The sequence below is a fragment of the Tamandua tetradactyla genome, chromosome 8 (assembly GCF_023851605.1).
Source record: "Tamandua tetradactyla isolate mTamTet1 chromosome 8, mTamTet1.pri, whole genome shotgun sequence".
Classification (NCBI taxonomy): domain Eukaryota; kingdom Metazoa; phylum Chordata; class Mammalia; order Pilosa; family Myrmecophagidae; genus Tamandua; species Tamandua tetradactyla.
Window position 1 is genome coordinate 4989043 of NC_135334.1, and position 144179 is coordinate 5133221.

The window sequence follows — 144179 nt, forward strand, 5'->3', positions numbered from 1 at the left end:
CCCTACAGATTTTGGACTTTAAGTTCTCACGGTTACATGAGACATTTTATAAATTTTTTATTTGTGGATATTTCCTGATGATTCTGTTTCTCTAGAGAACCCTAACTAATACACAAACCAATGGAAGAAACATCACCTGATAGCTTTGTCTTTGGCTCAGGGCAGCTGGCTTTCAGAGAAGGGAACACAAAGTCTCCCTTGGAGTCACTTGGGAAAACATGACATAAGGGGTTTTACAGCTGAGCTGACCCAAGAAGGACCAATATCTCTTCCCCATGGAAAAAATAGAGACAAAAATCCAAAATAGAAGAAACAGCATTGGGGAAAGACATGGAGGAAGGCATGAATGTGGCAGACGTGGGACTCAGTGAGAAGCACTTAAAGCTCAGGAACACGCCAGGGAGCTGTGGATGTGCATCCCCTTCACCTGAGTACTTCTTCTCCTGCCTGCCTTCCCCAGAGTTTCCTGCACCAAGCATCAAAAGTTTTGCCAGTGGCTGTGGGACCGAGGTGACAGTGAGATCCTGCAAACTTCCCTAAAGCACTAACCACAGATTCACAAACTCAACGATAACTGGAAAAACTGTGAGAGAAAATTTTGGGCATATGCATCACAGAAAACACTAAAATGCATTGCTGGGACTCTCCACATTTAGAACCTGGACTCGCAATAGGGTTAGAGATGGGTGGGGTGCTGGTGGGAGGGAGTAAGCTGACTCCACAGTCCTCTAATTGAGCTGAGATACCCCCGTTTTTAGCACCTTGTAATATGAACAGCAGAAATTTTATAAAGAAAAGCCAAAGATGACAGTTGTAGGGTAGAGAAGGTGTGGGAAATATGTGAGGAGCAGAAGGCTCAGAATTCTGTTCCTCTGTTAATAACTAACTCATGAGGTATCCATGAGAAAACAACAATGGATGGGCTGGCGCTGGTGCGGGCAGAGGCATGGGGAGGCAGGGACCTTAAGAACTGGGGGTGAATAAGTCAGAGAGTCCCCGGTGATTTCTGATCTGGTTCTGCCCGGCCTGGCCCCATGCAGGGTAAGGAAGATCCCCAGCTCTCAGGATGCATCCCGAGACCTGGGACCTGCCTGGCTTTTTTTCTGGCATTGCCTTTTCTACTTCCATCCTTGTAATTTCCTAGGCTGTGATAGTGATGCTGACAGCACAGCACTTCGCACTTTTAAAAGCATAAAGCATTCCATAAACCTTCAGTGAAATCACCGAGACATGTTTATTAGATGGCAACATTGTGCAGGGGGTTGAGCGATTCCTTCAGGAAAGAAATAATAGGCAGGAGACACAGGGTTTTATCTTCTGGATCAAGATAGCCTATTTTCATTAATTAAGCCTGTTTTTCAACACAGGGAATTCTAAGTTATCCAGTCTACAAGTCAAGTTGCCCCTAAACTCCAAAACTTTTCCCTCAATAGTTGGGAATCCAGCTGTATCTCTGTGCCCACAAGGAGCTCAATTCTCCCTGACTTGTAGCTGGGCAGACCACAGCACAACCAATGTTTGGACAAGCATTTCCTGATTTGGGGGGAAGCCAACCCTATTGCTCTCTGTTCTTCCATACCCAGGCATGTGTATCCTTACCTGCTTGCCTCCGCACAGCTTGTTCCCTCAAGGAGAAGCAAGGAGAGCCGTTCTGGAGAGACGCAAAGCTATGAAATTGAACAGGTGTTTCTGGAGATCAGGATGGACCTTTGAAGTCCAATGGAGCATTACTCAGTGCAAGAAATATCTTGCTATTGGTTTTATGGATTCTTGGGGCCACAATAAGCAAGCAGCTTCAGGAACCAACCACATACTGCTGCTAGGACCTGTAAGCAGGAGCTTCAGGAACCAACCACATATTGCTGCTGGAATCTGCAGGCAGGAGCAGAGGAGCATCCACCCAGCTGCACCCTCCTTTTGGCCTCTGGAGGCAGACACTGTCCCACCTTCACAGGTGTCACACCACTGATGTCTGCCTGACATCAAAACCAACATCCAATTAGCTGAACAAATGTGTTTAGCAATGTCGCAGATCCTCTCAGAGCCATTTATATTTGGCATCATAATGAATTATGGCAGGGAGTTGGGTGGGGGAGGGAGGTGGCAGCAGGGAGGTCTGGGTAGGAGAGAGTTTTGCTGAAGATTTATCTTTCTAATTATGCTTTGCTTAGGGCTAATATTAAAATCAGTGTTAATCCCCTAAGCACACTGCAGCTCAGGAACTTGCTGGGCAGTGGGTTGGTTGGCCTAGGATTTTCAATTTTCTTAGGATAGACAAGCACAGATCCCAGTGATGTGGGAGTTAAAGCCCAGCTCAGGCCCACTGGGTCTGGCCTGAGACCTCCAGGTGCCAAAAGGAGGTGCCTCCTGGCTTGGCTTTTCCTGTACAAGAAGGATTGGCCCACCACACCTCCTGCATAGGGCTGCCTCAACTTCTAATAGATTCCTTAAGTGAACCAAGAAGTCCTGTGTTGTTGGTCTGTGGCAAAACAACCCTAGATATGGCAAATGATATGCAATTATCAAATGAATGCAGAACGGTGTGCCTCTACCTGTAGGGCCAGGGATGTGGCTGTGCTAATGACTTCCATGCCTACTGAGCGTAATTAGTAAGTAATTTGCATGGGTGTGTAATTACTGGGCATACACATATTTACCAATAACTTCCTGCTAGGTAAGCACCAATGAAAACTAACAGGTAGCTATTCGGACTAAGTTCAGGTGAAATGAGAACTAGCCTAGACTTTGACTCATATCTAGGCTCAGGTGAAAACTTTCATCAAGGAATATAATTTAGTTTCTGAGTGTACTCCCCACCAATAGCATCCCCTACTGGGTTTTTAATCAGACCATGAACGAATATCCCAAGAGGATATTATCTTATATTATCTTACTCATAAATATATATGACATGTAAGAATCAGGAGTGATCTATGTAAGTGTGGCATTGAGCCACAGATGAAATTGGACCTCAGTTTCTTCATCTGTGAGATGGGTATAAGCCTGTTTCTTGGGTTGGCTCTGTCTGGCTAAAGAAGTAATTAACACGGGAACAGAATTAGAAATATAAAACAGTGCCAAAGTGTATGTATGAAAGCTATTATTCCAACCTGGCTGACAGTATTGAGGACATGGGAATCCTTTAAGGGAAGTTGTAGGAGGGTCAGGTGGTTAGACACACCTTGTGATCCCCTGCCCGGCGCCCACACTCGGGGTTATCTAGGAACATTTCCATGCTCAAAAGAGAGGCAAATTCTGTTTATCCTGCATCACCCCTCCATACACACACATAATCCCAACACACACAGACACATGCACACAAACACACGCACACATGCACACATGCCCTGCATGCTACTCTAAAAACCTTCTCATGCATGAAGCACTATGTGTGCAGCTCTTGGGCAGAATGCAAAGGCAGATTCATCCCAGGTCTGAAGACTCCCAAAATGAGTTCAGGTACTGAGTCTGAGCTTCCAATGAGGCCCTTTAGGCATTTTAGCCCTATCTCTACCCCACCCCAACCCACTGTGTGTAAGAACAGACTATGACCTTGAAGTCCAGGGATGAAAATTCCGAATAGAAGAGGGACATGGGCGGGAATCAAAAGGATGGGGTGGTGGTGACTGGTGAAACCTGCTCAGGTTCCCCTCTAGTCAGCCTGTTCCTGCCAACTGGGGAGCCGTGTGTGCCAGGGTCCCCGTTCCCGTTCAACCCCTCATGTTCTTCTCATCCGTGACACTGCACCCTACCATTTGCTTCCATTCTTTTATGAGAACCCAACTTTCAGCTCTCTTTCTACCAAGAGAGGAACTTGTAGGGATCTCATCACACTTTCACCCAGGTTGCCACCGCCAGGCCAACAGACACACTCACCAGCTGCTAATCAGAGCTCCCAGAGCTGAGCAGAGTAACTGGCTATCTGCAGGTCAGACTCAAGACCTTGGCCATATCAGGGCTGGGCAGGGTCCCAGTGACCTCACAACCTACAGACACCTATGGCACTGACACAGGCCATCTTACCACTACTGCAATGAAATCTCCAAGAGAGAGCCCAGTAACAAGTGCAAAGTAAGGTGATTGCCCTGGGTGTCAGCTAGAATTGGCATTTTATTTTTGAACTACATTTGCCACAGCCTACTTTTACAAATATTTATGTAGTTTTCTGTTTTGTTTTGTTTTTTGGCATGAGTAGGTTCCGGGAATCAAACCCGGGTCTCTGGTATGGCAGACGCAAATTCTGCCACTGAGCCACCATTGCCAGCCCTATGTAGTTTTTTAAAAAATAACAGTCACCTCTGATTCTTAGTAATAGTCTGTTTTTTTTTTCAGTTTGAATAAATAATAAATACATTTACATAGCTCAAAATCCAGAAGATAAAAGGTACCCAGGGAGTTTCCTGATTCCTGATCCGTAGCACCAACCTCCTCCCCCAAATATCACTCAGTTAGTGATTTCTTGCAAACTGTCCCAGAAATAATCTGTCATATATAAGTAAACATAGATGCTTCCCCTCCTTATTTGCATAGATGGTAATATATACTATATACTCTTCTAAGTGAAATCTTTTTAATAAGAATCTTTAAAATATGTTTAAAAGTTTAAACCTTCATATAAAGATTTGTATCATTTTTACATCCAAGGGACTGGACCTCAGATTACATGATGCCTGGAAGATTTTCTCAAACCTCTAACTTTCCCTCTGCAGGAACTTTCATCCAGAATCCCTGGGCACCGAGTAGGGCGAAGCCTTTTCAGAAAAATGACTATCCTGGTTTCCAGTTAGGGTGGTGGTGCAAAAATCAGACATCACCATTCACCAAAATAAACAAAGTCATAGCTTACACTGCTGCTTTCTTTCACTCCCTCCTTTTGCAGAAGCAGTGGCACCTGATGATTACTGCTGAGGGATAGGAGGCACAGGAAAAATTATTTTTTTTCTGTGATGTGCTGAGCAAATTGCATGCCTGCTCCTTTACCCTTCCTACCACACTCTTATGTGAGTAATATTATCCGTGTTTTCAGAGAAGGACACTGAAGCTCAGAGAGGAGCCCTGGCTTAAGGCCCTATGGCTCATAGCTGGTGGAGTTGGGATTTGGAGTCAAAACTATTTGTCTTCTGTTTCCTACTTTTTCACTAGACCTAAAAAGAGCCAACATTCCAGGAGTTTTAGGCAACATGTGTGAATGTTAAAGTAATGAAAATAGTCCAATGTACGGTAGAGCCTTGCAAAACAAGCCAGTGTGTGCTGACTCCAACCCAGTAAAATCAGACTTTCCCAGGGATTTTACTATCTATCCCTCATTTTCCTCTTCTACTGGTAAGGCCTGTCCTCACATTCAGTGTTCTCTGGGGGAATAAATGTGGGAAGTACACAACACTTAGAACTGGGGATATGCCTTGATTTTAGCTTGGCTCATTTCTGCCTTTATGTAACATAGGGACCGCCTGCACCATGAGTCCCACTTCTAATTTCTGACTCCATTTCATAAAATCTCAAAATTGGTCTACGCATTAAAAAGATAGTATTTTCAATTATATCCTTAAATTAATGTGGGGGAGGACTCCTTTCTGTTTCCTTCATGAAATTTATATAATTGTTATCTTCGCAATTTCACATACAAACAGGAAGCTAGCTGGATCTGCTTTTCCTGGGGTAAGCTTTAGGATGAAGACAGAGCTTTAGATCCCGAGCTGATATTCGTCTTCCCATTTTTCAGATAGTTAAAGTAAGGCACAAAAGACCTAAGACAGAGCTGCCACCAACCCCCACAGCTGTGCTTCTGTGGAATGGCTCAGTAGACCTGGGTGGCCCCAGAAGCTCAGCCACAATGAGCAAGGGGTGGAAAGGATAAGGAGCAAAGAAAGGGACGTGCCCCCAGTCAGTGCTCAGCTCAAGACCCCTTAAAGCATCGTTAGGATTTCTAGGAGTCCCTAAGTATTCTTTTCTTCTGTCAAATAGTGCTGGCCCCAGCCCACAGAACCAGGCTTGGCAATTCCACCAGTCCTGGGGAATCACCTTCCACCAGCTGCGTCCAGTACGGGATACTATTCCCTGTCCCCCAAGCCCCTTCCACCTCCGGAAAGAATAAACTCCTGCCAAAAGACGGACCCATGCACAAAACTCCCTACTTGAACAATTCGTGATCAGATTCCCCCCAAACTTCCTGCATGCTCCGTCCACCCCTGGCCTGGAGGAGAGATTCCTCTGCAGCCCATTGGAGTGTGCCCAGACCTCACTGGGCCGGTGACCCCGAAGCTGCAGCTTCTCTCCCTTTCCCTACCCACAGCTTGTTCCCCTCAGGGAACACAGACTCTGGGCTGTCACCTTCCTGCCTGCCAGGTGGGAGGCAGCCAGTAGTGGCTAATACTTCCTGCGAGAATTAGGACACTGTGCTTTGCAAGCTTCCGGAAAGCTCCTGTCCAGGAGTGGCCTGAGGGTTCTCAGTTGCTGCAGTCACTGTAAGGGGAAGGGGCCCTTCTTTCATCGAATTCCCTCAATGGGCCTCTTCCTCCCCCACCCACAATGCTTCCCCTCCTGGTCCCTCTGCCTCCAGATGTAAAGGCAGCCGCTGTCCCTGCAGCAGTCATTGGCTCGGTGGTCTCAGGAGCCACGGCTCCAGATGTCAGGGGTGCACTCGCAGGTAGGAATCCTGTAGGGCAATTACAGATTTCTTCCTCTGCAGAGATTCCTGCTCTGTCATGCGGAGACATATGAATTGCTACTGATTTGCTCCCGCATTTCCATGTCAGTGACAATTATGGAAGGGCTGCTGGCTTCTTGTAAGACCCCACGGGTAATGATCCCTACACATTTCATACCCGCGAAGGCGAAGAAGGATTGCCCACACCGGTGAGAGAGGGGAAGCAGGCTTCCAGACCACATGGTGGTCCTCAGCTTGTGCAGGAGGTATTCAGGGTGCTTGGGAGTCTGGGCTTCCCTGCATCAGCTGAGGGAGGAGGGCTGGGGGTGGGGGACAGCTGTAGAAGACGGGATCTGCTCTGCCCAGCAGCGAGCACCTTTGTCAGCCTGTGACCTTGGCAAAGTCACTTCCCTTATCTGTTCTTACTTTCCCCAGTTTTGAAATGAGAACAGGCAGCTCCAGGCCTCCTGGGAGGAGGAGGGAGAACTCATTGATGCATGCACAGATGAAAGATTCTATCGAAAGACCCAGCGTCATGTTGCTCTGCAGAAAATGGGGGTGTGTTCTGGCTCATCCATGAGCGTTTTTATACTTTAAAAAAGAGAAGCCCTGTCAAAAATCCTGTATGCCACCACCTGGGGAGCATAATTCTCTCTCTCTCTCTCTTTTTTCTTTAATCTACAACAAATTCATAAAACAAAAAGACTTTTTTAATTTCATTTTGTCAATAAACCTGGCAATGGAAATGCCAATTTGAGCAGCAATTATCCCCCTGGTCTGAGCTGAAATTGGCTCTGGATGAATTGGTTTTCAGTTTTTAGATGTAAATTCTCCCCACACCCCTCTCTGCCACAGACAGTCCCCTGCCTGAGGGCTGTATCTCTGCTCCAAACTTTGGATCCTGGAAACAACCACCCATTTATAATGTGATGCCTACGGTGCCTTCTGCTCTGAAGCCCATTCCCAAAATATGCTATTGCTGCCACAGACGGTGGGAAGAGCTGCAGGTCCCACACAGTCAAGTGGCAAAGGAAGTAGGCAGCCCACCAGGCAGGATGGAGCAAGGATAGACGTGTAAATATCCTGATGCCTCTGCACCACACTGACCTCCATGCCTCCAACTTCCAAAAACACTGCTCCTGAGACTCAGTCGTAGATTTCATTTCTGGTTTGGGGACCAATGCCTTCCTATATATTAGGGCTGTCAGATTTAGCAAATAAAAATATAATGAATATTGTTTAGTATAAGTAGGTCCTACATATTGCATGGAATATACTTGTATGAAAATATTACCTATCCTTCATCTGAAATCCAAATTTAACTGGGCGTCTTATATTTTATCTGGCAAACCTGCCCTATGTGAAAGGGTCTTTGCTTCTGAAGACATGGACCTATGGTTCTTGGGGCAACCACAAGGCTCTCACCCAACATGCATGCACCTCCCTCACTTTACAAGTGACAATCATTGTCCCTCTGGATGTTAGAATTGAAAGACCAATAGGCTTCAGAGTGCCTGGAACTTCAAGCTGGTCTCTGCCTTCTGGCAATTATGTTAACTTGGGTCAGTAACTTCGCTTCTTTAAGCCTCAATTTAGTCAACTGTCACTTGCAGGGAATAAATAATGCCTACTTCCAAAAGTTGTTCAGAGGGTTAAAGAGTATATATGAAATCCCTAGAGCAGTGTCTGACACATAGTGAGCACTCAGTCAATTGTCCTGAGGAGATTGATCCAAGAATTAATTTTGTAAAGCCCCTATGTGTAATGGAGCTCCAAACAGTATAATAACATGGCGACAGCTAAACCAGCAGACATTATTATATTCACTCTCCTTAACAACCATAAAATATAATAATATACCGTTTTACAGATGAAGGTTGAGTAAATTACAGAACATACTGCAATTAAATGGCAAAGCTGGAATTTTGAACAAAAGTATTATGACTCTCAGATCAGCAGTCTTCTAATCATCTTTCTGTTGTTCTTGTCCCTGACCTCAAGAAGATTATTATTTTGGGGTGGAGGTGCCAAGAAATGTGAAGTTATTCCCCAAACCTAAGTGTATGTGACTGTCTTTATTTGAGCCTTAAAGCAGGCTTTACAAGTCCAGTCCTTAGTTGCACCACTCTGGAAGGAGAGCATAGTTCCCTTGGCAGTAGGATATTCTTAAAGCAGGTGGAAACAGGGTGAGGACCCTGAGAATAGTGACTGTATAGAAATCTGTAAAATAAGTGTATATATACTAGATATAGGATCCAGAGTGACTTAACTTAACAAGTCTAGATTTTCTCCTTATTCCATGCAACTCCTGCTTTCTGGATGATCTGGAACTCTCTCCATCTTCCATTCCTTAAAGAATTAGCATTTAGACCCACCTCTTAAGTAGTCCCTGGCATTCCAAGTTGTTAGATACTCCTCTCTCCCCTAGTTCAAGATCTTCCTTCACTATCAGAAATCAGATGTACTGCCTCAGTTGCTCTGAGATGCCTGAGAATAGAGTAACCCAAAGGGCTACACAGGATAAGTGCAGAAATCGGACCTCTTTTGTGGGCTGCACCCCACATAGGGAGGCCCCTCCTTTCACCAAGGTGGAGGCTCATCAAGTGATCACGGCAGATGCAGTTGGTGAGATTACAGATTACATCAACAATTTTAGGAACAATGCACACTCTCCCTCTAATTTTTAGATGTTGCTAAGATCTTACTTGATCACCCTTATTATTCTCCACATTTCAAAATGGTGGATGAATAATACACTAATATACAAAAAGGACAAACGGCACATCATGAGAAAGCTCAACTTCCTGAAAAAATAGCACACTCATCCCATATTTTATAGAAATCCGTATCTACAATCCCAGTAATTTGTTTCTTTCCAAGCTTTACCAGCATGACATTCTCAAGAATTCCTTCTAACTTCCTCCTTGAATAATTTAAGACACTCTAGGTTTATCCTTTCACTTTCCTAGCCTTACTTCTAATCAATTTTCTTTCACACTTTCCTATCCCCCAGATAAATCAAATGCCAATTTATCTTCGTCTCCCGTTTTCTAGCTCTTTCATTTCATCTCTGGCTCATCACCAATCAACTTCTGCAAGCATCCACATGTACATTCCCTGTATTTTTTATGTTTCTTGTTGGTAGCAAGAAGTGATACCTCAAATACGCGAAATGCCCAAGCCATAATGAAGGTAACTATTGACTGCAGGGAAACAAAGCAAAATATTTAAAACAATTAAAGAAAACAATTCAAACTAGTTATAAGTTAATAAACTATAGCATTTGGAAATAACTTTACAGGCCATGAAGCACTGAACATTCAATCACATTCAAATCCTTCTCATTTGACTTTCACAATAATATATGATCTAACCCAAAAATATAGAACATAGAATGGTAGGCTGGAGTAAAAATGGCATTTATTATCAAATGGGAATTGTTTGAATTGCAGATCTCCCAGCTAATGACTTGCTACTTGGCTGGTACCATGTGCAGCCTCAGCATTCTCATCTCTAAAATGGAATAAAAATATCCAACATGGAAATGTTTTCATAATTAGTAAAAATGCATACAAAATGCTTGACTCATGGTTGGTCAATATTGGCCAACTCATGGTTGGAAATATTGAATAATGTTAATTGAATATGGAATGAATATTGAATGAGTGAGGATTCATTTTATGTATAAGGAAACAGGGGCTTGAAGAATTTTGAATGTTTGTTCAAGGTCACGTAACTGCTAAGTGGCAGAGCTAGGATTCAAACCCAGGCATTTAAGAAACAAAGCCTTTACTTTGCTCACTATACCATGACCAAGACTTGAACCTAGTGCCCCTCAGAACTTCTTATAAACCCTAGTGTTGTAGGACCTTGTTGAAATACAGATTTTGATGAAGGAAGCCTGGGGTTCCCTGGGATTCTGCACTTCTTACAAGCTCCCATGTGATGCTGCTTCTGCTCATCCTCACTTAGAATAGCAGAGATATAACCTGTAAGTGTGAACTGGAATTTAGAATTACCCCAATGTTATTGAGGGGCAGAATGAAATACAAAGTAATACAAACCAGCACATGTTTGACACTTTCTTTGTGTCCATATTAAACTGGGTTTTGGAAGTTCAGTCCTTGGTTGGACCTGTTTAGTTTGCTCAGGCTGCTGGAATGCAATACACTTGAAATGGATTGGCTTTTTTTAAAGGGGATTTATTTAATTGCAAATTTACTAATTTGGAAAGACACGTGGCAGTGTCTGGTGGGCTTCTCTCCTAGCTTCTGGATTCAAATGGCTTTCCCTGGGGCAGTCCCTTTCTGCATCTCCAAACGTCTGTGTCTGAGTCATCTCTGAGCTCTGAGCTGGGCTGGACTGGGCTGAGCTGAGCTCTGCTAGGCTCTCCTTTTAAGCCTCCAGCTAATTAAACTAAACAACATTCGTTGCAGAAGTCATTTCCCTTAGCCAACCACAGATACAATCAGCCATAGATGAATTTCACATGCTGATGATTTAAGTCCACAGTAACAGGAAAACTGAGCACCATCACCTGGCCAAATTCACAGCTAAATGTAACAACCACAGACCCCTTTCAGAAGGAGTTCTTAGTTTAATGATAATGGGAGTTTGTATCACAGACCATGGGATTAGAATGAAAAAGGTCATGACAAACTGCTCAGGGTGTTGAGTGCTTACTGTATGCGAGATGCTGGGGACTAAGGGTGCAGCGAGGAAGCAGGTATGCAGGGAAGGGAATGTGTAAACAAACAATAACAGCAAATAAGCACAAGCCATTTGGAGAGCCATAGCAAGACTCACATGGCATGAGAGGAAGGTAGGCTTCATTCTTGCAAATGCAGAATAGGGAGTGATTATGGGGAAACATGAAAGCATTCTAGAGGTGTGTAGTTTAGATACAAGAAAATAGGGATCTGCTGTAGGTTTCAAAACAAGGAATTAGAGTGTAAAGCTGGATTGAAGTAGAGTTAGAAATCAAGAATATCAACCAGGAGGCTGACAGAAACCTGAAGTGAAATGATGTAGGCTTCAGCTTTGGCAGAATCCGGGTAAATAAAAAAAAATTTAAAGACTGATCTATGAGACAATGCGGGGAACCAATGACAGAGTCTACTGGATTTTAAAGTAGGAAGAAGACCTGGATTCAAGGTTCAGCTCTTTCTCAGGTTAGTCATCTGATTCTGAGCAGCTACTGACTCTCTGAGCTACCACCGCTTTATCTGTAAAATATAGATCATCTCTTTCAGGGAGTCATTGTGAGGACTCAATAAGATAATGCACATGAATGCCCTTTAAAAACTGTAAAGCACTATATAAATTAAGGAGCTATTATCATTAAGGTTCTCGTGCATTATCTGACACACAGTCATTGAATTAATTAAGTAATGAGAGAGCGTAATGTGATGAATGCTTGCATATGAAAAAGGAAGAAGAAATAACCAAAGTTAATCTCAAAATTTCTGGTGGACAAGAGTAAGAAAATATTTATACTCCATTCAGTGGAAATGGGAGGAGAAATGAATCAGCCAGGGAATACGATATGTACAGGGGATTGAATATTATAAGAGAATTAGCCCTGCTGAGTCTAAGATTCCCAGAAGCAGGACATTTTCCTGACTCTCAAAAGCTTCAGTGAAAAATCTTCACGTAAGTTTTATCCTTCTCGTTGTCATCATGACCACTTGTACTTACTGCCAATCTGAAAGGGTCAGGCTTTTCTGAGCATCCTCATCACTACATTGGGGATGAAAAAAGTAGCTACCTCAAAGGAATGCCAAGAAGACCAAAATTAATCGTGCTTGTGAAGCTCCTCATATAGCTCCTAGAACACAGGAGGGTCTCAGTACATCCCATCAACATCGTCGTCGTCGTCGTCATCATCATCATCATCATCATCATCATCATCATCATCATCATCATGGCAATGTTCCACCTTTCCTGAAACCTGGAAAGAACATGGATCAAAATACAAGAAATATTAAAGTTGAGCAGCCTGAAGCTTCCATGCCTAAGGCAAACCTTTCCACCCTTTAGCAAATGAGGAAACTGAGGCCCATGGAGATTGTCACTAATAATCAATTTCATTTCTTTTGGATGGGCTGCTATAATATTCTTGCTCTCATATTTCTCCTGGGGACATTATGTGTGGAAAAATCTCCAGGAAACAGAGAAATAAAAATATCTACTAACAGCCCCAATTTGAATGAGCTCTTGCTTTGTGGTTGAGGCCATTCTTTCCATCTAAGGGAGAAGCACATTCCTTCCAAGATGGACTGCTAATTAACATTCATCGATGCTTATTTTACTGCCAACTTAGGTGATTCGTATTACATTTATTTTCCAGGTAATTGCTGCTTGTACAAGAGTTCAAATAGATGTCTTTTTTAGATGGTGCAATAGATCAAAATTATAATAGTTAAATTCCTCACCCTTCATTTTGTTCCCCTGTACCTCTGAAGCGTGCTGACTTATATTACTTTAAGAGTCCTCTCTCTCTTTCTCTCTTGTGCCTATTCTAACTCTCTTGTGTGTTCTCTCTCTCTCTCTCAATGGTAGGATCCACAGAAGCATGGAGTATCAAAATAGAGTTTCTGTTTTGTTGTTCACAATTTTATCATACCATTTCCCTTCAGAGGAAGAACCAAAAATAATCCTTACATATACATGGAAATTTATGCAAAACAGTTTTCCTTACATCATCCATTTTTATCCTCCTTTGTATCCCCAGTTTACATAGGAACTCATTGATGCTCAAAAAGATGAATAATTTCCCCAATGTTCCATCACCAATATGTGGTAGACTCTGGTTCCTACTCTTAACTTTTAATCTTGGTCAAGAAAAATTTTGAGGAAAAATTGTAAATATGTTGTAACATATTACATTACAAAAGCCATGACTTTCCTGGGGTGCATAACAGCTTCAGACTGGCACACTGCCTGTTTCCCAATCACCGACATTCCGTGGATTTTGCTCACTAAAAAATATGAAACAGATTTTGAATGGAAGCAACTTCACACTCTGAAAGGAATTCTGCAAGGAATCTACTTGAGGGTGATAGAACCGGTATAAAACCCTCCAAGGCATCTCAAAAATACGGGTCCCCCTTTTCTTCCACTATATTTCTTGTCCCCACCTCTGACAGTTGGAGGACTTTCTTCCCTCTTTTCTATAAATTGATGGTAATGGGCAAAACGAGGCCAAGTAGGGGTTGGGGGGAAGGCATGGCAATCAGGCAGTAGCTTTGAACCTTGATAGGAACTTGTCCCAGAGGTGCTTTTCCAGGACCTTGGGCCCCTTCAGGAGGACAAAGGACAGAAGAGGAGCCTGAGACCTGAACTTCCACCTTGTAACTTTTAGCTTTGGTACAGACTGAGATGCTTGTTTTTTTTCAGCTAGAGTAGCCATCAGTACTGTATGTTGGGGAAAGAGATGGTGGAAATGGGGAGGCATATATTAATTTTAAAAGAGAAGTTGTCATTCATTGTATTCCTATTGTATGATGTACCTGGCATAAAACTCAGCGTTTTGCAGGCTTTCTCTCCATTTGTCGCAACAACCTAGTAAGATGGGTACGTTTATTAAAAGAACTACCTCTATTTCACATGTGAAACACAAAACAAAAATAGAGGCTCTATAAATTAAGTAACCAGTTAAAGCCATGTAGCTAAAATTTGAGTGGAACCAGCATTTAAATCTAGGTCTGTCCAACTCTTGAGCTCCTACACTCTGATGGGCTCTGCAAACTGCCCACCTAAAAAAAATGGTTTTGCCTAAAAAAATGAAAAGTTAATGTTTTATGTATCTTTGGTCTACAAACTTAGTATTAGGAAAGACAGGGAAATAGAATTATTGTGTTTATTGCATGATATCTAAACGAGAGCACTTAAACCTCAAGGAGGAACAAGTTTATCCATCAGAGATCTGGAAGGAAATATAAACATGTCTATATATTTAAATGTCATCCTTGGAAGTGGGTATATAGAAGTTCCACAATGTAGACAATACACAGGTACAATAATACATGTATTTTATGAGTATACATGTAGTGAGGTTGCTGCTCAAACTTACTTTACAGATGGTGATCAAAAAAAAACTATCTTGAAATATAGAATTGCAGGATTTTAGAGTTGGGAGGGAAATTTCAACAACATATAATCCTACTTCCTGCTTCCTACCCACTCTGGCTAGGATTTCTAGGATTAACTTCCAGTCTCCTCTTAAGCACTCTAGGTTCACAGCTTTCCAAGCAGTTTTCTTTGCCAGTATATGATGGCAAAGGAGATATCAACCATTTCTTTCCTATGAGTCAGCTCTATTTACCCCAGCTTTAGGCCCAGGCAAAGCTGTGTACCCAGCTCACTCCACAAATGCAAAGTGTGAGCCAGGCCATGGACACAGGTGTTCAGGAGAACAGTAATCCAGGATCAGCATGCATGGTACCCCTGGGTGCACTACCTGATAAAAACAACAAACAATCATCAGGAGACACAGAGACTTGTGAATACCCTGGACAGTGAAATCCCTGTAGGCCATAAGCTTGTTGTATTGAGTCTGCCAGCTGCAAGCGTTAGTGCCAAGTGCTGTTTGTCTTTTGACTTTAACCTCCCCCATTAGCTTTCTTTTTTGTGTTTATGAATTGCGGAAATCGTCAATCTGCACAACTGAACTGAAACTCCTCTTTAAAAGAACTGGCAGGTGACTGACAGGCAGCTGGGGGGTGCCGAATGCAATGCGTGGATGACTCTGCACTGATGGGAAGGCTGGGGAGGCAGCCACTGGAACCCTGTGCAGACTAGAAATGTGACGACAGGGAATGAATGGTGTTCTTAGAGGGTTAGCCGTTTGGGAGAAATCACTCAGTGCCAGCTTGCTCCTGCATGAATGCTTCTAGACAGATTGACCTTTGTTGCTAAGTAGGTGGGCGCAGCCTCTCAGCCTGTATTAGTTTGTTAAATGCTGCCAGAATGCAATATACCAGAAAAGAACAGCTTTTAATAGGGAATTTATTAAGTTACAAATTTACGGTTCTAAGGCCTCAAAAGTGTCCAAACTAAGGCATCCAGGGAAAAATACCTTGGCTCAAGGAAGGCCAACATTTTTCACATGGGGAGGCACGTGGCTGGCACCTGCTGGTCCTTGATCCTGGTTCTGTTGCTTCCAGCTTCTGACGCCAGTGGTTTCCTCTCTAAGTTTCGGTGGGCCTTCGCTTAGTTCCTCTGGGACACAATTCTGGGTTCTGGCTTGCTTAGTGTTCTAGTTTGCAAAAGCTGCAGGAATATTATATACCAGAAATAGACTGGCTCTGAAAAGGGGAATTTATTAAGTTGCAAATTTACAGTTCTAAGGCTGTGAAAATGTCCAAATTAAGCCACCAACAAGAGGTTACCTTCACTCAGGAAAGGCCAGTGAAATCCAGGGGTTTTTTTCTCAGCTGAAGGGCACATGGTGACATCTGCTAGCTTTCTCTCTGGGCTTCTTGTTTCACAAAATTCCTGCAGGGTCATTTTCCTTCTTCATCTCCAAAGGTCTATGGCTATGCGAACTCTGTTGGTTCTTGTTTCTCTAAAGCTTTTTCCAAAATGGTTCCCTCCTAATGGGCTGCAGTAAGCAACCCCACCTTGGGTGGGTCATATCTCCATGGAAACAATAAAAAAGATCCCACACAGAAATATTGAATGAGGATTAAAGGACATGGCTTTTTTGGGGTACACAACAGAATCAAACTGGCACATTTAGCATCTCACAGGAAGATACATGGTCACATCTGCTGGGCTCTGCATCTCCAAATGTCCATGTCTAGGCATCTATGTCAGTTCTGAAGCAACTGTGCTTTCTCCAAATGTTTCCCCTTTTAAAAAACTCTGGTAATCTCATCAAGATCCACTTTAGTGGGTGGAGCCACATCTCCATCCAATCAAAAGGGCACACCCACAATTGGATGTACCACATCTCCACGGTAACAATCCAATCAAAGGGTTTCCACCCTACAATATTGAGTCAGGATTAAAGAAAAACATGGCTGTCCCCACAAAATTGGATCAGGAAAAAGACATGGCTTTTCTGGAATATGTAACAGCCTCAAGCTGGCACACAGCCTCTTTCCCAATCACCAACATTGAGTGGACTTTTCCTCACCATGGAACCTGAAGAAAGCTGCCAACACCTGCAACCCGGCCATTCCTTCAGCGACAGTAATTGTGGTCACCAACACCAAATGCCTCTATGAAGCACCCATGGTGCAAGTGGACGTCAAGAAGCCACACTGGGTAAAAGTAATAGCACAGATTTGGGTCTGAATATCAGAGTTCTAATTCTGTTTTACCAACTATGAAACATAGAGCATTTGGAATTTCCTAGTTTCTGGAAAGGAGACCATCACTCCTGCCTTAAAGTGTTGTGGTGCAGATAAAATGGGATGGCAGGGGCTAGTCCTCACCATTGTCACAGTCCTCACCATTGCCAGCTTAGCAGCCACCTGACTTTGCCTGAGGGCTTTCCTTCTGTGCCTGGAGACTACCCTGCCCCCATGCAATACTGGCAAGAGGAGTCTGAGGATACAAGACCCTTCTCCAATCAGCTCCACAGTAGCATCGCTCAAGCAGGGATGCGATTGCATATAAATATCTTGATTCTTTAGCACTGGGGTATGATAACTCTGAGATGCATAATCTATACTGGTGCCCAGTGTTTCCCAGAAGGATTGAGCAGCTATCACCACTGTGTGTGTGTGTGTGTGTGTGTGTGTGTGTGTGTGTGTGTGTGTGTGTGTGTGTGGAGAGAGAGAGAGAGGGAGAGGGAGAGATTACAGGAATTGGCTCATGTGATCATGGGGATTGGCAAGTCCAAACACTGTAGGTCAGGCCACAAGCTGCAAACTCCGATGAAGGTAAAGTTGTATTTCCCAGGAGAAACTGGCTACTGGATAGTTCAAAAAGAGGCAGAGGAGGGTGCAAGGGTAGTTCAGTGCTAGAATGCTCACCTGCCATGTGGGAGAGTCAGCTTTGATTCCTGACCCTTCATTTCCCAAAAAGAAGCAAGCAAATACACAAAAACACAAACAAATAAAAATTCACAAATGGTGCTGTAATAACAAGATACTCTCACGGAAAAAGAATGAAATGTGACCTCCACCATACAGCATACAAGAAAAAAATAAGCAGAAATTTTCTTTCTGACTGCTGAAATCTCTAGCTCTGCTCTAAGACCTCTGAATGATTGGATGAGGAGACTCCTCATCACAGAGTGTCCTCCTTTGTTGATTGTAGATGCAATCAGCCATAGATACAATCACTTGACTATTGATATAAATCCATCTCTGAAATGCCCTCACAGTAACAATCAAGCCTTGTAACAAAAGGCCACAGTAACAATATTGCTTGACCAAACAACTGATTACATAACCTAACCAAGTTGGCACATGGCATTAACTATTGCAGAAGAGAAGGTAGCCAATATGTGGCTCGTCATCAATTAACTTACCACTGTTGATGACAGTAGCTTGGTTTTACAGACAAACCATTCAGAAAATACAGAGATCCCATAAACAGATCCCATAAACCCCACCACTCACACTCACAGTTTTCCCTATTAACAACACTTTGCAGTAGTGTTGGCCATTGTTATAATTGATGAAACAATATCATTAAATAAGTATATTATCCATAGTTTATATTAGGGATCACTGTGTTGGGAGTTCTATGACTTCAATTTTCTTTTATTTTATAACAAATATATAACATAAAAATTTCCCTTTTAACCACATTCAAATATATAATTCAATGGTATTAGTTATATCACCATCCATTACCAAAATTTTCTATAACTGCAAACAGAAGCTCTGTATCAAATAAACATTAATTCCCCATTATGCTGAGGCTTTTAAGAATGAATTTTCATATTTACAATTTACCTGCAAATGATTTTTAAAAGTGAGAGAGATCAATTATAACAAATGTACTTCTCCTATACAAGGTGTTACAGAACATGTTGCAAAAAATGCAGGATTCCCACAACTTCCCTAATAAAAAAAATTAAATTAAAGAAATAGTGTGAGAGAAAGAAAATGGAGCAAAATGTTAATAACTCGTGCATCTAGATGAGGGTTATATAGGCGTTCATCATTGTAGTATTTTTCCATTATTCCTGTAAGTTTTAAAATTTCAGAATGAAGTAGTGGATGTCAACTGGTACATTGGAAATGCCTATTAAGTTTTTAAGCAATTAGTTCTGAATCCCAATCCTGAAGATCTAGAGATTGTGGTTTGATAGGTCTGGACTATTAGGTCCAGGTATTGGTTTTTCTATAAAATTCCTCAGCTGATACTGATGTGCAGCCCCTTCGATCTGGTTTCTTAGAAGTAGAGCCTGAGATCACATGTTTAACTGGGGATCAGCTACCAGAAGAAGAGTGAAGAAAGCAGAGTAAGGCAGAGGGAAAGAGCCAAGCAAGTATGTTCTCTCATCTACAGAGGAGCTTTAGGCACATCCCATAGGAAAGCTACAGAGCACAAGCCACACTGCAGACTTAATTTCAATTGAAGCAACTATCTGATCTTTTGTATCCCTGTACCAGGAAGTCATTGCTGGGATCTGGTTTGGAAGAGGGTCTGGTGGTGGTGGGAGGTAGCCACCCCAGTGAAGATTGCCCAAGGACAGTTCTCTGCAGAAAGAGAAAGCTATGAGCTATCATCGGGTCAAGGAACAGCATTCAAGAAAGGGGATCTTCTCTAATATTAATTTAAAAATTAAAAAATAAAAACAAATCTTTAGCATGTGTCTTCCAAGAATAAAGACTTTTTTTCTATGTGATCCCAATATTATAATCACCCCTAGGAAATTAATCTCAATCCATTAATATGACCAAAATATATAGTCCATATCAAAACTAGCCCTCTTTTTTTTAGGCCAGGTTGTGCAGTAAAGGATTAACTTTGGCCAAGGAAAGTTTAGCCCTTTGTCCCTAGTTCCTGCGAGGTAACCTCTAAACCCATGGAGTGTCTTGCCTGAGGAGTGCCTTTGCTGACCTGGGACCTTGGTTAGTCTACACAAACAATGTGATTTATTGTGGGGAACTTGTGAAATGTAGCACCTGTTCAAGCTCTGGAGGGTCTGGAGACTGAAGAACTGATTGGTCTATGAGATTCAACTCCCCATAAAAATTCTATGGTACCCTTCCTTGGTTGGCAATACTTTGTACATGCTGTCACGCATTGTCACTTGGAGAAATAAAAGTTGCCTACATGATACCACTGGGACAGAAAGATGAAACTCACATGTGTTCTCTGCAGGATCCTGCCAAGCTGCCCTTTCCCATGGCTGATTTAATCTGCATCATTTCACTGTAATAAACCATAACTGAGAGTGTAATAACTTATACTGAATTCTGTATATCCTTCTATCAAATTCTTGAGCCTGAGGATGGTCTTGGGGAACGTTGAAACTTGCCCAAGGATTGAGATTTTTCTCAACTGCAGATGGAAAAATGTGTATGGGCTGAATAGCAAGGACAAATCTTCACAGAGGACATGTGGCTTGAATTGGACAGTGAAAAGCTGAAAATCATAGAGGGAGTAGCAAGAAATGTTCAAATGGGAGTAGATGAATAGCATGCACAAAGACACAGAAATGTGGCTTTTACTGGGGGCTGTTAGAATCAGATCAAGGCTACATAGTTGAGAATGAATCTGGACAAGTCCAGTGGAATCAGAGTACAGAGAGGTTTGCCATTTGGGCACTCAAAGATATGGTGACTAACTACTAAGAAAATTTAAACGTACATGGAATTCAGTCAGTCACATGAGCTTTTTGGAGCATAACTGTGGTGGATGTATTCTAGAATTGTGATTAGGGGTATGGGTCAAGACAAAGCAGGGGAATTAATTGCTGATTGAAATCCATATGAATCAATTCATATATTCATTCTACACACTTTTTTTTAGGAATATATAAAATGTGCCAGACACTAATTGAAGCACAGGAAATAGCAGCATTGAAAAGACAGATAAGGTCCCTGCTTCCATGGAGCTCTGGTTCCGAAATGGGTATGTGTTTATTCTGGGGAAGGGCAGAACTCATCCATAGTTCACATAAGTCAGTGAATAAGAGAAGATGAGCTAATAGTGATATGGTTAAGATGAAAATAAAAGAAGCTGAGTTAATAAGGCTTGAGGCCTACTTTAGAACGGATGTTCTCAAAAAGTAGCATTTAAAGCACTGTTATGCTGTAGCCAGCTACCAGCTCAGAAGAACAGATTGTTAAAATTTCAGCAATCTTGTGAGCTACTTGATGTTACACTGGTAGCTGTAAGTAAGTCATGGCAGGAATAATTACATAAATTGGCAGATGCTACAAATCATGACTTTTCTTTACCAGAAAGCCTGCTGTTAAGCATTTACCAGCACACCACTACATTTAGGCACACCACCAAATGACAAGGAGTCGGCAATACGAAGATGCAAGAGAGAATATTCTAGGCAACCAGTACAAAGGCTCTACTATATGGAAGAAGCTGGGCAAGTTTGAGGAACACAAAGAAGACCAGAGTGTGGTGACTCTGGGGAGCGCAGCTGCAAAAGAAGATAGAAGAGGATGGCCAAAGATGGAATATCTGGGATCACGTAAGTCAGGGCACAGCATGGAGGATGGGGGATTTTGAATGTGCTGGGAACTCACTGAAGGACTTTAAATGTGGCATAATTTAAGTTATCTTTTTAAAAGGATGACTTTGGTCATTAGAGGATGGATTGGAGGAACGGAAGAGTGACTGATAAGAAATCAGCTAAGTACTTAGTGCTTTCAAAGCAATGTATATACAAGATCAATCATTGCACCATTGTATGTAAAGGCAAAATATTGGAAATAACTTAAATGTGCATGAATAAATAGAAGAGTATACAAGTAAATTCTGATATAGAACAATAATGGGACAACTTTACATTTGTTTTTAAAAAATGAAGAAAATCTTTACTTACTGTTGACGAAAGATTTCCAAGGTATATTGTTAAATGAAAAAAAGTGATAAAATCAAAACGCAAAGGACACTGCTTTTTAAGCAAAACAGGAGGGTCACAAATTACCCTTTTTTTAATACACACATGTATAAATATTATGAAATATCCAAAAGGAATTAGGAGGAACTAGCAGATCAGATCATACTCAATTGCTGCTTTTAAGGTCAAGAAATTATTGAAAACTGGCAACTGCATAAGGTTTGGTTACTTATGTGATTTGGTTGTTTTTTGTTTTGCTGTAGTTTAGATAGGAAAGCGTATGGATGAAATACGGCATTGTAGATGAACTTTTAACTCTATATTCTGCTTTATTATACCATGAGAAAGTGTTTTTTTATTACCTATTTGCAAATGAGATAGTAGCTGATAGATGATAGTAGATAGAGTGATATGATGGCAGAGAGATAGATGGTAGTTAGGTAGATAGATATTGAATCGGTAGATAGATGATAGTTAAATAGAGATAGATAGGTAGATATAAAATATAGATGAGAGCAAGAGAGAAATTGAAGGAAATGTTAAATTTGAGAGGTGATTAGAAAGAATAGTTGTCTGAGAGGTGTATTAGATAGCCAGTGGATACTTCAATTAGAAACACACACACACAAACACACACACACAAATTGGGGGATCAGGAGAGAGTTCAGGCCTTTGAACTCCAATGGCAATAGTTACCGTGGCTGGAAAAGGAAGAGAAAGATATTTCTAAAAGGGATTCTGGCAAATGGCAGAAAAGAGCAAAAGGCTCTTTTTCCTTTGTCCTAGAATATCATGAAGATTGCACGATAGGTAAATCAAACAGGATGTCAGGGAGAAATGAGTTAAAAGAAGAGAATGTTGGGGTCATGGTGGCTCTGCAGGCAGAGTTCTCCCCTGCCATGCCAGAGACCTAGGTTCAATTCCCGGTGCCTGCCCATGCCAAAAAAAGTGAGAGAGTTTTTAACAAATTTCCCCAAGTTTAAATGTTCTTATGCCTATATAACTTGTATGATTCAATCCATGTGAACCCACAAATGCCATCTAGAAAGTTGGAAGGTGTAGAGAGCCGCTTTCCGGGTTTGGCCTAGTGGACACGCTGCAGCCTGCTCTAGAGTTCCCCCCGCCCATCGAGTGAGCCAAGATGGCGCTCACATCCTGCTTCCGCAAATGACGCACACGCCCACCAACCCTATCTTCCAATCACCTCTGTATACGTGGCACTAACCTATTGGGTTTGGGCACAGTATATAAGAGGTTACCCGGACGGGGTGGGTGGAGACGACCCACAGGGAGCCGTGCCTGACGGCCGCATAGAGGTTGTTCCCCCGCGGGATATTTCGCCCGCGCGGAACCTGTAACAGAGAATGCAAGCTTAACTCCAGTAAAGGTCTGTGCTTACAACTGCTACGTGTCTTGGATCTGTGTTTCTCACCAGCGCGGATTTGTCTGCGTCTCTCTGTCTCTCCTCATTGTCTCACCCGCCGGCCGGGGGCTTGACGCTGAGCGAGAAGTCGCGGACAGGAAGGGAAGGTTTGCAGGAGTGACACAGTCACCCTGGAGGCAATTGCAGCCATAGTGCTACAGAAGGTAGCTTCCCAAGTGTCAAATGTCTCCCATTTCCCATCGCTCCAGTGGGAGGTGTGTGGGCACAAAGTAAGTTCAAATAGGAGCAAAAACTGAAATGATTCTATTTTCCCTGGAAAACTAGATAATCCAACCATACAAAAAATAATAATAATAACTGAAAGAGAAGTAGAGTTTGGTTATTGAAGAAGGCAATAAACTGACCTGGTGATGTACAGGACTAGACTGTGAAGAAAAGACTAAGTGACAAAAATAGGATAAATGGAAATAAGATCAAAATAAAAAGCTTTTGTGAGATCTAATGATTGGGATCCTCTGTCTGGGATTTTGGCTCAGCACCCAGCAGGGTGTGAAGCGAGTCCGGCAATGGGGAAAGGAACAGTCTCTGTGGGTTTGCAGTGGGAGCGTGGCAACTAAGGCCCTGAACAAACTTATCTTCATAGGAAATGGTCCCCGGGCACTTCTGGCAAGTGTTGAGCTGTTAGCCTTGCATCCTTAGTCAATTCTAAAACTGGATAATTAAATCTAATCACTCTAATGAAATTCCCCCTGTCGTTTACACTATAGAGATTGTTCATGGAGCCTTCCGGGAAACTGGGGTGAGTGCAAACCAAAGAGATCATCTATGAGGCTCAGAGCCAAATAGAGATGTCATTATCTCAGGCACCTGAGCCCAGATTGGTGACTCAGGTGAGAAATTCCAGGCTGAAACTGGGCAAGATTGAATCAAAACTACTCCCTTCCAATTTTTTGATCTAGGGTTGTCCCCACTGCAGAAAATTCACCAGATGATTGCCAAATGCATACTTAGTTTGGTGTTGTGAGCATCTGGTCTTAGTTCGCCCTGGAGAGAAATGCACATAAATTGGTAGGCTAACAACTCTTTTTCCTACTCAGAAATCTTCTGGAAGAGAAGTTATCACTGCATATAGATGCAAATGCTCGAACACTCCCCACTGCTCTTCCTGCATCCATGGCTGATGAGGAAGGAAGATGGCAGGAACTTTTGCAAAATGTTTGATGTACATATATTTATTAATGTACATGTGTGGGGTTCTATTGAAAACCAAAAGCTTGGTGCTGTGAAAACTATGAGGACTCTTATAGAAGAGGAAGAAAATATTAATTTACATTTTCTTTTCGTTAAGGTCCTCAAGGTGACAGCAATGCTCATAAATTGGTCTTCTTTGGTCAGGGGAATGGCACAGGCACAGGGAAAATCTGGTTTCATCATCTGTATAGGTTTTTATTTTCTTTGTAATAGTGGAAACTTGTCACTGACCCTTGCAAGGAGTTCATTTAAAAAAAAGATACTTTGAGATTCAAAGAGATAACAAAAAAATGTACATTTATTATAAGCCTATGACAGGAGTAAGGGGTAGAGGGGGAGGAATGAATTAGGGGAATGATCCTGACAGTGAGATGCATTTTTACCTTGTTACTCATGCACTCTTGGCTTTTCAGTTGATGAACTTTTCACACCAGAAGTGGGGAAATTTATCAACTTTTCCTCTTTGTATGTCTTCTTCTGTCTCACTTAATTGTTATGCACTCAACATGGACAAAGGCATTGTTCTCCTTTCAGCTTTCTCTACAAAGCTCAGGTGCCCTCATTTGACTCTGAAACGCATTTTCACCTCATCCAGCATAACGTGACTTTAGGTTCTGAAGCATTTCCTTAAGTGTGCATGAATGGAAAGTTCCTCTCCTCCTGCCTTATCACACTAGTGAAAACTTCTCAGTTGCCTCTGCAGCACTCAACAGCCTCTCCCCTCTTCCCCAGTCACCAAGAAGACTGAGTCTCCAAAGGCTGAAACAACTAGGACCAGCTCTTTGGAACACCTTGAAAAAAAAAAAAATCTAGCTCCACCTATAGCACAACGGACTCACTGAAAAAGCATTACAGAGGTTTTTAGCCCTGTCTATATGATAAACAAAAGGCAGAGTGGGGGATCCATTTGTTTTATATATATCCAGTTTCTGAATAGTTGATGATACACAGACTATACTTCTGAAAGGTTTTTGGATTTTTGTAATTATTTCCCAGGGCTTTAATATTATGTAGAGAAGCCCCTCTCGCCTGTGAAACAATGCATTTACATGCCTCCTGAATCATCCTGGGAAGGGAGGACCTTTTAAACACAGCACTGAGGTCCTGGGCACCGAGCTCTCTGGTTTAATCCCCAATTATTTGCAGGCTGCATTGACATCAGACCAATGAGACAAATGTACAAAAGAAGACAAGGTAAAAAACTACCTACAGCCTAGCACATGAAACATAAGATAATTCTATGTCTTAAGTACTTAAAGCCTATTACCAAAATAAGTGTGCAATGCTGTCGTTATAAATATCATCCTTAACAGCTTTTGATTCTTTTTACTCTGAAGTGTCCACCTATTAAAGAACAATGAAAGGCCGCTTTTTAAATCTCGCTCACTCAGGCTCCTTCCGTGATGGATGTGTCCCTCTCCGAAGCTCAGTCTCACATAAAAGCATGGCAGTGCATTGCTGTAAATCTGTTTTACATCAGCTTTTATGTGAACCAGGGCTTCATTACCTTCTTTTTTTTTCCTATTTTCATTTTTTAAAAACTAAGCTAAAAATAAATAAATTAATAAATTTATCTCCAGCTGACTCAGATGATTTGCTTTGTAAATAATCAAATTCACTTTTCTTCAGAGAAAATCTCTGGGGAAGCCAGGCACCCCCTGTCTCCTTCTAGATGTGATGCTTTGCTATGGTACCACTTCCAGCAGTCTCCAGCGAATGCACCCACATGTGACCATGTTCCGAGCTTTGGACTATGTAGCTATGTTCCTGTGGTGCCGTTGCCAGAGCTGACTCTGCAGGGCTGGACCCCAGAAATGCCCCACTGGAGTCAAGGGAAACAGTTCTGAGTTCATTTCTGAGGCCCCACGGAAGAGTACGGAGCCTGTTTGGATTTTATTCTAAAGCTGCTGTAAGCAGTTACCAGCCTCTGGTAGGGTCTCAACATTAGTGCTTCTTGAGCTGTGCCTGTTCAAATGCAGCCTTTTAACCACCAGTTAAAGAATCTGAATTATATTTCAATCAACAGCAATTTAATCAGAAGTAAGGCCGTGTAGTGGAAAAAACAATTGAGTGGGAGTTCAGAGATTTAGATTCATTAGCTGTGTGATTTGGGAAGCTCGGTTAGTTTCTCTGAGTTTCAGCTCCCTCATTCCTAAAATGGGAGGCTGTTACCAGATGTTCTTGGAGGTTTTTTCTAATTCTAAAATTCTCTGGACTGCAGTTTTGTGAACAATAACTGCCTATATCAAAGGAAGAAACCCTCTAGTCCTTGAATGGGCTTCATCTGGCATAGGCAATAATGCTTGGATTTAGCCCAGAAAAATATCTCCTTTCTCAGATAGCTATCTTATCCAGAACAGGGATTCAGAAAACTTAAGACTAAATTAGAGCTGAGACATGTTTATAAAGCAAAAATTGAACATTTAAAGTGCTCTTCTAGTACTAAAATGGTGTAGCAGGCACACACATATTTACCTTGCATTCCTTCTAAGGAACAACCAAAACAAAAGGATATATATGTAAAAAGGAATAAATATATAAGTGCTAACAAATAAGGTATTTTAATACATTTCTTGGAGGCAGAAGGCTGACTCCTGAATCAAATACAGAAAGCCACAGCTGCAAGGACCTAACAGGTGAGGGGAAATCCTTACTGCCGCCCCCCACCCCTGCTTATGAGGCTGTGGACTCAGAGTGAGCAGAAACAGCAAGGGAGAGAATGAAAAGCCAGACTAAAAACAGGAGAAAGAAAGTATTTGCTAAAGAAATTGAATGAATTGTGGAAGCTGAGGTATATCACTGCTCTGAATTCTGGCTGTGCCCCATACCTCCCAGAGCATAAGGTCAAAATCTCCAGTGAATCTTTCTTAAGTATTGAGAAATAAATGAAGATTGCTTTGGTACATGACGTGAATCAGAAGCAGGAATGAGAAAGGCTTAGATTAACAAATAGAAAGAAAGCACCCTTGAAGAAAAAGAGATGATTTAGAAAACAGAAAAGGACTTTAATCATCAACATGATCATCATCTCCATCATCATCATCACCATCATTTCCATCATTATCATCGTCTCCATCATCATCATCTTCATCATCATCGTCATCATCATTACCATCATCTCCATCATCATCATCATTGTTTCCATCAGCATCTCCATCAGCAGCATCATCTCCATCATCATCATCTCCATCATCATCACCATCATCATCATCATTTCCATCAGCATCTCCATCATCATCATCTCCATCATCATCATCTCCATCATCATCATCATCATCATTTCCATCAGCATCTCCATCATCATCATCTCCATCATCATCATCTCCATCATCATCATCATCATCATTTCCATCAGCATCTCCATCAGCAGCATCATCTCCATCAGCATCATCTCCATCATCATCACCATCATCAGTTCACAGAGATAGAACAAGACATTTTTTCCATTGTGAAAAAAGGAGTAACTGGAGCATACAAATAAACTCATAAATACTTAAAATACAACTGATGAATTTTAGGTGCTATGACTAGAAAGCAAAATCAAGAAAATCCCCCAGAATGAAAAATAAGAAGTCAAAGGAAAAGAAAGTATGAGATGACAACTAAGAGGCAAAGAGGAATAATTCAAGAGATCAAACATCCAAAGAATATAAGTACTAGAAAGAGAGAGCAAAATAAATGGAAGGAAGACATTATCAATGAAATTATGGATGTGAATTTCCAGAGATGGGAGACATGAGGGACAGATTAAAAGAGCTCTCAGAGTACCCAGCAAAATCCAAGAAAAAGATGTGCGCATAGACATATCACCAAGGATAAAGAGGAGATTCTAAGAGCTTCCGGAGAGACAAAAAATCATTACCTACAATAGAGTGACATTTTCAGAAGTTTGAGGGAATACGATTTTAATCTAGAATTCTCTGTCCACATAACAATCAACCAAGTATAAAGGTTTAGAATAGGGTCACATTTAGAATGTAAAGACTAAAAAACTTTACTTCCCAAGCATCTATTCTTGAGAAATTGTTTGATAGTTCATTCCACTATAAAGATAATCTCAGAAAAGGAAAGCATCTGATCAGAGAAACACAGGAGTTGACTTTGGAAGTGGCTGCTGTGTGCAAAGCCCAAAAAGTGAGCAGGACAAATTGGAGGAAAAGGATGGAGGTGAACAGAGGAAATGAGAGTCAGGCAAATAACTGGTGTAATTAAGAGTCTGAAAAATAATTGAAGGTCTGACAGGGGCAATGGTAGAAGAGAAAGGTAATTAGTGCCTCATGAAAAAAACATTACATAAGAAAGTCTTGTTTGAAATATGAAGCAATGTAAAATGAGGCATGATTGTAATGTAAGCAATTGGTACGGTCTGAGAAAAGAGAATCCATTTGACTTCGAATCTAGGAGCAATCTCCTAGAGGGGACCCCCTGCCAAGAAGGAAATGCAATTCCAGCCTCTTCTTCCCCAGATATGGAAGAATATTAGTTTGTGGTCACAATATTGTAAACACTATTTGTTCGTTTTCAACTTTTAAAGAGAACGTGTGGGAAAAGAGCAGAAGTCTTGTTTGTGGCTGCAGAGCAGAATGCAAATGTTTCATCAGCTTTGCGGATGTGAAAGACAAAGTGTAGCTAGGATGGGATGTGATAACAAAGGGGAAAGAAAGTGGGGATGAAAAGTTAGGTCAGTCAATCCTTGTATCCTCATCTTGTCCAGAGTATTCAAAAGTCACTGTTAGAAGTTGATGCTATAAAAATAGGAGTTTAGCTAGATGTAAGTACATATTTTTAAATATAACCAAATAGGATTACTATCAATCATAATAAAAATTCCAAATATTGCTTTAGATTTATCGTTGGGGGGAGGGAAAGCACTAGCCATAACGCTTACAATTTCTCAGTTTTCATGTAAGAAGTGTGTTGTGAATGGCTAACATTGATAAATCAAGAAGTAGAGTTCTAAGCATATTCCCCAGGTGACATGGTCATGTCCTAGATTAGAACACAGTTCCTGACCTTGGCTGCACATTACAATCCCCCGGGGAGCTTTAAAAGATATAAATGTCTGGCTCCTACCCCAGGAGATTCTGATTTAATCCCTCTGTGGTGAGGCTGGAGCATTGGGAGTTTGAAAAGGTCCCCAGGTGATTTGAATGTGCAGCCAAGGTTGGAAATCACTGTCCCAAATGGGGTAAAACTGTCCATAATGTTTGCCTCTGTGGATTAAACTAGAGGTGGTGAGGGTGGGGCCAGCCTAAACAAATCTATACTGTTTGATTGACGACTATATGAACATATAATCATAATTAAAAATTATGCTTTTAACTTTAAAAGTGCATTTGGGAACCGGAAACATACATAAGTATGCTCAGGGGAGAAACAGGTGTGGATCCAGAGGATTTGGGACTCTGGGGCATTATAAAGGAGTCCCAGCCCTTCTTTCCTTATTTTAGAGACACAGACACTGGCTCGGAGATGCTAAGTATGTGCCGCCTCGGGTTCCAAGGCAAGTGACAGAGTCAGGACTCATATGCTAGGACACATCTCAACTCTACCATCTCTCTCCCAGCCTTCTGTGTCACACACACACGCACACACACACACACACACACACACATACACACATGGTTAACCAACTCCCTCTTCTTCCAGTTCCATGTTTATGTGTCCCCTGCAAGGGCTCTTTTCACATGCTTTGTTCCTCCCCCCAGGTCCCCATTCCCTTCTTTTCACTCATCTAAGGGGAACACAGAAAACACATTGTACAGAACATGGTTCTGTCTTAAATTGGAATGTGTTTTCTCATTTTTAAAATAGATATCTCAATCTGCTTTAGGCCACTTTCTCTTTCAAAATAAACTAAATCATCTCGCATTCTGCTTCTATTTGGCCTTCAATTTACTTTCTCCGTGAGCCTCCGTGGCAAAACGGTACTGCATCCCAGCTGCAAAGCTATCTCCATTTCATAGAGGCTGAGGCAGAGAGAGCGACTTGCCTGATATACATCACATTACAGAGTAGCTGAGTTTACTTTTTTTCTGGCAGTTTCTGCTCTTTGTTTCTTCTTTTCACTTATATCAACATGAAGGACACATATATCTCCATCGTTCTTCCCGCAGCCATAGAGAAATATGACAGGGCCAGAGGCAAAGGTAAGAGATTTATAGACCCCATGAGATCCCAATTAATAGAAACTGTTGGGACTGTCAGTTGCCTCCCGCTTCTAAGAACTCTAAACATGCAGCCAGATCCTCCCATAAAGCAGACCATGCTGACAACAGAAATAAAATATCCGTACTGGTGCTCAGAAAATGCTTTATATGCATTCCTGAGCCATGCTCTGTGTTTAAACTATAGCTTTTTTAGTATAATTTTAGCCTTAGAACTTAACATGTTTACTGCCTTTTTCTCCAAATAATCAATATTGATTTTACTGTATCTGTTATTTATCCTGACTGTAAGATTTATTGTCTTGCTCCACTTTGCATGAGATTGTAGTTTATAGAATGAACATTTACTCTATTCTCTCAGGAAAGCTCGTGGGATAATTATTTTGCCCCGCTGGCAAATCATTCGCCGTCTACCGTATTGAGAAATAATAATTGGCTTTATTATTTTAAACCCCTCATCAGGTTTGAACGGCTTTATTATGAAGATGTACTTTCTGATAGTATCTCCGCAGCCTTTGGAGCTGTTGGGGATGCAGAAACCTGAACCTGTATAAGCAAGAGCCCCACTCTGAGGTTTCTGGCAACTCCATTTCCTTTGTACACTAAAAAGCCCACTGAGGCTTCCACTCCTCAGTTCCAATTTCTACCATTGCCTTTTGCCTGTGTTTTTATGGATTCAAAGAATACACCTTAGGCTACAGCCAGTCCTAAGGTATCTTGGTTAGTGGCCATAAGAAGTGAGCAACAGAGTAACTGGAGGGCATGATAACCTCAAGAAAACTAATCTTAGATTCATAGAGTCACTATGCACCAGATGTTTCACAAGTGCACGAAACCTTAGGATATGTTACAAGAAGTGGAAAGAGCATGGGATCAGAAGCCAAGGAATCTGGGATCTACTCTTTATCAGCTGTGTGGCTCTAAACAAATCACCTAACCTCTCTGAGCCTTAGAGTCCTGCCTTAATAGAAATAGTAACTCAGGTATATGTCTTAGCATTTAGTATGTGTATTAAATAAATTACATCCTGTACCATGGCTTAACAGTGTAAAGGTACATATAAATATGTGTTTGCACGATGTCATAATGTGTGAACTTATGCAAAAATCTCTGGAGGGAACACAGTTGTGGGGGAGGGGTATCCACTGATTCATTCACTCACTAATTTGTATACTCAATAAATACTTATTACATACCTACTGTGTATACGGGCTGGAGTTACAGGAGGGGACAAAACACATAAATCATGCTATTGGAGATCTTAAAGTTAGGTGGGAACACAGACATTGGTCAAATAGTTCCACAAACAAATATAAAATATAGCTGTGACAAGGTCTATGGAAAGAGGTGCCTGGAGCTCAGGAAGCCTGGAACAGGGGATGGAACCCTAGGAACGGGCACTTGAGTTGAGGCCTGAGCCTTTGCTAAGGTTGAGGGAACAGCATCCAGGCCAAGGGAAGAGTATATGCGGCTCAGAGAGGGGGAGGACCTGAAGAAAGGTGGGAGATGGGAAGCAAACTTTTAGGGGGCTGAAAGTAATGCAAGGTGAAATGAGAGCAATTGTTCCGGGATTTATGGACCCCTTATGTTTTCTTCTTTATAATTTTTTGGTATTAAAGAAAAAAAACTAATATATAGGGAGGTAAGGATGGAAATGAGAGCACATGTAGTAAGAATAGTGGCCAGTGAAGCTGAAAGCAGAACCCCATGGGCACCGCTGGGGATGAGACAGCAGTGTACAGGCTGGGTTCCTTAGGAGGCACCCAGGACAGGTTATGGACAGACACAGGACTTAGAAGAGCCAGACAGGCTAGAATCACCAACAGACACATCATGCCCATTAAGAAGGGGAAGGAAATCAGTGAGGTCAAACCATAGGTGTGGTATAGTGACATCAAACAGGGCTCAATAACAAGGCCCATTCCCAACAATCACTATTGTTTCTAGAATTAAAAAAATTCTCCAACTCCACTAATCTCATCTATGAAGAAATCTTAAATGCTGGCAGAACGAGTTCATTACCCTACTGACACTGTTGTCTCCCACATACACCCTTGCTGGGCAAGAAGCTGTCCAAGCACAGTCCACGCCTGGAGCTTCTCCATCTTGGCAGGGTCTCCGTGCTGGCCAACGGTGCATGTCCATCTGTCGTCCTCATGGAGCGGTCTCGGAGGAGACTTTGGGGACTTTGGGGAAGCTATCACAGACCGGGGACACACTGCTCCGGCTGACCTGCTGAGAGAGGGAGCACCTGACCCTGACACTCAATTAGCAGAAGAGGCCGTATGTAACATATGCTTGACACTGATATGATTTAACATTAATAACTGGGTTTCAAATATTTATTACCATGGCTGTTTTAATAAATATTTCAAGAATGCAATTTTTTAAGAAAACCCTCTGTTGCCAGCTTTGCCGCTTTAATTTGCCTTAATGGGGATTTTAAAAATGCAGTGATGAATGGCTGCCCTGCCAATATGCAGGAGGTGAGAAGGGCTCTCATGAAATATCTGTCACGTGGGGCAGGGGGCCAGGGAAGGAAAAAGAACCAACAGCTCAGAGGAATGACTGATGGCCATTCCTCCTGTGTTCCTCCAAGAGGACCAGGCTTACACTGCAACCCTTGGGACATGAGGAGGTCACGTCCTTGATAGTGAAGGATGCTAAGAACTTGGTTCAGCAACTGACGAGTATGGAGTCACCTTGGGAAATCTGGAAAACATCAAAGCTAAGGGACAGTCTGGTCTGGTCCTAATTTAGAGGAAGTGAGGAGACCATATAATTCTGGGGTCTTGTAGCTTTACAGATAAATGATTCATAAAGTGGTTGAAGCAGAAGTCAAAGGAGAGTCCTCAGAGCAGGAAGCTCTTTGAGCCCACCCTCACACCCCCCAAGGCAGGGTCCCAAGCTGCTGGGCAGTCATCATCCTCCGCCTTCACCTGCCACCCGCATCCCCTGCTGTGGGATTCACCTTGCTCCAGTTCCTGAACCACCTCCCACAGAGCTAATAAAAACCGCATTTCTTTCCATCGAGATGCGCTTGTTTTTCATTTGCATATTTCTGAAATCAGGATGCCTCTTGCAATCAATGTGCACCTTCCAAGTAGATGTATACCCGATATATATCCTGTTTCCCTTGGAAATCTATCTTTTGAGTGATGTTGCATCTTATCATTGCAGGGGAGAGACACCTGTTACCTCCTCCAGGTGAGGAGTCCTAGAGTATCAACCTACTTCATGGTTTGTAGGTGTCAGTCGTCAACAAAAGCATGACCCACAGAAGCACTGGATGAAGTAATGCTTTACTCACATAGAGATGAGACAAAGTAAGCTCACCTTCAACAGGTCTCAATCTACCATCAAGGCAGGGAGATGGTCTACACGCATCCCTCTTGTGCTGTGAAAGGCTCAGTTCTCTCCCTGCAGTAGGGTTGGCCAGGAGCCATAAAATGCACACACTTAGCTAAACAGTTCCTGGGAAAGTGCTCAGGGCAAGTGGGAAAAAGAAATGTGCCTGCACACAGATCACTATATGCTATGGGATGTGTTTTATGATGAGATGCCCCAGAAAGGAAGTCAGCTCACGTTCATCCTCTACCCTCGGCACCAAGTGGACACAGCTGGTCCCAAGCACAGGACTCACGTGTGGGTCACAGGGAAAAGCAGCAGACTGCACCCAGAATGTCCCCTTCCACAATCACTGAGCACCTCAAGGACTGAGAAAATATGATGCATCAACAGTGCCAGCACAACCTTTAGTGAGGGTTGGAAATAAGCTGCCCTGTCCGCCAGGATGCAGGTGCCCAGTGCCAGCTGCCTGATGACTCTACTGTGCAGATTGCCTGAGAGGCAGTGTCCAAGCGTGACCTTAGGCATCCTACATTGCCACCACATCAAGAAGGACACTGGCCACTCTCCCAGCCACGTCATATGACTGACCTATTTCCTGGGTCACTTTTCCTTACTTCTGATTGATCTTCCTTCTGGCAGGACATGAGCCCAGCCCTATACACACCACCTAGCAATGGAAAGTCATTCTTACCTTGCTTTACTCAAGTTAATGATCCCTTGTGGATAGGGAAACTTGTCCCATGCACCTGGTCAGTGGTAGATCAGTTCGAGGCAGGTTAGATAGGGACGGAGGGGGAAGGAAGTGACCCTAAACCCCATAACAAGAGTTCCTTTTGGTGCATGCACCCAGCCCACACACACCTAGCCCTCGCTCAGGTCAGCACTTGAAAAGAACCAATTAAAAATACAGCTCATGGAGGTGAGATGGTGGCTCAGTAGGCAGAGTTTTTGCCTGCCATGCTGGAGACCCAGGTTCGATTCCCATTGTCTGCTCATGCACACACACAAAAGAAATAAAGTGCAGTTTATTAGCATAGCCAGAGGGGGACAGCCCTCCAGGTTCTTACAGTGCAAGGATCCTGGTCTCCGACTGCTTCTCTTCCTTTAGAGAATGCCGGCACTCATCTTCAAGCACATACCTTCGCTATGCATTAAAGTTTTTAGCCGTACACATTGTATAGTCTTTGGATTAATTGGCTGTATATACTCACTAGTCTTAGCCATACACACTGTATAGTCTTTAGATTAATTGGCTGTACACACTCACTAGTCCTCGAGTTCTTTCCTACTGCTGAGTTTTTTTACAGCTGAATTTCCTGCGGCTGAGCCAAGAACTTTCACAGCATCAGCCCCTGGTCAGGGTCTAGACTTCTCTGAGAATTCCCACGGCTCTCTGGCATCCAGCAAAGAATTCCCAGGGTTCTCCTGTACCCAGCAGAGAATTCCCAGAGCTCCCTGGCATCAGCCTAGAACTCCCGGGGCTCACCGGCATCCAGCCAAGAATTCCCAGGACTCACCGGCATCTAGCTGAGGACTCCCAGGGATCTCTAGCATCGAGCTTATTAAACTAATTGGCTGTACACGTTGACTAATCTTTGAATTCTTTCCTGAGTCGGAGTCAAGAATGCTCACAGCATCAGCCCCTGGTTGAGGTCTCGATTTCTCTGAGAACCCCCAGGGTTGTCTGGCTTCAAGTTTTCTTGAAAGAGGCAACCTAATATACACTCCTTTATCCCTACCACAGACTTCTGTTGGGGGCCATTCTGGAACTGTGCTTATCTCCTCCAGCTGTACCTCTGGAAGCCAACTCCATAGCTGTTCTCACTCCTAGATGTTGCCTCAACCTGATGTTTCAGTCTCCTGCTATCTGGTTCCAGCAGTTCACTATCTGGCCCCTGATGCCTTAACTAACCTCAAATGTTTTTCATCATCAAATGTTAATGGTGAATTGTGTATTAATCATGTGCAGAATAGTTGCTTCTGAATGATTTTGTTTCCTGTGCCATGGTCGCTCCTGGTGGAAGCCATTGCAATGCTCAGCTCCAGGAGAAACCACCCACTTGTGTTCTAACAGAATAGAAACACTGGAATTATGCAGTGCTCAACCTGCATGGCTAAGCACGGCCCAGCTGCACCCTGCCCTCCCCAATTCACCAAAGTCACAAAGAAGTGACTTCCATGGACCCTTCGGAGAGATCCTAAACCTAGCCAGAGGAGACAATTAATCAGAGCAAGCATTTTCAGGCATTTCAATATACTGGCCACACACTAAGGACTCAAAGAAAATGATGTAGGGGAGATAAACACATAATTACACACATTTTTTTGAGATTTCTGACACAGTTTACACTCAGCAGGCTTTGAGATAGGAGCACCTAGTCAATTCTATAAGGATACCCAATGGGGCACCCCTGAACTAAGTCTTAAATTGATTAGGGTTAGCCATGTAAAGAAAGTGGGTTGAAGTAGGGGTGGGAAACTTTAAAGAAAGGATTTGCGTAGGCATGGGCCCTGCATCCACATACCCTGTGGTTAAGTGGCTATCTATGGAGTTTAGTGCAGACGGAACGTAAAATGTGAATCAGAAAATTCTAGTGGTGAAGCTGGAGAAGTAGGAAGTAGCTATATCATGGAGGAGCTCATTCACGTTTTTAAGAAAACTGTCTTATCCTGTGGGCAATGGGGAACCATAGGAAGAGCTTTGGGGGGAAAAAAAGGCATGATATGCTTAGATTTGTGCGTTCAGTCAATCACTCTGGTAGTTCTGGAAAGAACAGATTTTGGCAGGGCAAAATAAGGCAGAAAGACCAGTTAACAGCAAATAACACTGACTTGTTTATATACAGAAGATGATAATGGCCTTAACTAATAATAATAACTCTATAGCTAATATTTATTGAGTGCTTATTATGTGCCAGGCACCATTCAAAGCTCTTAACAGTTTTAGCACATCTAATTTTCACTAAAACCCTACTAGGAAGGCACTATTACAATTTTTACTTTATAGAAGAGAAAGTAAGATAAAAGGAGGTCGGGGCTTCCCATGGAAATATAGCTGAGAGAATTGTAAAATTGAAGGGAAGGAGGTAGATTCAAGAAAGATTTAGAAGGCCAACTGGGAAGAGTTGCCATATGACAGGAGGGAGGGGGGCACAGCAATACCCTAGGGTCCAGCAGAGGCCACTGGGGATGGGAGTGTCAACAATAATTTAAGAATTATTTTTTTAATGCAGAAGGGGAAAGATGAGTTCAATTTGGAACCTGAGTCTGAGCTACCCTGTAACATCAAAGCACTAATGATGTTTAGGCAGATGAAGATAAACGAAACTTAGAGTATTTTAGGGTACAAATAATAGGTGGGAGTCATTACATAGAGCTGGTAGTTTGTCATAAGAAGATTCTTTAAATGCTGAAAACACCTGTGATGGTTAATTTTGTGTGTCAACTTGGCTATGGCATCTAGTTGTTTGGTCAAACACTATATTAGATGTCGCTGTGAAAGCACTTGTTAGATGTGGTTAACACCTACAATCAGGTGACTTTAAGGAGATTACCCTCAATATAGCGAGTCATCCAATGAGTTGAAGGCCTTGACAGCAAAAACTAAGGTTTCCCAAGAGGAAGAAATTAGGTCTCAAGAGTACCACACCGACTCTTGTTTTGCAGCCTTCTAACCTCCCATACGGATTTAAGATTCAAGACTGTAATATCAACTCTAGTCCAGAATTTCCAGCAGCCCTACAGATTTCAAACTTGCGAGCCCCCACAATCATGTGAGCAAATTCCTCAAAATAAATAGCTAAAGATAGAAATAAAGATAGAGATAGACATAGAAATGATAGGATAGAGACACAGATATAGAGGCTAGAGATAGAGATGATAGCGATGGAGATGATAGAGAGGATAGAGAGAGAGATAGTAATGGAGAGAAAAATGGTAGAGATGGTGGAGAGGATAGAGACAGAGATAAGACATAGGTATAATTATAGGTATAGGCGTAGGTAGAGTCACAAGCCTGGGTCTAGAAATCCATATCCATATCAGTATGATATCCTTTTGATTCTGCCCCTCTGGAGAGCAGATTTAAACAGTACCTGTATCCTGTCCAGTGTCTAAGTAAAGTATAATGAAAGAAATGATCTTGACTTACAGTTTGAAGAACTGATAGAAGGTGACACTGAAAAAGTGAAGGCCTAAGCCCACCCTATCATAAATGACCTCGCATTCTAGCGTCTGGTCCCAGTAGGACCCTAGGATCAGTTACACCCACTTCTTCCAGTGGGGCTAGGCAGCAGCCAGTCCAGGCTCACTCCTCCCTGATTCTCCTTAAAGTCATTCATTCCACTGACCTTTTCTCCTTTGATAGCAACTGAGGAGTGAACTAGCATGAGGTCTTAGGAACCCCAGGCAAAGGGGCTCTGGTCAACCTGAATGATTGCCTCCCAGGTTTTCAGGAACTATTAAATGACCAAAAAAAAAAAACAAAACAAAAAAGCACAACAATAAAAAATAACAGCCGAGGGAATTGTCTGGTAGACAGATGGAGGCCTGCCTCATCCTCAACTGCAGAGAACCCATCTCTGCCATTGCTTCCACAGTACAAAACCAAGAATACCTGGAAAGCCAGGACAGCTAAGGAAATGTGCCTTGATTAGTGTATGTGTGTAAGTTCCTGCTGTGTCAATGGCCTCTTCTGATAAATGTAACACACTCTTGATTTAGTTGCGGTGTATGATTGCTACTTTTGATTTTAACAAGCTCAAAAGAGGTGAAGTCAGCCTGTGTTGTGGAAGTCGAGAGCAGAAGGAAATTAGTGACTGAGATTTGGACCAAGCATTGAGCAGCAACTTCCCACATGATCTTGTACCTTGTGAATAAAATCCCAGAGTGGATGGTTTGTGGATGGAGAAGAGGGGTGGGTCAAGTGAAAAAACCAGGTAAAGGCCAACATTTCAAGATTGGGAGGGGAAGAGGAGGCATAGAAGGAAGGAGCAGTGACACTGAAAGGACAAATGAAATCAGATGGTATGTCACAGAGGGAAGTAGTGTCAGAGGCAGCAGGCATGGCCGATGGATTTGACAATTAAGTGGCACCTGTTGACCTTATCAGAGCAATCTCAGTAGGTTAGAATGGAAGCCAGATTGCAGGGCTGTGGAGAAGCACACAGTGTAAGGAAGTAGAAATGGATTATAGACTATTAGGTTTGGATAATAAAGGGGAGGGGGGAGAAATACAGCAGCAGCTAAAGAGAGATAGGGTTTAGGGAGGATGATTATATATAAAAGAGTGTATCAGTTTCCTAGGGTTGACATAACAAATTACCACAAAACAACAGAAATTTATCCTCCTGCACTCCAAAAGCAAGGTGTCTGCAGAGTCACGTTATCTCCACAGGTTCTAGGGGAGAAACTGCTCCTTGCCTCTCCAAGCTTTTGGAGGCTGCGGGCATGCCTTAGCTTATGGTCATATCCCTGCTTCTTCGTCTCTGTCTTCACAACACCTTTGGCTCTGCCTGTCTCTAAAATTCCCTCTGCCTCTCCCTTATAAAGTCCCCCATGATTTGATATAGCTTTCTCCTCTTGAAAACCCAGGATAATCCCCTCCTTTCAAGATCCTTAACTTCATCACATCTCTTGCCATCTAAGGGAAAACACACAGGTTCTGGGGATCAGGATGTGAACATATCTTTGGGGAGTGGGGGACATGCTCAGCTGACCATAGGAGGAGTGGTGTGCTTCTAGGCAGAGAAAAAGAAAGCAAAGGAAAGGAAGAGTTGAAGAAATGGAACACAGTAAAATATTAGAAAGAAGTCCTGAAGGAGCTGGGAGGCATCCAGAGACCAAATGGTTGAGCTGACCACAAACGAGTTCAAGGATTGATGGGGAATGCTAAATTTGGAGGATATGGATATTTATCATTTCCAGGTTAAATATGCAGTTCGTCTGCTTGTTCACCCAGTGGTAGGTGCAGGAGAGGTGCACCTACCCCAGGATTCGGGCTGGGCCAGGCTGGTGTGGCCTGAACCATATTCTGTGACTGCTCCCTTGCAGGGAAGTGGAGGCAAGGTCAGAAAGACCAGAGCCAACCCACACCCAAGGCTGAAGCAGCATGAGCCAATTTTATCAGCCTTGCTAGCTATTGCCTTCATCCTTTCAGAGGACACACAAAAAAATGGAATGGAAGTGGGACATGCAGAATTCTGGAGGAAGGAGGGTATTACCAAGAGGAAAGAATTGAGGGCAGGAATGTATCCTGTGCAGAATGGGGAGGTTGGTAGATCAATGGGTGAAGGGCAGGTGTGGAGGTGAAGGACAGGTGTGGAGGTGAAGGGCAGGTGTGGAGGTGAAGGACAGGTGTGGAGGTGAAGGGCAGGTGTGGAGGTGAAGGGCAGGTGTGGAGGTGAAGGACAGGTGTGGAGGTGAAGGACAGGTGTGGAGGTGAAGGGCAGGTGTGGAGGTGAAGGACAGGCAGCAGAAGTCACCACAGGAGCAGCAGAGAGGAGCAGGTGAGCACATCCAGGGGGACAGCACCAAGGGATGAGGCAGGTGCTCTGCTGAGTGCTCCCCTCATGATGGGCTCCTCCAACTAGCTCTGTACTCTTGGACTCCTTGCATTACCTCTCTAGGCCACCACCATTTTTCCATCAATAAAAGAGGGATGCTCACCTGCCATGCCGGAGACCCAAGTTCGATTTCTGGAGCCTGTCCACGCAAAAAAAAAAAAAACAAAAAAATTCTAATAAAATAGGGATGAAAAAGAACGTGTCTACTTCAAAGGGTTAATTTAAGGATTAATGAAGATGCATGTTGCATTTAGGGGCCCACAGTGTACCTGCATCTTGGAGGGGCCCACAGTGTACCTGCAACTTGGAGGCTCGCTGGCAGGGCTATCATCTCTAATGAGGACCCCTCCCTTTTTCAAAGTCTGCATTTTCTGTGCTTTGCAAAACCCTGCCTCTATGTTGTTGCAACAGACTTCTTCTACTCCTCTCTGCTCCTCTAGAGGAAGGCTGTTCCCTACACCTGGAAATGAGGGTGGGGCTGGGGGCTGAGCATGAGCATTCCCAGGTTCCTGAGCTACCCGTCCCCTCTCACAGAGTCAGGGACTCAGTCTTTGTCTCACTGAAGCCCTCTCTCTTCGGCTTCTTTGTAACCCAGGTGCCCATACAACACTTCATCCAGATGTCGAGCAATTTGCGTCATCCTGCTCAGCATGAAAAACATTCCCCTAATGTTTAGTGACCTCTGGAAAAGCAGGGGTTTCCAAGCTGGCCAGCCAATCACCAGCACTGGCCTGGGAAACTTGCGGTCCATAATCATCACTGTCCAAACACGGGCAGAGCAGCAGCCAGCAGAGGGAGAATTCTTGCTGGTTAAATCCAGGGAAGTTGTACAATCTCTGGCCCACCCGGCTCCGAATGGAATCCCCTCCAAAGAGCCATTATTCTCTTGGATTCTGGAAGATTTGTCTCCAGCAAGTGTGGGGGAATTCACCTAATGAATCAGGTGGGACTCCAAGCTGAAGGAGAATCTTCTGGTTATAAAAAGCCAATGAAGGAGGACATTTAATCATCAGGCCCCCTTCTGCAAGGTGATGGAGGTGCAATATCTCCTAAGCATAGAGAAGGCTTCTGAAATGCTATGAAGTGTTCCTTCATTACTCAATGTGTGTTCCAAGGACCAGTAGCACCAGCAGCTTTAGAACATAGGCTTTCATCCACCCCAGACCAACTGAATCAGAATTTGCATTTTAACAAGATCCCTGAGAGATTCTTGTGCACATGGGTTTAGAAGCACAGATTTATGGCTCACATAAGTCCCACCCCCTAAACACCTTGTTCCATTAAGTTCTGCCACAGATGGCCTGGAATCTATACATTAATCGCTCCTTAATTAAGACTGGAAATGTTTTTTGAAAGAGATTGCAATCCTGAGCCATTACTATAATAGCACCCTCCTCGCTCCCACAGGTCTCCAATGAAGGATAAAGTTAGATTTACCCGGAACCCTTTTGTTTCTTACCCACAGGAGTTTTGTTTTGTTTTTATTTTTTAATACTCTGCAGCAGCAGCATGCACCAACGATGTTTATTACAAGCATGTATGCTTGTTTCCTTAATCATCAGTGATGTGAACCAGCCCAGAGGTACACTGATGCAGCTCCAGCAGTATCATGATATCATTAGCATGTCAAAAATGCTTGTTGTGCTGCACAAAACATTCCAGTCACGGTTAATGCCTTCCCAAAGATCGTAGTGCCATCCAGGACCATGGAGTTCCTGTAGACAAGAGAGTAAACATCATATTAGGTTCCTAAATAGTTCCACATGGGGTGTCTATTTTTCATCAAACCAGAGTACTGAGCTTGATGCCTAGTACTGCATCAACTCTTAATGGTTACAGGATGGCTGCATCCCAGCACTTTGAGCTGAGTGCTTATTATGTGCCAGCACTGAGTCAGACACTCCCAATCTCAATCTCTCTTTCAGCCTTTATCTACCTGTCTATCTACAAATCCCTGCAGGTGTATATTCTGCACAACAATTCTACCAAGTAGGTATTAATGATCTCCATTGTTACAGTCTAGGAAACAGAGCCTCAGAGATTCAGTGACATTCTCAAGGTCACAGAGCTAGTAGGTGACTAAGCGGGTCATTTGGCTACAAACTCCTATTTTTTCCCATTATAATATATTACCTCCAAATACATGGCTGAATCGGTGGGTGATGGATGAACGGTTGAGTGATCAGGTTAGGGCTCCTTAGCAACATTTGCTTTTAAAGAGATTCACTGAAATACATCTGATGCTAAACACTGAGTGAGAAAACCCTAACCCCTTGGTAATGAGCAGAGAGAGAAGAGTTGTTGTTTTCTCACACCTGGAGACATGTTAGGGGGGCTGGATCCGTCCCTTTTAAGGGCTCATATCCTTTAACTTCAACTCACTGAGAATATGAGAAAATAAGCAGATCAGGATTCAGCACAGGTTCCTATGCAAATGCCCAAATCCTTGTAGGGGAATCAAGCTATGGAAATTGCAAGCAATAACAATGAAGCCAAAATCAGTTGCAGTAACGTCAAGGTAAAAACTAGGATTTGTGCAGGTCCCTTACTGCCAGCTTATCTCCCTGTTTGGAGAATGCCCCATGGTGTGTGATTAAAATTTCCCCTTTTGGTTTTCCCCCTCTCTTCTTCATCTTTTTTGGTCTGAGCCGACACCAGAGACAATTAGGGACTGTATAATCACTGCTGCTGGGTCTGAGTTTCCACATACAGTCTTCTCAGAAGGGACTGATTACCATATTAAGCATCTTTCACTTCACAAAAATCGGTGAGAACATTTCTCTATGTTTTCCCTAGAATACAGACCAGAGAGTCAAAAGGGAGAGGCAAGGCTAGCCACCAATGAGGTCTAAATCACCAGAAACTTCTCTTCATCTTTCATAGCATTGATGTCCTTTGATGTCAAAATCGCCTTTTCTCTTCTTGTGTTTTATTTATTCGTTGGTTTTTTTTTTTTATTTCTTTTCCTTCTTTTTCTTTAAATGCCATTCAGAGCTGTTGCCCTCTCCACAGAGCTCTGAACCTGCCAACGTCGATTGGAAAGGGTCGTCATCAGCTCTGGCAGTTTGAATCATCACGAAGCCCAGGGCCTCTGGAGGCTGACCTGCATGTCAGCCCAGATCTAGCCAATCAGACCCAAGCATCTCACTCATGATGGGCAGCTGGCTTGAGAACATCAGGGTCTAGTCTTCATTTTCAATAAACAACCTAGAAAAACAAAGCAAACCCCAGAAGCCAACTTTGCAATGAGCTCTGCAGTGCTTTCTGACTTTAGGGCAAAGTAAATTGGAGACTCAGATCAATTACCTAAATAATTCAACCCAAACACATTTTCCCTAGAAACACTCAGATAATTGAAGCCAGAGGCCTTGGGGGCCAAGGACATCAGTAACTGCCCTCATTGGCCACAGCACTCAGTTTACCTCGCCCTGGGTATCAGTAAAGAGTGTGGTTGGCTGGGGGAGAAAGGGTGTAATTAGGTAAGTGCCTCTTTTGCTCCAGGCAGGATACAGGGGCCTTGATGCATTGCATCATCTCTCATCACCTAAACTCTGGGGCTCTACATGGTCCCACTGGAAGGGTGATTCATTCATTCAAAGAATCATAATCCTGAAGACATCAAAAAGTTTAAAAGGAATTGTAGTTTTAACTTTCTTAAATTGTATCACAGGGAATCCAGTTCATAAGATACCCAGCGATACTTTCTAAACAAACAAACAAACAAAAAAAGAATTAAAAAAAACCTTGACTCTGGACCCTATTTCTCTCCAGCCCCACAGCTACCTTGAGGCATTGGCTGAATTCCTCCTTCACGCTCCCTGCAGACTCCTCCTGGGGCCCTGCCATGAGCACTTGGCCTTTGATTTGATTTAATCCTCTTCCTCCGCCCCATCACCTCCTCTCTTTACCCATTCACTTGATTCTAGGTCAAAAAACCCTCAGAACTCCCTGTCAAAGACTGAATTCTCATTAGAAGGAAGGGGGGGAGGAACGCTGTGCAGGCTGCAAAGACAAAATTTCCTTCTGTGGATTGGGGCTAGTTAGGGTAAGGAAAACAAAGTCTAGGGTCACCACCATGCTAATGGCATGTGTCTGTTTCACAAGCCTCATGACAACTTCAAGGAGAAGACATCATTATCCCAATTCCATGGGTGAGAAATTGGAAGCCTGGATGAGTTGTCTGAGGTCACACACCTATCAAGGGACAGAATAAGCATTAGAATCAAGATTTGTATGACAACATAACCTAGAATGTTTCCACCAAACCATGAGTCTCCCGTGGAAGAGATGAAACGAATCTGAGATGATGATAAGAACAATAACATGCTTATGTTCTATTCTTCATTATCCTTCAGTGGAGCAGATATAATAGGAGTGGGAGAGATAACCAGAAACACAGTAGCTGACTCCCAGTTGGCTTGAGATCTCCTAACCCTTTTAACCTTTGTACAGTTCTCCCTGATTACAGGGACATGGTTCTTCTTGCTTTCTAAGAACACATTCGTTCATTCAATAATATTAAATTCCTGCACGTGAGAAATCCTATGAAGAGTTGGACAGGTAAATAGAAATACAGGAGAATCCTTGCTCTTGAGAAGGTCAGAGTTGGGGGGAGGCAGACAGGAATATAAACAATTGGCACGCAATACCTGACATAGTGTCAAGGACAAAAACGAGCAGAAAGTATGCAGGTTGACCTGAGTTGATCCAGAAAGATTTTCAACAAAGGTATAATATTTAAGGCTGACCTTAGAGAATTGTGTCCAACCACCTTTTTAATGGCTTCCCTTAGTTTTCAAAGTTATTTTGAACTGTCTTCAATTTTCATACTTAGCAATTGTACCCTTTAGTCTATCTACCCAGTCCCTAAAGAAATTGTTAAATTGACCCCTTCCATGATGAATGACATAATAAAATCTGTATTTCCTTCTGCCAGTTATCACTGGCATGTTTCAACAAACAGTCTTTGTGTACCTATTAGGATATGCTTATAAGCAAATAAAGTCACAATATCTAGCCTCATGGGGCTTACAGTCTACTGCAGGGGAAAAGTATTAGCCAATCTTTGTTAAGTATACATAACATTTCATATGCATGAATGTAAAATTTCTGCTGTACTATGACAAGAGAGAAGTTGGGATTTGGCCTGAAGGTGGGGGGGAAGATGGTCAGAGATTTCTCAAGGAATCCATGCCTAAGTCAATGCCTGAAGGCTGGATAGAAGTTAAATAGGGGAGAAGCATGAAAGAGGGAGAGGAGATTCTATCAAGCAGAGGGATCAAAGATCCTGCGGCAGGCAGAGCAGAGGACAACAAGGAGCTAAAGAGAAGCAACTGTGCTGGAGTGGCAAGAGCAATGGAAAGTGAAAGGAAAGGAAGAGCTGGAACGGCTGGTGGGGGTGGAAGAGGAGCAAACCACACAGAACCTGGTAAACGTGCTTCAACCATTTCTGAGTCTGTCCCATGCGCAACCTGGAGTCATTTATGCAATAGCATGGCAAGATCAGATCTACACTTTTAAAAGGCCACTTGGGCTTCGACTGGCGGAATAAGTTGCAAAGTGGTAAGAACGAGTGAAAGTGCCAGTCAAGTTGAGACTACTATAATAGTCCCAGGAAGCCAGAAAGGATAGAAAAAATACCAGGCTCGGAGTCACAAACTGTAGCTCTGCTTCTGAGGCCTTCCCATTACTAGGTAAGGAAGCCTGGGAAGACAATCTTTCTTACTTGCTTCCCAAGATACTAGTGAGAATCAAATTAAATAACAGAATTTGAAAATGCTTAGTATACCACAAAGGATCTAATAACAATGAAGCACTTAAAATACATTTAGTGAACACCTACGGCTCTAAGTATGAGCTTTCAAACATGAGAGCCCACACACAAGCTTTTTCAAACTAAAGCCTGAAGAAAATGATATAATTTAAAAAGAAAATCTGCATTCTTGGAGATAGGTAAGAGAGAAATTAAAAGAGAAAGTTGAGTGGGAAAGAGAGGGAAAGAGAGAGAGAAGGAAAAAAAGGGGAAAGAGAATGGGAGAAAGTCAGGAGGGAGAGAGGAAGGATGCTAGAACAGTTTTCATTTGGCTGTTTAAAACAGAGAATGAGAGGAAAAAAAATGACTATATATATAAATGTGGAGGAGATAGACCAAGTGCCCATTCTCACCCTCTGGATGCTAGTTCTGTTTCCAGCTCCACCATCTCATGGATATATTTATGAATCAGAAGGATTTCTTTTGAATAAGTCATGATCGTATTTACTTTCCCTTTTTAAAGAGTTATCTCAGTTTTCTGCATTCTCCTCATGTGAACCTTTTGCATAATTACTCAATTGATAACATTCTCCTGACCAGAAAAAAAAAAAAAAAACCCAAGCAAACAAACAAAAAACCGAGCCAAGTAAAGAAAGCCTCATTTGAATTTTTCAGAAATGCTGATTCCAGAAAGAACAGAAATGCTTCCTTATTTTGCTCCTGTTCTGTAATTCTATAGCAACTTCTTGGCTTTTTAAATGATGAATAAGATAATCCTATTATTCATCTTAATAATAAAAAAAAAATCCTACCAAAGTCCTTTTAAGTGTTAACGACAAATGGAGCATCTTGAACGTGAAGCAAAGGCTCTTCACAAGCATCCCAAGAAGTTTTCTCAGATCTCTGCGATTCTCCTGAATTTCACCTTTTGATATGTATTCACCAGCTCTCCCCACCCCTCTTCAGCCCCCCCCAATTGATGGCTTTGTTCCTAGAACCTTCCTTCTGCACAGCACATCAAATGCTGCCGAGAGCTTGGAGAGACGTGTTCCTTTCTCCCCACGCCAAGCCCCACCACGCCAACTGTACAGAAATCCAGGTCGACGGGGAGAACACCACCTGCCTTTTTGACTCCTTTTCCTTTCGCCCTCTATGCAGATTTCACCCAAGCTGTGGCAATTTCACAGAGGGTCACCTTGAAGCAGAAATACGTTAGTGTGTGAGTTCTGCAAAAATGTGATTGAAATTATCCTGCTAGCCTGGCAGATAATTATCTTAATAAGAAATTTTCTTTGAAAACACAGATTCTACAAACTACCTCTTGATCTCCCAATGTGAACCAAGCAAGCAGCTCGATCTCAAAATAGGATCTTACAATGAAATTATTATTGATTAGGAGGGATAAAAAAAAGTGCTGCCTGGAAGATAGTAAAAATTAATTCAGATTAGGGGGTGGAGAAATAAGATGAGAATAAAAATGAATTATTAGCAAAGCACTACAAAATGACAGTAAAGTCCGGTGTTGCTAAATCACTAAGTTAATTACAGAAGATTCTGGAGGAATATATTAAATTACCACTGAATTGTATGATCTGTTTTCGAAAATGTCCATCCAAGGGAAAAATTGAGGAGGGCCTTTGAAAGAGGGGCCAGAGGGCAGAAGGCTGGATGCTAAAATGAGGGTTGAGCTCCATTAAGTTTATTCACTCAGTCACTGATCAATTTAACACACATTTGCATGAACCCCCTATTCCCAAGGCTAAGTTAGGTGCTTCAGAAACAGAGGACAAATCATTGTCCTCAAGGTGCTTATGAAGCCAGAGGATTCTGCAGCAGATATCACGGTTAAATCAAGAACAGGCTACAAGGGCAGGGTGGGGGGTGGGGCCAAAAGAAAAGAAGCCTAGAGAAAATGGTCAGTAGTCATCTCTTCCTAGAGGAGCCAGAGAATTACCTTCCACCCCCACAATGACCCACTCAATAATGGCACCTACGGGCAACGTCGGTATGTATTTCAGGTTTGCTCTGTTGATAGAAACATAGAGCTGGGACCCATTCATTTGTGAAGTAGAGTTGTTCTAAAGATAGGAGACAATTTTTTGTTGACCATGCCCCAGGTGGTGCTCCAGAGCTTAGGAAGCTGCTTAGGGAGGGAAGGACTCATTTTCTCTCTCTCTGATCTTAGACCTCTGGGGTAGGGTATGTAACCTTAGGTGCTGTGAGGGTTAGATTCTGGTGTCAGCTTGGCCAAGGGATGAGGCCCAGTTGACTGGCCAGGCAAGCACTGGTCTGACCATTGCTGTAAGAATATTTCATGGCTGGTTGATAAACCGAAAGGCTGGTTTATTAAATCGTCAGTTGATTGCATCTGTGGCTGATTATATCTGCGATCAACTAAGGCATGTCTCCCACAATGAGATAATCCAATCAACTGAAGATTCTTAAGGAAGAAGGGAGACTCTTTCACTGCTTCTTCAGCCAGCCAGCCTCTCCTGTGGACTTCATCCAGACCTTTCATCGGAGCTCTCAGCTTCACAGCCTGCCCTGTGGATTTTGGACTCTTCCATTTCCACAGTTGCGTGAGACACCTTTACAAATCTCATCTTTACATATCTCTCCTGTTGGCTCTGTTTCTCTAGAGAACCCGAACACATGTGTGTACCCCTGGGCAGTGGCTGCTGTACTGATATCTAGAACAAGGAACTAGCCCAGGAGCAAAGAATGCCTTTGACTTTATGGAGAGGGCTTTCTCATGTGTGCAGTCACAAATTGGAAGATTCCTTAGATGTGTGTCATTTTCCATTCATTATGAGGAGAGAAATATCAGAGTAATTACGAGCAGGAACTCTGGAGGAAAACTGCTTTCATTCATATCCTGACTCCATCACTAACTATCTGGGTAATCTTGGAAAAGGTGTTTTCTCTTCTTGGGCCACCTTTCATTATCTTTAAACTGGAAATAATCACAGAGCCTAATTCACAGAGTTGATGTGAAGATGAGAATAAGTTATTGCATGCATTGTCCCTCCCAGCATGTAGTAAACACTTTAGTAATTAATTGCTATAAAATAGTTGCCATTTAAAAAGCTCCTTAATTTTAGCAAACCCTTACTTGAATTACTTGAGTCTGCAAAATTTTAAAATAATGAATGAGAATATTGGGTCTTGCTTTAGGGACACATTGAAAGATGTAAAAGGAAGGGTCTTAGAGGGGAAAATGTCTCATCCTGTTGAATTGGCCCAGGAAATAGAAGTGAGAAAGAAACTTACAAAAAGGAATTTCTGGGAGGTGAAGCAGAGCCCTGAGCTCCAAGAGCCCTTCCCTACCATGAGGTTCTCTTTTCAGAGATAGTCTTAAAGGGTTTGGTTTTTGTACTTATTACAGCATTGCACAGCAATGCACCAAAAGAACACTGAAAAACATATTATCCCCTTGCAGAAAATCAGACACCAACTTCTGATTGGAATTAACTACATGTTCCTAATCTTTCAAGTTAATTTCCAGTGAGGATCCTGGGTATATTAGCCAAGAACTTGCTTTTCAGGTCATTTCATTGGCCCACATCCACTTTCTTTGAATTCATTGTCGATAGATGTTTTGCAAAGAGTTATACACACAAACACACAAATCACTACCACGGTCACATGTTGAAAATGGGGAAAAGAATCACTGGGGAGAAACTTAGGAGAGAAAATCGTTTGAGTACACACAGTCTTAATCCTTGTCAGAAGATACCAACCCTCCAGGTAACTTTGGAGGGTTTGTTTGTGCCAAAAAGGGATCTAGAAAGTCTGAAAATCTCCTCTAATCCTACCAAGTCCTAATGACCCCAGTCCCTGGTTTGTGTGTTTTATTAAGAATACCCATTTCAGGGATAGCAATATTAATATCATAGTCATTGCATACTAAAAAAATAGCCTGCTTCTTCTAACCAAGGGGCTCTACCAGTTTATCTAAGAAACATTCAATCTCCAAAAGCCATCTCACCACACAGTTTTTTTGTTTTGTTTTGTTTTTGTCTAAAGGTTTGTTTCCAAGTTTGTTCCCAAGCTTTGACAGAAATTCATCTTCGTTTTGCAAATCCAATTGCTCTTGTCCTATCTTCCACATCCCTCTGCTGAGAGTGAGGCAGAAAGGTCAAATTGCCTGGAAGAGCCCTCCAACATTATCCCCCTGCCACCGTTTATCTCTAATAAGTTTATCTGAGCCTCTGTGCACCAAGAGAACAAAGTTTTATATTGAAGGCACTGCCTCCAAACCATGAAGTCTCACAGGTCAGATTATACTTTTGCTGTAGAAGGCCAAGGATTTGTCCAGGATTTAAATCAGAAAGCATCAGTCCACTGGCAAGTAAGGAGCAACCTTTGCTTTTCTATGTGATCGTTTCTTTGTATCCAAACTTCCTAAGATAAGGATGACCCCATCCCCATCACCAAGGATGGTTTAACTTCTAGTCTGTACCTCCAAATTCAACTATCTGGAAATCTTCTACTTCTGTCAATGTATTCTGGAAACAATTGGCGTTTCATGAGAAGCACCTCACTCCGCCAGGAAGAAGATCTTCCTAATGGGCAAGCCATGAAATGGTCTCCTGTATGTCATTTGTCTGCCATCTATCCTCTCCATTCTGCTCCCAGAGTGACCTGCTGCCTTGCATAGCCTGCAATGTGGCATTGCAGGATCACGAGCTAGCTGGCTCCCCACCTTCTGCATGTGAGACCCCTTGACCATAATATAAATATATATATTTATAATATAAAGCTGGAGGTTAGGCCTTCAGCAGGGTCTGATAGGTCTTATCTGATTTGGTTCTACCTCTCCACCTAGCCTCATCTGTCTCAGGTAGGGGTCAAAGGGCACTTAGGTTAAGGCACACCTGAGAGACATCTCAGTCACAATCAGCTGTTTCAGGAACATATTACAAGGAAGTATAACTCTCCCTAGAACTGAACTAATAATGGCCTAGGCCTTAAAAAGTATCCTCTGGAAAATGCACACTGACAAATAATCTTCTTTAGCAAGAAATATTTATACCAGCCCATAGATTTTGGGTTAAGTGCAATACAGGAAATACTCAATAGAGATCCAAACCATATCAGGACAAAACAGGTTAAACTGCAGTAATTAAGGATTATCACCAATTCCTTAGCGAAAAGAAACTGAAAACCTGTCACAGAGCTCACTATATTTCCTTTCTGTTTTGTTCCAAAGTTCCAAGTAAAATGAACTGTAGATCATTCTCTTGGCATGTTGTGGGCTATGCCACACTTGAGTCGTTTTGTCACTGCCACAAAGCCCCCAGTTAAAGCATCTCTCCAGCCACTGTCATATACAAAAGCAGTCCCCGGCGGGCCGCGGTGGCTCAGCGGGCAAGAGTGCTTGCCTGCCGTGCCGGAGGACCCCGGTTCGATTCCCGGCCCCAGCCCATGTAAAAAACAAACAAACAAACAAAATATAATAAAACAAGAAAATGTTTAAAAATGTTTCCCTTTCTTCCTCCCTTCTTTCCTTCCATCCTTCCTTCCTTCTCTGTCTTTTCTTCCTTTCCTCCCTCTCTCTTTAAAAAAAATAAAAAAAAAAAATAAATAAAAAAAAAAAGCAGTTCCCCGCAGCTGGAGTCCCCATTCTGGCCTATAGCAATGACAGGGTCAGGTGTGCACTTCACTTCTGTGGCCTTAAAGACTCTCCCCTTTGTATGAAATGGCATTCGGATGCCTGCTTCTTACAGGGAAACTCATCTCTCTGGGAGTAAGTCACGTGACTGCCAGGATCACGAGCTAGCTGGCTCCCCACCTTCTGCATGTGAGACCCCTTTCCTGGCCTCAGGTCAATCTTCATGCTCCTCTCCATTTCCTCACCACCCAGGACTCAATCTTTGTGGCATTGCCTGGATCTCACTACTGGAATGAGGCCTAGCCAGCAGGCTTCCACCTCTGTCCACCTGACCAAGTACACCTTGGCCACCTGGCCAAGGGCCTCCTTCAGCTGTCCACCCAAACCCTACCACACTTCCTTTGAACCCCAGCCTCCCTGTTCAGCCAAACCCACATTCCAGCAGCGGGCACTCCTTGCCCTTTCGCTGCCCCCCTGGCTTGAATTCTTCACTATAGCCTTCCTGGGCAGCCTGAGTAGACAGTCTGGCTGGGGCATATGTTTTGTGTAGGACAGTTATGGGAAATTGAGCTATAAAAGTAGATTGGGGTCAGCCTTGGAAGGATACAGAAGGAGGCAGAAAGAAGCACCCCTCCTCCTCGGCTCCTGCAGGCGCTCTTGAAGCAGCACAACTCCAGATTTCATTTACTGGCTAGGGAGCAACTCCATTAAACTTCAAAGCATCACTTGAGAGAGGATTATTTTCTTACCAAGGTGACTGAAGGTATTTCGGTTCTAAGACTTTATGATCACATTGTCTCACAGGCAGCTTGACAATGTCTTATGTCTCTGACACCAGAGGGATTTATTCACTTGAAGCGTGGCGCTAAAGCCTTGGCGGGCGCTGTATGTAAAATCTGGCTTTATAAATAAAGACGACTTCGCCCTTCTGCCTCACTTTCTTCTGAGAATCTGCAGCTCCCCTGCATGTCATCATGAAATAAGCCTTGGGTCCTTTCTGTCTTGATGGAAGGTAGATGTTATCCTTGCTGTGTTTGAAAGGTTTCCTCCTCTATAGGTTTGGAATGATAACATTCATATCTCATCACCTCCAGAGGCTTGAGTGGATAATGGGGTAGAACAAACCTGCGTGGAGATCTCAAAGGGGAAATTAGACCCTTTTGTTCCAAACACCACCACTGTGCCTTAGTGCCCCACTCTCTCCCGAAAACATTGTTTTGTCTTCAAAAGGCATGTGTGCAATGTAGAAACCATTGGGTTAGAAGCAATCTGAGTTTGGCCATACCTCCAACCTGATCATCTATCTCTGCTTGAATGCTCCTGGTGATGGAGATATCACTACCCACGAGGCACTTGGGCCCGTGGGAGACAGACAACTCCTTTTCTCTCAACAAAGCAAAGAGCTGCCTCCTTGTCAATGTTGCCTCTGGGTCCCAGCCATGACCCACTGGAGTACCTCTGAGCAAGTCTTATTCTTTCTCCACATGACAGACCTCAAATATTTGAAGGCAGCTATCATGGCTCCTTTTCATTATTTTTTCCTTCCACCTGACTTAGGAGCAGACCTTGGCAAGCAGGAAACATTTATCCACAGTGGCCTGCAATATTTTCATTTCTTAAGGAAGAAATAAACATAGAGCAATTTGTCACCCTGTTACTGTTCTCTATTTTAAAAGTAGAGTAAATGCCACTTTCAGCACCAAATCTACCTCTGTTAACTCTTTATATCTCAAGAGACCACTGAATTTCATTGGAGTTCAAAGCCTTTTCTGCCCCTACTTCTGAGAAATGCTTCTTGTTCTTTCCTCAGTGCTCACAAGATGCTCTATCTAAATTATTACATTGTTCAGTTTCAGCTCACTGGTGCCCATGGCTGCCTCTTAAGGCCTCAAGAGCCTTGAGCACAGACCCTATATTTTAATTATGGTGGTATCGCAGTGCCTAGCAGGGGGGCGGGTGTTTGGTAGCAACAGAATAAGTGTTTGCTCCTGAATCAATGCTGTCTATACATCATAATAAAGAGGGTTGTCAAAATTTCTTCAATGCCTTAAACTATGGGGAATCTGTGACTTTACAAAGTTGGTTTATTATTTTTCCTGTCAGCTTCAGGTTCCAAAAATATGGAGGACGTGTACAAATGTGGAAGCAACTTTGTATATATATACCCCATAAAGAAGATCTATGCCAGCACTCAACTGTATTTATCTGGCGACAAGCATCGGTGGTGACACATAAAACTATACAGTTAAAAGACATTAAAGAGCAGCTTAGATGAAAACAGATGAAAAAGATAGGAAGTGCTCAAAAGGCTTCTGAGAAGAAAAATATCTTTAGGCCCATTCTTTAAAGCATTTACATAAGTAATCCTGACTAGAACAGCATTTCTTTATAAAAAAAATCTGGCGTGTGTGTGTGTGTGTGTGTGTGTGTGTGTGTGTGTGTGTCAGTGGTGGTGTTGAGTGGTAAAAATGTTTAATTTGAAACGAATAATTAGCCATGGTGCCTAATTTCCTCTCCTACTTCTTCAATGTTTTAGGAAATTCTTGAGTTGTCTTCAAATACCCTTTATATAAACTTGTTAAGAAGTATGTCATAGCTAACTGCTATGACAAATGCCATGCAATAAATTGGCTTAATGAGCATTTATTGTCTCACGGTTTCAGAGGTTGGAAGTCCAAAATCAAGGAGTGTACCAGGTAATCCCTTCTCCTAGGAGGCTGCAGAGTTCTGGCACTGGCGTGCCACAGTCCTTGGAGCTTCCTTGGATTGCATCTCTGCCTCCTGTCAAAAACAACCTTCTCTCCCTCTTTTTGCCTGCTCTTTTGGCTCCTGCTGACATCCAGCTCCTGTGTGGCCTTCTCTGAAAGACTGTGCCCAGATTTCTTCCTCTTATAAAAGACTCCAATGTTATGGGTTTAGGCCCAATCTAATTCAGCGTGGTCGCACCTTAACCTAACATCTTCAGAAGGTCTTATTTACACATGAATTTGCCCCAGAGGAACAGGAATTAAGATGAAGACCCTCTCTTCCATCGGAGTATGGAATTCTGCCTACCACAAGAGGTTGACAGAAAGTGAACCTTAATGACAAGGTTTCCAAGGGGACTCCCAGACAGCACAAACACACTAGTAGGTCTGGTGGAAGCAGAGGGAAGGGGGTGATAAACAGTGATCAAGCTGTTTAATTTCCTATCAACGTAGATAGACCGTAGAAAGAACTTGGTTTATACCAAAGATAAAAAGAGAAAAAAAGTCAGTTAAAGATGAATCCTAACCAGCCAAGTTTGATGTAGGAAAACTGCTATGTCAGAGTGTTGGACAAATGTTCTACTTTACTTAAATGAAATTTCATTGTAAATGTCAAGATGTTTAAGAGAGAGAAAGAGCAAGCCTAGCCCGAGCCCTTTTATAAAGTTACCAATAGTCTTTAACTGAAGAATCAATAGGATGATTTCAAGTATTATATGCAAAATAATAAGAATAATAATTCAGTCGATCAACTTCTAGGAGGGACTTTTAAGAGAGACCTTGAGAGGGTGCGAGGGTAGTTCAGTGGTAGAATTCTCACCTGCCATGTGGGAGACCTAGGTTCAGTTCCATTCCCAGCCCATGCACTTTAAACAAACAAACAAGCAAACAAACAAACAAACAAAATCAGCAAACGATGTGGCAATAAGGGGATAACTCACATGGAAAAAGAATTAAATGTGCCTCCCACCATACGCATACAAAAAAGAGAGAGAGAGAGAGAGAGAGAGAGAGAGACCTTAAGACTGATTGCTACATTATAACCGTATCTTTTTTAGTTATTTATTTTTATTGATATATATTATATATTTACATACCATGTGATCATCCAAAGTGTATAATCATTAGTTCACAATATCACCATATTGCCTTTTTCTTTTTTTTGTATGCTGTACAGCAGGGTCACATTTCATTCTTTTTCCATGTGAGTATCCCATACAATTAATTGTATCTTATCTGGGAAGAGATGATCAGGGTTACACTGGAACCTTCTCCACTTTTACCTCTCAAGTTCATTTCAAATGTGCAGGACAGATGGGATGCAGAGATGAACTGGTCACAGATGCTAAGAGAAGGTGTTGGGAGAAAGGCAGCTCTTCTTGGCAAAGGAGGTAGCAGGATACAAGGGGACGGTAGCACACAGCATTCTATACAAAGTTACCAGGACACAAAGGCCATTCCTGCAAGCACATACCTAGTCAAAGGAGCCAACATTGATTTTTTTGAAGTCCCCAAGTCTCTTATGCCTTAAAGCAGGGCTTTAGATTCAGAGCTATAGCCTGGAGAATGAGACTGCGGGCTCTTGACTCCCATAGCCCAGGTTCAAATCCTGACCAAGTCCTCCCAGCAGCTTTGTGACCTTTGGTAAATAATTTAACCTCTCTAGGTTCCCTGCACATAAAAAGAGGATAACATGCTCATAAATTTTGGTAACATAATCCCTGCAAAGCACTAGACATTGTGCCCGTAGCATAGTAAATCCTCAATAAACTCTTAAAAAACAAAGAACAAAGCAAATGCTGTAAATTCACTTGAGGAAATAAAAGTTAAAAAAACAAAAAACAAAGCTTTTCTTTAAAGAAAAATGAAGGTGTTGATTAAATAACGATGTTACCAGTAAAATTCAGTTAAGTAGATAATTTAAAAATATTCTGAGTAGTGATTATTTAAAATTAATCAATTGCTGTGGGAGGAAAGTTATCTTAGTAGAAGTTATAATGATGTTGTTTGGAAAAATAAAAAAAGAGAATGTGTTACAGAGGTGTATGCATTTCTTAAAATTCGTCGAATAGTACACAATATTTTTGCACCTCTGTATTAATTATGCTTCAGTGAAAGGAATAAGGCAACATAAAATTAACATTGCAAATAAAGGGGAAAATAGAAGTTATTTTTTCAGAAAGCAATAATGATTTAGAGTAGAAATACGGACTTTTACTCTTCTGAAACTGTATATTGTGTGTGTATGATGACACACACCGTGGTAAATTTAAACTTCATAAGTCAGAGTACTGCTTCTACTGATGCTTAAGTAAAAAAAAAAAGTGCTTTCCTTACAGGGTTTTTATTGTAAATGTCATTCTACTTAGATCTATTAGGGCCCTAAGACCTGTCATCCTGGTGCCCTAACCGAAGATGAGGCAGATGTGATGGAATTTGAAGCTCACTGGAGTTGGACTTGAAGGATCTGGTTTGCAAACTTGTACTCATCAGGGTAACCTCCTCTATGATCTCCAGTTTCCTCATTTGTAAAAGGGGGTAATCATCCTTACCTTCATAATGTTCACCAGGAATACTGAGTCTTTCAGTGACCCGATCTGTGCTCTCAAAGCATGGCAGGGGAAAGATGGCAAAACACAAAAATAGAAGGACAGACTTGTCCTTGAAATGTGTTTGGTTACAAGGAGCAGAGACCAATTCAAGCTAACTCATGTAGAAGAGCTTAAGCTTGGGGGTGTAGGTGGACAGCGACAGACACAGAGTGCCAGCAAGGATTAAGGAAGCTCTGGAAATCAGCTCTGGGCTCCTCTCTCAGGAGCCACTCTGTGCCCTGTCCCTGCCTTTTGTCATAGCACTCTGCATCTGCCTGTGCATGAGTTCAAAACCCATGCCACCAAGAAGCTCTCCCTGCTGACATGTGTCTTTTATTTCCTTATAACTTTGAATAGCATGTGACTTTGGCTAGCCCATTGGGTGCAAATCTTTCCTGTGTCATCTCACAATGCATCCTTTCAGCTTCTTCCCTCTCTGCTAACCCCTACAAGACCTAGATTGACCAAATCCAAATTTCCTAGCAAGTAACTTGATCAAGCCCAATATTTCCCTTTGGGATAGCCCATAAATTATGAATAATATGAATATGTTGCCCTTGAGGCAAAAGCCCAATAATCTGTGGCTATAAAGAGTGGTCATATGGAAGAAATTATGGCTTTTTGATTCTCAGAAGGGTTTATATATTGATTAGCTTCACCTGGAGGGTGAGTGTTCCTGTTTCCCAGCTACTAAAACAAATACAACAAAATAAGTTGACTGAAACAATGGGAATTTACTGACTCAAAATTTTCAGGTTAGGAAAAGTCCAAAATTGAGGTGTCAGCAAGCCCATGCTTTCCCCCTGAAGACCACAGAATTCTGCTCTGGCTGCTGGTGATCCTTGGTCCTTACTGCATATGGCAGCATATTCTCCTTTCTCCTCTGGGTTCCATTGACTTCTGGCTTCTAGCTGCAACCTGTGGATTTTCTCTATGCCTAGTTTCTATTCTGCTTATAAAGGACTTCGATGATCTGGATTAAAGCTCTGATTCAGAACTGTTTAAAAAGTTGAAAAAGTGATTAGACATAGAATAGAGATATGAATGAAGCTGACATGGATAGGACTAAGGTATATCATAAGACTGGGTAAAGGATGATATTGTCCATATTTTAAAACTTCAACTTCTGTGTGAGACTAAAGGGAGAGATGTTTATTTGGTGCAAAATGTATATTTTGGGTAGTGCATTTCCTAATTTAACTTGTATGGTCAGTTTAGGTGAACACCATAAGTACATGGACTCTTGAATAGAGCATGAGATTTTGTTGGTTTGTCCAGATTAGTGTGATACTCCAATAAATCCCAAAGTGATTTGGGCAGTGAATAAAGAAGTATTTGCAAAGTTCCCTTGGGGGAATGGAGAGAAAGGAGGTGCATTAGTTAGCATTCTCTAGAGAAACAGAATCAATAGGGAACACTCACAAATATAAAATTAACAAAAGTGTCTCACGTGACCTCGGGAATGCAGAGTCCAAAATCCACAGGGCAGGCTGTGAAGCCAATGATTCCAATGGAGGATCTGGATGAACTCCACAGGAGAGGCTTGCCAGTCGAAGCAGGAAGAGAGCCTGTCTCTTCTGAATCCTTCTTAAAAGGCTTCCAGTGATTAGATTGAGCATCACTCATTGCAGAAGACACTCCCCTTTGGCTGATTACAAATGGAATCAGCTGTGGATGCAGCTGATATGCTCATGAGCTAATTCTATGAAATGTTCTCATTGCAACAGACAGGCCAGCACTTGCCCAACCAGACAAACAGGTACCACCACTTGGCCAAGTTGACACATGAAGCTGACCATGACAGGAGGAAATATTCAACTTCCCCATTTGGAGAATTTCTGATATTCTTGTAAACAGTGGGGACAACCAAATCACTAGGCCTAGCTCTCGAGCTTGGGGTTTGCCCCTATGTAACTTACCCATGCAAAGGACAAGCCAGCCTACTTAAAATTATGCCAAATTTTAGATGGCAGAGAATCTCTTTTGCTACTCAGATGTGGCCTCTTTCTCTCTAAGCCAACAGGGCAAGCAAACTCACTGCCCTCCCTGCCCCTCACGTGGGACATGATTCCCAGGGATGTAAACCTCCCTGACAACATGGGATAGAAATCCTGGGATGAGCTGGGACTCAGCATCAAGGGATTGGGGAAATCTCAACCAAAAGGGAGAAGAGAGAATGAGACAAAATAATGTGTCTGAGAGATTGCTGTTGAGAGGCTATTCTGGAGGTCATTCTTATGCATTATATAGATATCCCCTTTTATTTTATGGTTTGTTAGAGTGGCTAGAAGAAAGTACCTGAAACTGTAGAGCTGTTTTCCAGTAGCCATGTTTTTGTTTTGTATTTTTTGCATGGGCAGGCACCAGGAATCAAACTTGGGTCTCCGGTATGGTAGGCAAGAACTCTGCCACTGAGCCCCCATGGCCTTCCCAGTAGCCATATGTCTTGAAGATGACTGTATAATAATATAGCTTTTGCAATGTGACTGTGTGGTTGTGAAAACCTTATGTCTGATGCTTCTTTTATCTGGAGTATGGACAGATGAGTAAAAAATATGGGTAAAAAATAAACAAATAATGGGGACAAAGGTTAAAATAAATGGATAGATGGAAATACAAGTGGTCAGTGAGAAGGAGGGGTAAGGGGTTTGGTATGTATGAGTTTTTTTTTTTTCTTTTTATTTCTTTTTTTGGAGTTATGCAAATGTTCTAAAAATGGTCATGGTGATGAATACACCGCTATGTGATGATATTGTGAGCCATTGATTGTACACCACGTATAGAATGTTTTATATTAAGGATGTTTGTATGTTAATATTTATCAATAAAAATACATTTTAAAAAGTTTAACCTGATTCAGTTGGGTCACACCCCAAGAGAAGTAACATCTTGAAGAGATTTTTATAGTGCATCCACACTCACCAGAATGTGGACCAAGATCAAGAACCTGTCCAAACTAGGGTAGCAACCAATCCTCTTCAGTGGTTGCAGTAGGTAACTATGTAATTGCCTGACCCATGGAGTCCTATCCTGCTTCGAGAACAAGCCTCCCACCCCTACCCCCAATCCATACAGTTACACAATAACTACCATGTTCTTACAGACTCCACTTCTGATCACAGTTGACTTGTTCATGATGTGACACCTGTAGCCAAAGTGACCAGTAATTTTCCTCTACCTAATTATGGAAGATGAGTAGATGAGAGATCCATATGAGCCTCCCTCTTTTCACTAACACAGTAAATCTTGGGTGCTGTTGGTGGCCATGTGTTTTTGCCAGATGCAGAAAACCAAAAACCAGCATGAAAGAAAGATGCCAACACTCAGTAAGGGAAAAAAGTGAGGTGCAGAATGAAAAAGATCAGTATTTTAAACACTAGCTATGCTTTCTCCTGAGACCGTACTGCTTCCCTGCCTTCCTAGCTTCGGCTTCATGTTCAGTTTCCAAGAATTCTATAAATTATCCCAGAATTCTTCCATCAAGCTTGCCATTTTGCTTTAGCTTATTTGGGTCTCTATTGCTATAAAACAAAGCATTCTTACTGTTCTTACAAAGGTGTAGGCAGGATGGCTCTTGAGACATCTCCAGGACTCTGTCCCACCCAACACATGTGCTTCCAGCTGGCCCTGTAAGTGGTAGTTACAGCTGGCCAGAGTTTTATCAGCAACATCAAGTCTCACATTTCAGTTCAGCAAAACACTCATATGTAATCCCTAAAAGAATTCATTATTCTATTAATATTTATTGAGTGCCTATTATGTGAAAGGCACTGAGCTCTGTGCTTGGAATTTAATGAAAAAATAAAACAATTGGCTTGCAGATTTTTTTTACAGAGCTATGGTACTTCAAACTACTTTTCATCATAAAATTCTCAATGACATGTGTTCACTCTGACTAAACAGTCCAGCCCACCCCAATTCCCACCTCTTCAAGACAAGCACATTTGGAAACCCAGAACTCTATTCCCCTGCAGATACTTTGACTACACTGATATACTTAAGCTGAACAGTAAATCCTAGGTGTTGCCGACTTTGTTTTCTGGAAGAAAGACCTCCAGAGCCTCTTTTCTATCACTACATTTGGGACTTTCCTCTCTCTTAATTCCCATAGGCAATTATAGGAAATAAACGCAAGTCAAGTAAACCTATTTCTAATGAGTTGCATTGGAGGGTACAGCAACTGTCTGGTTCTCTCATCTTCCCACCTCAGTGCTAAGCTCCTTGAAGACGGCAGGCATTATTTGAATTTCTTAACATTTAACAAACATTTTCTGAGGACTTCTCAAGTGTCCTCCCTTATTCCAGAGGTTAAGGATTCAAGGGTGAGCAAAACAATCACTATTCTGTTCCAAGCAAGCTGCAAAGAATAAACAAATCAGAGTAGCCTAAGGTCAGGTGACAAGTTAGGACTAAGGAGCAGCATCAAGTGGGGCACATGGGTACAGGTGGGCCAGGTCAGTTAAAGAAGAATGCTCAAGGGGGTTGGCCACAGAGCAGATGCCTGAATGTAGAGAGGGAAAGTTGTGTGGAAGTTTAGGGGATTATTCAGCTGCAAATGACTTGAATTGGAAAAATGTTTAAGAAACAGCAAGGAAGCTTGTATAGGCAGAACAAAATGATTAGAGGAAATGGAGTTAAAGTAGTGACAAGAAACCAATTGCAGTAGGTTGAATTATGTACCCCAGAAAAAAAATATTCTTAATCTTAATCCATCTTCTGAAGATGTTATTTTTAGTTAAGGTGTGGTCAGCTGAATGAGGTTGAAATTTATTCCTATTACTGGAGATTTTATGAAGACAAAGTCAAGTGGAGGAGCAGAAACCCAGAAGAGAAAAGAAAGGACATTACTATGTAATGGGTAAAGCCAAGGAAACCCAAGGATTGTCAGTCAGCCAGAGTGCTACTGGCCCTGGGAAGAAGTCTTCTGGCCTTTGAAACCATGAGAAAATAAAGTCCTGTTGTTAAGTCAACCCATTACATGAAATTTTTCTTAGCAGGGAAACTAAGACACTGATCATGTGGGACCTTGTTGCCTGTACAATAGAAGTGTGATTGTATTCTTTTTTTTAAACTGCATTCTTAATGCAATAGATTCAGTTAGCTACAAATCCATTGTTACCCATCCCGTTGTTAGCCCCTGGATCTGGGCTGGCCTATAATGACTTTGACCAGTGGATTAGGCAGAGATGATGCTGTATCAATTCTAGACCCAACCTCCAAGAGAACTGTCAGCTTCCATTCCGGTCTCTGGAAGGTCTTAGCCACCATATAGAAGTCCAGAAAGAGAGATGATATGAAGAAGCCATTGGACTACATGGTGAGGAGAGGAGGCTCAGCCTTTCAATCATCTGTGCCAAGGTACCAGGCATGACAGTGAAGCTTTCTTGGACCCTCTAGACCAGACCAACATCAACTCAAATCCTATTAAGTGACCCTAGTAGATGCCATACAGAACAGAAGAGTCACTTTGCTTGAATTCCTAACCCACAAAATCATAAGTTATAATACAAATAATTGTTTGCTTTTTTAAGCCAGTGTGATGGTAGCCATTGGAGGCTTGGCAGCAAGGGAATGACCTACTGCTGGTGAAGAGTAGAGATGGAGGTACATGATTGATAGTAGGGAGATTAGTTAGGAGATGGTCTTAGTAGAACAGGTGAAAAGTGTTGTTGGCTTGGAATAGAGGGTAGAGTTGGAGGAGGGAAGAAGCAGTCACATCCTAGATATATTTCAAAAATCAAGCCTGGATAATTTACTGATGTGTGAAAGAACAGGCAAGGATAATTGCCAAGAGTCTTGCCTTGAATATCTGGATAAATAGGAAACAAGGAGGCTTAAAGGAATTCTGTATTGAACTTGTTGATCTTCACATATCTATTTGCTATTAAAAAGGATATGGCTAGACTCTGAAGTGAAATGAGGATGAAAGAGCTAGAGTTGAAATATGTCATTGAACAAATATTATTTAAAGCCAAAACAGGAGATAAGCAAATCACCAGGGAATAAATTTCAATGGGATTAAGATCTAAAAGCTGGGACCTGTAACACCCCAATTTGAAGTTGTGGAAATGAGAACAAGCCAGGAATGGACATAAAGGAGTCACCACTGAGGTGGAGAAAAACCAAGCGCTCTTCACTTCAACCAAGTGAAGAAAGTGGTTCAAGAAGGAGGAAGCAAAAAACTAAGTGGAGCATGGCTCCAAAGTCAAATAAGACCTAATCTGTGATGACCTTGACAAAATAATTCCATTAGTTTGGTGGAGGCAAAATCTTATTTGGAATGAGATTAAGAAAAAATTGTAACTGGGAAAATGGAAAAAAGTATGGACAAACATTTCAAGGACTATTACAACTCCTTGATTACAATTCATTAATCTAATATCTGCCTGCTGGAATGATGAGAAGAGAAAAGCAGCAAGATATTTGAGTGATTAAAACGGAGTGAGATCTAGTATATATACCCAGTAGGACCCAATGGAGGTATTGGCTTGAATGGGAGCAGGACTGTTCAGCTATTAGAGACAAGAAAATAGAGTATGTAGGAACAGAAGCACATAGGGTGATGGACTTGGAGGATAGAGGAGAAATTTCACTCTGAATCACTTATATTTTCTCATTGAAATAAAATATGGGAAAATGATCTGAGAATAAAAGAGAGTGGTAGTTTTAGAACTTTGAGAGGAGAAGAGAAGATGTGAAATAGTTCTCTAAGGGAGGTTGAGTGAACTGATTCAGGGACTGTAAAAGGATTGGCAAAAAGTGATAATGACCTATGAATATTTTTGGTCTTACATTTAAAGGACTCTGGTAGACTTGTGTAGTAGCCACGGAGAAGTTCTCCTCAGGTCCCACTTCACAAGAGAGCTCATGAGGGAGGGTCATTGGCTGACAACCCTCATTAGTGCCTTTAGGATCTGCTCAACATTTGAGTCAAGGCTCTGCTCTTTCTTGGAGGTTCCAGAAAATACTCAGCTCAGAAGGCACTTAGAGCTCTGACCATTTCTGCCCAGCATGGGACTCCATTGTAGGCAGTCCATGTACCAGGGCTGCAAAATTACAGAATTATTGCATAATCTAATGGCTCTCTTTCACCTGCTCCTGTGTTACACCAGCAACACAGTCTGAATTTTTTTTCATGTCTATTCCTGCTCCTTCTCCAAGTTTATCTGTCAGAATAGTTTTGCCTAACCCCCCACTTCTAACTTCATCTTGTCATTTGTTCCAAATAACACAACATGGTTTGGGGCTTTTCCTCCAGTCACCTTCAAATTCTCCAGGCATGGTACAAACCTGAAGTGTGGTGAGATCTGGACTTTGCCAGGTGAGCATGAAGGAGTGATGGAGGACAAAGGAATATATGCAGATTTAACTATGAAAATGGAATCTAAGTTGGTTTAGCCAAGACGTGAGGCCATGAGAATGGTTATGGAACCTGCAAATTTGGGAGACTCAGGCCATGCAACAGCTAAGCTTACTTTTATCTCACAACCTTACAGGCCATTCTCTTCTTTGGAGAACTAAACCAGGGAAGATAGAGACTCCCTACTACAGATTGCTCTTGATATCTTTCTCACTTTGGGTCATAACCTGATGTTGTAGAAGGAATAAATTTATATTTCATATTTTCATTGTGTCTAGCATTGTGCTAGACACTTTGTTAATTAGGTATTTCAGGATTAAACAATAGCTAGGTGAAGTAGATAGAGTTTTATCCTATTTTGACCTTAATTTTATTTAAAAATTTACAGAATATACCAGCATCCTATATACACCAAACAGCAACTCCTCCCCACACCCCTCATATCCACTGGTGACCTCTCTATGAAATTGCTATTTTTATATATTTCATCTAAGTGACAACATGTAGCATTTGTCCTTTTGTGTCTTTTTATTTCACCATAAAGTTTGCAAGTTTTATCTGTGATAGAGTATATTTCAGAACTTTATTCCTTCTTAATATTCCATCGTATTATGGAATAAATGGATATACCATATTTTGCTTATCTATTCATCTTTGGATGGACACTTGGGTTGCTTCTGCCTTTTGTCCACTGTGCAAAATGTTGCTTAAACGTTGATGTGCAAGGATTTGTGTGAGTCCCTGTTCTCAACTTCTTTGGATATATACCTAGGAGTAGAACTGATGGATCATATGGTAATTTTATGTTTAATTTTTTGAGGAGTACTCTACTATTTTCCACGGCAGTTGTACCATTTTACATTTCTACCAACAATGCATGAGTGTTTAACTCATTTTTATACATGAAGAAATTGAGACTCAAAGAGAAGTCATACAGCTAACAAGTGACAGGAACAGGATTTACATAGGCCCAATTCTGCTACAAAGACTTCAAAGTCCAAGCGCTTTCCACAATGCAACATCATTGGTAGTTAATGGTTACAACTTACCTACCAAAGCTACTAATTAATTTAATCTTAAATACACAGAGTTTACACCGTATGCAAATAGTATGCAAATAATTATTTTAATTTGTACAAACAGAGATGCAAATGTATCCTTAGATTTACAAGAAACTTTACCTCAGGTGACCCATCCTTAAAGCTCTGACAAATATGAATAATTCCAATATAAATAAAACATCAGCCTTCCATACGAGAGAATTTAAAGCATTGCATCTCTGTGCCACCCCCCCGCCCCATTAAGGATATTTTAAACTCCTCATGATGTTGTTCTTCAGGGTTGAAATAAATGTGAAAATAAAAAATACATAGTTTTTAAATTTAAAAACTCTCTCTGGAATTTTCTTTCTGCAGTCATAGAAAAAAGGATCTGCGTCTGAGTTGTATCCTTGGAGTTTTGGGTCTGGGCTTGGCTTTGGCCTTTAGCAGCCTGATTTCTCAAAGCACACATTTCCCCAAATTCAGGGCTTCCCTTTCTCTGTCCTCATTTCCCTCAAACAGATGAGGAGGATGAGCACGTGGCGTACTGGGAGAGATGCTGGGAAAACCCACTGCCTGCCTCTACCCCACACGGTTCCCTGGAGTCTGAGGTCGGAAGTTCATCCAGACTTTAAGAATCTCCATGAAAATGCAAATCTCCTTGGAGTGCTCATCAGTGGCCAGCTAATATTAACTCAGATGAAATGCTGAAGCAAATATAATTAAGGATCAGGTGGAGGATGTTGGGAGGAAGAGGCCAAAGGAGCCTTAAAGGAGGAAATGGATCCCACCCAAGGTCTGCTCTTGCCAGGCCTGCACAACGCACTCGGCCCGGGGTTCGGATGGTCTCTCTGGTTACTTCCACACACTGACCCCAAGCTCCAGGCACACCCCACCCTCCCTAAAGTCTCTCCAGTGAGCTTTCTCCTTCTCCGTCTCATCCCTTTCACAGCCTTCTCCGCACTCGCCCACACCTGCCTGGTTACTAGTTAACCCACAACAATCTGCTACCTTCAACTCCATCCCCTTCAAAGGTGTTAGACACTCCTCCTCCTCACTGCTCCCTTTGCACTCTCTGGGGAGTCCTAGAGGACAGCATTCCTGTTTCATTGGTCTTCTTGTTACCAGCATCTAGCTCAGGGTCTTAAACAAAGAGTTCTAATCAATATTAGAGTGACCGAATGGAACTCTACGGCAACTGTTAAATTGTCCATCTTCGTCATTAGCCAGCTATATTCGGGGGGGGGGGTGATAAGAACTGTGCCTGTTTATTCCTGACTCCCTAGGGGTTTAGCACAGTGTCTGGCCTGTAGAGGATGCTCAATGATAGTTTTGGAGTTAATTTCATTAGGCAAAAGTCTTCACCAAAAGCTGATTTCCTTTCACAGCAGAAATGCCCCCTCCTCCTTCACCTATTGCTGTCCTTAAATACTTAACAGAAAGTTGTACAAAACCACACCTGTAGGGAATGATCCAGTGAGCACTGTCCTCTGCCACCCACCCTCACAACCCCCATCTCAGCACTCCATTGTCCCAGGCTGGTAAACTTCCCTCCATCCTTCCTTTCCCTTCTCTTCCTGCAGCTCCTGGAATAACGTGCCACATCCCTGGCCTCACTCTGACACTCATTACTCCAGTATTGATGGCCTTCCACCTCCCCGTTATTCTGTGAAGATTAGAAAGCACAGACCTTTCTTGGGCAAGGGAATGGGTTTTGTCAGTATTCAGTGCGTAACAGCAGGAAGTATAATAAATCCTGGCAGTCAATCGAATATGACATGATAATGAATGTTAACATTGTGTGCCCCCCTTTACCAGCAGAGGGGAAAGTCATGTTGGATTACAGCTACACACAGGCACATATGATTTTCATCTGCCTTCCCTTCTCTCTCCTCCTTTCCCAGGTTGACCCCAGGACTTGTTCTACTCCACCCCTTTGTCTCACCCCCTCCATGTGTCCGCCTTGCCCAGAACACTGCAGCAGATCCTCCCGGGCTGCAGGTCCTGTCTGCAGGCACCTGACCTCAGAAGGAACTTTCCTCCCCAAGATTTCACAGTCTCCTCTGCCCTGAGGGCTCTGCTGTGAGTGGGACAGCCCACCTCAGTCAGAATCAGAGTGAGCAAGATAACAAATCCAGATAGAATGGAGTGACGTGAGTGCCAGCTCAGTGCCAGCTTTGTCCAACCAAGTCCAGAGACTCCTGCTTCCTCAGACAAAAAAGAGCAGCCTCCCCACAAGATGCAGACAAATCAAAGCCAGAACAAAAACCTATATCTCTTGTCTTGTTTTCTGCTGGTTTCTGGTGCCTTGCCTGCTATATTGAATCTTTTAAAAATCAGAGTCCCATATTATAATTCTCAGGATCAAAATTTGTTCATTTGTATGATTATTAATGAAGATGTGTTAAAAGAGGAACTGAGTATTGTCAGGGTCATACGAGTCTTTTCTTTCTCACTCACATAAAAGTTTAAGTATGTTTCCATTTTAAAAATAATGCCTTTTTGATTGAAGAATTTTCATGTATATATCAATGAAAGGTTTTTTTCTGAGCTTTTTAATTTAAAATAATTTCAAGTTTATTGGACAGTTGTGAAAATACTATAAAATCCATACAGAGAAGTCTAACATACTCCTCATCCAGATACCCAGATCCACTCATTTTTAACATTTTGCCACATTTGCAGTATCTGTCTGTTTTCTGAACATCTAACAGTAGCTTATATACATCATAATAGGAGTTTTTTTGAGAAACATTTCTAAGCAGGCTCAGGTCTCTCCACTGCTCAGCTGGAACCTTCCCTCCTGGGATAACGAGAATGTGTAATAATTGTCATTTGATCCTAGAGCTAAGGGGACCCCTCAACAAATAATAATCATTAATAAATCACTATGACATACCAAGGATTATGGTACCTAACCCTTACAGCAATCACACGCACACATAAAATGTGTTATGTTATACTTGGCTCAAAAAGTTCTAGAGCTTTCTAAGTTCATATAGCTAGGAAGTGTCAGGTCAGTTTCTCCACTTTATCTCTTGAGCATCAATCTAAGGAGTCACTGTTGACCAGTTGACTGCTGTTGACCTGGAGAAGTGTAACTCCTCAGTAGAAATTAGTTGGCGACACAGAAGGCTTGCTTATAAAGCTTCAGATAACAGAAAAGTAGGAAGGATAGCTAATATAACAATAAGATTATTATTTTCAACATCTGATTAGTACTTTACGGTTTACAAAGCAACTTTGCCCCTGTTACTTTACTTCATCCTCAACAGAAACAAGTAAGTACGTAGTATTACTATATTCACTACACAGGGGAAGAAGCCGATGTGGCCTAAATCAACATTTACAAGGTACTTTTAAACACTTAAAACAGAGCAAAAAAGAGAGGTCCCCCAAGCATCCAGTTTAATTTAATAGCAATAGGAATCTTTAATGATATTTGGATGTCACTTTACAGTTTCAAAGTAGTCTTAATTACATTTAGTTTCAGAAATAAATTGCACAAACATGTACCCAGAAACTTTTAAAATATGAATCTTTAACAAAGCCATGTTATATCTCTATCTCTATCATAAAGAAATAAAAAGCAAGATATCAACACCCAACAATCTTTATTTCATCCAATTTGATTCTTGAAAAAAGTCTATCAGGGAGAGAGGAACTCTTGGGGCCTTCTCCCCAAATGCGCCATCACAGCCTCTTTCAAACCTCTTCCCAGCCTTCCCTCAGGGGATGAGGAAACGTTAATTTAATTGTGAAAGCTGGAGATCCACTGGGCCACATTTCAAGAGTAGGTGAAGTCTTTGCTTTGAAAGATACTGTATATCTGTGAAAATACTTTCTCTTCCAGCTTCTGCACCCGCACCTGGTGAGCAGGGCTGGACTGAAGCCTTATCTGGGTCAGGAGGAGTCGAAAAAATGTGCATGTTAAAATGTCAAGTGGGAAAGACAGCAGGACCCCAGATTTTGCACACACAGACAACACACACACACACAGACACAGTACGATCTCCGCTGTGTTAAAAATGTTTTTAAATGACTAGAAGTCTGTTTATGCTAATGTTAACAGTTACTAATACATCTATAATGATTATGGATTACTTTTACAATCAGAAAAAAATAATCAATAGAATGGATGAGACAGGATTGACAATGGATTGTATGAAATAAAACCTAAGGGTTTTAGGCGGGCTAACCTGAGCAAGAGGCTTCTAAAGGCCACCTCAATGGTAAGAAGGGCTTGGCAATGTCCATTTAACCTAAAGGACCTGTCAGGGAAACCCTCGTGCGGACTTCAACATTCTCCAGGGGAAATGGCACAAGGTCTAACCAAGCCACTAATACTCTGCCTGTCAAGTAGCAAATCTTTAAATGCCAGATCCAAGACCACTTGCTTCGAGATCTTTTGGGTTGCTACCCTAAGCTGCTGAAAAAAGGAACCCAGTTTTTCCCAGTTCCTGTCAGTCCTTACCCTGCAACCACAAATACCCAATATCAGTGATCCCAGTGGGAAACCTAAAGCAGTAGGTATGTTCCTAAATATTTAGTGGTAGCTACTAAATACACCATTGTAGACATATATCTGACTTTATTGCTTTAATCCTCCATAAACCGAAGACTTGTGATTTGTATGCTGTTTATTAATTTCAAAGATTATCTTTCTCCTTTACCTACTCTACCCCCATTGCCAGTTAGCATTCCTTTTTTCTTAGGCCTCTGCACTCCTGCAACATCTGTCACCTGGGCTCATATTGTTAGAGCTGAAAGGGACCTTGGAGAGCATGTGGTTTAATTCCACATTTACAGATAGGTAACTGGAGGCCCAGCAAGTGAAATGGCTTGTCCAAAACCAGCCAGGTATTAGCTGCAGAACCAGGCCTGAGCACAGACGCAGTAAACACTCTTTTCACTGCACATTAAGAACATGTAATTTAAGCCCCGCAGCAGCCGAGCCGCCCGCCCTCCTTCTCCCCTCTCTTTCTCCGCCGGCCTGCCGCGTGGCGCCCAAGCCCCGCAACAGCCGGGCCGCCCGCCCTCCTTCTCCCCTCTCTTTCTCCGCCGGCCCGCCCTCCTTCTCCCCTCTCTTTCTCCGCCGGCCCGCGGCACGGCGCCCAAGCCCCGCAGCAGCCGAGCCGCCCGCCCTCCTTCTCCCCTCTCTTTCTCCGCCGGCCCGCCGCGCGGCGCCCAAGCCCCGCAGCAGCCGAGCCGCCCGCCCTCCTTCTCCCCTCTCTTTCTCCGCCGGCCCGCCGCGCGGCGCCCAAGCCCCGCAGCAGCCGAGCCGCCCGCCCTCCTTCTCCCCTCTCCTCCCCCTCCTGCTCAGGCTGCTCTCCAACCACCACGGTGCCCTCTTCCCCCGCCTTCACCGTGCTCCTCCGCCACCAGCCTCGACAGCCTTGCCGCCCTCACCTTTCCTCCTCCAGAACAGCTACTGGGGGAGTGGAGATAATACAGAGCAGCTCCCGGAACCACGAGGGAGATCAAAGGGACAGCGTACCCCATCCTGGAACGGCTGACTATCTGGGAGAACCAGCTCCGGTGAGATCACCAAGGGGCACGGGCTTTCCTGGGTGGGACGGCAAGCGACCGGAGTCCCTCCCTTCCACCTTCCTGGGCCAGCTGGTAGAATTGGACAGGCGGTCCCCTTAGGCCGCAGCGGCTGGTGCCCCCACCACACGAGGCCCCCCGGAACAACTGAGATAGTTGGGTTGGAAATCCCCAGACTGCGGAGAACAGTGACCGGGGGATCCCTTCCAAACACGTGACTCCCCCGTCGGCTGGGAACAGTGTACTCTCCCGGGCTGCGACAGCTGGCACCCTCCCGCCACGCTTGGTGCCCCGGGCCGACTGGCTAATTTGGCCGGACGCTCTCCTGTGCTGCGACGGCCGGCGACCCTCCCCGCGTTTGGAACCCCGGGCCGGCTGGCATTCTTCCAAGACGCTTCGGTTGCCGAACCTCCCCTACGGCAAGAGTTTTCCAGAGTTGAGGGACCCACAGCAACTTTCGCTGGTGGAACCCACAGACAGGCGTGTGCCACGAGCGCCACCTACTGGGCAGGATAGGAAGAACAGAACCCAGAGATTGCACAGAAAAATCTTTCAAGCTGTGGGGTCGAACACCCGGGGAAATCTGACTAAATGCCCAGACGCCAGCAGAAGATAACGGATCACGCACAGAAAATTAACATATGGCCCAGTCAAACGAAGAAACCAATAGTTCAAATGAGATACAGGAGCTGAAACAACTAATGCTGAATATACGAACAGAAATGGAAAACCTCTTCAAAAACGAAATCGATAAATTGAGGGAGGACATGAAGAAGACATGGGCTGAACATAAAGAAGAAATAGAAAAACTGAAAAAACAAATCACAGAACTTATGGAAGTGAAAGATAAAGTAGAAAAGATGGAAAAAACAATGGATACCTACAATGACAGATTTAAAGAAACAGAAGATAGAATTAGTGATTTGGAGGATGAAACATCTGAATTCCAAAAAGAAACAGAAACTATCCGGAAAAGAATGGAAAAATTTGAACAAGGTATCAGGGAACTCAAGGACAATGTGAACCGTACAAATATACGTGTAGTGGGTATCCCAGAAGGAGAAGAGAAGGGAAAAGGAGGAGAAAAACTAATGGAAGAAATTATCACTGAAAATTTCCCAACTCTTATGAAAGACCTAAAACTACAGATCTAAGAAGTGCAGCGCACCCCAAAGAGATTAGACACAAATAGGCGTTCCCCAAGACACTTACTAGTTAGAATGTCAGAGGTCAAAGAGAAAGAGAGGATCTTGAAGGCAGCGAGAGAAAAACAATCCGTCACATACAAGGGAAACCCAATAAGACTATGTGTAGATTTCTCAGCAGAAACCATGGAAGCTAGAAGACAGTGGGATGATATATTTAAGTTACTAAAAGAGAAAAACTGCCAGCCAAGACTCCTATATCCAGCAAAATTGTCCTTCAAAAATGAGGGAGAAATTAAAACATTCTCAGACAAAAAGTCACTAAGAGAATTTGTGACCAAGAGACCAGCTCTGCAAGAAATACTAAAGGAAGCACTAGAGTCAGATACAAAAAGACAGAAGAGAGAGACATGGAGAAAAGTGTAGAAAGAAGGAAAGTCAGATATGATATATATAATACAAAAGGCAAAATGGTAGAGGAAAATATTATCCAAACAGTAATAACTCTAAATGTCAATGGACTGAATTCCCCAATTAAAAGACATAGACTGGCAGAATGGATTAAAAAACAGGATCCTTCTATATGCTGTCTACAGGAAACACATCTTAGACCCAAAGATAAATATAGGTTGAAAGTGAAAGGTTGGGAAAAGATATTTCATGCAAACAACAACCAGTAAAGAGCAGGAGTGGCTATACTAATATCCAACAAATTAGACTTCAAATGTAAAACAGTTAAAAGAGACAAAGAAGGACACTATATACTATTAAAAGGAACAATTAAGCAAGAAGACATAACAATCATAAATATTTATGCACCGAACCAGAATGCCCCAAAATACGTGAGGAATACACTGCAAACACTGAAGACGGAAATAGACACATATACCATAATAGTTGGAGACTTCAATTCACCACTCTCATCAATGGACAGAACATCTAGACAGAGGATCAATAAAGAAATAGAGAACCTGAATATTACTATAAATGAGATTGACTTAACAGACATTTATAGGACATTACATCCCACAACAGCAGGATACACCTTTTTTTCAAGTGCTCATGGATCATTCTCAAAGATAGACCATATGCTGGGTCACAAAGCAAGTCTTAACAAATTTAAAAATATTGAAATCATGCACAACACTTTCTCGGATCATAAAGGAATGAAGTTGGAAATCAATAATAGGCGGAGGGCCAGAAAATTCATAAATACATGGAGGCTCAACAACACACTCTTAAACAACAAGTGGGTCAAAGAAGAAATTGCAAGAGAAATTAGTAAATACCTAGAGGCAAATGAAAATGAAGACACAACATATCAAAACTTATGGGACGCAGCAAAGGCAGTGCTAAGAGGGAAATTTATTGCCCTAAATGCCTTTATCAGAAAAGAAGAAAAGGCAAAAATGCAGGAATTAACTGTCCACTTGGAAGAACTGGAGAAAGAACAGCAAACTAATCCCAAAGCAAGCAAAAGGAAAGAAATAACAAAGATTAGAGCAGAAATAAATGAAATTGAAAACATGAAAACAATAGAGAAAATCAATAAGACCAGAAGTTGGTTCTATGAGAAAATCAACAAGATTGATGGGCCCTTAGCAAGATTGACAAGAAGAAGAGAGAGGATGCAAATAAATAAGATTAGAAATGAAAGAGGAGACATAACTACTGACCTCACAGAAATAAAGAAGGTAATAACAGGATACTATGAACAACTTTACGCTAATAAATACAACAATTTAGAAGAAATGGACAGGTTCCTGGAAAGACATGAACAACCAACTTTGACTCAAGAAGAAATAGATGACCTCAACAAACCAATCACAAGTAAAGAGATTGAATTAGTTATTCAAAAGCTCCCTAAAAAGAAAAGTCCAGGACCAGATGGCTTCACATGTGAATTCTATCAAACATTCCAGAAAGAATTAGTACCTACTCTCCTCAAACTCTTCAACATAATCAAAGTGGAGGGAAAACTACCTAATTCATTCTATGAAGCCAACATCACCCTCATACCAAAACCAGGCAAAGATATTACAAAAAAAGAAAACTACAGACCAATCTCTCTAATGAATACAGATGCAAAAATCCTCAATAAAATTCTAGCAAATCGTATCCAACAACACATTAAAAGAATTATACATCATGACCAAGTAGGATTCATCCCAGGTATGCAAGGATGGTTCAACATAAGAAAATCAATTAATGTAATACACCATATCAACAAATCAAAGCAGAAAAATCACATGATCATCTCAATTGATGCAGAGAAGGCATTTGACAAGATTCAACATCCTTTCCTGCTGAAAACACTTCAAAAGATAGGAATACAAGGGAACTTCCTTAAAATGATAGAGGGAATATATGAAAAACCCACAGCTAATATCATCCTCAATGGGGAAAAATTGAAAACTTTCCCCCTAAGATCAGGAACAAGACAAGGATGTCCACTATCACCACTATTATTCAACATTGTGTTGGAAGTTCTAGCCAGAGCAATTAGGCAAGAAAAAGAAATACAAGGCATCAAAATTGGAAAGGAAGAAGTAAAACTATCACTGTTTGCAGACGATATGATACTATATGTAGAAAACCCAGAAAAATCCACAACAAAATTACTAGAGCTAATAAATGAGTACAGCAAAGTAGCAGGCTACAAGATCAACATTCAAAAATCTGTAGCTTTTCTATACACTAGTAATGAACAAGCTGAGGCGGAAATCAAGAAACGAATCCCATTTACAATCGCAACTAAAAGAATAAAATACCTAGGAATAAATTTAACCAAAGAGACAAAAAACCTATATAAAGAAAACTACAAAAAACTGTTAAAAGAAATCACAGAAGACCTAAATAGATGGAAGGGCATACCGTGTTCATGGATTGGAAGACTAAATATAGTTAAGATGTCAATCCTACCTAAATTGATTTACAGATTCAATGCAATACCAATCAAAATCCCAACAACTTATTTTTCAGAAATAGAAAAACCAATAAGCAAATTTATCTGGAAGGGCAGGGTGCCCCGAATTGCTAAAAACATCTTGAGGAAAAAAAACGAAGCTGGAGGTCTCGCGCTGCCTGACTTTAAGGCATATTATGAAGCCACAGTGGTCAAAACAGCATGGTATTGGCATAAAGATAGATATATCGACCAATGGAATCGAATAGAGTGCTCAGATATAGACCCTCTCATCTATGGACATTTGATCTTTGATAAGGCAGTCAAGCCAACTCACCTGGGACAGAGCAGTCTCTTCAATAAATGGTGCCTAGAGAACTGGATATCCATATGCAAAAGAATGAAAAAAGACCCATCTCTCACACCCTATACAAAAGTTAACTCAAAATGGATCAAAGATCTAAACATTAGGTCTAAGACCATAAAACAGATAGAGGAAAATGTTGGGAGATATCTTATGGATCTTACAACTGGAGGTGGTTTTATGGACCTTAAACCTAAAGCAAGAACACTGAAGAAGGAAATAAATAAATGGGAGCTCCTCAAAATTAAACACTTTTGTGCATCAGAGAACTTCATCAAGAAAGTAGAAAGACAGCCTACACAATGGGAGACAATATTTGGAAACGACATATCAGATAAAGGTCTAGTATCCAGAATTTATAAAGAGATTATTCAACTCAACAACAAAAAGACAGCCAACCCAATTACAAAATGGGAAAAAGACTTAAACAGACACCTACCAGAAGAAGAAATACGAATGGCCAAGAGGCACATGAAGAGATGCTCAATGTCCCTGGCCATTAGAGAAATGCAAATCAAAACCACAATGAGATATCATCTCACACCCACCAGAATGGCCATTATCAACAAAACAGAAAATGACAAGTGCTGGAGAGGATGCGGAGAAAGAGGCACACTTATCCACTGTTGGTGGGAATGTCAAAGGGTGCAACCACTGTGGAAGGCAGTTTGGCGGTTCCTCAAAAAGCTGAATATAGAATTGCCATATGACCCAGCAATACCATTGCTAGGTATCTACTCAAAGGACTTAAGGGCAAAGACACAAACGGAAATTTGCACACCAATGTTTATAGCAGCGTTATTTACAATTGCAAAGAGATGGAAACAGCCAAAATCTCCATCAACAGAAGAATGGCTAAACAAACTGTGGTATATACATACGATGGAATATTATGCAGCTTTAAGACAAGATAAACTTATGAACCATGTAATAACATGGATGGACCTAGAGAATATTATGCTGAGTGAATTCAGCCAAAAACTAAAGGACAAAGACTGTATGGTCCCACTGATGTGAACGGACATTCGAGAATAAACTTGAAATATGTCATTGGTAACAGAGTTCAGCAGGAGTTAGAAACAGGGTAAGACAATGGGTAATTGAAGCTGAAGGGATACAGACTGTGCAACAGGACTAGATACAAAAACTCAAAAATGGACAGCACAATAATACCTAATTGTAAAGTAATCATGTTAAAATACTGAATGAAGCTGCATCTGAGCTATAGGGTTTTTTTTGTTTTTGTTTGCTTGTTGGTTTGTTTGTTGTTGTTTTTTTTTACTATTACTACTATTTTTATTTCTTTTCTTTATATTAACATTTTATATCTTTTTCTGTTGTGTTGCTAGTTCCTCTAAACCGATGCAAATGTACTAAGAAACAATGATCATGCATCTATGTGATGATGTTAAGAATTACTGAGTGCATATGTAGAATGGTATGATTTCTAAATGTTGTGTTAATTTCTTTTTTTTTTTTCTTTCCGTTAATAAAAAAAAAAAAAAAAAGAACATGTAATTTACACTTACCTAGCTGTAGGGCTGAGTGTAGGAGAAAGAGACCTAGAGTTGTCAGCTCTAAATCTGCTGTCCCTCTGTCACCTCCTTGTCATCTGGCCTTGAGCAAATCACTTTGCACTCTGGGCCTGAGGCTCTTCTAAAAAAATAATCCAGCGGGACAGCTGGGGGTATTAGATGAGATAATATATATAATAAAGAAGCAAAAAGATTATATAAATTTTAGTCATTGTTGTTTTGACTGCTGACCACCTTTCCAGAAGTATTTGCATTTTAGGAGAGATTTCCTTAGCTGCTGTTAACCTATTTCCCATTGATAAGAAAACTGCAGGAGTTAAAAACACAAACAAAGAAGTAAAAACAAAAACTAAAAGAATGCAGGGGGTGAGGCACTCCAGATATTACTGATCAGAATGTGGATGGCTACAGCGATTAGGTAAAATCTATTAAAACTCAAAATACACACATACTCTCCCCGCCAAATCCCAGTTATGCACACCAAACCCACGGAAATGAAAGCTGACTACTAAAGGGTGTGTGCGCAGTCATTTATCTCAGCAGGGTTTGTAACGACTACCAGATGGGAACGAACTGAACACCCCTCGATAGGGGGAATGGTTAAGTCCCCTGCAGAACACTCATACCATAAAAATACTTTTCAACTAATAAAAGGAATGTATTGTCATTCTGTATCTATGAACCCAGAGGGATTTCTACGATACATTGTTAAATGAGAAAAAACAAGTTGCAGGGAAATATACTTACTGGACTCTGGTTTCATAGAAGTACAAATTAAAATCACCCCCCTGTATGTATGTTGGGAAAGAGCAAAGGAGCAGGGAAGTAAGAGAGAGAAGCAGATAGAAAGAAAGAAAAGAAGAAAGTGAATAAGCGAGGAGGTCTTGTTAACCCAAAGTAATGGTGCCCCAGGGTGGAATTTCAGGGTGTTTTAAATGGGAAACACATTTAAAAAGTGTGGGGGAAACATGAAATATAGTAAGAGGTAGGTCATGTCTGACTTGATGTGGGGCTCCTTCTGTCCATGTGTTTACCTCTCTGCTCAGAGGTCCCCATGTCTCAGGATCCGCTGTCTCAAGTAGAGGAGCCTGGCAGCTGGTTTACCAGTCAGCTCCCTTGTTGTCCACGTTGCACTGAAGCAGGGAACAGGGTGGCGGGAGCACATTCAAGTCTTGGGATTCATCACGGCCTCATTCTTGGTCTCTCCATTACTACGTAGGATGGAACCGAGAGTACAGTCCAAGACTATAAAACCAGAGGCAAGCATCCGAGTGTTCTTGACAATAACGTTTGCCTCCTTCAGAGCACAAAGCTGATGGACCTCAGCGCATAATTACCAACATAGATTGTTGTTTTAAGGAATAACGTTTTTCAATCACAATAAAACACTCCTACGCTGTGCATTTGCACACGCCTTATTGCTTGGCTATTGCTGAGCATCCAAACTCAGGCTCAAGAGAAACCTCAGAAGGGGTGGAAGTGGAGGAGCTGACTTTTTCAGTCCATCAGGATGCACGTATGTCAGAAAGGTGGGGCAGCCGGGTCATAAACGGTCAATGTAATTATATAGTCCTAGAATCCCTTCAAAGCAACAGTGAGCTGATGTGTGCTTCACGCAATCCAGCAAAGATGGCAGTGATTAGTTCCTCAAAGCCCGTCTTGCCTGGGAAACTTTTCCCCACTCCCTTCCCCAATATTAATTATCATTTTCTCTGTGCATCCTTAGTTCTTTGTTACAAATCTTCTAGACGGATGCTGCATGGCACCAGGGTTTCCTCACCAAGGCCTAAAGGGTGTGCATGCTGCTGAAGGTAAATGGGTGTGGAGTAATTCTGCCATTCCTATGTAAGGCACCACGTAGGCCTAGTAATGGATGAAAATCCCTAGGCTGGGACTCAGGAAAAGTGAATTCCTGAGCTCTATCTGCAAATTTTCTATAATTTTAGACAAGTCATTGAGCTTCCTTCAGATTAGTTTGTCCATCTGTAAAATGCGTACAGGACAAATTATTGTCACTAGGGGAAAAATAAGTAAGGAATTGACTTTGAACATCATAAACAAGTAACAGTAAGACATATCCATCTACCTAGGGGCCCTTTCTACCTTGTCTACTAATAAACTCCTGCCCCCCTTATGGGAGTCAGCCCAAACATGATTTCCTCACTGAAGCCTTCCAATCCTATCCAAAAAGAATGGATACTTACTGCACTACTCTATGGCTATCTACTTACAGCTCTTACACTCTACTATATGTACATTCTTTGAAAGAAAAACAAACAAAAAACCCAGTGTGTTTTCATCTGCATATCCCAAGGGCCAACCAACACAACCCCTGAGCAGTCTTCAGCCCTAATAAAACTCTGCTAAAGAATGAATGAAGGGAGGAAGAGAGGGAAAGTGTTGGTTCAGGTTAAACAACTCTGAGCTGATCTAATGATAGAATTGGGATTTTCATGTTATTTGCTGATGTATAAGGAGTTGAAGTAGTATAGAAGGTCACTAAGATTGAAGACTTGAAATTTAAATATGATTCCTTTGTTGACTTGTCTTTTTTTTTTTCAATCAATCTGACCCATCAGAGATATTAGGGTGAATCACACTATCTGTAGAATGTTTGCCCAAATATAGGTGGGAAGAGAATGGAGGGTTTATTATGTGCGTTAAATATGATATTTCACTTACTCCTCAGAACGATCCTCTAAAGTCAGTGTTATTACCCCAATTTTATGCATGAGAAAACACAGACCTATGAAGTGAAAAACTCACCTGAGGTCATCTGCCAGGAAGTGGCAGAGCCAGTACTCACCCAGAAGCCAAATACAGTCATGCACTACATACCTCTAAGTAAATTGTTCCCTGTCCATCTCTGGGGAAAATCAGATACAAGGTACAGTGACAAACTATGGGACAGAAGAGTCACAATAGGTTCAATATAAATTTGGCCAACCATGATTGCTTGTTTACTATCTCCAACTCCAGCCCACCCACGAGACCCACCTTGACTCGGCTGGGCATAAGTGGGCATGGTTGCACCCAGGAGCCCACTTACCACCTCCCCAGAGTGAGCAGCTCTACAGTGTGGACACCCACCCGTGGCTGGCTGCTCAGTGAGCATGAAGGGGCTGTGCTACAAACAAATGAACTCTTTCACTTAGCAGGAGGCAGGTAATTTCTTTTGTTCCTGCTGATGCATTATTGATTGTGATGAATGTCAGAGTGGGAGACCATTCCAGGAGCCATTAAACAATAATTTCATCTCCGGTGGGTAATTGATTGTCAGGGGCCCATAGTGCCCAGTTGTGAAGTGGTACTAACGTGATGGTGAATGTTTTTATTTGGGGAAAGGTGTGAAGGGAAGATTGCATGATTTATTTATTAAATATCAAGCCTAGTTTTCAGGAAGAGGAAACTGAGATGTGAGGTTGACCTTCTCTAAGGTTCAGGCTACCAGTCTCAAAGGTCAAGTCCCTGCTGCTTGTGATTCTCTTGTTACAGGGCAGGTTGGATCTGCTGGGGCTCTGAATTCCTGACCTGGAGTGCTCTCTCCTTTGCCTTTCCAGCTATCAAACTCCTACTTATGCAGGTAGCCTAAGGTGATATCACCTGCAAAGGGTTCCCTGATCTGCCTCAACCCCAGGTGAGTGTGTGACTTGCTGTCTTCTTGGGGGTATTTGTTCAGGTGTCTGCCATTAGAACTTCTGATGTATGTTCTATTTGTTTAGATTTATGTCTTGACCACTTCTCTTAGTCTTTTCTAGATTCAACTCCTTACAGAAGTTGATGAAAGCTATGAAATTTCTCCCTAGGGAAAAAAGATGCACATCCTAGAAAATATACACAAGAGTGCATACAGTGTTCTCAGATTCACTGAAAACTATTCATGGACCTCAGGGTGAGAGCACCTAGCCTGGCACAGCTGTCCCCTAGCTTGGCACAGCTGTCTGAGGCCAGTAACTCTATCTTGTTCACCACTGCACCTCCTGGTCTGATACAGTGTAAGGCCAATACTAGATGCTTAACAAATGTTTATTGAATGGTTCAGACTTTCTCTAGAAGGCTGTGATGGAACACGGGGAGAGAACTTCCTGGTAAACTGGGTGCCACGATTATTACTGACTTATGAAGACAAATATGGAACTGTGCAGGTAGAGGATGGAGTTGCTACTGTTGATTGAGCTTGTCTTGCTTCTATGCATTGCAGGTTAGAAAATGAAGAGAATGTAGATCAGGAAGGTCTTTAGTATTAGGACACACAGCACAGATTTGAAGAACTGAATTAGAATTTCATAGAACACCCCAATGCAGAAACTGAGGCCAAGGAAAGTCCAAAGATTTACCCAAATCTCAGGGTCTCACCTTTCTCATTTTCATTTCTAGAAACCTGGATGTAAGAAGCCTATCCATAACGAAACAAACAGGCAGCAAAGGAACTCCCACTTACAATGTTGACTTTACCCTCAGTCTCTGTCAATCCAACTCTCTGTTTTCCCTGCAACTACTTCTCTTAAAGCCTTAACAATTCTCAGTCTGCAGCTTTAAAGGGATAAACTCCCAAAAGCTAAGGCTGCTACAGGAACGGTGGCATCACATCAGCTTTAAGAATGCAGATTCTGGAAACAGAGTGCCTGGATTCAAACACCAACTCTAATGCTTATCAAATGCATGGTCTTGTGGTCTTGGGCAAGTTACTAAACCTCTCCATGCTTCAGTTTCCTTTACTCTAAAATAGAATTATCATAATGGCTACCCCAGAGATAGAATAAGTGAGTTAACGCTTAGAGGGCATACAACACATAAGTGCTCATTAAATGTTAGTGCTCATTAAATTACTGTTACTACTGGAGGGTTTTGCAGAAAGGTGTTGTTATGCAGTCAAGTGTTTTCTGAGTATATGTGTGCAGAAGGAAAGCCTCAGTTTAGGTTTCAATTTAATTTAATTTTTATTCTATATATTTTTACTTTATTGTGTTTTAATTTAATTTTTTGTTAACTCAGAGGTCCAGTTGAGCAACAGTTCATGTATTAAAATCACATTGCCCTCCAAAGAGAAGACTCCAACCTCTCCGACAAGCTCTTCATCAAACAGACTGCAACATGGGCCCTGGATATGCTCGGGCATTGTCTGGAGGTTCTGAGAAATGCTTAGTCATTCCATGGGAAGTTCTTCTCTAAGAGTTGCCAGGGAATTTGCAAACCCAAAGTCATTAATTCTGCCTATATTCTGCAGAAAGCTGAAAGAGGGAAAAGCAAGGCCTTCAGAAGGGATCTTAGTTCATACACTAACAAGGAGAAAGCCCAGATCCCTAAGTGCTATGTGGAGGGTGAGTAGTCATAGAAAGTAGGAGCCTGTGGATTTAGAGATGTGAGAAAATAGAAAAGCATTTTGGAAAATTAAGTTTACTTTCAGTTAACCGCTCCAGCCCCACCACAAGTACCCTGCACAGACCCTGCAGCTACAGCCTCAAAACCTGCAAACACACTGAGCTCCTTTGTGAATTATTTGGTGCTCACATGCATCCAACTCTTAGAATGCCTTACCATTCCTCTTTCTCTAGGAAGCAAGCCAGCCCTCAGAATTAGCCTCAATCCCTCACCCAGGTCCAACCCATAAGGAAATGTTTCTTTGTTTTGAACTCCTGATGCATTTGTTGCCTGTGTCCCTTCTCTTGATACTCACACATACACCGTTTAACCTTTATTAAATATTTCACAGGTTAGAAAGAACAATCCTTCAGGGCAGAAAGTGTAGCTTACTTTTTACTAGGTCTCTGATGCTGTCTACCTCCTCACTGTTGGTTATATCCATTTATCTGTGTGCTAGAAAGAACAGTGGACCCTAAATCAGAGACTGGGTTTAAGTTCTTTGCCTTGTTACTATGTGACCCTGGGCAAGTCACATGCCCCAGAGTCTAATAGTTGCCCCTCCCAGCATCTGTTCAGCACCTCTGTTTTAGGCTAAAACATGGCCAATGGAATAAACACAATATTTTCCATTGCCTCTTGGAGCTTGGTACGACTGTGTGGCCAAGTTCCAGACAGTGATGAGGAAGTGGCCGTGGTGTGAGATTCTGCCCCTTCTTTTTGACCCATTGCTGCCTCCTGCCACATGGAAGGCATGAACCAAGTCTGGAGCTGTGCCCAGCTGCCATCTTAGCCCATGCGGATGAGGTCACAGCTTTTGAACAGTGACCCAAAGAACGCTGAGTCCCTGATAATCTTTTGGACCTGCCATACCACTCCACTGCCTGCTTCCAAACTTTGTTTAAAGTGAAAGAGAAATACATTTCCATTTCGTTTATAGCAACTGTTATTTGGGGTTTTCTGTCACTTGCAGCCTAACTCTATCCCTAATTCTGAAATGTCCTGAATCATAGGCTTCTCATCAATGTAATTTCGATAATCCATATCTAACTCACAGGGCTGCTAAGAAGATTAAATGGAATAATATATGTGAAAATGTTTTGTAAACATGTAAATCAAACATTACAAATGTGAACCCCCCTCTCTGGGTGAGGGTGAATTATAAGTACAGTAGAAATAAGGAAATGAAAAGAAGAAAAGTACGAAAGAGGGAATAAAAAAGAAAGGCTGGTGGTTTATGTAAATATCAGGCAGTATTTCAGAATGAGCATACCAGGGAAGAGGACGGAGCTGGTCTTCAGAGAGGCTCTCCTTTCAGTATCTTCAGATTTTAACTGGCATGAGCTGTTTGTCCCATCATCTCCGACATCCACAACCTTAGACACCAGAACAAGCTGAAAAGAGCCACAGAGGAAAGGTCAGGAAGTCCTGAGAAAAAGGGGAGCAAAAGGGAAGAGAAAATGCCAACTTTGTGTCACTTTGAATGAACTTGAGAAACTGAGAGGAGAAAAGCCATCATTAACGTCCAGGAGGAGAGTTTATCTGTCTCCACTGCCTGTGAAAGATGGATTTATCATGGATTTTCTTCTTCCTCTCCTTAATTTTTTTATTCGCTACTTTGTTATCTTGTCAACTGGAACCACCAGCTCCCCCAGAGCCCTCCATCACTTCTCTGCTGGCCCCCCACTCACCATCAGCCCCACACCCCTCTTTCTCCATGCTTGCCTTTCTGCTGGGGTAGCATGGCTGAGGATGGACAGATGGTGTCCATGATTCCTGGTACCTGGCCCCCTACACTGGTTAAGATCAGTCCTCTCCATTCTTCCCCCACACCTTTTGCAACTAATACAGTTTCTCTCTGAATGTCTGAGGAAAGCCCCTTCATCCCCACCAGGCTTTCCACAGTACCTTCTACCCTAACCCCACCTGTTTCCAACCCACCTTTTAAATATACTTGGCATTGACCCACTGTTCTGCCTGTCAGTTTTATGTGCTGTCTGTTCCCATGAGCGAGGCACTTCTGAAAGGCAGAGTGTTCTCCTCTAGGGATGACTTCTTGATAATAATTTTGTTTATTTTGCTTCAAGATGTTTTCAATTAAAATGTGTTCATTCTGTGCTAGATGCTTTTACTTGTACTGTCAGTTATGACCCATGTGGCATCTTTAATTTATAGATGGGAAAATGGCCTAGAGGGAACTTTGAAAATACCAGTAGTCTTCAGACCATTAAATTACTAGGATTTGAACTCAACTTCTCTGCTTCTGAGTCCAGTGTTCTTTCACCACATTTCTGTCTTTCCATCGGTCTAGAAAGACAGAGCCTGAAAAGACAGGTGGTCCCTCCTTTGTTGGCCTCTTCTCCCCCCTCTAAGCATCCATCTCATATCCATAATGCCTCTAGAAACTCATTTCCTTTTATCCTAGATCCACCATCTGTGTGAAAATACTCATTCTCCTACTTCTCTGTGCTTCTACCTAGTGAGCTCCTAGTTCTTTGCCAGAGAACTCCCAATTTCTTCCCTTTCACCTAGATAGAACCTTTGCACATTTGCATAAGGGAATATTTTGTTTTGGGAAATCAACACAGCAGCCAGTTTCTCCTTACAGCCTTCCTTTATCCCTGGAAGGAGGAAGAGCTTCTTTCCTTTCTCTCCTTGTTCTCCTGAGAGGGAAGGACAAAGGCAAGGCAAAACCTAAACCAGTACTTTTAAAACCATCTGCACGTTTGTTTGAAGCAGCAGTGCCCTTTGTTTTCTACAAGAGAAATCTTAGGTAGAACTCATCTACAGAAAAAAGCAGCACTATTACATAGTTAAAGTGGAGTGGGAGCTACCAGACCTCTTTCTGCAACCCTTCTCTTCCAAACCCACCTCCAGCCCCCAGCAGCCCCAAGGCAGCTCCACAGAACCACTAAAAATCATTGGGAGAAAAAGTACAAGATTTTAAAAATAGCTAACTTGATTTCATTAGCTATGTTCCTTTTGATAGAAACATGAGCAAGGCTCCTAAGCCCAAAATTCACCTGTTCCTAAAGATCTTGAGCAGGTGCACACCAGATCCTGGTGATCCCTTTCCTTTTTCATTAAATTCCAGGGTCCAGAAAACCCAAATCCATGTAACTTACCAAGGATGATGGTCCCTGAAGGGAAGACTTTGTCTTGGTGTCTACTGCATCCCCCAGGGCCAAGAACAGAGCTTGATAGACCTGGGCTCCAGAAATGTTTGTTAAGTTGCTCAAAGACTCTACATAGACATCTCTGGAAGGACAAACCATTCTTATATCTGCCCAGCCTTCTTTTCTCTAGGGGAGAGAGAGAAAGAGAAAGAAAGAAAGAGCATTTTTAATTCCTACCCTCTCATATGTTTAGTCTTCCATTGATCATCCTTTGCATTAAGCAATAAGCAGACTCATAGTTTTCAAATCCTTTGTAAGATACAGAGTCTGGACATAACCATGTTTATTGTTTCATAGTAAGTACCAACTATGTAGCAGATGCTGTTGATTGCCAGGAAAGCAGAAAGGAAGAAGAGGTCCTGCCTGTGAGGTTCTCACTGAAAAGATTTCTGGAATCACACAAGCTATGGAAAATAGTATGACAGACAACATGGGACCAGGGGACTGGAACACCACGTCCTGGGGGTTTCCACATGCTGTTTTTATATTCCTATATGAGCACTCAGTATCTAGGTGTCTTTTAAAATGTTTGAGATGGCAACATGTACTATTTGAGAGTGTGAATTCCCTGCCTTGATGCAAATCTGGCTCCATCACTGGTGGCTGTGTCCTTGGGCATGTTTCTTAGGCTCTCTGTCTCCTAGACACTTCATCTGAAGAGTGTTGACATTAACAGGATTGAATTAAATAATTCTTGTGACATGCTGAGAGCAGTTTCTGGCACATAGCAAATGTTTCAGAACTTTGAGCCATAGCATCGCCTCTTTTATGCTTCTCTGATGGACCTTTAGGAGAGTTGGGACTTTTTAAAGAATGAACTTCCTCACAATTCCTATTCCCTAGTCTACCACATTGTGCTTGATTTTCTTATTTTCTGTCCTCCTGTCGTATTCAATCAAAAGAGGACATTGCCTAAGACCCTGGCCTCTCAAGGACTGGCCAAAGAGGCTTTGTCATTTAACCTAGTCTCCTTTTTAAGCAGAGCAGTAAGAAATGGGGTAGCCAGCTCCCAGTTCATTTCCTTGTGGTTCTGAGAGTCTTTATGGGGTTGGGAGTGCCAACATCCCAACATGGCCCATGGCAATGAAGTTTAATGAAATCCACTTTGATACTCTGTGCCTCTGAAAACTCCTTCCTGAGGTAACTCCTCAGCACTGTCTCCATCACTTATGACATTGTATCTATCTCAGGAATTTCAATATTAATAACAGTTTGTCAACACTGGGGAGCCTCTATCTGAATAGTATTATATCCAATGTCATTTTGGGTTTAAAACTTGGCTTTTGTTGTCGTTTTTTCCTTCCTTGAGTGTGACTCAAATGTAACGTGCCCACACCAACACCAGAAGAACTTCATTCTTGGTTATCCTTTCCATTTTTGTTTTCCTGTTAGTCCAGGTGGAAACCATTAGGGAGCAAATCATTAACACCCCATTAAAAAGGGATCTTGTTTTTTTGAAAGTCCAGTGAAGAAAGTAAGGTCAAGAAAAGGTAAGTTATTGTCCCAGTGTGGCCTTCCTTTCAACCTCATCATGATACAATGGTTGTGTGGAAGTTGTGTGGAGACTGTGGTCTCTGAAATCCATAATGATCTTCATCATAGAAGGCAAAATGCTTCCAAATCTGTAAAATGAGTATAATAAGAAGGCACTTGCAAGGATTAAATAAGACAACATATTTAAAGACCCAAACCCAGTGTCAGACACATTAAAATGATGGAGGTAAAATGTAGATCATGCCAGATCCAGGACAAGAGGCTTTGACAGACATTGTCGAAGAGTTGCCTCTTTGTGTCACACTATGTCCTGTAGTGTCTTCCTTTGTTGCTACCATTAATTATTCAATCTGCAAAGCAAACTTTTGTTTTCTAGCTCATACTATGTCTAAGGTGGTAAGATGGATTTGAACTGGCCTCCACCTGGTGCTCACATACATATTAATGTAAAATGACAGCACAGCACAAGAAGTCAGACAATCTACTGCAATTGCTATGCATATGATATGTGTTACCACCTTCCACAAATGTCTCTGACTCTACACCTCAGGATGCATGACATGACCACACTTCCCATCACCTCTACTGTGACCAATAGGACAAGAATAGAAGTGACTAATTTCACTTCCAAGTGGGAGCTTTAGGAACCAATGTGCTGATTCTTCACCTCTTCTCTCTTCATCTCCAGCACACTGAGCAGCCAAATTTAAGATGGTGGCTATTCTTTCAGACTGATTTCTGCTGGGAAGCAATGATTGTGTAGTGTAACCAAAAAATAAACCTTTGCTATTTTAAGCCACTAAGATTTTGAGTTTGTTACTGCAGCATTGATAGAATTTATCCTGGCTGATGTAGTCTGGATTGATGAAGAGAGTGCTTGGTTTTTCCTTATCACTTCTTCTGCAATCTCAAGCTCTACTCATCACATTAGACCATGACTGCTTTTTTTCCACCAACTTTAAAACATCTGTGTGCTGGTTTGAAAGGATGATGGTCCCTAGAAAAGGAATGTTTTAATCCTGATCTGTCTTGTGGAGGCAATCATTTCTTTTAATCCCTATTCAGCACTGTAGGCTGGCAACTTGATTAGATTATCTCCACAGAGATGTGATGCTCCCAATTGTGGGTATTAACCTTGAATAGAGGGAGATGTGACTCTACCCATTCCAAGTGCATCTTGATTAGTTTACTGGAATCCTTTAAAAGAGGAAACATTTTGGAAAAAGCTTCAGAGCTACAACAGCCCATACAGTCAAAGACCTTTGGAGATAAATGAGGAACATGCCCCTGGGGGAGCTTCATGAAACAAGAAGCCTCAAGAGAAGGCTAGCAGACTTTGCCGTGTTCACTAAATGCCTTTCCAGTTCAGAGAGAAACCCTGAACTTCATCAGTCTTTCTTGAGTGAAGTTAACCTCTTATTGATGCCTTAATTTGGACATTTTCACGGCCTTAGAACTGTAAATTTGCAACTTAATAAATTTCCCCTTTTAAAAGCTGCTCTGTTTCTGATATATTGCAGTCAGGCAGCTAGCAAATTAAAACAATCTGCCAGCCCCAAAGCTCTCTTGTCTTAGCCCCAACACTTGACTCTTTTTAGACTAACAAGTGACCCCTGAAAGAAGAGCAGAAAAGCAGTCCAAACCCTCCCCCTCTAACACCACCCTCGCACAGCCTCCTGGCCTCAGCCTAAACCAGCAATAGATGAAGCAATTGTGTTTTAATAAAGAAAATTGATTTGCCTTTTCAACATTTTAACAAATGGCAGTGCACACAGATCTCTAAAGATTTATGCCCACAATTTGCAAAATTATTTCTCTATTGATCAACCCCAGTTTGTTTTCCATAGATTCAGTCAATTAAGCAGTAACATTCAGGTGGGTAAATTAGCCCAGCCTGTAAGTCCCTGGTGAAAGCAGCATCTTGGTGTCTTCTGTGACTGGGCTAATTGTCAAGTGTGTAGAGGAGATAGCCTGGGAACTCACTGTGAGGGCTGGAAAAAAAGGCAAATTGGGCTTGGAGAGAAGGGAAGTACAAGTTAAAAGGTACCTGGCTGTTAGAATTCAGAAAGTCAACCAGTAGTGGCCCAGTGACCATCCCACTGAATAGGGACCAGCTTGGGTCCCTGGTAGTCTAATCAGAGGAAAGACAATGCCAAGAGTGGGTTGAGTCACCTGCAGACAAACCTCAGCACAATCATCGCCAACGCTTGTCAGAGCACCTGCCCCTAGCCCCACCCTGCCCTCCTTTCCCTGATTCTGCCAAGTCTCCCAGAAACTGTGACTTCTAAAATGCCTAGAATAAGGCTTCAGAAGGCTAACTACAAAAATATTACTAGGCTTTCTTGGGGGGTGATAGAATAAAGCCCATTTTTATTTCCACAGTTGCCTATGCTTTCTAATTGTTTATAGTGACCAAATATTCCCTGTATAATAAACGAAAGGAAAAAGGTTTTCTAAAATTCCAATCTTCCAAGTGGCTCTGTGCAATTTCCAAGGAATTGCCAATCCCCAGACTCACCTCACAGCTGGTTAGCAACTTTGTGTTCACACTCACCTTCACCTGCCTTCTGTATGAGGCATTCCGACAGCAGCTTATTCTCAAGCCAGCTTCCTGGGGTCTGGTAGAACCTTTTCAATTATAGCTATGCATTTTTATTGAAAATGAATGATTTAAAAACTTGCTTAGATTTTTTCTTCATTTGCAAAGCAGTTTCAATATTCATCCTATTCATTTCCTACAACTACCCAGTGAAGTGGATATTAAGAATCCCATTCTATTTATGAAGAAACTGAGACTAAGATCCTGATTATCCAATCAAGTTCCATTCCCCTTCCATTGTAATACCCTCCCTCTCCTGACTGTTTCTGGATGTGATCTCTCGGTGACTTCCCCATACTTAATTAAAAAGAAAAGCCAGTAAGCAAGGAAGCAAGAAGGGAGGGAAAATGGAAAGTAAAAGAAAGAACCATGTGTAGACCCCATGCTGGGGGCTGAAGACAAAGATGCAGAGCCCATGAATCCCAGCATCAAGAAATTCACAGTCTGGAAGCAAGAGAGAAATGCAAACTGCTGACCCCAAGACAGTGGCCCAGGGACAATTATAGTACTACGAATGAGGTGTGCAAAGAGCACAAAGGGAAGCTGCCAATCCTGTAAAAGAAGGAGGCAAGGAAAGGAGTCTCAAAGAAGATGGCATTTGAACAGGATTCTCATTACGAAGAGAAGGGGACAACCTAACTGATTTACCTCCCAGTCTGTTTAGGGGGAGAGTCAAAGAATGAAATTATTTTTTGTCACTCTACCCCAAATTGGAGGGAACTATGATGTGGAATTTCAGGCACTGAGACAAAGAACAGGTAGATGTTGGGGGCAGAGATATGTAAAGTGTGCCTCAGACCCAGCCCACTTGATCTTCAACAGGCAGGAGGGTCCCTGGAAAGTCAATTTTCTCTCCAGCCCCCATTCCTGAAAGGATGCTGGTGGCTTACTTTCTAAGGTTTTCCCTATATATGTCCAGATCTCTTCTACTAGGCACCAAGATCACTCTCCATTTGGAAGACAAAAGATAAAGTAGCTGACAGCAAATCATATTTTCAGTGGAAAACATCCCCCCACCCCAAATCTTTCTGAGCAAATATGGACAGGACAGAGTATGCTATTCTAGATATTTTGTCTCTCTGCATAGTTACTTGTGTGATTCAGGGATATTTGTTCTCTCAGTCATGCAACAAATATTTCATGTATTCATTCAAGAAATGTCCATCTGAAGTGATGTTCAATGAATACTTTATTATTAGGTAGTCTGTACTGTTCAAACCCCTCTGAGTGAATTTCCTTGTCACCAGGGTAAAATACAATGACCATAAATATTGCAGTCTGAAAAGCTTGCCAGTTCAGCACCACCACCCCCCAACTATGACCTCTCAGAAACCATCTTCTACCCTCACCACTTCAAATGCATCTCTACTTTGTACCCACTTACTGCTCTGCTTCTAGCAACAAGACCTCTCCCAACCCACAAGATAGGAGACAAAACACAAGAGTCCCCACTGGATCTTCCTGCAGAAGGTGCTATCTGACATCTAGAATTCCTTCAAGCCTCTACTGAAATGTCCTCATGTCTGAGAGGGCTCCCCTGACCACAGCGTATCAATTGCCCATTGTCGTCCACCCCCTTTCTCATGCTTTGTTTTCTCCATAATACTTATCACAATTGTCCCAATGTATGCCACCTCTTTGTTCCCTGTACTCTCCCATATAATGAAAACCCAGGAAAATGGAGGCTTTGGTTAGCCATTGATATCTAGCAATGACTAGAGGATAGCAGCTGTTCAATAAATATTTGTTGAATGAATTAATGAGCATGGGGATAGAGGCTGGGGCTGGGTGGGAATTATAATAAAACACAGGGTTTTGGTGTTGCCCACTGTTTTCCATTTCTAGCTCTGTTCCTGCTCCTAGAGGAAAGTACATCAGCAGACTGACAATAAGGAGCATCTGTGAGACACTGAACCCTCTCAACTGTCAGAGACAAGACACAGGACTAAATGATCCATTGTTGGGTTCCGGTCTGGCAGTTCCCATCCAACCTGCGAGTACCAGGTAATTGGATTGGTAATGGGATATGGAGACTTTCACCTTGAGGTCACTGCCTCACTTCTAGCCCAAGGGACGATTGACACTTAAAGTCATTGCTTTTGGGCAGAGGCTTGAAGATCTTTGGGAAACACTGGGGAATCTGAGTTTCATTTTCAGACTGTTCCCAATTTCAAGGAGACAGCTTGCAAGTCTGCTTTCCATACTCTCCTGCCCCTGTGGTCCACTAAGAGATCACGGGATGCCTTGGGTCAAGGCATGCCCAGGGTCACAAAGGAGACAGCACAGTGATGAGGTCCTTCCTCAGAGTGACCCAGACAGGATCAAGACATGATGGTTCCAGCAAGTGCATGGGTTGTGGCTTTGCCTCCACAAACTTTTTTCCTATATGATACACAACAGGTAGAAATTCTGATGTAATGACCAGATTTGGGGGATTATTCTACCTGGTTAAAAACAGTGGAGAAAAGACAATGGTTCTAGGGGCTGAAAACATGGATTTAAATCTTGCCTCAGCTTCGTCCTGCCTATATAATCCTTAACCAAGTGCAAGCTTCCCTAGGTTTCCCTTTCCTTGTCTGCAACCGGGGATCAGAACACCTGCCATGTGGTGTTGCTGGGAGGGTTAGAGATAGTGTACTTGGACCATTTGGTGTTGCATCTCATATAGTAAGTACTCAAGAAATTCTAACAACTGAGCAATCAGAATTGCCATCCCAGGAGCCAGAAAGTGTACATTTAGTGCCCTAACCAGGAAATCCATTTATTTGTCACTCATCAAATATTTATTGAAGACCAAAGAAGCAATGTACATAGTGATGCATACTAAGAAACAGCTAGGTGCTGGATAAAGACTGGAGCACAAAACTAAAGGGTCCCACTTTAGGAAGCATGCATAGAAATCAGGAAATATCCAGACAACCAAAAACATCACTGGCAAAAGGACCTCTTCATGGGAACAAGAAAGCTCACTGCCATCAGGCTACATCTAACTTGTCTTTGATTGGGCCTCTGCAGGCCTGTTAGAAGGCTTTGTCTGTAGTAGTTAACTCAGAATTTATCAGATCCATTTAAATGAGAGTGAAAGAAGTGCAAACATAAAGTTGGTGGCCTTCCTGACTGCTCCTGGGGAATCACAGCTAATGGTCAGGGCCCTCAGATTGCTCATAAGGCAGGGCTGACTCGGAGTGCTGGGCAGCCACAGGGCTGACGACGATGGCCTGATTTTGGACATGTGACTGCTCTGCAGGCAACCGAAGCTGGAGGTGGAAAGAAGGAGAGGCTCCTTATTGCATAAGCCAGGCCATTTGGGGACATGGCCAAAGCAAGGAGCCTCTCTCCCCACTGCAGCAGCACTGAATGGGGTTGTGAGCAGCTCAAGGTGCCTGCAAACACACACACACATCCCTCTGCAGTTTGCTGACAGTGGAACTGAAGGCATGTCAAAGATCAATATCAGGTGGAAACTGGATGAATTTGTCCTGTTTTGAAAGATCTTCTTCTATTCACAGAGGCAGCCAGGCAGCAGTCTCAGCCCCAGCCCCAGGGGAAGGGAGCAGCCAGTGCCTGTTACCCCAGGAACCAGATGGAAAGCATGAAAGGGACAACAGGACAGACAGGACTTCTCACCCTATGCCCAGTCAGTCTCCTGAGCCTCAGAAGGGACAGTCTTTGAGGACAGGAGCTGACACCCACCCTTGGCCATGGGGGCCCATGGTCAATTCTGTATGCTGCTGGGTGTCATCCTTCTCCAGCACAAAAACAATAATTGCTGAGAAAATAAAACAATGTGACAGCTGTGAAAGTCCCTGGAAGTAAAAGTGCCTGCATCAACACACAGCTGCCTGGGTTGCTCCCGCATTCTGGAGCCTTCCTGTCTGCCTGAAGAAGGGGCTTGCCTTCTCTTCCAGATGTGCAGGGTGTGGGAAGCCACTCGACCTGCACTGAAGTCATGCAGGTGCTGCCAGGCCATCATGAGCAAAACTGGGTCATGGGAAAATATTGTCTTTGCACCACCTTCCTGCTAAGGCCCCTGACTCTCTCATGCTTCTTGCAGTGATGAATTGGGCTACCCATCCTGAAGCTATCTGCCTTTTCAAAGGCCTCCTGGAAGAGATGGAACACTTAATCAGCCCAAAGCAAGTAATCTCAGAAACAATGGAGTTTCAACCAAGTTACCCTGGAATGGAGGAAACATTCAGGAGATGAGGTTCTTCCCTTAACCTCGAATCTTAAGCATTCCCTGGGAAGTTGCTAGGTTCCAAGCCAATGCCAGTCACTATGCTGAGCTCCCCTTCCCTGTTTACCTCAGTGCACTCGTGACTTGTGTCCCCTTCTGTGGTGGCTTGGAGCTATGTACCCCAGAAAAAGACATGTTCTTAATCCACTCTTGTGGTTATCAACCCTTATAAATAGGACCTTTTGGATGAGGCCACTTTAGATAGGTGTGGCCTAGGGTGGGTCTTAATACTATTACTGAAGGCCTTATAGGGAAGGTCACAAAGAGATAAAAAAGCCTCAGAGGAAGAGCAGCCAGGAGCTGAAAGCCAACAGAACCCAGAAGAGAAATGGAGAGGCCGCCATGTGCATTTCCATGAGATGGAAGAGCTCAGGATTAATGGCTACCATCAACCAGCCCCAGAACATGCCAGTCTTTGAGAAGAATCACCCTGATGAGGCCTTGATTGGACTTCTCCTAGGCTCGAAACCATGAGCCAGTAAATTCCCATAGGAAATTTCCCAGTAAATTTCCCATAGGAAAGAGAAAACAAAAATGCCTTCATACTAACTGCAGTTGTGCTGTTGCCTCTAAGTGCTTTTAAAGCATAGATTCCTCAGAACCAAAAGTAAGTGCAAAGAAGGGGAGCCAGGAGGGAGAGAGGTGCTGTAGGGGAAGGGGGACAGCTGTTTTCTAATGATGCATTGGGTTCTAGCAAGGAGATAGTCAAATGCCATCCTTGCCGTGCATATTAAAGCACTAATCCACATCCTATTTTGGCAACACCAGCTACCTCACATCTGTATGCCTTACCTACAATCTGTAGAGCTAATTTGTTAAACAGTTTTCTTCTCCCATGGGAATGAGGTCATTGGTCACAGAAGATTGATTAAGCTCTTGGAGAATCAGCATTAATGAAAATCAACACCGCCTAATGAGTGTTTTTATGGCAGCCTCATAAAAAAAGATTTTTAGAAGGAGAAACAAATAAACAAAAACAGTAAGAAAGGCTAGAAGCTTTCTATTCTGAAGTCTCTTAATCCTTGTAGTAAAACTTGGCCTCGGGACAGGGGCAAAAATCCCTGTGGCTATATAAGGTATAAGGTTTCCTCCCTTCCACCCAACCCACAATTCATTGGCTGCAAAGCTGAAAAGTTGGCATGTGTGTGCACATTATTTCCAAAGACATTATTTTCCTTTGTTCTGGCCACCTCAGGAGTGGAAAGAGAAAGTGAATTTCTGTCTGAAAGAAAACCTGCTGCTTGAATACCTGTGGCACCATTACATGGAACTTGGGGCCAGGCTTTTAACCTGTCCAAGCCTGTTTGTTTATCTCTAATTTGGGCACACTATTGTCTCCTCCACTAAATTTGTTGCAGCAAAAATCAAGTGAAATAAAGGTAATGTGAACCCTACGTAAGTAGAAGGCTGCTTAGTGTGTTAAGGCCCTTTTGGGAGTGGTTAATATCTCAGGGATTGGAGTCACATAAACTGGGCCCAAATCCAAGTCCAGAGGCCTGGCTTAGTAGCTCACCAGCTGCATGACCTCAGGAGAGTCACTGGGCCTTCCTTAAGCCCCTTGTTATAGTTCTGTGTTTTTAGGGTTTGGAAGAAGAAATGCAGTGATGAATGCAAAGTGCTTGGACAGTGTTTAGCACATGATAGGCAGTCAATAGATGTCAGTCCTTATGGGTGGAGCTGTTAGGATTTTCCCTCTGCCTAATTCCCAAAGAGACACTTGGAGAACCAAAGCAATGCCCACTCCCCCAAACAACCACCAGCCTACCCACAGGTCATGAATGCAAGAAGAAACCAGATGGAAACAGATTGCAAAAACAATTCCATGGTGGGCCATGGTGGCTCAGTGATGAAAGTCTTGCCTGCCATGCTGGAGACCAGGGTTCAATTCCTGGTGTCTACCCATGCAAAAAAAAAAAAAAAAAGCAACTCCAGCTCCCTTATGCCTTTGGACCTGTAAGCAGGGGAGAATGATGAAAAGGGAATTGATGGGAGAAAGGAAGGGAAAAGAATTCCCATCTGAGAATTCCCACCTGAGAAGTCTCAAAATAATTGTAACAGGGAGGGTTGGTTTAAGGGAAATAATAGCTAGCTGTTCACTACAGTGCCTATAGCAAGAAAATGGGTCTGAATTGTAAAGGGAGTGATTTAGGTCAAGGTGAAGACCAAAAAGAGAAAAAAAGAAAAAGAAAAAATCAACAAATATCTCAGAACGAACTTTTTCCCCCTGAGGATGCTGTTTTGCAAAATAAATATATAAAGAATATGAATCAGTTAAAAAATCTGTTCTCTCCTATTTTTTCCATTTTGTTTTTCCCGTTCTTCACGTCTCTAATTTTACCTAAATGATAATTTTATGAGCAAATCAAGTTATACATAATACATTTTATGTTTCTTCTTAGCAAAATGATTTTAGATATGTAAATTGTACTACAAAAATAAATATTGCATGTTATTCTAATTTTTCACCAAATTTACATTCCCCTCCCCCCCAAATTCCCCAACCCTCTATGTTTAATGGTTTAACATTTCTAAGAGTTTGAAATTCATAAATTTAGTTTAAATCTAAGGGGAAAGTGATTTCAAAGGGGTTTAGATAGTATGCATTGGTGAGATTCGAAAACCTTTTTGTAACACATTATCATTATCTCATCTCTGGATCAGGGGGAGATGCATAGAATTAAGTGGGGTGGAGTGAGATGGAATCTGATGGGCCCCTCCACATTGTGTATAACACCTTCTTCAGGTTCAGGCACATTCGAAATATCACCAAGATGCAGGCCCAGCCTCCTCCATTCGCTGAGGTCTAAGTCCATTCAAATGGGTCTGTGAATTCTTTCCCAGTCTTAGAGGCAAAGCAGCTGCCCCAGTCCTATTTCTAAAAGCTTATATTGGCATCAGATTCCAAGAGGAGACCTAGTGAAGTTATATAGCCAGAAGATTCTTCCACTGACTCCCCACATTGAATTAACTCTCCTTCTACTGGAGTCCCTGAGTACTCGAAGGCTGCAGTCTTCAATATAGCCATCGCCAGCCACATATGGCTATTTAAGCTAATTAAAAATAAATAAAATTAAAATTTCAGTTCCCCTGTTCCACTAGCCACATTTCAAGTGCTGATTAAACACACGTGGCTAGAAGCTTCCATGATTGACAGACAGATACAGAGTATTTCCATCATCACAGAAAACTCTGTCTGACTGCCCTGACTAAAGGAAAACTGAGAAGAGTGGGGAAACTATCAATTATCAGTGCTTGTTATGGATGAAGATCTTTGTGCAGGGGTGGCTCATGAAAGGATCTGGTAATCTATACAGCAAACAATATAATCCTTACTTTCCAGATGAAGAATTAGAGGCTCACAAAAGTTAACTCACCTGGAGCCTTGGTAAGTGGCAAAGCTGATGGATCTAGGACTGCCCAAATTGGAACTCTACTGTAGATCTTATGATGAGATCAAGGTATGAAACATGGAAATGTGCAGTCAGTTGTGTGGGGGTGTGGAGATGAGGGATGATCAAGAATTGGACCAAGAATGCAAATTACTAACTCTAATGAAAGAAGCAGGCTCCCTCCCCTTCACCATGCACCTCCACAGGGGAAAGCTATAGCTGTCCTCTCCATATATACGTGAGTCTCCTTTAAACTGGGAGGAAGTCCTGAGTAGGCATCAACATTACATTGCCAAGGATTGGGGGACAAGAGCAATATGGAGGTCTTATCTCATTAGGCTTAGCTGAAAAGTCATCATATCAAGGGTACTCCAGACACCCTACTGGCCCATCCCTCTTTTACTGAGGCTGGAGACAACCTCTTCACACTAGGAAAATGAGGACAGATCTGTCTAATCTAGCCTAGGCTTCTGGTGAAAACTCAAGAGTGTAGATCTGGTTCCCTGTGAGGTGTTGCTGCAAAAATAGATGCACGATAGGGTCAGGATGGACCTGTTTACAGAGAGCTTCAACAGCCAGGTCCCTTGGAGCAGCTCTTTGCACCTTCTGCTTGTTGCCCCTCTTCCAAGCTGCTCTTTTGCAGGCCCATCTGAGAACTTCACTAATAACAATAACAGCTCTTCAGGGGCCCCTGAGTGGCAATTGCTTATAGAAGGAGGCTGCTGTGTTGGAGAAGCACACTTTTAGCTTCTCTCACACCTTCATAGTGGCAATTGTGGAAGCCCAAGTACAAATGGAAACCAAGACCCTGACAGCAGAGCCGCGCTAGATGAATTTGTCAGGGTGGGAGGGTGGAGTGAGAATATCCCGCTGGATGAGAAGATCACATCTGGGGTGTATTTCAGAAGGAGCATAGCCTGTGCTTAGGGTCAAAGGAGCTCGTGCATGGTTTGTCTCCTCCACTAGTCCACAAGCTCCTGAAGATATGGAGCCATGTGTTACCCTTTCCAGCCCACCCTCACAGAATAGGGTTTAGAGCATGGAAGCTGTTTGGTAAATGCCCTGCTTAATAACAACCACACAGCCCAGGGCTCCTCAAAGCTCACTGCATGGAAAACAAGTTCTAAATGATGCTGATGGGTATTTTTTAAAAGAGAAAGAAAGAAAAAAAAACAAAAAAACAAAGAAAACCTTCCATAGACAACTTAGTTTGGAAAGCATTGGATTAAACAAGGCTCAAGGCTCAACAGGGCAATTTACTGTTAGAGCCTTTTAAATGATAATGAGGGGAATATAGAAAGCAACATTTCCCAAATGTAATTGACCTTGGGATTCTTTTTCCACAGAGCTTCTTGTGGGACTATTGTTCTGTGGAAACACTGACCAGGACCTCAAACTTCAGTTCAGTGTTGCAGAATTTAGATGAAACAACTGTGTTACTTTGGAGTTGGTTGGCTAATCAATGACTTGGACTGCCATATAAAAACATCACTGTAGGCACAACATCTCTGGATTTATTCGTCCGTCTAACAACTAAAGGATGATTTGCCTCTGTGTATGTTGGCTCTGAGAACATAGATTCCTTCTTTTCTGCTTTCATACCAATGATATAATAATTTCCAGTCCAGTGATTAATCACATTCATCGTCACATCAGCATTGAAATAGTTTATCTATGAATATTTTTGAGCATCTACCATGTGCAAAGTATTGTGTGAGGTGATCCGGGAACATACAAATCTGTAAAAGATGAAAGGATTATTCCAACTCTCCAGGAATTTGCAAATTAATTGGGGAGATGTAAAATGTGCCTATTCCCCCTCGGGGGTATCTGTTCCCTGCTGCTGCCTGCACCCACACCTCAAGTTGCCTTCTCTCTGGTCCCTTTACTCAATTATATTTTCCAAAATGCCTTCATTTTCTCAGTCTCAACTGGAGATAGCTCTGTGTTTTTGGACCTGTGTACAGTATGTATTATTCATATGCTCGCTTCTTTCTGAACAACTTATGAAAACCAACTAGAGATTAATTCATAAGAAATAAGCTTTTCTCCTCTCTCCCTTTACAGGGCCAGATCTGTTTCTCTGCAACAATTGTATTGCCTGATTAGGTTTCTGCGATTCCTCTGCCCCCATTCTGCAGGAATATCTTGTCTCTTTAGTATTGCTGTCACATCCCCTTTCATGTGCCTGAAATATACACCATTGTATTCTGACTTTTGTTTTGTGCAGAATCCCTTTCATGCTCCATCTTCTGCAAGGTCCCTCTTTGTTGGCAGCTACAGACACTTCTGTTTGCAACCAGAGATCTCCATTGTCCTTTGCACATCGTAAGTTTTATTTTGTTCTGTGAGGTGGCCTTTTGTAGTTGAATTTGTTAATGTTTCTGACTGAAAACAGACACAGTCATACTTCATCAGTCTCACTCTGCTTTAAGGAACAGCTGTCAGGCTACCCTGAGGGAAGCAATATCCTCCCTGCTCACCAGGTAGAGGGTATGCTAAGATCAGTTGTGAAATGGATCCACGTGTGCTCAACCAAGGTGAGAGAAAGAGATGTGTTTGATCACTGAAATTTCAATTTCCTTAATCCTTTTACTACATGGCAATATGTCTGCTACTCTTATTTCTGAGAATTATACTTCAGCTTCCTTTTACACGGTCCTGCTCTGGGCCAACCATCATCGGATCACTTCCTAGCTCTCGAGAATAGAACTTAGAGACAAGGAGGTTCCTTCTCTGTCCAACCCCCTAAATCTCACTTTCTAACTACGGGCCAAACATAACTTCACTGTGGGCATAAACCATATTTTCTCATTCCCCAGTCACTATTACCTAACATATAGCTGTGATTCAGGACTCAGAAAGCATCTGTTGAAGGACAAAACCCATTATCCCCTGACACCCAGCAGGCCAGGCTTTGAGGGAAGCTGTCAGGTGAATCTGACAGCTGCCTCCCATCCTGTCACCCAGGTATCACTGTGGTCTGTGAGGGGAAAGGGAGGACTTGACAAAACCTTGATCCCTGGAGACACAGTGCTACCCCTCACGTAATGCATCCACTCAATCATGGAAAGGTGCCCTGGAAATCTCCAGACAAAAATCATCTAAGTCAATTTGGGTTTGCGTGTAGTAGCCATGTAGGCGTGTGTGTCTGCGTATGTATGTATGTGATATTCCTCTAATTTGTGATCTTCAATCAACTCTCACACTTATAGAACTTCCAATTTTAAAATATACGCTTAAATGTATGATTGCCAGTTTTCTCTTCCATATGTTAATTCATTGTCATAAGTCATCCACCGACATGGTATAAAACACACTTTTGGATGCATTTCAATGTACCCTGAAAGCTCATTCTTTTCTTCCCTAAATTTCCTTCTCATTCTTCTTTCTTCCCTTTCTTTCTTTTTCTTTTTGTTTTTGTTTTTTGGTTCTCTTGACTCTTTTCCCCCTTCTTTGCCTAATTACAGTTTATTAGTTGTTATGGCAACTCCGGATTTCTCTGAATACCTCTCTCTCTCTCTCATGAGGTAGCTGCAAATGAGGATGTCAGAGAAATGAAGACAGGTTTTACTTCCCCCCAGTCCCTTGCCTAAGTCTTTTTCTCATACTCATCATTGTCTCCACCCCACAACTACTTCCATCTTACACAGGTAACAAGCAAAAGCTGAAAAAAATGAAGTATAAAAGGTCATGTATCTTTGGTACCAAAGCAGTATTATATACTACTCTAACAAAAATGTAACTGTGGAATGTTTGAGCTTGAGTTGCAAGTGGTTATTTGAGGACCTTAGCGAGTGCGACACCTTTGGAGGCAGCTTCTCAGTTTTAGAGCAACAATCACACCAGGCCAAATGTGTTAGTGGAAGACAGGTGGCACATTCAATTCTAATGCTTTCTGGCTTCAGCTTCCACCATTTTTGCCCTACCCAAGACCCTATGGGGTGACTCAGATCACTGCCCATTAAAACGAGCTCATTCCTTTGACTTGAACCAAAATCCTGTCTGAGTCGGCACTAAACTGTCTACCTGCTAAATTTAAACTAGTGGAGTTTAAAACTCCAAATCTTTCACTAAATAATTCCAGACCCTATGCCCCACATCCCTTTAGGATTACACTCCATTTCTATACATCTTCCTAACAAGTTATTTTGCCATCACATTTTCTCTGCCGTCTGTCACCTTGGTATCTAAGCACTCTGGCAAATTCATGAGGCTAAAAACAAACACTTATGTGGAAAGTGGGGAGAAAAAACCTCTTTCCGTCTGCACCACCATCTCCATAGGGACAGAGTAGCACAAAAAGCCTATGATTCTCCAAGGTCATACTGTGCAAACAGAGCGTAACAGAGCCAAGAAAAGACTATGGAATTCTAACCTTCAGTCCCCAACTTCCATAATGTGACAATACCCTATCTGAATTCAGTGTTTCTATAGAAAGTACCAAAGGGGATTTTGTCACTCCTGGGCATACAGGTAACCATCTTCACAAATAATCAGACATATCCACTTCCCTTTCAGGTGCTAGGCCTCCTTTCCTTCTCTCACTATTGAGTATTCAAACACTATTTCAACGTTAACACATAATGACATCAACTGAGCTGTTCAGAGGTTTCATCATTTATCAAATCAGTCATTATTAATTGAGGCGCTTCCCCATACAAACATATGTTGAGAAGATAAGGCACCATCCTCAAGGATTTTGCAATCTAGTGAGAAGAGATATTTATGTAACAGATGTTTGTTGAGCACATACTATTGGATATTCTATGCCCTGAGGAGAGAACAAATGGATAAAACTTGCAAAGGATTCTGTTTTATCAGACCTTGCCACTATAGTAGGGGAAAACAGATAATAAACAAATAAACAGATAAATAGACAAAGAATACTAACTTAAAACATAATACCCTGGCCAGAAAGCACATGAAAAGATGTTCAATATCATCAGCTATCAGGGAAATGCAAATCAAAACCACAATGAGACACCATTTCACACCCATTAGAATGACTATTATTTAAAAAAAAAAAAAGGAAAATAATAAGTGTTGCAGAGGAAGTGGAGAAATTGCTGATGGCAACATAAAATGGCACAGCCACTGTGGTAGACTGTTTGGTGGTTCCTCAGAAAGCTAAATATAGAACTATTACATGACTCAGCAATCCTGCTACTAGGCATATACCCCAAAGACTTGAGAGCAGGGATTCAAATAGATATTTTCACACAAATGGTCATGGCAGCATTATTCACAATTACCAAGATCTGGAAGCAACCCAAGTGTCCATCAGCTGATGAATGTACAAATAAAATGTGGTATATACATACATGGAATATTATTCAACCATAAAAAGGAATGAAGTTCTGATTCACGCAACAACATGAGTGAACCTTGAAGACATCATGTTGATTGAAATAAGCCAGACAGAAAAAGACAAATATTATATGATCACAGTGATTTGAGAGAGTTAGAATTAGCAAATCTATGGAGTCAGAATCTTGAACAAAGGCGGCCAGAAGATGGGGTCAGGATAGTATAATGGGAAGTAAAGGCTTAAAATGCACAAGGTTCTTATTTGAAATAATGGAAGTTGTTCTAGTTTTCTAGCTGCCAGAATGCAATATACCAGAAACAGAATGGTTTTTTAAAAGGGGAATTTAATAAGTTGCTAGTTTATAGTTTTAAGGCCGAGAAAACATCCCAATTAAAACAAGTCTATAGAAATGTCCAATTTAAAGCATCCAGGGAAAGATACCTTGGTTCAAGAAGACCGATGAAGTTCAGCATTTCTCTCTCAGCTGTAAGGGCACATGGTGAACATGGTGGCATCTGCTGGCTTTCTCGTGGCTCTACCAAAAGGGACTCTTTCCAAAATGTTTCCTCTTTTAAAGGATTCCAGTAAGCAACTCCACCTTCAGTGGCTGGAGACACACCTCCATGGAAATCATCTAATTAAAAGTTACCACCCACAATTGGGTGGGTCACATCTTCACAAGAACAATCAAAATGCTCCCACCCAGCAATATTGAATGAGGATTAAAGGGCATGGCTTTTCTGGGGTCCACCACAGATTCAGACCAACACAAAAGTATATTGGTAATGGACGGTACTGTTAATTATATGCACAATGTCGTGTGTGTGATTAACATTGTGCATGTGATTAACAACACTGAAATATGTATTTGAATGTGATTTTAAAAGGAAATATGAGATTATATAAATGGTAACAGAATAAAAAATTTAAAAACTCTGGAAGTACACTGCATAGTGGACCCTAAATTAAACCTTGGATTATAGTTAAAAGTACAATTATAAAAATGTGCTATCATCAATGCATCAAATGTTCCCCACGGAGGCAGGGTGTTAATAATAGGGTGGTATATGGGAATCTTGTATTTTATGTGTGATCACTGTATAAACCCACAGCTTCTGTAATAAAGGAAAAAAAGTTTAAAAAATCATAATACAGGATATTACATGATGTAACATTATGGATGATGAGCTCAACATTTCTTTTTTCACATGGGAATTAAGGATTGAATTGGAAGTATGATCTAGTTTTAGCATTGGATTTATAACACCACCGACCTCTGAATGCAAAATTTACTTCTCCAGTAAGCAAATATTGCATATTGCTGCATTTGCTCATTGCTGCCCTTCATGGAGCTGGCCATTCAGCACCTAAAATAGGCTAGTGACAGATTTTGGAAGAATTCAGAGGCAGTTGAAATATAAATGCTCCACTTCTAACAGAGGATGGAAATTTAAGCTCTGTGGGGACTGTTGTAAGCCACTATAAATCAAGTCTCCTCATCTTTAAAAGTAAATGGAATTTAATAGTTTTTCTCTTTTAGTATTGCAATACTAAGTTATACACTAGGTGGCAAGATCTCTTCCAATATTCATTCTTTCACTAGTCCACAGTTACCTGTCCTGCTTGGGGTTAGACAAGATAGAGACATCAGCTCCTCAACCAAATCTCTTCAAAGAAATTTATTATGCAACTCCATTGCACACTGTCTGCTGCCCTAGAAGCTGCCGCTCTGTTTTGTTCCGTACTTGTAGACTCGTGTGAACAGATAATGTCTATTACCAGCCCTCAGGGGTATTAAGCTGAATGAATTTCAGGAAGTAGAAACAGTGGGCGAAGTCAGTCATTGGCTGCTGTTGTAGCCTTGATGGCAGCAAAAGAAAAGAAATATATAGTATTCACAGAGAACCTGAAGTGTAAAAAATAGCTGAGATTTCCAGTTTCAATGCCAGTGTACACAACCATAAAACGGACCAAAATGTATGGGGAATCCCTTTTAGGCATTGGACAACAGAAAATACAGCATGGTTTTCCTAGACAGAAGTTAAACACACTAGGTGAGCTTCTTGTTTGGACAGGTTTTCTGCCCAAGAGCATTTTTCAGACAATGGCAAAGGGAAGTGGAGTGCAAGAACACATTAGTCTCTCTGATATCGGGAAACAGAGATTAGTATTCAGGACCTCAGAAGCTCCTAAAATTTGCAGGGCAGGATGCAGGAAAAGAGGAAGCTGCACAGAAGCACAACTTCAGAAGTGGCAAAACTCCACAAGGTCTATCAGAGAATGGATCCTGTAGGGTTTAGAGCTGATTGGAGATACCAGAGTCTCACCATCCTGGGATACAGAGTATGGAGACTTCACTGAGAACCTCATGGTTTAGTTGAGACCTCATAAAGACCACGCGTTAGGGATTAAGACCTTAAAGTTATAGCCACCACCTAGGACTGAGGACAAACCTGAACTGGACCCACACTGATACAAAAATTAAAACAATCCTGCCAGAATCAAAATGATCCATCAACAACTTAACAGCTGGAACGACCATCAATTTTCTTTTTAAAGGGGCACAATAATCCATATTTCTTACAACGTATCATCTGCAGGGTCTAGCACACACATAAAAAGTACTATACCTGTAATGAATTAGAATAATGTGCCTCGAAGAAAGAAAAAGGAACAAAAAACAATCAACAGAGACAGATCCTAAGATGTCACTGATATTAGAATTGGCAGACAAAGATTTTAAAACAGCTGTTATATGTTCAAGAATTTAAAAGAAAAGATGAACATAACTAAGTAATCAGATGGAAATCCCAGGAGATAAAAACAGAATTAAATGGAATTCTAAAGCAGAAATGACAATATCTAAAATGGAAATGTACATAATGGGCTTAAAAGCAGATTAGCGATATCAGAAGAAAAGATCCATGGATTTAAAGACAGATCTCTATAAATTATCCAAATTGAAGAAGCATAGGTAAAAGAATTTTTTAAAGGAAAAAGAACAGAGATTCCATGTTCCTGAAGATTCTTCCATTGTAGGTGGTGAGATGCAATATTATCTCCAAATGGTAAGGAATTAAAGATCATATATTAATTCCTAGAACAACCCTAAAAACACTAAGAAGCATGGCTAGAAAGTCAATAGAGTAAATGAAATTTATTCTAAAAAATGGAATGTTTTCTGAAAATCATTTGATGAACTTAAAAGATAGCAAGAAAGGAGAAACAAACAAAAAAGATGAGACAAGTGGAAAATACCTGGTAAGATGGTAGACTTACATCCCAAGGTAGTAAATTAAAAGCAAATGGACTAAATACTCCAGTTACAAGCAAAAATGTTCAGACAGCATTTTAAAAAGTAAACAAGACTGAATTGCACACTGTTCACAAGAGACACTCTGTAAATATAAAGACCTAGCTGGGGTGAAAGTAAAAGAATGGAATGAGATAAATCACAAACAGTGGTTTTAAGAAGCTTATGGTAGCTATATTGATATCAGATGAAATAGATTCTGTCAGTTTGGCAGGGCTGCTATGAAAAATACAACAGAATGGGTTGGTTTATCAACAGGAATTTATTACCTCAGTTTTCGAGGCTACAAGTCCAAAATCAAGGTGTCAGAGGACCATGCTCTCTTTGAAATTAGTAGTACCCTGGTGGTGGCTTACCAGCAATTAATAACTCAATCTCTGCCTCCATCACATGGCCACATTTCTCCTTCTCTCTACTCTTCATCCCTAATATTATATCCAAATTTCTCTGCTTTTAAGGACTCCTGTTATATAGGATAAAGGCCCACCCTGAGTCCATTTCACCTCATCCTAACAGGATCTTCAAAAGTCCTGTTTACAAATAACTTCACAACAAAGGACCAGAAGTTAGGACTTGAACATTGCTTTGTGAGGACATAATTCAATCCATAACACCAGTTTAAAAAATTGGAATTGATAATCCAAAAGAAAATTTGAGGTGCAGATGATTTTACTAGTAGTATTATAATGTGTTTAAAGAGAAGTAATGCAATCTATCACCAACTTTCTTCTGAAATTGGAGAAAGAGGACGATTTTACATCTTGCTGTATGAAGCCAGCAAAATCCCAATATCAAAACCTAACAAAGACATTTCAAGTAAAGAAAATTATGGACAAATATTCCCCTTAATGCAGGTGCAAAAATCTTTCCCAGAATATTAACAAGTTGAATCCAGCAATATACAGCAATTCTAAATTATGATCAACTGGGGTTTAGGCCAGGAATACAAATTTGTTTGAACTTTCAAAAACTAATCAATGTAATTTACCTTATAAACAAAATAATGGAGTAAAGCTATATGTTATATCAAAGATGATTATTTCAATAGAAAAAATAATTAGAAAAATCTCATCATCCATTCATGGTAAAAACTCTTAACAAACTAGGAATAGAAGGTAACTTCTCAATCTAACAATGAGCACTGACAAAAAAAACCTAAACCTAACAACATACTAAATAGTGAAATATTTAACACATTCTCCTTTATTTCAGGAAAAATATGAGGGTGTTCTTTCTGACTACTTGCATTCAACATTGTACTAGTGGTTCTAACCAGTAAAATAAAGCATGAAAAATAAATATACAGCATAAAGAATGGAAAGAAAGAATTTCTGTGTTTATTCATCAATATGATCGCTTATGTAAAAATCTTAACAAGTCTACAAAATTCAGAATTTGGAGCAAGGTCACAGGAGGCAAGGCCAATATATAAACATCAGTATACAAACTTCGAATAATGAAATTTTAAGATAACATTACAGTAATTCACGAGATATACATACTTAGGAATAAAATTAGCAAAAGGTATGCAAGACCTCTGGATTGAAAACTACAAAACTAATTTGAAAATTATAAAGCCATTTTGAAAACTACAAAATATTACTGGGAGAGACTAAAGAAAATCAAAATGAATGAAGAGATAGTCCAGGTTCATTAATCAGAAGACTCAATATCATTAAAATGATAATTCTCCCGAAATTTTCTATAGAGTCAATTAAATCTCAATAAAAATTTCCACCAGCTATTTTACAGAAAACTACACATGGATTATAACATTTATGAAAATGCAAAAGGCCTAGATTAGCCTAAACAATCATAAAAAGAGGAACGAATTTGGGGAGCTCACATTGCTTGGTTTCAAGTCTTACTATAAAGCATATTCACCAAGGTATTAAGGTATTTGTGTAAAGCTAAGCCATAGATCAAAAGAAAAAAATAGAGACTCCTAAGCCGTCCTACATATATATGGTTAAATGATTTTTGCTAGGTGTTAACACAGTTCAATGGGGGAAAGGGAATTGTTTTCAGGAAATGGTGCTGAAATAACTGGACAGCTCAGCCACAAAAATTAACTGAAAATGAATGTAGACCTAAGTGTGAAAGCTAAAACTATAAAATTTCTCAAAGAAAACATAATGGAATATTTGAAATTTTGAGTCTGACAAAGATTTCTTGGAGCTAACATAAAAATCACCAACAGTAAAAGAAAAAATAAATAAATTGGCCTTCATCAAAATGTTTAAAACTCTTCTCAAAAAAAAGGCACTGTTAAGAAAATTACAAAGCAAATTGCTACCCGGGAGAAAACGTATCTGGCAAAGTTCTTGTGTCCAAAATATATAACTCTTACCAACAAAAAATGTAATGAAAAAGACAACCCAGTTTAAAAGTGAACAAAAGACACAAACAGATACTTCACAAAAGAAAATATACAAATGTCTAATAAGCACTTGAAATAATACTTAAGTATTCATACCACTTTACACAAACTAGGATAGTTAAAATGTAAAAGACTGACAACATCAAAAATAGACAAGAATGTAGCAACTTAAACTATCCTCTGTTGCTGGTGGGAGTTTTAAAACATAAGCAACCTTGGAGTAAAAAATGGCAGTTTCTTATAGAGTTATACATGCACCTATTCTGGCAATTCCATTTTCAGAAGTTTATCCAAAAGGCGTGAAACATATGTCCACAAAATAGACTTGTATAAGAATGTTTTTAGTAGCTTTATTCAAAATCATCAACTGAAAGCAACTCCCGTGTTCCTCAGCAGGATAATGAATAAACAAATTGGTAAATTTGTGTAACTGAATTCAACTTAATGATACAAAGAATGAATGACTTCTACACTTAGTAGGATGAATTTCATAGGCATAATGCTAAGCAAAACTTGCCAGAAACAAACAAACAAAAAATGAGTAGTGTGTGATTCTAATGATATGAATTTCAATAGCAGTTGAAACCGTTCTGGGGTGATAGAGATCAGAAGAGTGGTTTTCTACGGGAGGTGGGAATTAACTATAAGGAAGCATAAAGGAACCTTCTAAGGTGATGAGAACGTGCTTTATTTTCAGTGGGATGTTGATTGTACCAGTGTATATATTTTTCAAAACACATTGAATTGCACAGTTGATACCTGAGCCTTCAACTGAAGACAAATTTTACCTCAATAAAAAAGATAATAAATAATTGCAATTTCCCTTTGGTAGACTACATTGTAAAAAAGAGAAGGAGGTTTTCAGATGAATATAGATGAGAGGAGACATGCAGCAAACCTATTTTTCTTTGTCTTCTTTAGTAAGCGACTCTAGGGGATTATTCCATGACAACTTTTCCTAGAATTCCCTTCTCTGTATATTTCCAGATTACAGTTGGCCAAAAAGAGAACATTCACAATATTTGGAAGGCAGAAGTGAAACAAGAGCTACTATTCTCCGATGATTGTCATATTCAGAAGTGGTGACGGACACACACAGAATTGCCTGAGGGGTTCCATCTTGTTTTCGTTCTCATCTGCTCCGTATCAAGCTCTGTTTCCCAGTTGCTGACCCCGTCGACCAACCTCAGACCCAGACTGACCCCCATGTACCTGACTGAGGACCCGTAGAGGTGAGAAAGGCACATTTCCATAGACCTCCCCAGCAGCTCCCCCACATGGTTCCACTTCAGAGGCTACACGTGTTCTCAGATTGTCTGCTTCATTCTAACTCACTTTCAGTTCCTTCAGCTCCCTTTTTGGGCCTTCGTTTTCCAAGTTTGTGCCCAATTTTGCAAGATCTATTCCCCACAATAAGTCCTTCATCCCACACCACGTACAGTGACTCTATTTCTATGGCTGAACTCTGACATAAAATAACCACCCTTCCATCTCTGAGGGTGGAACTGGTTCACATCGAGGAAGCAAACAGTAACGTGTGCTCAGTGATCACACGTACAGAATGGGGTACAGCCCCGTAGCAAAACTAACTCCTACAGAAATGGAAATCAAATAGAAATTAAAACTCAGCTGTCCTTCCACATATCAACTGAGCCTCCCAAAATCATAAGATGCGCTTCTCCATGAAGTCATCAGATATAGGTCTCAGTTTCAAAAAATGAGGCCCCAGTGCAGACTAGCTTATATCTTTGAGTAGGCCATCTAAAAAATATAAAACTGAAGGCAGAAAAAGTGTTTGGAGATGATAAAGGTGTATGTGTATGTGTGTGTAAATGGGGTAAAAAAGTATTTATCAGAAACAATTAAGCCATACTTTGTATTTTGAAATTCATGGACCTTTAGGAAACTCATCTTACATCCTTAGTCTTGGTTTTATTTATCAGAAGTTGCATTTAAGTTTAGTCCCAACTTCTTGAAAAGAGTAGAAAACAAATTGCATTTCCTTTACATGCTAGGTACTTTACATTATATTCTCTTATTTACTTTTTGCAACTGACCTTTAAGGAAAGTGTCACTAGCCTCAGAGACTCAGAGAAGTTAAATGACTTCATCAAGACCACGCAGCTTTTAAATAAGAGAGCCATGAATTGAGCTCCTGCTTGCCCACCCTAGTTTTGAGGATGGTTCTTCATTTCAGAAAAGCAGATGGGTAGTATCTATGCATAGTTATTCTGAAATAATTATGAAATACAGAAAATAATTTTTAAATAGCTCCAGACTTTTGTATGCATTTATGTGATTCTGTTCAAATTTGCCAATTTATGAGAACATACGTATATCCCAATGGGTTCCAACAATACTGACACTTTCCAAAATATTTTTAGCACTTGCTATACACATACTCATACATAATAACTATAAATCCATACCAACCAATTCTACCTTCTGGACCTTACAGCACCAATATATATATATGTATATATACTGTGTGGGGGTAGGTAGATAGATAGATAGATAGATAGATAGATAAATAGATAGATAGATAGATAGATAATGTATTCTGTAATGTACACACAGAGTCCAAGGTGACTTCTTTGATAACAATGTTCATTTGAGATTTTCAGGCAGAATCCAAGCAAACCCTTATTAGGCACATGGTATACAGAATAGCTGAGTAAGAAAGAGAGTTGAACAATATGACCTTTAAGGTTCTTTACAACACTGGGACTGTCTGTGATATAATTTGTTCTGTTTGTTTTTATAAAAAATCACTCTATTACATTATGGTCACACCTCATAAAAAGCACTATGCAAATGCAAAATGAATCTTTGTTATGAATAATAATATTATGATTGTCCCTTTAGTGGACTCTCTAATTGCTGAATTAATTTCCATTACTTCCCACCTCAAGGCCAGGTGGATACTCTGTCATGTAACCACACAACACCCTGAGCTTTCCTTTTTTCTTAGCAGTGGTCCTATTTGCGTTTGTTTGTAATGTTCAAAGTCCCCTCTAAGACTCAAGTTCCTGAAGGGCTAAAAAATTCATGCCTTGTTTGTCACCTCTGCCTCTGGGGGCAGAGGAAGTACTTAATCAATATTTTAAATGAATGATAAGTATTTATTGAATGTCAAAAAGCATAAGTTGTGGAATCAATCTAAAAAGTATCTCCATCCCATCATTCCAGGGGAGTAACTTTTCTTGGTATTTACTAAGGGCTCTCCATAGGAAAGTGATTGCAGGAGGTCCTAGGACATGTGCACCTTACCAGGGAAGCCAGCCACCACCTTACATAATTATAGGTAATCAAGAATGTATGCACAGCACACACTTCAAAGTGATTTGTTCAAGCCAGGGTGGACAGGGAAGGAAGGACATCATGGAGGAACAGAAGACCTTTAGGTCCACACATTAGCAAAATAATGACTGAAGACATATGCAAAACCTTTCAAGCAGATCTGTGAGCCATTCATTTTGGCTGTATCATTCCATTAGTGGTGGGAAGTGGTGGGAAACTAGATGTGTTCGGACTAGTGAAAAGAGCCTGTGTTGCTATGTGTAGTGGACTGAATTACCCAGGTCCTAATCCCTGGACTGTCAATGTTAACGTATATGACAAAAGTGACTTTGCAGGTGCGATTTATTTAAAGATTTTGAGATAAGGAGATTATCCTGGTTTATCCAAGTGTGCTCAGTGTAATTACAAGTGTACTTATGAAAGGAGGCTGAGGGAGTTTGACAATGGAGGAGAAGGCAATGTGAAAAAGGAGCAGAGGGAAGATTGAAAATACTACACTGCAGGCCTTGAAAATGAGGTGCCATGAGCCAATGAATGCATGGAATATCTGTCTAGAATCTGGAAAAGACAAGGAAATGGGTTGTCATTTAAAGCCTCTAGAGAGAGTATGGCCTTACCAATACCTTGGTTTCAGCCCCGTTAAATCCATGTCAGACTTCTGGCCTCCAGGACAGTAAGAGAATAAATGTGCATTGTTTTAAATGACCAGGTTTATGGTAATTTGTTACAGCAGCCATAGGAACCTAATATGAGCAGGTTAAGGTAATTCAGTGTTATTCATTAGAAAATGAAGAGTTATAATAATTCAGGTGAAAGATTGATTGAGGGAAGGTAAATGGAAGGGGTATGGAGAGAGAGAAAGTGAGCAGCAGTGGCTTGATTTTAGAAATGGGTAAAATCTCCCTGGATATTTTGTTAGCCAAGCATTTTGGGATTCTCTGGGATGAAAGGTGTTGGAGAAAATGTAATAATGCTAATAAATATTCTATGATTTCATTGGAACATGTCCTCAGGTGAACTACAAGGCAGCTCTTAATGTTACGATAAGAGATGTGGGAGACTCAGCAGTTTGGGGTCTCAAGGGTGCCGTAGAAACCAGGACTATGTTTGTCTCCATTCCCTGGGGACTAGCATCCTCCAAGACTCACATGTCTTCCTCCCCAAACCGTAATTCACATAAGCTCCAGGAGCAGCAGAAAAGGGCAGAGTCAAGAGCTGTTCAAGGCAATAAAAGCAGGAAAAAAGAGTGTAATGAATAATTTAGCATTTACCCACAACAGCTCAAGATTGGTTCCAAATACTGAGCAAGTGTTGATTGGGTTAGTTTATGTAGATTTGTTATGCACGGTTATGATGGGGACGTTTGTCCATGTTGGTTCACTTTCTTCATAGGTCATAAATTGGCAACTGAGGATCCTACCCAAAAAAAGCTGATCTTTAAACCAGATATTTGTTGTCCCCAACCCTTGCGATCTTTTGCATTTTCTGAGAGTCCTTAACAACCAATCAGAGGCCTTGGCTTTGGAGGTAAAAGAACCCCCACATTCCAAAACAGGGAGCACTCCGTTTATCTTGGGGCTAAAGAGAACTTAGAGATCATACCTTCCAGACCTCTAATTTTATTATTGAGACCACACAGGGTCTGGAAGTAAAGTGCCTTTCCTAACCATAGATCTTGCAACTGTTTCACATACCTTCAAGTAAATTTTCCTCTGGAGTAGAACACTCATGCATTAACTGAGACTAATTTTTTGAGAAATAAGCACCCAAATATTGTGGATCCCTGGAAAAGAAAAAGACTTCCCCACATTACTTGACTATTCTTTCTGCATTTCTGGATATTAAGACAAAGTTCTCTTTCATCATGGTAACTTTAAATCTCATACTCCCGTGGAGACCAAATCCAATTTGTAACTGAACTTACCGGTAAGCAGAATTAATGAGAAAGGAGCAATGAGCATGAAATTCAACCTAGATTCAAATTCTAGCCCTGTCACTTACAAGCTGTGTTATCATGGTTGCTATCTCTGATCCAAGTTTCCTTAGGTATAAAAATGAGATAATAATACCTACCTTGGATTTATTGTAAAGATTAAATTGGATGATGTAATGAATGAAAAAGGGTTTCATAGAATGCTTAGACCACACTAATGTTGGATAAGTATATGCTGGATCTGAATTTGAATGAGTTTTCAGTATCCCAAGTATAAATATGATGGGATTGAAAAATACCTTCACTTGTAGTCTGTTATTAATGTCCAAAGTTCCACCATTAGTGTTTTAGACTAGTAGGGCTGTCGGCCTTTGTAAATTCAAAGTAAATGAAGACCCTCCAGAACCTCTGGCCGATATTACTTAACACCTCCACAAGAATTAATTGCTACCTGAAAAGAATCAAGATCTTGCATAAATAAGAGAAAGGGAAGAAAATTAAGTAAGCACATTGTGCTGGGGGTAACCAAATGTCTATTAAATTCTCTATTTTTAGAGGGGACTTCAAGGAGCAAGGAGCTAAAAAATCCAACGAGATTTCAGGATACTTTAGAAATACCACTAGAAAACAATGTTTGCGTTATTTCTTGTTTCTGTGGTTTACAAAAGCTAGGGTAGATACTTGAGGGAGAATAAGGTCATCACTCTCTTCTTGATCTTGGACATCTGTATCTGCCCACTTCTTTCATTTCTTCATTCATATATCTGGTTGTTTGCCATTCAACACACATTTATTGCCCTACTAGAGATGCAAAGATAATTAAAGCAACATCCTTCCCTTGATGAATGCAGAGTCAAGCAAAAGATACAGACTTGAAGCGAGTAATTGCTGCACAATATGATCAGTGCTTTATAGGAGCATGGATGCTAGGAGAAAACTAGTAAGGAAAGGACTTCTTCCTGGGTTGGGGGTTTGGCTCTGGAAGGAGGAGACATTTGAACATTGATGTGGGCCAAACAATCTGAAGTTAGGAAGAATATTCCAAGGAGAGCAGATAGCATCAGCCTAAATCTGAGACGTATAAAGGGCCATGGCGCTAACTTTTCAGGCATTGTAACTGTTATTATGCTATGGTCTCTCAGCTCTGAACCACCCTTTGTATTCTGCTAGGTGGGCTGAAGATCTGCAGGTTGGATACCTCCTTTGTCCTCTGATTCCCTGGTGGGCTTAAGAAATAGTAGCACTAGAGCAAACATGAAGGAATGGAGAAGAAGGGACTTGCCCCTCCCCATTGGCTTGCAGTTCATGTCAGCTACACCTCACTAATTGCCCTCCAACCTGGCCGCAGCAATTGGATCCATTCTTTAGTATCTGCTGACCCCTCAAAGGTACAAACATCAGCAGGGCTTCTCTTTTATCAGAGATCTAAGCTCAGCTCCACAGGCCTTTTCTCCAATCTCCTGAAGTACCATAGAGGCTGCATAAGTCCCTCCTCCTCAGAACTATGAGTAAGTCCTCCAAAGGGATTGCTTCTGAGCCCTGAAGTCTCCTACCTCAGAGACCTGAGCCCCAACTCCAGAAAGCTCCTTCTCTGAGCTTCTAGATTCTAATCATCATCACTATCATCATCGTTGCCAACACCATCTCTTCCCTTTGAGCCTAAAGTTTAGGTATTGTGGCTGCTTCCTATAACTATCACCTCTGGAATAACTTAATGCCTCCACCCCCCCTTTTTTTTTTAAGTTCTTCAATAACCAGCTACTCAATGGCTTAATTTAAATATTTTCTGTTTCAATACCTAGAGAAGTTTCTGTTTTCCCACCTGGATGCTGACTGATCCATCATACATGAGCTACAAGAAGAAGGTTGGAGAGGTCAGGAGAGAACTGGATTGTGGAAGGTTTTGGATGCTATTAGGAGTATTTGACTCTGTCTTACAGATAAAGAATGAGGAGCTCCTGCAGTGTCTGGGAAAGAGATCAACTGGGGTAGTCCACAGGGACTAGAGAAGCGGGGGCTGAAAGCAGGGAGATGAAGGAAGAAGACATTTCAATAATCTGGGCATTGGATGTTAGAACCCTGGCAATGCAATTGAAATGAAGAGAAAGCAATAGATTAAAATGACAATTCTTGGGCTTGGTTCTATTTGTAGGTAGCACAGGTGCCTGTTGCAAGAGCAGGCTGAGGGTTTTATGCTTCACCCAGTTTCCTTGAAGGTTCAGGAGATGTGGTACCTGAAAGAGAAGCAGGTCCTTAAACAGACAGTGTGATGCTGAGGTAAAGAAATAGGAGCTGGGCTGGAAGTCTGCCCATCACAGTCCAGTTGTAATTTTGTATAAAATAGTTAACACATCAACTATCAATGTTTTTATCTTTAAAATGGAGTGTACAATAAATACATGGGGAAGGTTTTTAACTGCTGTATTTCCCAAATTAACTGATCATCTGAATTACCTGGAGAGTCTTTGAAAATTGTCAATTCTCAGACCTCACCCTGGATTCTGGATGATTATATTTTATTTCGCTTCCTAGGTGGTATCTGGAGAATTTTATGTTTGGGGGCCATTGACTTTGAATGTAGTATGGATCGTGCATGTGGTGGAATCTAGCCCATAGTTTACTGCAGCAAAAGCTGTCCTTGTCCCACCCATATTTCCTTAGTGCAGACACCTGCTACTAACTGCCCTAGCACTTTCTCTGGCTGCAGGAACACAACTGGTCCTTTGGGGAAGACAGCTCTGAGGCATGTGCCACACTGGGACTGAGTCCTAGTTGCTCCCAGAAGCAACTTGCTTATTATCACACCCTATATAGGCTTCTTTCAATCCTCCCCTGCGCCACTCTTCTACAAGTGCATCTTGGAATCGTATTCTGAAGAAACTACTTACACTGAAATACTTATCTCACATCTACACGAGCCGAGACTCTCTGGATGAACCTAATCTAAAACATATGTCCTTAGTCAATGCCAGATATGCTCCTTTTCTAGATTCTATACTCTGAGGTTCAGGAGATAGGGAATAATTTCCCATCCCACATTGGCAAGGCACTTTAGAGATTACAACATTCCTTTATAATCATTTTTCATCTCATCTGATCTTTATAGTAATCTTGAGCATTAAGAAATACTAGGGCTACCATTTCCATATGAGGAAATTGAGGCTCTAGTTGTTAAATGATTTATGGCACTCCACACAGAAAAGAGTAATACCAAGGCTTAAGACACAGTTTTATTTTCCATTATAGCAACGGTTCTTAAAATATGATAAAATGTATATGTCTTCCCCCAACAAAGAAATGCAGATATTGGCTTTATCAGGAAATTTCCCTTAAATTTCAGAATGTTCATGGACTTCAAGTCTACTTACCCTGGATACATTCCATGTTAAGAAGCTCTGCATCTCCAGCACTGAACCTCTCTGCCCACCAGATCATCTTTCTGCCAAGATTTTACTGAGAACCACACACATCCCACCATAAGCTTCTTTTTGATTATTTGAGTTAGAACATCAGTGAGTCATTATTATGCTGTTAATATTAAAAGGGAGGAAAGGAAAAGTTTCTCATTCTCTGAGATCGTTCATCAACAAAGTTGGCAATCAACAATCAAAAACAAACACAATTAATGTGTTTTGAGAATCCGATTGCAACATTAACAGATGCTGTATATATGGTGGTCTTTTATTACAAGATAAGAGTTCCATTCCAGAAAGAGGTAACACCTCTCCTTCATTATTCAGGGAAGACTTTCTGAAGGTCCCAGCCCAGGTGATATTTGAAAATCTTAGCCAATTCTGCAAAAGTAGCTGTTCTTCAAGTTTCAAGAGCACATATTTGGATGTCTGAATGATGGATCTAAATTTCTGTTCTTAGACTTACTAGCTGGTTAAACTTGGGAAAATCACCTAAACCCTCTGTGTTTCACTTTCCTCATCTGTAAGATAGAAATAATAATAGCACCTAATAGTATCGTTATGGAGAGGAAAAGGGGCTGAAACACGTCCCCCGCAAAAGGCAAGGTCCTGCGGGTGTGAACTCATTTGTAAATAGAACCTTTGATGATGTGATTACTTGAGGATACCCAAACTGAATAAAGATGGGCCTTAATCCAATATGGTTGGAGTCCTTTTAAGCAAAGGAAATTGGATACAGAAGCCACAAGGAGTAGCCAGAAGCTGAAAGTCAACATAACCCAGGAGACAAAGGAGAGGATATGTTCATGTGCAAAGCCATGTGGCAGAAAAACCAAGGAACCCCAAGGATTACTAGCAATGAACCCCAGAATACCAAAGTCTTTAGGGAGAGAGCATTGCCTTGCTGATACCTCAGTTTTGAACTTCTCCTAGCCTCAAAACTGTGAACCAATAAATTTCCATTGTTTAAGCCAACCCATTGTATGTGTTTATTTTAATATTTAAGACAATACCTATATAGCACTATGAACAGTGCCTGGGACTTAGCAAGAACTCAGTAAGTTTTAGTCATTGCCTTAGCCTTAGGTTCCGTTGGAAAATAGAGCTTGGGGTAAAGCTTATGCCATAACCCTTAATGGGGGGGGGGGGGGGGGGACGGGACAAAATTCCAGGAAACAAGAATGATGGGTAAAGGGGAGGGAAACTGGGAAAGAGTTTTCCTTAGTTTTCCAAGGTTGCTATAACAAAATACCACAAACTAGTTGAGTTAAACAACAGAAATGTATTATATCACAGTTCTGGAGGCTATAAGTCCAAAATCAAGGTGTCAGTTTCCTTCTTAAAGGAGAGAACCCATCCCATGTCTCTCCCATGGCTTCTGGTGGGTGGCCAGAAATTCATGACTTCCCTTGGCTTGTGGTAGCATAACACAATCTCTGCCACCGTCACATGGCCATCTCTCTCTGTCTCTTCTCTTACTCATGGTGTCCAATTTTAGTCTGCTTATAAGGATTGGGGCCCACCTCACTCAAGTTTGTCCTCATGGTAATTAATATCTACAAAGATCCTATTTACAAATAAGTTCACTTTCACAGGTCAGGGCGGTTAGTATTGAACATATCTTTATGGAGAATACAATTCAGAAGGGGGAAAACAAATGCAAAGTGGTCACCAAAATGGCAACTACTTCACAAGAAATCACAGCTGGTTGTCCATCTCTCAGGTCATCACTGAGAGACTACATAGAACTACTGCAGCTAAGGATAGTGTATTAGTGGACAAGACTGAACAATTAGTCCTTGACTTCTTCACATCCCCTGCCTTTCACTGGTCATATTTCACCTTACAGAGATTTACTTCTCTCTTCTTTTGAGTTGTGTTACCTGGCTCCAGTTTCCAGACCTCTGAGGAGCTGGTCAGTTCAGACCTAAGCACTGGAACTGCTTCAGGAAAGCAGCTAAGGCATGGGGTCAGGGATGATCAAACGGATCTATTATATTCCATTAACTGGGTCTGGTACAGTTATTAGTATTGATCTCCCAAAACTGTTATTTTTGTGCATATACATTTATCTGAACGCACCCTTTCTGCCAACTAAGTTACTAGGTTCTTCTCTAGCTGGACTTCAAAGTTTCTGTTTTCTGTTCTAATCACAGAAACACTAGATTATAGTTTTCATCACTGAATTGAATGTCAATCCCCTGAAAGGATCACAGTAAATTGATGAGAAGAAATGGGTTTCTGGCCAAGAATCAGATGTGTCATCAAGACTAATGGAAGACATTCATGTTGAAACTAAAGACAAAATGTTTTCACTCAGGCTTTCTTTACATCATGTTTCCATGATGAGCTAGAGTAGAAGTCTACCAAGAAGAATTCGGGCTGCTTCCAATCTCAGAATCTTAATAATTCTGACCAAGAGAAGCAAAATATAAGAACTTGGAATCATTCAAGCCAGAGCCAGAAAGGCTCACACTAATGGATAGTGCCCTAGGTGGGTTTCCCACAAACCTATACTTAGACCGAGTTTGGGGAGCAAGATTAGGAATCAAAAATATTAAAAGAAAGGGGAGGAAAAAAAATAAAAGAAAGGGGATGAATTGGGGTTGAAGAAAGAAAGAAGAGGACTGTGATGCTTGTCCCCCCAAAGCCTTGCTAACCCATCATTTGCTCCAGCCATCAAAGATCTCCTGTGTTGGGCCCAAATGGTCACACCTTTATACCCCACCTTGCTTATACACCATATAAGCAAGGTGTTTATCCTGTTCCAGGAAGGATGTAGACTGAAAAGTTGAGAGCAGGAAGATGTCTGCTGACTGCACTTCCATATCTGGGCAGCAAGTCCTTCCTTGAAAGGGAGCTGGGTTGTACACTCCATGCCCACTAGCACCTACTTCTTTGCTACTTGGACCCATTTCTCCATAGATATTTTGGGATCAGCTACTCCAGAATTCTGGTGGGCCTGAATTCGTTTCATTCTACACTTCAGTCCAATCATCCAGATGATTAGCCATTGCCCATGTGTTTGTACAACTTCACACCACTTTTCTTTTCAAGAGGGGTCCAGATATACCATCTGAAGTTCTGCTCATTGGGAAGATCTTCCCTTTACTATTATCCTTTGAGAAATCCCTGAGCTAGGCCATAATGCAGCTGCTAGCCATTTCATCTTTTACCTACCTAATAAGGATACTCTATAAACTGAACTCGGCTTTTCCATTCTCCCTCAGCTAGTCATGGGCACTGTCTCATACAGCCATGGGTGTGAGCTGAGGGAAGGGTGTTGTGCAATCATGGTAGATTCCGAGGTGGCTCTGGGCATGTGTGCATCCTGCTCACACAGCTGCCTTGTGCTCTCTGGTTCTGCTCATGCCTGATTCTGGATATAAGACCTTGTGACAGATTATTGCTGGATCTGGTCACCTTTATGGATTCATGTGGTCAGGCATTCCCTCTCTTCCAGGGCTGGTCTCCAAATGGCATATAATTCTCCACTGCAGATGGCACTGCTTTGTTCCAAAATCCCTGGGGCCCACACTATTATTTCCTCACTGGAGCTTACCACAAACTCTACACACCATTTTATTCATTGTAGACACCTCTGAAAACATAGGCCCTTCTGGGTTATATGACCTAAGTGGCAGGACTCCCAGTCCACAGCCTGGACTTGTTTCAAAACCCCTCATTTTTCTGGCCCCACCCAAATCAGGCAGCCTTTTGTGTCACTAGATATCCCTGGGTATGAAATAATCTGTTCCCCGAACCCACAGAGGACCATGGGCAGTATGCTTCCTTCTTCAGTGTGGAGGTGCCAGGAAATGAATGACACAGAAGGTGAACTTCATCTAAGCCCACATCATACCATCAGAGGTCAGTGCCAGCACATGTGGGTTCTCTGTAAAGAGACTGAGATAGTTTGGAGTACAATCTATGTGTCAGGGAAGGGGAGGGAGCACAGTGGGGAAGAGGGAGAAGAGAAACCAACTGTGAAGGAGGTCCCACAAATGTCAGCCAACCTGGCAGAGGGCTCCAGGGAAAGCATCGCCTTTCAGTGTCCTTCCTGTCAGGTTAGGAGTACCAGGCAGGGAAGGGTGTGGCAAGGGTGTAGGAGGCCCCTGAACTTGAGACAGACCCTGAAGGAGCTGAGAGGGGAGATGTATACAGAGGGCATGGCCCCAGCTTGGCAGCAAGTCCTAACAGGTTGGAGCCACAAAACTCCAAGTCTACCGCAGCCAGGAAGTACTGCATCCACAAGCAAATCATAACGTTTACATCACAGGGAGGGGGACCGAATAATCCAGGGCTCTCAGCTACTTACCAGTCTGTTTACCAATCCTATGTTTACCACTGACTTTCCTTCTCAAATGTTCCTCTCACCTTGGGCATGTGTTTGTTGTGTATGCCATTGGCATACTTTATGAATATTTCACTTTGTAGGTAGCATCCCCCAGGCTGCAAGCAAAATGCCACATGCCCTGCAGGGTCTTCATTTAGATAATAATTAACTAAAAGGGAGAGAATGAGGACCTGCTGTGAGCCCAAGAATTAGTCATATTCTTTTTCTCTCTCCCTCTTCCTCTCTCTCTCTCCACCCCACTCTGTCTCTGTGTCTCTCCATCTCTCTCTCCCCACCTCCCTATCTCTGTTTCTCCCTTTCCCTCTGTTTCTCTCTGTCTCTCTCCCTCTGTCTCTCTGTTTCTGTCTCTGTCCCTCTGTTTCTCTGCTCTTTGTCTCTTACACACACATGCACACCTTTAGAGATGCAAGCACAGTCGCTCCAGCTGCCGCTGGCTGAGCACCACTGCACTCAAATGCTCACAGTTTGTGTGCTTTTATTTTTTCCCTAAGTGTTTGCGGAGCAACTCTGAAGCATCTCGCCTAGCACTGGGGGCTCTGATGGTCTGTTTTGGGCAGCCCCTGGCCTTCTGGAGTCTGCAGTCTCTAGGGTCAGACAGGCAAGGAGCGACAGCTGCAGGGCTGTGTGGTCTGGGCTCTGGCAACATTGTGCCCAGGCAGCTTTGCCCACCCATGTCTGGTTGGAACTACCTGTGTGCAACCAGGCAGTCGCCTTGAGCATGAAGTTCTGCATGCAGAATTGAAGCTCGGGTATAAGACCTGGGTTAGAAATACAGTTACCATGTAAGTCGACGTGATATATGATGAGGTGATTTTACCTTTCCACAGGATGCAGCCACATCTGGCTTTGTACCTTTTGTTGCTAGCCAGTAGTGAATATGCACCCTGGGAATCACATAGAGAAGCTGCCCAGACTTTAGGAAGTCTGGAAGGAGACATCCAGATAAATGCAAAGGAAAGTTAAACCTACCATTCAGAACATTTTCCAAATCAAATCCCTTTCTTGGCCCTTTAATAGGGAGGAAATAGAGAACAAAGAATGGCAAACAGAGAGTTTTTAAATAAATCAAAATTAGTGACACCCACATGGGCTCAGTGTGGGTGAGTAATTAGACAGCTAATTATATTGAAGCTGTGTGCATGAAGCCAAAGAGTCTCGCCCCAAAGTGGGAAGCTTCCAGCTATTGCAGGGTTGCCTGGAAGGACCAAGGCTGATGGTGGGACACTTTCAGGCTTCCAATAGTTAGTAAAGGTGTGTGAGATTGTGTGTGAGGGTATATGTGTGTGACTTAGGATACTATGAGTTATAGCTAAAGGAGCTACTGAGCATTTCTGAGCACCTGTAACAGCAGCTGGGCTTCTGGCCTAAATGGAGGAAAAATGGGTCTCTTAACAGGTCCCACTCCTGAAAAGGGCTGCCCTTCAGCTAAAAACTTTGCCAACTACCCCAGGGCCCCTGGGGCTAGAATTGTGCATAGCAAGAGCTCCATCTAGTGTTTAATGTCAGAAGCAGCCACAGTGTCTTGTCCCCTGGACTTTTTATTGCATCCTGGTGATGCAAAACAGGCACTTTCGAGGGTGGAAAGCTCAATGAATAGTTGGAGGATTGATTCCTGGTTAAGCATGTCCCAAGCTTCCAGCAGAAAAAGATAGGATATGCATTAACAGTGGAATTATAGAACTAGACCAGGCATGGAAAATTCTTTTTCTCTCTCCAGTTAACTCTTATCCTTTCCTGTAATTTTTTTGCTACAATCTTCCTTTTTTTTGTTTCAACATCCTGTGTAAGATTTGCAATTCAGTGTGTTTTCTCTCTGCTTTTTATCCCTCTTTTGCTCACAGACATGAGGAAGGATGGCTTCTTTCAGAGACAAAGGATTCTGGATTCCATCAGGCCAGGGAGCTGAGTACAGTATGCGAACCTGGAAAATCTGGGATCAAGACAGCCTTGAAGGAGCAAATGGAGTGGTGAGGACCTTGTAAAAGCCTTTCCTTACCTCACCACTTCCTCACCACTCTCGCCTCTGTCTTCTCTCGCTCTCTGCTATTCATGGACATGCGCGCGCGCGCACACACACACACACACACACACACACACACAAGAAGCTCTTTGTGGTAAGAGATTAGACAGACAGTCGAGGGAAACAATGAGATGGCTGCTGTGGTCAGTTCCTGGGTAGAGGAGGAAACTGGAGGCAAATGTTTTTCAGAGTTTATGGAGAAGGGAATCTTGGCTGGCCTGATGAGAGAAGAGGGCCAATTCAAAGAAGAATAGAGAGCAGAGGAGTGTTTCTGCGCACAGAAGTCAGGAGTTAGGAATGCATGGAGTCTTGAGACGATGGGGACCATAGTCAGGTCTGGGACCAGAAAGTTTTCGGCAACCTCTTAAGACCATTAAAGCCTCACTTTAGGAGAGAGGACAATTCAATTTCTAAAGAGTTTTGGCTCTAACATACCAACACGCAGAAAAAGCTGGCTGTCAACCCTACTGAGGGTAATCAAAGGCTGACAAGGGGAAAAGGAAGTGGAGCCTCCACCATAAGATTCGCTATGAAATCAAGTACAAGAGGTAAGATGCATCTCTTTCTGACATGCAAGTGGGATGGCAAAAACTCACAGATGCAAAATATCCCCATCCTGTCTCCCTTTGACATACAGCATATCTCTCAAGGCTAGAACTCCACTCAAAATTTAAATGCTCAGGTGCTGGAGATCCAGGTTCGATTCCCGGTGCTTGCCCATGCAAAAAATAATAATAATAATAAAACAGCAACAAAAAAATTTAAATGCCCACTGAATGCAAGCGTAGTTCAGTAGTAGAATTCTCACCTGCCATGCGGGAGACCCAGGTTCGATTCCCAGCACATACACTTCCCAAAAAACAAACAAACAAGCAAAGAAAGAACAAACAAAAAAAAATTCAACAAATGGTGCTGCAATAATAGGATACTCACATGGAAAAAGAATGAAATGTGACCCCCTCCATACAGCATACAAAAAAAAAATAATGATCTATTTTGCACAAATGTACAGAAACAAGGTTGTTGCCAACTCTTCTCACAGAAAATAGTTGTCTGCATATAAAGGAAAAGCAGAGTATTTCACTCTACGAAATCATCTATATGAAATAGGAAATAAAACTGCAGGAGAAACAGGAACAGCTTGAGCAGAAACTCTTCCCTGGGCATAAAAATGAGTTGAACTGAGCAAAACTATAAAAATGAACTATCCACAACACCTTTGCCACAGGGGACAATGCCCCAGATTAGAATTTAATGCCATATTAATTTACACCTATTCTAGCAACAAAGCTGTAAAAGAGGGAAACAAATCAAGGTTCTTGCCACTGTTGCTGAAGGATATGGGCTGATAGAACATAAGTAAGTATATAGTAACCAGTTAATCTAGGTAGGGGGTGCCTGGGGCCCAGGAGGGAAGGATCAGAGAGAATAACAGGGACTTGCCCCAGGGGTAAGAAAGGGCATCAGTCACGTTTATTTTCCTCTGGCACCTCAAATGCCATTCTCCATTTCTATGCAGAGGTTTTAGAACCCAGTCTTACCCTGAAGTCACTGGGAGACTATGGATTACAATCAGAAAAGCTGAGGAAGTGTGGGAACATAAAATAAAAGCAGCTACTGTGGAAAGCAATGTGGCAACTCCTCAAAAAGCTAAGTATGGAATTATCATGTGACCCAGCCGTACCACTGCTAGGTATATACTCAGAGAGAATGAACACAGTGTCACAAACAGATACTTGCACACCACTGTGCTTAGTTTATATACTCAGTGGCCAAAAAGTGAAAACCACTCGTGTCCATCAACAGATGAATGGATAAACAAAATGAGGCACATACACCCAGGGGAACGTTATTCAGCCATAAGAAGGAATGAGATTCTGAGACATGCTGCAACATGGAAGAAACTTGAAAAAATTATGTTCAGTGAACTAACAAGACACACAAGAACAAATATTATATGATATCATTTAGAAGAGATATCGCGAATTGGAAAATCCACAGAGACAGAAAGTAGATTTGAAGTTGCCGGGGGGTGGAGTGGGGGGTGAGAAGGAAGGGAAGGGTGTGTTTGATGGATATGGAGTTTGTAGATAAAGTTAGTCTAAAAAATAAACTTGGAGAGGAGGAAATGGGGTTATTTCCATGGCAGGGACTTGGTACCAGATAAATTGCCGTGCCTCCTGCTTGGTTCAGCAACAACCTCCACCCAATAGTAAGGGAAAATGTCAGCAGTAAAAATCATCCTGGGCTTGAAGTCAGAAGATCTGATTTCAAGAGGGAGAGTCACCTTTACCAGCTGTCTAGCCCCAGACCAGTCACTCCAGGGAACATTTTGGACTTCAGTCTCCATTTTTGTAAGGGCAGGATTGGACTTGGACAAGATGTTCTAGAAAATTCTTCTTTTGCCTTAATACAGGGTGCCGATACTCTTTAATTTGCTGAAGGGTAGAGGAAGGAGTGGGTCTAAATGAATGTGCTGGAGACCAACAAGAACTAACTTCCATGCAGAGATCAATATCCCTCACTTTAACTTCCATGGAGCTTATTCGTAGTTCCATTGTGAAGAACCATCATTGTGATCTTTAATAAAACACAGAAACAGAGCAAAACAAAAACACATTAGCCTTTTACATCAGTGAAAATGAATGTACTTGCCCCATTTTGTAAATGCATTTCTGGAAATCCCATACTAAAGTGGATCATTATGAACCAAATACCATTTTCCCTGTAGGAAGATTGCTATAATTGGGGATTGTGTTCCATACCAAGAATTGGGCTTCAAATCAATCATAGACATAGCTAACCATATGATATAAGGAGAAAAATATAACTATAAAATTCTATAAGCATTTAAAATAGTAAAATTGTGCTCCAAGTAATATAAAACAGGCATAAGTGTATTGTACATGTTGATTATACAAGGGACCCCAATGTGCTATAAAGTGTACAGAATGCATAAAACTCTAACATTAGTGTAACATAAATTCGACCTTATACCAGTACCCTAGCTATAATAAATTTAATTAAACATTAAATGAACAATAATTTTGTTCACCTTCTTAGAATTTAGAAGAGCTTGTTGAGACTGATTTGGCTAACTTGGATCTCTTTAAAAAGAAAAAACAGCAGAAATAAGTTTATGTGTTCTGTTTCCTTTTGATAATTTCTTGTAACAAGCAAAGGCATTTGAATGATTTCACCATTATGTAGACATCTCAAAGTTAGAGAGTAGATGTCAATATTCATTTGTTTTTTGAAGATAATGATGATGGAATTTTTTTCCCAAAATAAACAACATTTAAGTAAAAGCTAATCCAACATATCTCCCCTTTACCCTTCCCTTTCTCCTTCCTTAGTTCAAAAGTTGTACTCTTTATTGGACCCAATAAAAGCTAACCAATAAGAGAACAGTAAGTGCTACTTAAATCACTCCACATGACATGTTGTTGACAGCTATTAGAGACCTTCACACCTTATCATAAATCTGGAAAACAATTACAAGTCATTAGAATGGCCTTTATAAAGAATTTTATAACATTTCTCTGATAGAAGACAGTTAAAGGAACTCACACTGTCCATAGCTTTTATGGAAAATAAAATTAACAAATTCTTATGTTTTCACATACCTTACATTTTAAAACTATTATGAAAATTGATTATAATAGCTATCCTGTGTAATAAATATGTCAGCCGTTATGAATGCCTACATTATGTTTAAAGAAACAAAGGTTTAAAAGGCGTTAAGGACTGACTTGGCTTACAAAGCTAGGTAGAAGCATGGGGAGGTGGCATCCACGAGTACTTCATGTGGATGTGTCCTTCAATCCTCCGATACTACAAATGGAAGGTCAACTTAGAATTCCCACTGCATACAGGAGTCCCATCCATAATATTCAGTTTATTTAAAATCACCTCGTGGCCCGTGGCCTCCACTCTCTGCAGGGATACTCATAACGAACAGGGTCGATTATCCCACAGTGTAGGACACTCCATTTTTTGAGACACTGTTTTAATTGTTAGAAAAGCCTTCTTTCACTTATCCTACTTCTCCTGTCTAGCATCTCAAAGAATATGCTGGATACCTCTCCCACATAATATTTCAAATCCTTGATGATAGCTGTCATTTTTTCCACTCTCTCTTTAGAGTTGTTTTATAGTATAAATTTATCTAGTTTTTACCACTGCTGCTCACAAGACATGGCTATAGACTCTTCAATCTCCCAGTGACCATTATCTGACTTTCCAGGCCACTCCTGAAACCAGCTGCCAAGAATCAGCTATAAAACTCCAAGAGCTTTGGGTTGATGAAAAAGTTTTAGAAATAGATAGTGGTGATAGTTGCACAGTACTGTGAATGTAATTAAGGCCAACAAATTATATACTTAAAAATGGTTCTGATGGAAAATTTTATATTATATCTTTTTTATCACAATAAAATTTTAAAATAATAATAATTCAAGTGTAACTTGACTGGTATATGTGAAATTGATTCCCTTTGTGTTCTGGACTGAAATTTCTCTTAAGATAGCTTAAAATAAAAGTAATTTTTCGCAGACACATCATGGTGTTGGCTCTTGTTGAGCTTGCATCTAACTAAAATCTATGTTTATCTTTTTCACATAACGTCTTATCAAGCTGGTTCTCTCCTACCCTGATCATATTAGGTTGTGACATTTGTGAAGAAGAGAGGAATACATTTATCTGTTCAGTGTTTCTCAAACAAGAATGCCAATGAAATCTTGGATAAGACAATTCTTTATTATATGGGACTCTCCCACACATGCAGAAGGTTTAGCATCTCCTGGCCTCACACATTAAATGTTAGTGTCAACATGACAATCAAATATGACCCTGAACACTTCTTAAACACTGCTAGGAAAGAGATACCACTGCAGTTGAGAATCTGTTCCAAATTATCAATTAAAATATTTTAGCATGGAAAACAAAACCCTCTTATCAAGCCAAGTTTAGACTTCCTTTAAGGTTGTCATGTGTTTTATAGTGAGCATTGTATGGATATGATTTTCAACCACTTATTCATCCACCTAAATTTAACATGAATAAACCAAGGTGTTTTAGTTTCCTAGGCTGCTCAAGTAAATATCATGAAATGGGTCACTCAAACAATGGAAGTTATTTGCTCACAGTTTGAGGCATGGAGAAAGAGCTAATCAAGGCATCCTCAAGGCCAGGCATTTTTCTGAAGACTGTGGTATTCTAGGGCTGGCTGCTGGTGATCTTTAGTCCTTAGCTTGTCATGTGGCAAGGCACATGTTGGCATCTCCTGGCTTCTCCTTTCTCTTCTATGTTCCACTGATGTTCTACTTCTTGCTTTACTGGGGCTTTCTCTATCTGTCTGAATTTCACTCCACTTATCAAGGACTCTAGTAATAGATTAAGACAAATCCTGATTGAGGTGGACCATATCTTAACTCAAGTAACCTCATCAAAATGTCCTATTTACAGTCCACAGGAATGGATTCAATTTAAGCTCATGTCTTTCGAGGTACATACGCTACAAACCACACACCATGTTTCTCTTTCTTATTAACAAAGAAAGAATGAAAAAGTTTGAAAATCACATATTCAGATACAAAGTAGAGAGACTTGACATAGTCAAAGAAAAAAGAGGAGTGGCAATAGTTGATTACAGTTGTAGCTAACTGCCAGAGTTGTCTCCTCAATGAACCATTTCATTTGTTACTCATGACCTTGGAGCCTTGGCTCCCTGAATCTGTGTTCTGCTTGAACCTATAAAGTGCAGCATGATGGACACCTCCAAGGCTTGGTCAGAAGTATGCCTATGGCTTCTACCTTGCCCTCTTCGAATACTCTCTGGCAGCCCAGGGCTGCTAAGCAAGAAGACTGAGTACCCCAAGATGGCTGTACAGGTGAAGCCACACAGGGGAACTTCCAGCTGAGTCCAACCTTCTCGCCATCACTACCAAGGTGGCAAATGAAGCCATCTTTAACTGTCCAGAGCAGCCCATCCAATCGCTAAATACCACTGAGCAACCTCACTCGATGCCACAAGAAAATTGCCAAGAGAAGACTTCCCATATCCCTGAACCACAAAATTGTGAGAAAATGATTGCTATCTTAAGCCATTAAGTAAGCAATAGGTAATGGCAACAATAATTGACTACAGACATGTGAGTAAATACTAATTAGTGAATAGAAATATATTTATTTTCTTTACATACTTGTTAACCATAATTTTGACTTTAAAACTTCTCTTTTCTTTTTTCATTTTTTAGTCTTTTTCTTTTTGGTCTCTTATATTTACCACATCCCATTACAAAAGATCCCCTGTAACTCAGAAAATATAACTTTGCCATTCCACATCCACTAGTTAAATTGAGAGTTAAAAAGCAAGACCTCAAAGAGAATTCAAAGGAGGGAGTGAGTTTCCTGAGCCAGGGGAAGTCAGAGCCAGAAGATGGCCTTAGGTTCTCAAAAGCTGGCTTTAGTAAACCAATTTAACGAAAGAGCTTGGTTCCGTCCTCCTAAAATTCATATTCTTCACTAAATTTTTCATCCTTTTATTCACTCATTCATCACACATTTATTAAACTCCATGTATGTTCCAGCAATTTGAGTGGCATTGGGAATAAAATGGATGATAAATAATACACCCTCTCTGAACTCAGGAAAGTCAGAGTGAAATGTAGAAGACTCATAAACCAATAGTTATCATAGAATTTAAAATAGCATTGTAGAGGTGAATGTAGGTGCTTTGAAAGCACATAGAAAGATGTAGAATTGTGGAAAAGAAATATCAAGGGAGGTCCTTTGGCAGTGGGAGTCGTATAAGATGAACAGAGTTAGCAAGGCAAAATAAAGAGGGCAGAAAGGATTTCAGGGAGGAAAAATGGCTTGCCATAGCAAAGAGTTTTGAAAGGCACAAAGCTTTGGAAGTTTGGTGTAGCCAAGTCCAGAGTGCAAGGAAGTAGTAGAAAGCACTGATGGAAGTTGATACAAAGCAATAGGAAAAGCAGCTAGAGAATTAGGTGAAAGCAAGACTGTTTTAAAAAGTATATTTTAATTGACAAATTTTCACATACGTGGTGTGCTATCAATGGTACACAATATTAGCACATAGTTGTGCATTCATCACCATGATCATTTTTTTAAGACCAAGACTTTTGAAAGTTGTTAAGTTCCCCATGTGGTAGTCAGTCTCCAGGACTGACTCACTGACTACAGACAAGTGAACATATACTTGTTCATCACTCCCTCATTGTAGCAGAATTGGTCTATGTAACCAATAGATAGAATAGAGCAGAAGTGATGGTATATTGCTTCCAAGGTTAGTGTATAAACATCTGAGTCTTCCATCTTGAGCTCTCCTTTCTCTTTTGGATCACATGTTATGAGCAGCCTATGGAGGGATACATGGGGTGAGAAAATGAAGACTTCTGCTGACATTCATCTGAGTGGGTTTGGAGCAGATCCTCCAGCCCCAGTCAAACCTTCAGAGCCTACAGCCTAGGCCCACAGTTGACTGCAACCTAATAAGACACCCTGAGCCAGAATCACCCTACTAAGCTGCTCCCAGATTCCTGATACACAGAACTGTATGAGACAATGAGTGTTTGTTGCTTTAAGCTGATAAATTTCAGGGTTATTGCTATGCAGCAATAGATTACAAATACACCAGGCTGGGACATTTCAGCATTATTCTGAAATTGATAGAAAACTAATATAGAATTGTAAAGGGGTAGAAAACACTTTACACACTGGAAAGGTCATTGGGTTATCATATGGAGAATAAAATGAGAAGAGGAGGGAAAGAAAGAAAGAGATACTTGGGAAGAGACTACTACAATAAGCCAGTCTTGAACTAATAAAGAATTGCACTAAAACAATAGAAAAACAAGAAAGAGACAAAGTTGAGCTTACGAAGGAGCCCAAGTTTCTGGTTTAGACTGTTGGGTGGGTAGGTGCACATTCACTGGGATGGAGAATACAGAATGGGGACAGGTTTGGGAATTTGCAATGAAGATGACATACTTAGATTTGAACATGGTAGGGTTAAGAGTCCCATGATACATCCAAGAGGAATTGTAAAGATGCACAGGATCTATTGGCTTGGGTCTCAGAGCCAGTATAGGCTATAAGACTCATCATCATGGAGTGATAATTCTGTCATGGATTAGCATGATGGACCCCTGAGGAGAGGGGCTGGTATAGGATCAGCAGGATCCACCAAAATCCAAGCCTGTTTAATCAGTACACCTCCATTTCCCACAAACCCTGGACTGGACATGTGAATGACTCAGCAGTTCCTTCCTAGTCAAGGAGTGTAAGGATTGCTCTGTCCAAGGAAGGAAAATCACTCTGTAAGCCACACATGTGGGGATAAAGTATTCAATGATCACTTGCCTCTTGTTTATTGCTTTGCTCAACCTAATACTATTACTCCATGTTTGGACTCTCCTTGCAGAAATCCAAGGTTCCTAAAGACAGATGAATTTCTCCACTGAGTCCCAGAAGAAATAGTAGGCAATGCTGCCATGAGAGAGCTTGGTCATAGACATATTCCCCCGGGGGGAAAATGCCTTAAAGGTAACAAAAAGATGGAAAAGATAGATGTGAGACATGTGTGTTCCTACACCTTCTCAGGGGTCTCTCTGGTGTTGCTTACTGTCATGTATCATTGGATTCTTCCTCGCAGTCTTTAAAGACATAGTAGGTGCTGAGCCAAATGGTTCATAATGACCTTCATAGTCCCTGAAATGTCCAAGCACGGCAATTTGTCTACAACCAATTTGATGACAATTAAGTCAGAGAGGGGGATTTTCCCCCACTGTGTTTCTCAGAAAGGTCACTAAAAAGCCCACGCTGACAATTATGTTAGCTTTTCTGACTGTGTTCCTTGCCCTGTAGTTTTCACAACAGTAGGCAATAGATTAGGATGGTGACTGTTTTGGATGCTCCTTCTCCCATCCCTAATGAACCATCCTTGGGGGAGAGCTGACCAAGTCTTATGACTGCTGTCAAAAGTGAAAATAGAATATCCTGCAAAGAGATGAATTTGTCTGCGTCTGGTAAGACATCCATCATTTTGTGTGTGTTTGTTTTGTTTTCCCTTCAGGAGAAAGTGAGAGGAAACTAAATGAGCTTTTCTCACTTAGGAACAATGTGAAATTCTGGATGGGGCAGTAGCTATGGCAGGATGCTAAGGCAGCAGAGAGCTGCTGAATAGAGCAAACAAACCCAAGGCAGAGTAGACCTGGAACAGAATATGGGGAAAAGATCAGTATGCAGGGCCAGAAAGATACCTTCCCCTGTCTTTTTTACCTTAATTCCCCAGCAGTGATATGTCTGAAGGAGTTAGTCAAGGGAGCTGGGGCTTTGCAGCCGTCCTAGTCCCTATAAAATGCTTGCTGATGTTTTTCTTGCCTATTAAGTTCCTCTCTTTGAAAGAGCGTCTTAATCTGTGGTCCCCAGATTTCAAAGGAGTTCAGGGATAGAATGCAGGAAGTTTATGGACTGGGATGGCAAAAACATGCATATCTATTTTTAACCTCTAGCTGGAATTTAGCACTTTCTAATCATCTGGATGTATGCAATGAGCCATAGAAATATTTGCAGTACCTGTTGCAATGTCTCAATATATCTTTTATGCTCAGCTCGGCTTCATCCTGCTGGAGGTTGGTGGTCTAAACCAGAATCACACGGGTCCCAAGGTTTAAGGTAACTGAATTCTCCCATCTAGATTTACCAGTAATAAAGCAATGCTGTATTTTGATTTCCATATGGAGCCTTGTATCCACACTTAACTCACTAGATATCAGAGAACAGGAACAATGAGTAAATTCACGCCCCCAAACCTCTAAGGGTAAGAGGATTATCATTCAAATGAATGTCAAATCACACTGCAAAATTATTGTGCTGAGATCCCAAGTCTGAATAGTTCTAAGAAATCCAGTACCTTCCCCAGACAGGAGTACTTTCAACTTCTGCAAATCAATGTTTTTTCTCCAAGCCATTGCTTCTGTGTCCTCTACCCATACCCTCAGTTTTTCTCATAGCTGCTTCTCAAACGTGGCTGCATCTTCCTTTCTCCTTTCCCCCCAAACAGAGGCATAGGTACATCCGTTCACGGCTGTGACTGCAGCTAACACAATGCTGTGACATCTTACAAACTTTACTGAAGCTTAGGAATAAAAGAATCACAAGAATTAAAAGGGAATATTAAAAATTAGATTATTGTAGGGCGGCGTGATGGTGGTTCAATGGCAGAGTTCTCACCTGCTGTGCTGGAGACCCGGGGTCAATTCCCAGTACCTGCCCATGCAAAAAAAAAAAATAGATTATTGTAGATAAGACTCCCTGAATCCACTGGCCAAGAGTTTCCACAGTGGCCAGGAATGGCCATCTCTTTTCTCAGTTGGCAACCCTTGGCCATGTGACCAGCCTTGCTCACCTGCCAGGTACAAGCCCCCTACAATTACACACCTTCCCGAAGTTCAGGTAACCCTTCCCAACTGGCTCCAGCCAGGGGAATCAAGACCGCGTTATCCCCATGCCATTCTCTACAAACACACATACGAAGACAGCTTCCCTTAATTGTTAAACAGACTATCAAACATCAAGTATATTAAGTGTCTAAATTTTTGTTATTACCCAGGCTATCAAAACATCTAAGGCTAAAGTTTCTTTTTGTTACTACCGACTTCAATCTCTTCCAAGAACTGTGGATGGAACACAAAACTTGCTTTCCAGTACAAAGTAAGCTTCCCAGGACAATTTTAAGATCTTTTTCTACCTCATAAAACAGGGAAAAATGATTGATAGCTTTTAAATCACGTTTGGGACTGGGGGTGAGGGGAGGCCTCATATCGAAAACATGAAAGAAGGAATTGTCAACTGATTCTGGTATTCTTAGGGGAGGTTATAGAAGGCTCCTTGGAGGTGGTGTTATGTGAGCTAAAATGAAGGACTGCAGGTTTTCTGTGGAGACTGAAGAATAACTAGCAAGCTCATCTTGTGAGTGACAAAGAAGGGTGACAACAGGAATCTGAGAATGCTTTACTAGGCCCATCTCACCTCCGTTAGTTTTATTGAACCTTGAAATGGCTTTTGAAGTTAACAATCACCCCAGAGTATACAAAGTTAGATGTTTTTACAAAAAAGAAAGGCATTTAAGTTTCGAAAGTTCCCCAGTTAATCCACCAAACGTATTTCTGTCTTGGGTAGCAGTTTGTAAACTCTATCAAGGGCATCTTAGGTTCCCTAGGAAAGTTCTCTAGCCAAACAACCAGATTACACTTAATAGAGATACAGAGGGTATCTCTGTATGTTGAAAGCTGTGGCATCAACTTCTAGGCAAGGGGCATTAATTAAAAGTGCATAATTTTGGTAAAATCCTCTTTTTTGAAAGGAAAGTTAGGATGGGGAAGAAGGGTCAAGAAAAACTGGGTGAGGAAGTTCGCATCATCAGGCTTGTTGCATTTGCCATCTAAATTTGTCTGTGTCCATGTCCCAGACTTCTCCAACTCAGCAAAGGACCCCAGAACTATACAACATGCTTCCAAAGCATAATTTAAGCAAGAAAACGAACCAACAAAATAGCTAAGGAGGCAGCTGCCTGACTACTTACAGAAGAATATACAACAGCACAAAGAGCTTCTTACAACCCCCTGCAGGGGGGAAAAAAGTTTTAGGAAGTTCTGGATGCAATTTTATACAGTTTAGGGGGGGAAAATTTTCTTTAATTAAATGATAGCTAATGAACTGCTAAGGCAACCCCCTTGCTAATTAAAAGAATAAATTGAACTTGCTGAACCTTTCACTGCTGTGAAACCCTCCACTTCCAATGTTTTCCAGCTGAAAAGAAAGTTTCCAGCCCAAGCTGAGTTAATGAGTTAAGGAATAGTGACCACAGGAACTGGTAGAGGTGGCTAGACCAGGTCTTAGGGCAAGGTCCTGAAATAGTAACCCCTGCACCTGCGGAAGTAGTCCAAGGTTTGCTTTGGATGGCTTGTGTGCTGGTTTGAAACTATTATGTACTCCATGTCCTTTTAATCCTAAACCAATCTTGTGGGGGCAGACCTGTTATTTGGGTGGGATCTTCTGATTAGGTTGTTCCCATGGAGATGGTGGGGACCTTTGATTATATTATTTCCATGGAGATGTGACTCCTCCCATTCAAGGTGGGTCTTAATTAGTTTACTGGAGTCCTTAGAAGAGCTCTCGAAGAAAGAGCTCAGAATTAACAGAGAGAGCAGAGAAATCGAACAAGACACAGATGCTTGGAGATGCTAAGCTAAGAGATGAAATCCAGAGTTTGCCCCAGAGAAGATGAGGACACACAGACTCTCAGAAACAAAGTCACGGGAATCAGAAGCTGAAAGCAATGAACTGGGAGCAAGCCTCAGCTCACGCCAGCCACATGCCTTCCCAGTGGGCAGAGGCATTCCAGATACTGGCTACCTTTCCTCTGAGAAGGTATCCTCTTGTTGGTGTGTTAATTTGTATTTTCTTGGCCTTAGAATTGTAATTCGTAACTTAATAAATCCCCTTTATAAAAACTAATCCATTCAGATATATTGCATTCCAGCAGGTTTAGCAAACTGGAACAGCTTGCTTCGGGGTCACTCCTCTACCCCCAAACATCTAGAACGGTTGTGATACTGGTAGATGCTCAGTGTATATTTACTGAATAACTGAATGAGTGAATGCTTACCTGGCAAATAGCCCCTTTGTTTGTAATCCACCTAGGTGTCTGACTGTCCCTAATTCAGAGTTGTGGGACAACTGGAGTCCAGAGCAGGTGAAAACTGGGGTGTCAACAGTAACTTGGGAACAGAGATTAGGAGACTCTCCTTTGTCATAACTCATGGGAAGAACAAGGTCAGGTCAGCATCAACCAACTTTCATCCCTCATCTGAGAAGATGTCTAAAAATTGTGTCCTCGGTTCTGCCTATTTTACACCAAGCAGAAGCACTTAACTGCAATTGTAGTTACTTTCCCAGGGCTCAGCAGCTCTGCTAGAAGTCATCAGGAGAGCTGTTTGTTTCCTCCTATAATTCTGAGCTGGAGGCATGTGTCTCAGGCCCCTGGTGATCTGGGACAGTGCATTAGCCAATACCATCCAGGGCCGTGCCACTTATGAAGTTTTGCTTATGTCAACATTATGCAACATATACATTTTTTTTCTATCGCTGGGGGCAGCTGAAAGTAAGTGACACTAATTTCTCTTCTGCAGTTATCCAAATATTGCACTCACAACACAATCCATAAACATAATGACTACTCATCAATAAAGCAGAGGAATGACTGAGAAACCATAATTGTCACCCCCCAAAATTTAAAAAATAAAAAGAAACAACAAAAAGTGCTGGCAAATGGCTGGTCCCTTATCTTAATTACAGGCTTATTTGCATTTAAATGAAGGTTATTCTATAATTATGCCTGAATGTTTTGTGTTGGAGTTGAAATACCACTCTGCAGACTGTCAGCCCATTTCCTTTTCATTTTCTCTTGTCATTCTTCTTCTGTGTAATCATTTGAAAGAGGCAGGCATGGAGAGGTTCTGGCTCTTAATTCCCTTCCTGAAAACTTCCCTACCTCAGGGCACCTTTGGGCCTTGGGCCACTGATTTCAGTCTTTCTGGGGAGAAGCAGGATGGTGCCAAGAGAATTAGAGACCAGTGTCCCCCCACCCTCAGTAAACAACCACAAGATCTGTCAGCTTGAGAGCAGAGCTCCTGCAGCCAGTCTGTGCAGTAGGTGGAATCTGGGGGAACCCACTCCTGCTCCTGTGCCCCACTGTCCACTTCAGAAAGTGAGATATTCACCACCTAATAGACCCTGAACTCCTCTTTTGGGCCAGCACTATGTAAGGTTTTATGAAAGGGCTATGAGAATCAAAGGCTGATTAAGATAGAAATTTTCCCTATTCTAGCAGACAGAGTCTTTAGTCTATGTGGGGTGGGGAGAGGACACACAGGGAAAAGCCAAAAAAATGCCAACCCAATGAGTAATAAAAAAAACTTCAGATTGTGATAAGTGCAATGAATAAAAAAATAAACTAGAAGTGTTGAGACAGAGAATAGGAGGGAAAATAAGGGGCCCATTTGTACATAGTGGTCAGGGTGAGGAGATGGTATTTAGGGCAGACTTGGGGAATAAGAAGCAGTCATGGGGAGATTTGAGGGACATGTGTAAACGGAGGAAGGGGATGTTCGAGGCAGAAAAAATAATCAGCACAACAGCTGAGAGCCTAGGAAAGATGTGTTCCAGGTATTTGAGCAGTGGGGTCGAGAGTCCTTGCAGGAGAAGAGGTAGAGATGGCATGAAATGAGATTCATGAGGGAGATAGGAGCTTTGCCTGGCTGAGCCTTGTAGACCTAAGTAAGGCAAACATTCTTTCTTATAGGTTCTCACATCACTGAGGCCAGAGATATTTCCTAGTGCCTACACAGTACCACACCCAGCAGGCACTCAACCAGTGTCAACAGCCTCTCTCAGCAAAGTATCTGCAAAGCATGATCAATATTTTGCTTCACCTAACCCAAACCCCATGTATAATGGCTTGAATGAGATCAGGGTCTATTTTCCTCCCTTAGTGAGAAGTGTATGTGTGGGCTGTTGCTGACATTGGTTGAGTGGCTTCAGGATGTCAAAGTTGAGGTCCTGGAATGCTCTCAGTCTTTGCCTCATGTTACGAGATTGCTGCTCTGGCTCTAGTCACCACATCCTAGTTCCAGGATGAGGGAAGTGCAAAAAAGTGCATCTATCAGCTGAATTAAACAGCTTTCCTAGGAGCGCCACAAACTTTGGCTGGTATCTTATTGAACAGAACAGTGTCAAATGTCTACTTTCAGCTGCAAGGAAAGCTAAGAAATTGATGCATTTCTGTCCCTAACACAGGGAAAAGGAAGAAAGTGAGAATGGACTAGGTCGGCAACCAGTAGCTTCTGTCCATTGGGGTATTGGAACATGTTCCATGGATGTATCATGGGGCAAATTCTGTTCTGAAGTAGAAAGAAGAGGGAAGCCAGTAAAAGAATTGAATGAGGGTCCTTACTGAAGAGATAGGTGTTGATAAAACACATAACAGGAGAACCAAAGCTAGTTCCCAAACTTCGAGAAAGATCTTAAGCTGCAGAACCTAAAGCTTCAATGGGATTCAATTAAATAATGGGGTATGGGTTGGGGGTAGAAGGCTTCTAACCTCCTTTGCAAGTGTTAACAAATGAAAATTAAATTGGAACAAATGTCATGCTGAGCCATCATAATTGTCTTTGCTAATTGATCAACTTATCAGAAATTGAAACCTATTGGAAAGGTTGTCCCTGCCTTGTCTTCTTAAAGTAATTTCTGCACAGATGTTAATGCCAGTCCTCCAGTTCCCAGCACCATGTTAGGTTGGGCACTTGTACATCCTTTGAATCAGGCATTTATCCCCTGAGCCTGAGGGGCAGATAGTAAAGCAGTCCACTGGGTGGCTTGGCATGAAACTGCATGGACAGCTAGGTCTCCTCCCTGCATGGGGTAGAAAAACCCAAGGCCCACGCCTAGCCCTGCCAATACATACTAGCACCTGCTGAGCCTCATCCCTGTCCATGAGCAGGTGCACCTGGCACAGCAGATGTACTCAGTGACTATTGTCCAGAGAGGCCTCCAGGCAGCTCTCTGTGTGTCTCCTCCCCACAGCTGCCAGGGAGGTCTCTCCAAGTATACACACACACACACATGCATGCACACACATACCAGTTGCTTCCCTACCGGGTGAAGTCCAATCACTTTAACACAATTTAAAACACCCTCCCCAATCCATCCATAATCTCCCACTGCTCAGTTCCTACTCTCAAGACATGCTGAGCTGCTTTCCATTTCCTAAGCTTGTCGTGTTCTTCTCCCTTCTGAGCCTTTGCACATACTGTTTCCTCTTCTGGCATGCTCCCCTCACCCGCTCCCATCTTCTGGTGGGTTCTTCCTCATGCTTTAAGACCCAGAATTTATGTCACCTCCTCCAGGAAGCCTCCTACAGTGCTTACTCAGACTTAGGCGTTCTCCATTCCTTTGGGATCTTAGAGCTTTTTCATAAGAGCAGACCTTCTGCTGTACTGCAATTATTCTTGCAAATATTTACTTGTGTATCTATCTCCCCACCAGACCCTAAGCTTCTAAATTGCAGAAACTGATCACAACCATTTGTGTATTCTCAGCATCTCATATAGTGCCTGGTACATCCGGAGGTTCAAAATTATTTGCTACATAATTAACCATAATCCAAGGTACCTCTGACTTCGTAGGTATACAAGAAGCATTTGTCTTCACCAAAGCAGCTCACTCTAAAATGGTCTGCCCTCATTCTGCCCCGAACTAATGCAAGGCTTGACTATGCTCCCTCCTCCTAGAAATACCCACTGCAAGTCAGCACCCTTCTTCCCACTGAGACACTCCCAGAGCTCCAATGCTCCACTGTTTTGTCAAGTCCCCAAGAAATGAGCCGAAGGTAGGTAACTGAAGGAGATTCCCATGAATCATGATTGCCTCTTTGGCTTCCTAACCCAACCATCTCTCCCCTTATAAGATTTATTCAGTTCAGGATGCAGCTGGTACTAAGAGGCAGTGAATTGCTGCAGAGAATAAATGGTTCTCCCTCAGTCTCTCCTGCCCATCCCCATCCTTGGCTAAGAGCATCTCCATGTACCTGTCCTTCCAGTCTGCTGACAACCCACCCCTCTGTTTAGGCAAGAGGGGATTGCTCTGATCAGCATCTGTTTTAGTTTGCTAAGGCTGCCGAAATGCAACGTACCAGAGATAGACTGGCTTTTTCAAAGGGGATTTATTTCGTTACAAATTTACGGTTCCTCAGAGGAAAGGCAGCTAACTTTCCTCTGGCTTTCTCCGTCATGGGGAAAGACACTCAGTGACGCCTGCTGGTCCTCTCCCCCCGCATCTGTATTCAAACGGCTCCCCCCAGGTGATTCCTCTCTGCTTCTCCAAACATCTGGGTCTGAGCTGCTTTGGGTGCTGAACTGAGGTGTGCTGAGCTGTGCTGAGCTCTTTCTGTCACTTCTGACTTCTTCCTTTAAGCCTCCAGTTGATCAAACTAAAAGGGCACTCATTGAGAAAGGCACTCCCTTTAGCAACTGCAGATGTAATCAGCCATAGATGAAATTCACATGCTGATGATGTGAATCCACAGCAACAGAACTGGGTACCATCATCTGGCCAAGTTGACACCGATCCTAACTACTACTGCGTCTGAGGGACCTGGGGCCGCTGATCTATGCTTCTCTCCTCCCTCATTCCTTCCCTTGTTTTCTTCCCTCCATGCCCAGCCCCTTCCCTGCCTCTTCCTTTCAAATAAGCCTCTGTGTGCTGTCCCCTTGTCCCTGACCAGTGAGGGAAGGGACCCTCCACTGGGGGCCACTGGCTTTGATGCTCTGGCTTTATCTTTATGGAGCTGTCATTTGTATTCCATCCCTTCCTCTCCCTCTCAGCTCCTGCTCAGTGTGTTTTGATGAGCTTCTCTCAGCACTGATATTGTCTCCATCGCTAACCACCCATTTGCAAGTCTGTAATTTACTTTTGATCGTTCATTTTATGAGGCACACAGGGTAAAAAGCCGATTCTGTGCTTCCTTCTCCCTCCCCACCCCCTCACCCCCCTCTCTACCCATCTGCCCGTACTTCCTCAGTCCGGTTTGCACCTAAAGATCCCTCCCCATCACCTACCCCAGTGCTTAATCTCACCGAAAGGCATTTGCTGCCCTGACCAACCTGGAAGAGATTTTCCCTCTGCTTCACCTTCTGATGTGGTTCATTAGCTCTTTTTTTTTTCCCTCTCTCTCTCTCTCTCTTCCTTAGAGATTAGCTTCTCTGGGAAATGGAAGAGTTGGTGGAGGCAATTATTTGTGAGTCTATTGATATGATAACCCCCTGTTGACTGCAGGGGAGCGGTGCGCAGATGTGATTGGATGGCCGTCCTTGGCTCTGCCAGGAGATGAGGCCCCCAGAAGGAGAGGCTGTGAGCGATGCCCAGCAAGGCCTTCCCAGGCTGGCATTTCACAGCTGTATTTTGTTCAGCAGGAAAACGGCTTCAGCCCAGGATGAGAAGGCAGCCGCCGCCTGCCCAACAGGAGCTCAGAGAACCTGGCTACATTTTATTCCTTCTCATTGGCATCAGAATTTCCTGCGAATGACGTCTCAGAAAGGAAAGAGCTGGTGGGGTGGCAAAAGAGCCAGACTCTTTAAGCCCAATGGGAGGTGAGCATCTAAGGTTTCCCCCAATTTGTTTTCTTCTTTTTTATTTTGGAGCAAACACTTTTTGTAAAGCAGAAATTAACACTGACATTATTTATTCCTCAGGTGCAGAAACTTTCATTTAAACCATATCCCACCTGGCATTGCCACATGTCTATGGGGCTTGCAGTCAGCAGCCCCCCACTTCATACCCACCCACCCAGGCACCCTCCAGCACCCCCGATACCTCTTCTCTGTCCTGCTAAAGCTCTTAGGGCTTCATAAGTTGGGTCAGTAGGGTGATGACATATTTCATATGTTTCATTTTCTTGTCTAAACTGGGAACTTTTAAAAATGAAAGGAGGTGCTAGTCATAGGTATAACACAACAAGCATAAGCCTGACCTGTCCCTGGGAAACCTAAGTCCCAGCCTAGGGCTGAGTTTCCATGTAGAGAAAAGGTGTAGAACCTTTCCTTTACCAAGGCTGCACTAAGGGAAAATGGGTGCCTGGGGTCTTGAGTTGACATTCAATATATATTTTCAAGAGGATTGCAGGAAGTTCTATAAAACCAAAACTTATCTAATTAAAAAAAATGAAAATTTTAAATTTAAAAAATGGGTTTTAGATGAGATAGTACACATGAGCTATGAGGTCAGTCTTTCCCTGTAGGACACAATCTGGGTTTATATGAGGATTTTCAACACGGTGCTACCCTCTGCTGTGAAACAATGATTTTGTTGTTGTTCTAAGTTTGCTTATTTTTTAGATCCGTAGATTTGCCCCAGTGGTAACTCACCATTGACTATTCCTGGATCCCTGTACCCTGGAGTCAGTATAAAATCCTGGCCCCCAAAAAAGGTTTTGGTAAAAGGACTTCTTATCCCTTCCAGAGGCACTGGGCTTAATGAACCCTGAGATGCAGTTCTGAGCCTTGAGAAGCCCCAGATCTGAGTCTTAACTGAAAACAGCATTCTGCAGATGCCTTTGCCTTGAAAAGCACCAAGACATCTCACTCTGGGTGACAGTGACAGGGAGGCATTCTGCTTTGCACTGAGCAGAGCTGTGATGTGCCTCTAAAGATATTACTGTAAGTGGCCAGCCTGTCCCAAACCATACAGCAGCCAATCAGGAGTGTCTCCCCATGCATACTCTTAATTGCCCTGTAAGATCTGAGATCTGACCTACTCCTCTACCTAGACTCGCTGCTCAACAGACCCCAAATCCAGTTGTCTCTACTGCAGCTGAGGCTCTCCCCAGCCCACCCCAAACACAGAGCTCCGTGTGCTCACTGATGTTTGAGTACCTCATTCTCCAGCGTATGACTACGACTCACCTTTAGGACAAGCAGCAAGTGGTGCTCCCATACCTCCTAACTGCTCTAACCACACAGTCCTCTTTCTATAACCCTACGGTGGTTGTATTTACCCTTCCTGGTCTCTGCTTTTTCAAAATATGTCGACTAAGCCACTCTAGCAGATTAAAGCTGCTTGAGTTTAGAAGTGATTTTTGTAGGGTTTGCATATTGGCAATTTCATATAATTCAAACTGATTTATTTCTTTTATAACCCTCCCTGCTATCTACTAAGTGAGCATGTTGGAGGGGCTCTGTACATACTAGTTAAAAGGCTAATTGATTCATTGCTTGAAAAATTTCACCCATCCAGTGTACTGATGTGTGTCCCTATTTAGTATGGACAGAATTCTGCCTTGTGGAAGCTTATGCTAAATGACAATACCTGTGTATTCTAATCGGTAATGATTATTCAGCAGCTTGGCCCTAGGTGAGAAACAGGCTCCCTGAACGACAGAAGAAAGGCTCAAGCTTCTGATTGAAGGCAAAGAAGAGAGAGACAAAAAAGAAAAGAGAATGAATAAGTGGGGCAAATTCCGTAGAAAGTATAGGAATGATTAGACAAGTGGCATCGAGGCTTAGACTGAGATGCTATTTTCATCCTTTCCTTGAATCATAGGCATTTGTGAAACATGTACCATGCATGGGCCAGTTCGTTGCTGGGTGCTGGATGACACTGGTGAATAATGCAAAGTTTATGCTCCCTGAGAGCTCACAGCATCCTCCAGAAGGCCTGTGTGGAAGCAGTGAAGTTTGATACATTGTAATAAGTGCTATCACATAGATGTTAATACAAGCTGTGGAGGAAAGGAGTTAATTCATTCTTCCTGGGAGAATCAAAGAAAACATGGGACTTTTGAGTGTGTCCTAGATGGTAAACTAGAGGAGGATATTCCAGGCTGAGAGAAACGTACAATAGCAAGAGAGGTAAGATGGAAGTAGGAGCAAGAGGGGAAGCTGCATTTGTATGGTCAGGAGCCAGGGCAGCTGACGAAAAGCTTGGAATCGATGGGGTGCTAAGTAGAGAGAAAAAAAAAAGAGAGAATTCACAAATATAAAGAAGTAAGTCAGAGCGGGGTGCAAGGGTAGTTCAGTGGTAGAATTCTCCCCTGCCATGCGGGAGACCCGGATTTGATTCCCAGCACATGCACTTCCCCAAAAACCAAACAAATAAGCAAACAAACAAATCAAAATTTAACAATTGGTGCTGCAATAACGAGATACTCACATGGAAAAAGAATGAAATGTGACCTCCACCACACACCTTACAAAAAAAAAAAGAAGAAGAAGAAGTCAGAGAAAGAATAGAAACTAGATGGTGCAGGTGGCTAAACAACTTAGAGTGATAGCTCAGAAGGCATTAATTTCCTTTGTATC